This window comes from Clytia hemisphaerica, unplaced genomic scaffold, assembly GCF_902728285.1.
Source record: "Clytia hemisphaerica strain Z4C2 unplaced genomic scaffold, Clytia hemisphaerica genome assembly, whole genome shotgun sequence".
In the NCBI taxonomy this organism is placed as follows: domain Eukaryota; kingdom Metazoa; phylum Cnidaria; class Hydrozoa; order Leptothecata; family Clytiidae; genus Clytia; species Clytia hemisphaerica.
The window spans coordinates 455,679-577,574 of NW_027104390.1; the positions used below are offsets into that span (position 1 = coordinate 455,679).

Genomic DNA, 121,896 nt, shown 5'->3' on the forward strand with positions numbered 1-121,896 from the left:
ATAAGTTGACTGTACACTGGCATTATTCCTATATGTAAAAAAATATTTGTATCTTTCGCTTTTACAAAGAAGCCATCATCATGAGGAAATGGAGATCTTTATGCGAAACGACAGTATCCCGACACGCAACCGACAGCAAGCAAAAGGGACAAGGGTATATTGGGTAATAATTTGCTGATTTTGGCGCTTATTCTACAAACACTAATCAAGTTTCTAGTCAAATTACCTACATACATTTCAAAGATTTCCATTTTCTTTTTCGGATCATGCATCATATTCTTCTTCTTTTGTTATGGCCACAGACAACGTCGGGGGGTAAAAATGTAATGTAATCTAAATGTTGTCCATCACATCCAGCATAAATCGTGATAACTCTATGTTTCAACAGATGCGAGGGAGACTTCTTCTGTATCTTTCCCTCACATCTATTAAAACGTGGAGTTATCGGGATTTTATATGCTGGAGTTCTTTAACAATCCAACAAGACATCGCGACAAGCAAAATATCGATCATCGATGGCCCTCCTCTCCTGTCTCCTGACTGAAAACGAAAGTCTTTGATTTCTCATTCAACATCAAAACAATGAAGTATAAATTACAGACCAAGATTTTTGGAATATTTTTTAAAGTATAAGTTTTTTGGGATTTTATTCGACAAAAATTTTTCAAATATTTTATTAATTGGTCAAAATTATGAATTCAATTCTTGAAACAACTCAAAGATTTAATTTTGAATTAAATAATAATAAGCTACTTGGAGTCTTAAAAATGTTTTCTACAGCTCTTCCGATAACTGGAATAACCGGTACTTTTACATTACGGAACAGCCTGTGCCAAACAAAAACAAAAATTTTAATTGTCAGTCAACAATAATGTCAACAACGGTTTCAGCAACATATGCCTGTAGAGTAGTAGTAAATGCTTTATATATAATGATTTAGTCCAAAAGCTGGAGCTCAGATGTCAAACACTCCTTTTTTTGCCTTTAAGCCTTTAAGCCTTTAATAATTCTGGATGATGCAGATGGCATGGCCATGGCATGATTGATGGGGTGGGTGGGGTTTTAGGGTTTTAGCATTTAGGGGGTTAGGGCTAGGCGGTTAGAGGGTTAGGCAGTTATAAGGTGCCGTGGTATAGTGGTCATCGACTTTGATTCCTACACAGGTGATCGAGGTTCGATTCCCACTCACGACAGTTCATTTGGCAAGTGAACGAACCTTTGCCCGGGTCCAATGCCATGTGACATATGTGAGGGGAATTGGGTAGTCAGTCCAAGGTGCTGACGGGACACTAACTTAGTGTTTATAGTTGCGAAAATAGGCTTCTCAGCCTCCTGCAACTCAACCACATAGAAGTAAAAATAGAAGGTTGGGCGGTTAGAGGAGGGTTAGGCAGTTAGGTGTTTACTGTGATGTGTGTGTGAGACCTGTTTGTGGAAAGGAGGGAAATGTAATGCAGGAGCTGGGTCAACTTAACTGGGAAATGTTGACAGCAGCAGATCTCAAACCTCAAATCTAGGGCAGTTGGCAGTGAGCCTGGAACTTCGATTTTTGAGGATTACGATTTTACCAGCTTTTTAGCCAGTCAGGAACAAGTCAGTCAGGCACATCCTGGCAAATGAACGGGGTGAGCATTTGCATGGGGTATTCGTCACCCAGTGTAAATGAGATAGGACGTCTCAGGCTAAAAGCGTGAAAATGAATAAAAATGAACTTCAAACTGAAAAAGGGAAAAAAGGAAGAAAACTGGGAACTTTATTTTCTCGTTAAAAGTTTCTTCAATCTTCGAAGACAAAATTGACCCATGGAAAAAAAATTTCATCTATGCAGTTCTTTGAAATGAAGCAAAATATTTCCAACCCGGTTCAATTAAACTGGGTATTCGGCGCTATTACGTCACTTTCGTTTTCGACCCCGTTCATTTGCCAATGGTCGCAAGTGAAAAATACCCCGTTCATTTGCCAGGATGTGCCTGACTGCAAGTGCAAATTAGGATACCGTCGCGTCGGCAATCTCTCCTACTTAGGAGAGTTGTATCCTAATTTGGAGATTTAGGTATCCTAAAAAAGAGAGCAGACACTTTGACCTGAATTTTTGAAGTTACTGCTTCGATCCGCGTTTGGAAAACTATGCAAACCTTTTCTTCATCGAGATTTGCACCACTGACCAAAATTTCAAGTAATTTCTCTGGCGGGTTCCTCGAAAATTAACATCCTTGATAATCTGCCGTTCAGAGCCTAAAATTTTGCGAAGACAAGCTAAAAATTTGTTTTTCTTTTTACGGAACGGCCCGCTACGGTCCGATTTTCGCGCAAAAAAAGCGTTCGCGTATGCTAGTTAGCACATTTTGAGTGGTGTTTTGGGCTATAGTTTTGCATTGCACCAGCCAAACTCTATGAAATTCAGTACACAATCTCATTTGCTTATTATTTACATCTAAAAGTGGTAAGATGGCGCGGATGTCTCTGGTTGGTGAAAAACACAGGTTTTTTGGTTTTTAGTATCCTAATTAGGATGTTGATTGCTATTTTGGATACTTTTTTGTATCCAATTTAAGATACTCTCCTAAGTAGGAGAGATCGCAGAAGGTATCCTAATTTGCACTTGTTCCTGACTGTTAGCGATTTTTGCCTCGCTGTACCCAAATCTTGCAACCTCTTTACCTTAAGGAAGATCAAAATTAGATTTTCAGCATTCCAAAAAAACGCATACCTATGCATTATTAATTTGGGCTGTTTTTTATCTTATCATTGTTTTGACAATTGCTTTTGTGCTGGAGTTTTTAATTGGGCCATTCCAGGAAAAAACATTACTGTTATTCAATTTATCAAATAGATTTAATGTCATAACATATGTCACCCTGACTTCACTGATAGCGCGCCTGTTTTAACTTATTTGTTTTCATTCAAAATAACCGGACGTCGGTTGGAGAATTAGAGCACGCCTGCCGCCTAACCCCCTATCGCCCGATGGGATTAACAGATACCGTGAGTGGTCCTAAATCCGACAGCCCTGCCTAAATCCGACCCCCCCAAATAACTGTTATGAAAAAAAATTCTATGTTTACAAACATTCCCTCTCCAAGGTGAACAATAAACTATTGCAAGAACTCTTGAAACAAAACATCTAACAATATGACTATAATGTCTGAAGATGTCAATTAATGAGATCAAAAACGTGTGAGTTGTAAAAATTGGTTCAATTGGTTCAGTGTATCAAATTTCTCAGTTTAGTTGACACTTTGGTATCTTCTTTGCGTCACAGTTTTTATTTTAGTTTGTATCTTTGAAAGACCCCATCAGATTTAGGCAGGGCCGTCGAATTTAGGACCACTCACGGTAATGAGTGTAACTTGTCGCGCAAGTGACGTCAAACGCTCCATCGTTTTGCCACTAATTTGGTCTTCTTCGTTCCAGACATTTGCGTGTGTTTCACTAACATACGGATTTTTTTCATATTTCGATTTAAAAGCCTACTCAGTGCGAAAGAGAAATTGTGTATTTTTTAGTATGTCGTTCACTAACTCAAATCAAATGACTTAAGAGGTTCAGTGAAATGGTGGCCGAATTGTCGTCCCATGTTTGGCCAGATAGTCCTAAGTTAAAGCAGTTGACTGTACCAGATGATACTAAGCGATTCATACATTCTATTGTTTCTATTTCTATTTGATAATTTACAGGAGGTTTTACAAAACCTATTCTCACAAATATTATCTAGAAAAGAATATAAATAAGGTAAATAAATAATGACAAAAAATATATGTCTTAAGAATTAAAATTGAAAATTGAAAATTGCATATAAAGACAAGATTTTATTTACTAGAATTAGAAATAAATATAAAATATCTTAAAAGGTAAATTGCATTAGGTCCACAGATTTTAGAACTGAAGATAAGGGATAAAATTAGCATCGAATGTCGAGTCAATGGTTTAGAAATCTAAATTCAGGGCACTAATTTTATCAATAGAAACAACAGTATCTTCAATAGATGTTGCTTCTTTTGGAAGGCTGTTCCTTAGTTGAACCATATTTGGAAAAAAAGACATTGTGTAGGACTGGATTGAGCCCTGTATTTGTTTATATTTTACGTTTTTACAACGCTGTCTTGTGGGGAGGATTGATTTGTCGACGTGTTTTGAACCAGACGATATTGTGAAGAAATTTGAGACAGTTGATTTTGCGACAATTTTAAAGTGTATCCAAATCAGCATCTTTCAATAACGAAGTGCGTGAACATTCCCTGTCCCACCTTTTGTAAATCCAACGGATGGATTTTCGTTGGACGCTTTCTGACTGTGATATTATATTCAATTTCCCAGGTGAGTCCCATACTGAAGATGCATATTCTACTAAGGGTCTGATGTATGTCTAATAGCAAACGAGACGAGTTTCTGTGTCTGTCATTTGAAGATTCCTTTGAAGAAATATCTGGTGGAATTTGCCTTAGCAGTGATGACTGAAACATGATGTTTCCAAGAGAGATTCTTGGAAATGGTTACTCCAAGGTATTTCGCTTTATCAACTGCTTTCTAGTTTTGACCATGGATTGTATAGGTGTGGTCAATGATTTTATGTCTGTTTGTTATGCAAAGTATATAGCATTTTCCCGGGTGGAACTCCATTGACCATTGCTTTTCCCATTCCACTAACTTGTCAAGGTCTACTTGTTGTAATGAATATGCATCATTTAGGCATTTGATTACTTTGAATAAGTAGGAATCGTCAGCAAACAAAACAATATTTGAATCAACATGCAAGGACATATCGTTTATATAAACAAGAAATTGTGATCGAAGTAATCAATAATGATCGATAATAATCGAAGGTGGTCTATCGATTTTATCAGTGATTTAAATACTTATACTCAATTCCAGATTACTGTATGGCATTTTCTCAATTTTCGATTTGTTCAATCAATTCATTTCGATTACTTTTCGATTACCTTTGATCATATTGAAAGGATTGAATGATAAAAAACAATTGATATCAAAATCAAGTGAATTTTTTAAAGAATCTTTCCTTCAAAAACCTAAGTCCTAGAGATCGGGTTTTACATCTACACAGTAATTTTTTTTAATTGCATATTTGCACAGCTCAAAATTACATATCTGTGCATAACAACGTTTCAACATACTATGATCTAATACAAATAACTTGGTATAATATGAGTTGTAGTGTGGTGTTAATATGCTATGGTTAAACCCCGTATGACATGCGACCAATGCATGTTTTTTTCTTGACTGAAATTATTTTCTTTGATTGTTAAATGGTATGACAGTGCTATTATTTTGATGATTAATTTTGTTCCATCTGATAGATCCATATTTTTAGTGTGCTTTTTATAGTTTTGATTCCTGTCTAAGATCAATATTATATTTTTGGTTTTCATGTGACTAGATGCTCTTTCAATTCTTTCGAGCTAACCTGTATTTACTATGTGGGCAGAAATGACATAATGACTACAGGTTGAAGTCAAATCTTTTCAAAATTGTTCTTCATTACAAATCATTTTGATTGGTCAAATTTCAAAACTATGATATATTTGAGCCAAAACGACCACAGAAAAAAGATTGGTTATTGAGCAAATTTGGAAAGATGTATTGTTTTTAGTAAGTACACAGTAGTACTCGTTAGCTATATAAATGGTTTCATTATGATGTCATTTTCACTTAGTATCAATTATTCTTCCAGGTCTTTTACCATTCTAAAAATTCCTTCCCAAACCAAGATCAGTATAAAATGGTGGAAGTCCTTGCAGTTAAAAATGGCCTATATACAACTGTGCAGCATGTTGCTGAGTGCAGTTCTATAAATTGTGTACACTTTTTTGTATAAGCATAGCATAGCATAGTATAACATAGCAGTACAGTTTTGTAACTGCCTATTTTAGTAATTTTTTTGCTCACTTTTTGTAATTTTTCTGCCCGTCTTTTGTAATTTCTGTGCACCTGTACGTTCTTTTGCATAAAATTTTGAAAAAATCTAACAGTTTTTACCCCATATAATTATTTTATCTGGATTTGTATTCTTTGTGATTGATTTCCGCTTATAGAGATACATATTTTTATAAGCACTTTTATTTTTTTGGAAAACAGGTTAGTTAATTTTGGAATCGAACTCAATTTATGCTTGTGATATGCTTGATTTTCAAAGAAATGAGATTGATTTTTTCTGTAGATTCTTCATAAGAATTGTTTAATTAAAGCTTCATAAAATAATTGGACGATTTAGAATATTTTTGGTTTTTTAGTGCAAATACTTGATAAAATAATAAAAGGGTCTTGAAAATTCTTTTTTTTATGTTTATATTCAATTAACACAAGTACAAAGTCAATGACCAATGACCAAAGCTCACCAAATCCAGATCTCCACTATGTCTATAAACATCATGCTTATAAATTGAAAAACATATACTTCAAAGGCTTTTTAAAAATAACTTCCCTTTAATTTGATGTTACTAGAGAAGTAACAAAGAAAACATATTGCCACAATTTAGGAGTGCTAGTTCTTCTGAATTGCTCTCAAAACAGATAAGTTTTTATATATATTGTGGGACTGCATTGTTCATTCGGTTTATCGTTAATAAGAATTGGACTCGATATTAATAAGCTTGTTGGTTGATTAAAATTGTTAATTCAAAAAATGAAATTCCCACAATCAGGGTCGAAATATGTTTGGAATTTTGGTTAATTCCTAGTTTTTAGCAATTTAAAGTTCGGGCGAAAAAGTTGCTTTTGGGAAAATTGATAAATTTTTTCGAATATTTCAATTCGGAAGGGGTTTATAGACTTCCAGGCTATATTCTGAGCCCTATTGGACCATTCTTTGACTTTTAGTTACTTAGATAGTCTTAAGTCTAGCGTTAAAACTCAGAGTTAAAACTCTACCCGTCCAACCTAATTTGAGCGCTTCCAAATCGTTTGTGGTCGTAAGATTTCATGGGTATTTTTTTCCTCAAATATTATGACTTTGATTGCAGTTGTATTTCTTTTAACTTACAATTTTGAAATAACTTATCTTAAAGATATCACTCTTATTTAAAAAGAAAACCTTTAGGTGGTTGCATAACTCGTAGACATTGCAAAATCGTCATTAATTCTCCTGAAAAGAGTGCTGAAATTTATTAACGTGGAATTCTGGCAATTTTGAGTCACTCCGAGTTGTTACAAAGTTGTTCAAAAAAAATTAGTTTTTGAGATGTTTCAATGGACTGATTTGATCACTTAGCTTCCAAGCAAAATAATTATAGAAATTATTGAATCTTTAATTTTTGTTGATCAATTAAATAGTTTAACAAAAAATTTAATGCCGAGTTATAACTCTTTTATAACATCTTGAGACTGACTAATCGTTTAAATCTCTTCCTTACTCTTGTCTCCCGAATAGACGGGGGGGGGGGGTCCGAATAAGCAGGAGGTAGGAAAATTTTATAAATTCGAATAAGCGGGGGATGGAATAAGAGGGGTGGGTAATTTGGAGACAGAATTTTGTTTAACTGATATCAATTTCAACAACAAAAAAGAAACTTTAACAAATGAAAACGTAAAATAAGAACCAATACTAACAAAAAGGATAATTTTAACAAGTTTAAGGTCTATCTACACTGTAATAAAATATTAAATTATTCGAATTTAATTAGCGGTGGGGTCTTAATAAGAGTGGGGGATGGATTTTTTTTCTCTTAACAATTAGCGGGGGGACGTCTAGTCGGGAGACAAGAGTATGCTTTTAGAAACGTTTAATTAGATGTTTTCCCCTAACATACAGTGTATGAGATAAATCTCTGTTTTATTTCGAAGATTTTGAAAAACAATTGTACTCGATGTCACGAAGTATGTTATATAGATCACGATACAGGGAGTGTGGTTAACAAAATGGCAATATTGTATAAATCTTATAAAAATTTTTAGCGTTTGTACTTTCTTATGGATATGATATTTTAATGACTACTATGTATACGATTTGTATGGTATTTCATGTCTTATAATACCAAAACTATTTTATGTGTATTCAGTTGTTGAAACGTGGTCTTTAAATATTTATTCAATTTATACATGCTTTTCAATATGTTACAATTTTACATTTCTCTGAACAATTCAAAGAGTTTTACATAATATTTCTTCTCGATTTTCTTTTTGTTATAGTGGAACGAAGAATATATGAGATATAAAATATGATATCCTAAAACAGTAATATCAAGCCTTCTTACTAAAGATGAAGGAGAAAGAAAAAGAAGATAAAACTCGAGATGAGGAGAAAACAGAGGATGAAAGACCATCAAAGAGATCTAAGAAATGGTATTACTTGTGCGCTGTTGTAGCTCTTATTGCAGCTGTTGTTGTTGGGTATAACTATAAGAAAAGATCACCTTATTACTTCGACCGATCGCAAGCAGTTTCACATGAAGTGTTCTCCAAGTTTCAAGAATTTGATACGGATAATGATGGTTACCTATCAATGAAAGAATTCGAACTGGCGTATGCGTTACTGACAAAAATCACGCCCTCAGATAGTGGATTGAATATAGCAGAAGTGGAATTGCAAAATGTAAGGCCAATTTAGAAACATAATTTATAGTTCATTCATCTTCTGTTTTTTTCTGGTTAGTTGGTTAGGGCTTGTGTATATATATGTCAGTTTTGCTAGATAGAGTAGAATGGTCTCCTCTTGCAAAAGATTTTACTATTTTACTTTGTTTGGAAAATTTGCCTCGAAAATTTAACGCCACATGCGTGAATGCCTTATGAAGTTCGAATTGTTTAAGAAGAGGTTTTCTTTAAAGATGTTGTCTAGAAAATGGTTGTAAACTTGTGAGATACCAAATAACTTTGGCATGAATGCGCTTCTACTTGAGCTCAGTCACGAATTCCTTTAAAGGGACATAAAAGTAGTAAAATGTAAACATTGTGCGAACCACGTGTCATTAAAGAAAACTATTAAAATCACGTGTCCAAAACAAACTTGTGAAACAATTGAAACAATCAAAATCAGCCATATTGGTTTTTATTTTTTATTTTGACATGTGACATTTGTTTTGATTTTGTATCCCGCTGCATACGGTTTGTTTACAAATTTCGTCAGTACTTGTATGCCCTTTTAAGAAAAGATTCAGTAGAAGGGACAACAGCCTAATAGATAATCATGTATTTCAATATTTTAGTTCCATGTGAATGTGCAAGAAGAATTATCAACAATCCCTTATAATCCTGACGACAAGGTTCTGACCCTCAGAGCGCAATTTATCCCTATGGATCAAAAGACCATGACCAAATTTCAAAATGATCAATATGTAAGCTCCTTGTTGATGTTTTTGAAACGACGGTTTTAAATTGAAATGTTTTTGGCTGTCTATCAGGCCTGTCAACTGCTTTTCATATGTGACCTTCGGTAGAAATTCGGCAAATTCGGCATAGTTTTTTATTAAATACTCTTCAAGTTTTTTTAAGACGTTTGATAATAATTTTCACGAACCCTGTCTACTTTTTATCGAAATTTATAGAAAGCATTGTACGAAGGATCCTCCTTGACAGAGACTGAGAATTAGTTCCGAATAATAGAAAAGTTTCGAATAATAGAAGCTTTAATTGATGAGTGTCCACTGTATCCCTTTTTTATAGGATTCAGATTCATTAATCCATCTGAAAGGTTTGAACTCATGGCTCCAACCCAACATTGAAATTGCTAATTTCCCAGCAGCCAACTTCAGCATCTTCCTGCCACCTAATAATAGATGGAGATCGAAAAAAGTGGGAGATACTTGGGATTTGATTTCTAAAGTCCTCGGTGGGCGTAGTGGCTCTTACTTTGGTAATTTTCTCTTAAATTGAATTTATTAGTTCTTAGGCTGTCCAGATTTCATTCTTGTACAATTTGCTTGTCGTTTTCGGTAGGAAATGTTTGTTGAGTTACATGATATTGTAACAAGTAAAACTCCCAATAGCTCAATTTGGGCTTTTTAAAATTGTAGTTTTGTCTCCAGAACTGGGTTGCTAAAAGACATATATTCGAGGCATGTTCTAACAAACGTTCATAAAAAACCTTTTTTCTATCGTTACAGGAGAACACCTCGTAGGTAACAGATACCTTCCGCCCAACCCTGAAACAAACACAGAGCAGTTATTGCTGTATATCCTGAGCATGTTTCATTCGAGGGCGTTCCTTCATATGAGGTTCCCGCCCCGTGGCAGTGTGGCATGTCTAAAAGCAATCAATCAAGACTACTACACCATCAGTTTTAGGTAAAAACCTTTAGATTTCTAAATTTACTTATCTCATGCTTAGTTTACTGTACTATAATGCGAGAGCTAAAAAGAATTTGCACGTTTTTTTTGCTTTCAAAGTCCAACTTCCATTCGGCTAGTATGGAACCTCGCAAACAAATCTTCGCCTCTGTCAATTAGAGCACTCATACTAGTTGACAAAAAGTTTGTTACACGGTCGGTGGTATTGAACTTTGAACTTGTTGAACTTATCTTGACTACGGTGATATCGTATATGACCAGTCCAGGTAATGCCTCTTTTGTGCAGAAGCTTGAAACCATTCAATACAATGCCTGTTTAGCCATCACAGGCTGTTTTCGTGAAACATCTCAGGAATACAGGATATACTCTGAACTGGGCCTTGAAAGCCTTGCTGACAGGCGTTTTGCAAGAAGAATGATATTCTTCTATAAAGCTATAAACAACTTAACACCGTCTTCACTACCTGCCAACAAGGCTTACAGCGCCCATTGGTCTTAGACCAAGAAATCCTATTTGCCTCGTAAGGGCTCTGACCATAGTGAATTTTTTATATTTGCCATGTATACTTTTCTGTAGGCTAACTATTCCTGAATCTGAAAATCTAAAAATCGTAATGAAATTATTTGATGAAGAAAAATCTTTTTGAAAATATTTTTCCGTTAGATGGTGTATCTTTAACCAAATTAAAAAGAGATTTTCGGAAAGTTTTTGTAAAAGCTTCTTTGTCTCGAAATCTTAAAAATAGTGCCTTTTGACCAATTTTTCATCCCAATTTTTTGTAGAAAAACAGTCATAATTTTTGATACATTAAGTTAGGAAATTTTTCCGAAAATTTTCAAATATTTAAATTCTTTGCGGACAATTCAATAAAAGTTTGAAACAAAAAGGTTTATTAACAATAGCACTTTTTGATGAAGAGGGTAATATGACATTTTATTAACGTCTTTTTAAAATTCATAACGTCGTTAAATTTTCAATTACTCTTGACAGGATAAATAACCAAAAAACTTGTAAAAGCAATTTTTTGTTAAAAGTGCGAAGGAGCCCAAAACAAAAGTTTTATCTTCAAATCCCTTAACAAACTTTCTGACTATGATCAGAGCCCTTAATATAAGAACTGAGCGCTTCCCTTACTACATATCTCAGTGGAATATCCTGGACGATGGTATAAGAAATCTACCTCCCATTAAAACCTTTAAGACAGCTATTTATAAATTCTTGAGACCCAACCAGTGTCATGTTTTTTATGTCCCTGATAATCAAGGTGTTGTCCTGCTCAATAGGCTTCGTGTTGGATTCAGTCATCTCAATGAGCACAAAGTCTAGGTATGGCTTGCGTGATACTTTAGACCTTTTCTCTGGTTGTCTGATAAACTCTGTTGAAAATACACAACACTCTATTTCGCATTGCTCGATATACAGTCGGTACCACTACATGAAAAAGGCAACTATTGCCTTAACAGGAAATACTTCCCGAACAGGAAGGTGAAAATAACCCGAACAGGAAACTGTTTCCAGATTGAAAATTTCATCACTTTTCTGTTTCCCGTTTTGGTCAAGAACTTTTCATCGTTCCCGAACGGGAAATAGAATTTTTGTAAACAAAGCAGATTTTTGTTTCCCGATCGAGAAAAAGTTTCCAAATAGGGAAGTTTTTAATTGGGAATGGGGAAAGTAGAATTAAGCAGCGATTAGCCGGTGGATTTCTTAACTTCTTAACTGGTGAATATTATTTATTTTCCCTCCTTTACAAGAGGGACAAGTTTTAAACTTTCCACAGGCATTTAAGGAGTGCTCAGAGGCCACTCTCCCGATCGGGAAACTGGTGAACTTCCCGATTTGGAAAGTCTAGCCATTTCGGGAAGTTTTCCACCTTCCCGTTTTGGAAATATTTCCCGTTAAGGTAATAGTTGCCTTTTCCATATAGTGGTCCCGACTGATATATTCACACGAAAGACAATCACTGTTCAACAAGCTTCATACCATAGGCATAATTTTTTTCCACTCGATCCCTCTAAATTTTGTAGGCTTTTATTATATGGTGATGAAAGCTTAACTGCGTGCGTGCTTGCATGCGCGCGTGCGTGTGTGTGTGTGTACTGGTTTCATTCAAGACTTGACAATGAGGAATTTACGGAACACTACTTCTTAGCTTTTGGACCATGTTCTTGTTAGATTGTTTTTTTAAAAACGTATTCTATGTATTTCCTGGTTGACAATTTACATTTGTTTAGGATCGCGAGATTTTATCGTTTCACTTTCACCCCTACAAAGTGAAAATTTTATCATATTTTTTATATTCCTTCTCATTTGTGAGCGAGAGCCTTGGTGAGAGAGAGGGAGAGAGAAAAAAGCAGACTTGTTTTTTCTCTTTCTGCTGAAATGTTTAATATTTTCTAAATTTCAAAATGACAATCAACTTTGACTATTTTTATCATATTATCGTTGTTGAATTATTAATTTTGACTCAAATTCACAACAATCTAAAGCTCAGATTTCAAAAAATGGCTGAAGAAAATGTTGATTTTTAACCCTTTAGCCCGTTTACTGAAAGAAAGCATAGCAGCCCGAGGCTCGCTATTTGTTTATGGTAGTTCTTATAAAAAACGTGTTTACTGAAATTAGACTGGGAAAGAGAGGAATGAAAGTCTCTAGAGTTATTGTTTGTTTGATATTGGGAAACTGATGTTCATGGTTTCTTATTAAAGCCTACCTGGACATGATTTCTTACCCATTATATTTCTGTCGAAAATTCTTTACTGTAAACTTCACATTTTTGCTTTTGAGAATCTGGTAAACTGTGTTTTCCTTACCTTTTAATTTGACGATTTAACATCATTGCTAATGTCATTATTCATAAAATTACAATCTTGAAAATTTAATTCAAATTATCGATTCTTCTTTTATATACCAAATAAGAAAGGCTCCGTTATGTGTGTGACTCAGACGAATTGAAAAATTCCAACCAATACGGGTTAACCCTACCCATCCCAGGCTTTTTTGCTCTGGTGAAACCCGGGGGGGGTACATAAATTCTGATTGGATAATGTAATCAACTTGAAAATTGGTACATATAATCTTTGATATGTTGTGAAGACCTCAAAAAAATTTTTTTTTTAATAATCATATATCACGTGATGACGTCAAAACAAAGGTTTATTTTGATATTGGGTGAGTAGGGTTAAGATATAATTTTACTAGAAATTAGAGATATTTATATTTTCTCAAATGGTACAGCCCTTTCATTCCAAGACATTTTATTCAACTACGTTTCATTCAGTCGAGTCTAGTAGGGTGAAAAAAGCTTAAACAAAATCCGCCGAGAGCCTTGAAAATTCCTTTTTTTAAGTCATTTTCTGTGACAGGGTTCAGACAGACCCTGGAAAACCTGGAAATTGTGTGCTTTTTGAAAAATTTCAGGGAAAATCAGGGAAACTCGGGAAATTTTTTCTGAAAATGGTGATAGATCAGGGAAACTCAGGGAATTCTATTTTTCGAATTTCTTCTAACAGAATAGCTTGTATTTTATGGGATGGCGTACCTAATTTTCAAAAATTTCAGGTTTCTATATTTGTTTTTTTGAGACTATAATATTTGATGTATCAAGGGCTTTGAGTAAACGATCTGGTTTTAATTTTTTAGTTCTTTGAGTTAATATCGTGCTGCAAAGTTTACAAATTGTCTTAAATTAAGGTTTCTATTTCTGGTTTATTTTTTGAGACTGCAATATTTGTCGCATCCAGAGTTTTAATTAAACCATCTGGTTTTATTTTTTTGGTTGCTTGGATTGAAAATGTGCACAAATACCCACGTAATATCAAAATTGGTTTCAAACCCTTACATACATGAAGTATTTTAAAAATTAGAGAAAAAACACCAGGGATAACCAGATAAAAATGAAACTTGGCTAAAAGATTTCTTCCATGGTCCTTAGTAAGACCTCAAAATATTTTTGCTGACAAATATTCCGAAGTTAAGATATGACGATTTGAAATCTCAGATTTTCGTACATCACACGTACCTCACGTTGAAATTCTATTGTTTTCGAGGAGAAATTGAAAATTACAAATCTAAATATCTCAGTTTTGAAAAATAAGTAGCCCGTAAAATTTGGAGGTTTTGCTATGGACCATGAAAGGAATCTTTAGGCTGGATTTCATTTTTTATCTGGTTATCCCTTTAACTTTATCCCTGGTTTTACCACTAGATTTAGGAATTAAGAATTATACTAGCTATTAAGAATTAATGGTTAGTAACATAACGGGTCCCTTGTATTGAACTCCAAATTGGACTTTCCCTATTTCAGGGAGATCTCAAAACTCCATAACTCAAACACCCCAGGCTATTTCACCTCTGTAATTATTCAAATTCTCCGTAATTCGAACGTTTGGCGATCGCAGCGCGCAGCGTCTAATATTCTCTCAGACGGTGATGGACAGAAAAGCCGTTATGGAGTTATGGAGGTTTGAGTTATGGAGTTTCGAGTTATGTAGGTTCGAGTTATGGAGGTTTGAGTAATGGAGTTTCGAGTTATGGAGGTTCGAGTTATGGAGGTTTGAGTTATGGAGGCTCGAGTTATGGAGGCTCGAGTTATGGAGGCTCGAGTTATGGAGGTTCGAGTTATAGAAGACTCGGTTGTTTTCTAATGAAAAATATTGATAACGAGGACAAAAATGTTCACTTAACAACTATTAAGGCATGTCTCCGCTTGCGTGCGCTGCGATCGCACCTTTCGGCTTCAATCCTTTTTGCTTGGAGAAAAGATTATGTCAAAATTGCGCGCGCTTGAAAAAAAGTCGAATACGCTTCAACTTTTTCAACCATTACGTCAGATCGCACCAATTGAATTGCTTCATTTTTCTTTTGACCAATAGCGTGAAAACTTTAAGGCCGGTCTCCACTTTTGTGCAAAATGGGCGAAACTGTTCTAACGTTTTTGTAACGTCATTGGGCAAATTTGACGTAACGGTTGAAAAAAGTAGAACTTCTTTCAACTTTTTATTTTTTCGCTCAAAAATCTTTCAATGACGTAATCTTTTCTGCAGGCAAAGACAGTTGACAAAAAAGTTTTCGCCCATTTCGCGCGCAAGTGGAGACCGACCTCTACTCACATTTGGTGGGCACTGTACTGTAACCAGTGAGATCCGGTTTAAATTTTCGGTTGCTTGGGTTAAAAATGTGCTCCAAAGTTTACAAATTAATATTTGATGTATCCAGGGCTTTAGGTAAACTATCTGGTTTTATTTTTTGTTGCTCGGGTCGAAAATCTGCTCAATTAACCGGGGGTCAAACTGGACATGACGTAACTCTCTAATCGTCAATTTTGTGCCACAGCTCAACTTGTAGTATTTTGTTGGATGGATAAAAATGCATTGAATTTCGTAAAAAATTTACTGCAAAATATCACAGCTCTCCTTGAAAAAATATACACTTTGATTGAATACCCTAACACGTAACTACAAGTTACAATGCATAGCTTCATCCCCCTAGCGGTAAGGGGTTTCAGGATTTTCATAATTTGGCACTAGGGGGGTATCAAATTTTCTGAATTTTTAGAGGGGGTTAAGCCATTAAGGGGGGTTTCTGACAAAACAGTAGAATCACCAAATTCTCTTCTAATTATAAAAAAAATTTACTTTTTCTATAGTTTCATGTAAAAAACACAAAATTGCGATATTGCACTTTTTTCCCCTCAGTTCCCCTATTAACCCTTTAAGTGCCGATGACTTAATAATTCGTTATCCCGAAACCTAAAAAGTAAACCCTGGCATTTAAAGGGTTAAATAAGTATTTACTTGAGTTTTCTTTAGGGGGTTGTAAAATTTTCTAAAATTATATAGGGGGTTGTACTAATTTATGTGGGGGGTTAACCCTTTGAGGGGGGGGGGGTTATGATCTTATAGGGGGGGGTTCAACCCCCCAGGAAGCTATTCAATGTTCAAGAAATCCAAGTATCTCTGAAAACTCTGAAAACTTATGAGTAAGTCGAATTGTATTAGCCAAGAAAGGAGCAGTTTCGATTTAGATTTACTATAAAGTCTCATGCTGGATTCCGCTTGACCCACAAAGGCGTCGTTTTAAACATACTTTGGCGTTTTGTTTCAGTTTCGACTTTATAATCGGCTTGTAAATGCCGCCTGACATAGGATGGTGGTACTTTCGATTTAATGTTTTATTTTTGAAATTAAATTGAAAATGTCTACCTTTTAGCGGAGGTTTACAAGCTCCAAGAGATAAATGTTTTCGCAAACTTTTCTTGTTTTAATGACAAAATATGGAGGTAAATTCGTTAAATTGAACTGGAAAATTTTGAATGTTATCGTGTCATCTCCCGAACCCTTATTCAAACCACAAATAGTTATTTCGCAAAAAACACCCAATCCAAGATTTGTTAGCAATTTAATATGCCATAAATAGTCGTTCAATAGAAGGCGCAGTAGTGTAGTGGTTATCAATCTTGACTGCCGTCCAGGAGGTCGGGGTTCGATTCCCGCTCGGTGCTGTGATTCACTTGGCAAGTGAATGTACCATCGCCCGGGCCAACCCATGCCATGTGAAGGGAATTAGGTAGACAGAAACTCAAGAAGCCTGTCGAAGCCAGCGAAGGGGGCAGAACCGACGTGACTGTGCTAGGAATCGATTCCACAATCCATCGTGGATGAGGTGAGAGTGCGCTGGCCTTGTTCCCTAGTGGTTCACGATGGACTTAAGGGCTCTGACCATAGTCGGAATATATTGATTTTAGCATCTGAACATGAAAGTTATGTTTTAGATTCTTTAACACTTTTAACAAAGAATTGCCTTTATAAATTGTTTTTAAATCAAATCCCTTAAGAGTAATTAAGAACTTAATTGCAAAAATGACGTTATGAACTTTAAAAAGACGTTAATAATATGTTGCATCACCTTCTTTTATAAAAAGTGCTAAGTTTTAATGGGTAATTAACCTTTTTGTTTCGAAGTTTTTTCAAACTGTCCGCAAAGAATTGAACTATTTTAGATTTTGCGGAAAATTTTTCTAAAAAGATGTGTCAAAAGTTATGACTGTTTTTTCAAGCAAAATCCAGATGAAAAATTGATGAAAATCCACTATTTTGAAGATTTTGAGACAAAGAAGCATTTACAAAAATTTTCCGCAAAATTTTTTATTGTTCGGTAAAAGATACACCATCTACTGCGAAAAATTTTTCAAAATGTTTTTTCTTCGCCGAAACTAAGCTCTTCAAAGTTGAAATACTCTTCCTCGCAAAAGTCTTCATTTTCTTCTTCATCAAATTTTTTCAATGCACTTTTTGAATTTTCAGATTCAGGAATAGTTTGTCTAACAGAAAATGTATAACATGCCATAGTTTTGTTGGTTACATCAGTCAGAAAACACATTTTAAACACGGCAATTATGAAAAATTCACTATGGTCAGAGCCCTTAACGCATTCGATCCGAAAACTGTGTGTCAGTGTCTCGCAAGCTGGCCGCAGTATAAACCATCGCGTAGACGGTTCTAATGAGACGACTCCTAGACCGCTCAATACGGAACCGGGTGTCCTCTGCAAAGAGCAGCCAGTCATCAATAGAAGTGTTTTATTCTCATGCTTACCCCCGTCTTTGAAGTTTCTTTGTTTTTCTACCATCGTGCAAACGGAATATAAATAGGAGGTTGAAAATGATAAATAAAACAATAGCTATCGCGCCCGGGCGAAAAAATACGAAATAAAACATAAGCGGGCGGAGAGCGGGTGGGCGTCTTATTTCCTCACTATATAAAGGGTTGTATTTTGGTTGATCAGTCACATCATTTTTTACTTGGAAGAAGATCAATCAGAGATCAAAGACGCCAAAGAGGTAAGACCCATTTCAAAAATCTGCCTTTGAAATTCTTTTACCAGTTAACTTTTTAAGTGCCAATGTCGAGTATATTGCGACATGGGCTATGGACATGTTTTTTTTTTGACTGTACCAAAATGCCGATTTTCAACCAACCCGGTTCAAATCGGCACTAACAAAGACAGCTGAACCCTTTCTTATCGTTATTCAAAAATAAGAAAATAGATTAGTAGCTCTGTCCGATACTTTTTGTCCGATCTTAATAGCTTTTATGGAACTTAAGATATCGCTTGTTGAATCCGGAGTATTTCAGGATGAAAAAAATCATAGTCTATTTCGGATTAATAAAGTCGGCTCTATATTTGGCCTTTGTCGTGTCCAAATATACAAAACTTATATCAGGGTGTAGCTAAAGGATTGAAATTTCACATCGACCTCTTTTTTTTGGAAAAACCCGGAGGAAAGTGGGATCAAATTGATCATTTTTGAAATCTAGGTGCTAATTCTAATCGTATATATTTTCCTGACAAGTCTATCTATCGGGGAGGTGATTTGAGATTTTTGTTTAGTTGATAAGAAAGGAACGAACTAAAGAAAATGGGAATTGTTAAAATGAGTGAAAAATGATTAAAAAAGTCGTGATGATTGTTTTGATCATAACTCACTCCGGCCTATAAAAAAATTACTCCTCCGGCTATTTTGATTTTATGATTTTAGGCTACCTCAGGAATGCATAGAAACCTCCTCAGGACCGAATAATGAGTCATGGAGTGAGATATGATCCAAAACACTCCATGATTAATTAATCCTGAAATACTCCGAATTTTGAAATTTCAAATAGCTCATTTTAAAGCCCTTCCCAAATTTCAATACATATCAAATTTTTTGGAAAATTCATCATGCGAATGACGAAATAATCAAAATAAAGTGATTTTCACGATTTTCGAAAACCTGATTTTGGTACAGTCAAAAAAAAACATGTCCCTATAATGTAATGCCCATTTTGAGTTAGATATCGTAATTTTTAGTCTAACTCCTAGGAATTGGATTGCGCTCATGGTCAAGCAGAAACAAATTCAAAAGTGAGTCTTTGCAGCGAGATTTTAAACAAAAAGGTAAAAGAAATGCAAAAATTTGACAAATATCCATTTTTTGAGATTTGACCGTTTTGACCATTTTTGGTCAACGAATGAATCATCTGAAAAGCTCCTGTTTTACTTTATTCTGTCCTTTCGCAAATTGATTTGAAATTTTACCACTGGGCACCTTTCCATCAATTCAGTCAGGTCCGCCTACCCCCGCCCTTCCTGAATCGGGCGGCGCCCAATAGAAAGAGGAGGCTCTAAGCTATCCAACGAGCTTCTAAAGTATGTGTCAAAAAGTTTTGCAGTGTTTTTATTTTTGGCGATAACTTTCCAACCATTTGTCGTTTAAACAGTTTGGTATCGTTGGAAAGATATTTAAATGCGCTTATATTTCCCACCCATCAGTTTTTCAAAATTCATCCAAGAAAGTAAAGAAAAGCGAAGAAGAAAATTTGCTACTTTTGATAGAAAGGTGCTGCAAAAATGATTTTTACATCAATCAAAAGCTGAATGATACGCGAGTCCATAATGATAGCATTTAATCAAAGTAGGAATGGGCCTTTTTTGGGCAATTATTTGATGACGTCACCTTTCAGTATAAATCCCTGTAAACAAGATTTTTAAAATGTTCTCAAAAGGAGATTTTGAATGTTCCATCTAAAAGGTCAAGAAAAGTAGATGATGAAAATAGGGTCTTTTGTAAAATTTCGTTATTTATATACCCCCTAAAATAGCCCCAAATGGTTAAAAACCCGTCATTTTCCTTGGTTACGTCATCAACTATCTAGAATGTTTGAAGTTTTCAAAATAAGCTAGAAAGATGGACATTAAAAAGTGCTATTTGGAAATTATATGGTTCATAGGGTTTGAATTTCTAGATCACGAGATATTTAAGTTTAAAGATCAACGATTGTTGCTGAGTCAGCACATTTTTCTTGTTATCAGGGATTTGTACTGAAAAGTGGCGTCATCAAAAAATCGAAATCAATCCATTTTTGACCCCTAAACTACCATTTACGCCCTTGTGCACAATGTTGATGACATTTGGCACATCTTGACTGCACTATACCTGCAGAGCCCGGAAACACAACACATTTTCGCTCATGAAGTGTGTTTAAAATGTTTTCTCTAAAAAATTGTGTATTTTATTTTGATTTCTTTTTTATTTTTAGCTCACTAATCATGATGCTGACCAGACTCTTGATGTTTTGCTTTATTGTGAAAATGACTGAAGGCTGGTTGCTAACACCTAAACATTATTCAGGGTATTGGTGCGAATTTCATGGATATAATGGTGGTCAAAGTAAAGTTACCGTCTCAAAAATAACCGCACCAGTTGCAACAATGGAGAAAAAAGTGATCAATGACCTGGCTGGAAATATGGGGACAGCTGCTTCAATAGGCAAAGGTGCGGTAGATTTTATCAAATGAACTGGATATTTGACGGAAATAGCAGGAAAGTTGAGTCCAGCTTTAGCTATATTCAGTTCTGCATTTGGATTCGTAGATAGCTTTTTTAAACCATCACCGCAAGACATTTTGGATAAAGTAAACATGGCGATCAAAAAGCTGACTGATGCGGTGAATGATAGATTGGACCAGATGAAAGACTATATCAGTCATGAAGTGATCACTTTGGAAAAAGATTTGATCAACCGAGAGTATCAAACATTGTATCGACTTTGGAGCAACTGTCTGTTAGAGACCACCAAAGCCCATGTTGATGAGTGTCAGGAAGATGCTGCTAAACAAATTATAGCCTCTGAGCCCAAATTTATGATATTTCCTTCAAATATCATGTCCAAAACTATACCTAGTGATCTAAATCATGTTAAACGTATCGAAGCATCGTTACCGAGCTTTCGCAATTACGTCACCCTTTCAATGGCTAGCCTTTCAAGTTTAGTTGCAACATTATATAATAAAACAGAGAGTGTAGCAGATTACAACCGTTATGCCAATGCTTTGAACAATGAAATCAAATCTTATTCTACTTACGCGAATAATGCCGTCAAATTAATTGTTTCGATGCATTCGGCCAAAGATAACTGTAAGAACACCATGTCATGTGGAACACCTGTACCAAAATACGTATGGACAACGCATAAGGTTGGATATATGACTCTACCTTATAGAGCAAAAGCAGGAGACGATGTAAAATGCCGTTGCGAATTCGATATCACCTATCATGAATCTAGATTTTGTAACATAAACATGTTTTTTTCATCAACTCCACCTAATAAAGAAGAAAAAGCAACCGTTGAGATGTATAAAGAAATTCAAAAAGAATATATCGCCAACGCGGGGTCAGGTATAACCAATTACTGGAATGCGCATGTACTCAAAACTATTGCAGATTGTTCACAGTTGAAAGCCAAATTGAAACCAACATCCTCTGATGAGGCTGGTAACGTGAAACGTGAAAATTGGTTGAACAGACGGAGCAAGAATTTTGCAGCACGACTTCAACGAGCGAAGGAAGAAGTGGCCCTTCAAATGGACGATTCTGATTACCAGGAAGACGATTTTGACGATGAATATTAATTCTGATGGATTTTGCCTCGGTAATGAGCAAATGCACTTTAAAACTCTAAGAACCTATGTAAGACTCAAATGAGCTACCAGAAACAAACACCATTATTTTGGAAAGTTCTTTGGACTTTAAAATTACATTTAAAATACAGCTTTTATTTATACATTTACATTTTGGGGGAATCCGTAGACTGGGTGTCGTTTATAAAGTGTTTTTATTGATACCGGAAAGTTTTTATGACTGGAGGTGGTCAAAATGACTACCTTATCGGCCCTTTTTACGCCGGCCCTGATTTAATTCCGACGTCTTAAGCCGGCCCTTATTATGCCACCAACGAAAAAATAATGCCAATAAGGGCTGGCGTAAAAAGGGCCGATAATGTACTACATTGGTTCTTCTTTCGAATTCTTTACCATATTATTCACTTTTTCGCTAAACTAGGAGGTCAATAGATGAAAGCCTCTTCAATAAGGATGTTTTAATTCGGGTTAATATTATTCTTTCGTCCATACTATTAGTATGTACAGGTATTCCAGATTTCTTGCTAGTGTTCACGATTTATCTGTTCTATTTTTAAAGGAGCCTTTCTGAGCTTTCTTCATGTTGTCTTGTGTTTGGTTTGATTGAGATGTTTTTCTTGGGGTTTTCAATAATATTGATATTTATTTTAATATTTATTTCTGATCTTTATAAGTCAATTGTAGCATTTTTAGGGGAGAAAAATAAAATGTTGAGATCATTTCACTCATCAGTAAGATATACCTTTTATTTTTTTGCCTGCTGCGGGTTCTTCATTTTTGATTTTTTTTCAATCAAATTTTGAAGATAGGTTTCCAAGCCATTTTAGCAAAAAACTAGCTGAAGTCTATCTAAATATAATTGGCAGTGGATACAAAAAAGTTTTCCGAAAATTTTCATATGATAATATTCCACTCACGAATATCCGTTCAACGAACACAAAATCGCATCCTAATTCGAAATCTATCAAAATCTATAGACTTTCTTGTTTCCATTGGCAATTATCGACCGCCTGAGGGCGGTTTTTTACGCCAGTCCCGCAAGAGCGTGAATTTTTGCGAAGCGAATTTATGAGCGAAGCAGTTTTGCTAATTGTATGCACGTACCTTTAACTTCTATCCCAAGCAAAAATTGGCTATATAAATCACATCTCCAAACCGATGATTTTGTCAAAATGACCTTGAATTGTTTGGCTTGGAGCCACGAAAATTTTCTCGGTTTGGTAGCTAGGACTGCGAAAAATGCCGTTTTAAAATGGTACCCCCTAGCATTGAACAGCAAAAAAAATACCTGAAGCCGAAACACGGACTTTGAATGTGAAGTTGGCACGCATCTAAACAGTGGTTTGACTTTTAACACCAAGTATCAAGTATCAAATAAGGTCAATCAATGAGAGGTTTTTGTAAGTCGAAAAAGAGTGCTCTTTTCTGCTCTTTTAGCAAAACCAAGCTTGTTTTTTTTCAATGTAAAAAAGATACGGCGGTAATCATATTTGTCGAATTTGTCAAGAAAATAAATCAAAACTGACCAAGAACAAAAATATAAGTCATCTCTGTAGATTTTTCTTTTTCTTTTGATTTCTTTTGATTTCGACAAACGATTCGAGTAAAAATGTTCGAACGTTCGACGAATATCGTTCGATTTTTCATTAGAAGAACTAGAAGGAAATAAAGAGCATTATGCGTGGGACGGCGGGCGTTGTACCGCCGTGGTTTGCGTGGTGTTTTTGTTGTATTATAAGGCTTACGACCCTGTCTCTTTTGGGGTTTTATCAGAGTGGCTCTTATTTTGTTAGCAACTTGCGAACTGAGGTGGAGTCTGGATCGCTTCGCAACCCTTATACAATACGGCTAGTTTGATTTTTTCATTTTGGTAGTGGAGTCAAATCTCGCTTCGTAACAAGTCTACCATTTTTTCGGCTTTTTACAGCGTGGTGCATAGTATTAGGGAGAAAATTAAAAGCCGAATGGGATATTGGCCGCCCACGCTAAAGCTCTGAAGGGGCTGGCCAATATCTCATCGCCGTATTGTATAGGGGTTGCGAAGCGATCCAGACTCCACCTCAATTCGCAAGTTGCTAGCAAAATAAGAGCCAATTTGATGAAACCCCAAAAGAGACAGGGTCTTAAGCCTTGTAATACCCCAAACACACCATACAAACCTTTATATAAGTTACATGACTACACTGTGTGTACTTAGTCATATAACTTTTCACACACACAACATTATGGGGACATTTTTCAATAAATCGCGAACAGACGGCTTATGACCGTTGTATTGAGGCTAATTTGACCTAGGAGATGCGAAAAGAGCCTTTCTTATTAGTTAGAATGAGTGAAACGATCGTTTTAAAAAAATATATTTTGTCCCCGCGATGTAGGTTGAGACGTGTGTCCCCATAGTCCGGTTCGGGCGCGTATGTGTGTGTGTGTCTGTCTGTCTGTGTGTCTGTCACAAAAACTTTGGGGCAGGCTGGAGACTTCAAATATTGTCCGATTTTGTTGAAATTTTGCGCACTTGATCCTTGGGTGAATCCCTGGGGGTGATTTTATCATCTTTTCAAAATTTTCATTTTCAAGGGCGTGGTCACAATATTTCGCCAAAACGAGGCTAAAACTTTGGGGCAGGCTGGAGACTTCAAAAATGATCATATTTTGCTGAAATTTTGCACACTTGTTCCTTGAGTAATTACCTGGGGGTGTTTTTTTTATTTTTGAAATTTTTCAATTTTAAGGGCGTGGTCACAATATTTCGCCAAAACGAGGCTAAAACTTTGGGGCAGGCTGGAGATGGTCGGATTTGGAGATATCAAAAATGGTCGGATTTGGCTTAAATTTGGCACCCTTATTCCTTGGGAAAATATTTTTGGATATTTTTTTTTTTCGAAAATTATCATTTTTGGGGCCTCGGGACGAGTTTTTAGCCTAAACGAGGCTAAAACCTATTTAAGAAATGCTAAAAATTTCCTTAAGCCATTAGAGCTTAGGGGGGCTAAATCATTTTTGCTTGATTGATTGTATTTTTCAAAAAATACTGGGGGCTAGCTTGCTAGGGGGGGTTAAATATTGTGTAGTAGAACTGGGGGCAGAGCTGATAGGTTGAAGATATTTTGAATTATGTTAAAAATCTATGCTGTGGGGAAGGTTTTATCCTTCTTGAAAAAATTTTTTTGCCTACGATGCAACAAATTTATCGAGAATTTGTATGCAAAATTTCTTTTATATTTTGCTTTGTGGAGGGTGGGGGCTATGTTTCTAGAATTTAGCCGGGGGCTATTTTGCTTAGCCCCCCCCCCCCTGAAAAATGCTGGGGGCTAAAACCCCTCTGCACACTATGCGGGCCTACGAATGATTTAGCACGTTCGACAGTTTAAATAGCCTACTTTTATTCTTTCAACCGAATAGAAATACTGAGAAAATCTAACCCTCAAATACTTCCACCTTGTATTTTAGAATTCATGCGGAATTTCAATTGAATGAACCACCACTGTTTCCCTTTTGGTTCACCCCTGCATCTTTCATCGGTGAAATCATCATCAAAAAAGATGGTACCCATATCCAGCATTTCGATCTCAAACTTCCAACCAGGAAGCAACTTAACATAGGTAAATCGATTCTTGGACCTACCTGGAGGTCCTTTTAAATTAACTGATGTTCGTTCGTTCGGCTGTTACCAGCTTTTCTCGGGATTGGCTCATTAGTTTTTTCTGATTTTTTGCATAGTGATGCAAAATGGTGATGCCCAAAAAGTAACTGAGCCCGATTCTCGAAAAAAAAGTTTCTCCGGCCGAAAATGCCGGAAATATGATATGCCGGAAAAATCGTAAATCCATGAATATGAAATAATTTTTGCAATAAAGAAAGAACAAGCTGAGTACCAACTGGCTGAAAGGGAGAATAGCTTTTTAGAAATATTTAGAATATTTTTTTTTTTTTTTTTTTTTTTTTTTTTTTTTTTTTTTTTTTTATCTATATATATATAAGAAGATAGTTGGACAGAAATTCTTTGAATTTCTTCACATATATATTTTTTGAGGCCATGCATGGTTCTTCTCCCTCTTGGTGCTCTTCAAGCTTGACTCCAGAGGTCATCACAAATTCCTTAGGGAATTTCCCTTTGTCCAATTCTTCTTTCAGTCTGCGCCACAATTAGTTTTATGGCGTGAGATGCTAGGCAATTCGATCTGCCTAGCCAGGGTGCAGTATGCAGTGCTGACGAGTCCTAATAAGGACGAAATGCATATGCTGCTCTGCCACCCAAATCTCCTGAAAGAAGATAGTTGGACAGAAATTCTTTGAATTTCTTCACATATATATATTGTATGTAACACGAACAAATAGTACAAAACTAAGGGTTCCTAACCTCCCGCAAAAGGACCACCAGATCATACCGCCAGGAGGAAGGAACCCAAACTAAGCTAACAATAAATTAATAAATCAATTGATAAATGGAAAAAAGAAAAAAAAAACTTACAGAAAATTACTACAGAAATAAAAAACAAAAAAACAAAAAGAGCTAGGAGAGCAGTTAGAGTAAAAGACTAAAATAACGGTCCCCCAAAACGGCTTGTATCACAGATAAATTTTAATACTCAATATATCGTGATTTTGGACAATGTTAAAATCGGGGTCGCCATAAAGAAGTATTCTACACAATGTTTTGGGATTAAATGGAAACAAGGTTATGTCAAGTTGAAGAAGGCTGTCAAACATCACAAGTCTGTCGTTAGAGTAATCAGAGCAATGCATCAAAAAATGCTGTGTTGTTTCTACTGAATTTTGTCGACAATTCCAGAAGGGGTCAACTGTGTCTTCAAAATTAATGCCTGAACTTTGCTCACGAAGATGACTGAAACCAACCCTTAATCGGTTAAGGAGAACAACACCATCGTTGTCACTAGCTCTGAAAATTGAGTTAGCACTGGGTCTGAGAAATCGGAGAATTGCTTGCTTGAAAGACTTAATAGTGGGAAGATTTCGTATATGATCTCCGAGGTTATTCCATTCATTAATGCAAAAAGGAAAGAAAGAGGCACGATAACGCTCGGTTCTACAGAAAGGTGCCTCGAGTGGTGGTTTAATCCTTCGCCCTGCATTGCGCTCTTCCTCTCCTCTCTGAGGAGGAAGAATATTCGTAAGATAAGCAGGAGCAAAGCCATTGATTATTTTATAAAAAAATACGAGTCTTCTAATTAACCGTCTGTCTGCCAGGCTTTCAAAGCCTAGCTCAAGGTATATTTTTTCTCTGGATGTTCCTCTGAAGCATCCAGTAATTGCAAGACAGGCATCATATTGAACAGACTCGAGTTTTTCAGAAATGTAGAATTACCAGGACGCATATTACGATATCTCCATAATCTAGGTGTGGTCTAACATAGGTTTTGTATATAGTGACAAGAGATTCCCTGGGTAGAAACTTACGAAGTCTGCGAATAAGACCAATACCTTGATTAGCTTTTTTTATTTTTCATCAAGGTGACGGTCAAAGGCCAGCTTTTGATCAAGTATGAGACCAAGATGTTTTTGATGATCCTGAACTGCAATGGCTGCATTATTGAAAATAATTTCTGGGGGTCAGCTGGATTTAACCTCCGGGTAAAGTACACTTCAACTGCCTGTTTAGAAGGATCAGGGTTGAAGGACATTTTCCATTGATGAGCCCACTCACTTATCTTCTGCATGTCACTGTTCAGTTCTTGAGAACAGCGAATATGGTCTAGGATAAGCGAAAACAAGGATGAGTCATCAGCAAAAATTTTGATCATGGAAATGATTCCTTCAGGGAGGTCATTAAGAAATCAAAAAAAAGAGGGGTCCGAGAATAGATCCCTGAGGTACACCGGCCAAGGATTCCGTCCAATCAGAAGCTTGACCATCAAGAACAACCCGCTGCCGTCTCCCGTGTAGAAAATTCTGGATTAATAAAAGAAGGGAGCCAGAAACACCATATGACTTAAGTTTGAAAATTAAACCATCGTGCCAAACTCTGTCAAAAGCTTTGGAAATATCAAGGAACACTCCACGAGTATCTAGGGGTGGATCAACATCAAAACCATTCAGGATGTCGTGTGTTATGGATAACAGCTGAGACACACAAGAGTCACCCTTGCGGAAACCAGACTGGGAATTTGTGAAAAGATTGTTGTTTTCGAAATAGGTGTAGACGGAGTCAAGATGCATTTTTCAAGATTTTTCCAAAAATAGGCAGAAGAGACACTGGTCTAATTTTTTACCACGCTCTTGTCCCCTTTGTTTTTTGTACACAGGAACAACATTTGCTCTTTTCCAGTTTGATGGAAAAATGCAAAAATCTAAAGAATATTGATAGATCTTCATAAGAGGTTTAACCAAGGATTCATCACAGATTTTAATCATCTGTATGGAGATGTCATCCCAACCATGCGCTTTGTTAGTCGTAAGTGCGCGAATGAGGGCTAAGATTTTGGCTTCATCAAGAGCGATATTGTTTATTCTAAGATTAGTTACATAGTTTTGTTGCGGTAAAACACTATCAGTGTCTATGAGAGAGCACTGATTAGCAAAGAACTGATTAAATATATTTGTTTTTGTAGCGACGTCAGCAATAAGATTATTGCTGGAATCTCGAACAGGTGGAATCCTTGGCGACTTCCTCCTATGAAGAAATTGATTTAGGATAGACCAGTATTTCTTTGAACCTAAGTTTGGGTCATTAAGGTTTATTTGCTAGCGGGAAAAAAAGAATCTTTAGCATCCCTGACGCCCTTCTACACCTAGATTGATGTTCTTGAAGGTTTTTGAGGTCTCTTTTCCTCCTCCCATTTTTTACATACCGCTCATAAACTTTCGATTTTACAAGTAGGGCTCTCTTTATCTCAGCCGTCATCCATACCGCATCCTTATTCCTGATGGTTATGACTTTATTAGGCACAAAGTTTGACATAATATTAATGATTGTTTCAGTCAAAAGGGAGACCCGGCCATCCATATCAGTACCCTCAAAACACCTATCCCAGTCAACCATGTCTACCGCCCTTCGTATTAGAACGGGATCTGCTCTGGAGAAGTCCCAAACCTTTCGTTCATAAGATGGAGCGAAGGGGATTTTAAAGTTTAGCTTGCAAAAGGTTATCTGGTGATGGCACTTAGGGTGCAAAGATGGGAGGATACCAGTATCTAGAATCAAATGATCTGCTGATGAAAAAATTAGATCAATGCAAGAAGTTGAATTATCAAGGAGATGAGTAGGCCCATCAATTAATTGTTTCAGACCATGCTGGGTAGCTAGATTTTGAATTTCTCTACCTCCAGGATTGGTGACATCACCGCTCCACCAGTCAGAATTCTTGACATTGAAATCCCCAAGAAAGATTGTAGCAGTAGGTGAAAAATTTTGGATATTTATTATAGTCTCCTCCCATTTGCGAGAAAAAACATCGAATTCATCAGAAGTCTGACTGGGGGAACGGTAACAGACGCAAAGAAAAAAACGGTTCGCACCGGTTTTCATTAGAATATTTGCCTATTCTTTCTAGATATGGAATGGATGACATCACCACCAAAAACCGATGGATGTGAGTATTTTTTAAATCTGAAATCTGAAATGCTAAAGGAATAAGCAGTTTGATAAAATGACAACTTAACGGACGGTTGCGTATGTTGTGGTCTAGAATTATCTAAGATTTTATGTAATTAATAGTACGAGAGTTTTTGAAGAAGGCATAATAACTTAGAAGGAAACAAACTTGGTAAAAAAACATGCTCATCTCTGGCGATTAATTTTGATATTTCCAAGTCAAGGAGATGTATACTGTAATCATCAAATGTATTTTAATGTATTCCCACGATTAAGTAACTTTTTCTCTTTGTTAAGTATACCCGAGTTTTGATCAAAACAATAAGACATTTCTCGGTTTGATCGTCAAAAAATGTTATTCGAATCTGATTGAAAAAAGACTAGTAACAAAACTAATTGCGCGATCAAGCGTTTGTATCAGTAGAGAGATACACGACCTTGACACTCAGACTCCGTTCCGCTCCCGGTTCCGCTCCGTTCCTAATTCTAATGTACTCGCCATAACAATTTTTTGTTTTTATTTTAGCTCACGGGCAAGAAGTTGATATAGGTAATTAAAATTGAAACTGTTTTTTTGTTTTGCAATTGTTTCGTAAAGCCGCGCTACTGTCAACCCTCAAGAGTAAAGGAGGCCGATTTTAAAGGGTTCTCTGGACTTTTTGTGTTTATTGCAATCTGGTGGTTTGGTGCTGGTTTGATGCCTTGATTTTGTGGCTTTTTGCTATTTTTTGTAAGGTAGATTAGCTTACCACCAGCACGTATCTGATTTGGTTAATTTCAGGTTTCTGTCCGTTAATGAGGATAACATCAACTGAGCCCTCTATAGCCCTTTCTGAACTCAGCAACTCTGAAGAGGCTGGGGACGAACCAATTCATTCAGAAGAGAAGGTTATTGTTTGGGATGAAATACTTGACGATCAAGCTGTCTTCGATATTATGGAACAAGATTTCTATCCTTTCAAAAAGGTTTGAAAAATGTCTTTATTGTAGAAAATGATTATATTTTTTAAATGGTTCTGTTACCTCAAAATAGACTGGATTTGTTTATAATCATGTAATACAGCAATATATTGCTGTTGTAAAATGATACAATAATCCCCGTAACGGGATAATATCAGTTTGCATAAACAATTTATCCCATCCATTCCGTTTTGCTTATTACTCTTAGGTTCCAAGTAAACAGGGGGGCTCGAACAAACGGGGGGGGCCTAATTGCCAGAGGGGGGGTTGGAAATTGTACTTCTGAAAGCCCAAAAATAAGGTAAATATAGGCTAAAATCAGGCTATTTAGAGCAAAATAAGGGGCCTTCTCTTTGACAGCTGAAAATTTTCTTAAAAATTAATAAACGGGGGGGTCCTAATAAGGTCTGGGGGTAGAAAATTTTCGAAAAATTAACAAGCGGGGGGGGTACTTATTTGGAACCTAAGATTATGCTTATGTCTGAACAAGTGGTCTAGCATGCCAATTAAGATTCATCATTAACTATGATTTCACATTTTGCTCGATTTCTTTAGATTCCTTATTTGGATTTCAACAAAACATTTGAGAGAGCAGTGAAAGAGAAGAAATTAATCCACCACATCACCCTTTGGGGTGCTCTGGATGACCAGTCCTGCTGAGGTAAAATTCTGCTGAAAATTTGTTTTTTTGCATTCCCAACCAAAATATCCAATGGAAAATGGTGATGGGGGGGGGGTGATGGCTATTGATGTCTTGGAAGTTCGAGATGTTGTGCTTTGGTTATTCTACTTACGAATCTTCCTGTTCAAGATAAAAAAAAATGTTTTTATAACTTTTTAAGGATTGGAAGAAGCCAAATGGAGTAAAGCTTAATGTAGAAAAGAGTAATGTTTCCACCAACTTTGTGAAGAATATTGAAATATTTATAATCTATTCAATTTTTAGGTTCGGGGCGAACTCTTCGTGAAGGTCCACTCGAGAGTTCGCCCGTGACCGAGATCTTGAAGGAGAAATTCATCAGTTCTTGGTCTTTAGTTGCTGATCTTAAGGTATATACACCAAAAGTGTTTTTTAGACGTAAATTTGAAAAGTCTTTGGCTAATTACTTATTGTATACTTTAGCTGGACTAAATTCTAAGGACTGAGTAGCTGCACCCGGGGGGGGGTACTTAGGCAAAATGGGTGCCGGGTATGTGCGAGCCATAAGGGCCCCTTTTTCACACCCTGGAAAGTCTCTCGAAAAATTTCCTCTCTCAAAGGGTCGTGATTTTCCAAAATTTGTACAAAAGTCGAGAAGAAATTTTGAGAAAAGTCTCTCTAAGGGTCCCAAAAGCGCCAATTTTTTTCTCTCTCTAAGGGTCGATTTTCGATTTTTGGCTTGGACATACCTGTCACCTTGCAAACCTAGTACCTCCCTCCTCCCGAGTAGCTGTACCACTGTCACTTTATGGCCAAGAGAAGTCTGGTTCATCAGGGTTGTAGTATTGGCAGTTTCATGAATTCTTACACGGTGACATGGTTTTGAGTTCAATAGACACCCCTAGCTTTTTGCTTATTAGAAATGATACAGGGTGATTTTGGATGAAATCAATCTCAGTGCTTGTTCTTTCATTGAAGTTTCATTTTATCTTTTTATCGATGTTTAGGATTTAACACGTTTGAGTGGGGATCCTAAGATTGCCAAATACGCACAAATTGTGCTTGATAATTACAAGTAAGCCATTTTTCTTTTATGAACGGTTTGAAGTTGTGTCCAATTTTTCAGAGCACAATGTGTATATTCTTAATGAATGAAGATAAATATTTACACCAATGACATTGATTTAATGTACAAATTCAACCCTAATGACTTACTTTCAGGTTTCTTATAACTAGGAGTGAAATATATGAGGGAAAATTTTTTCGAATTTCAATACACGATCAATACACGAGGGGACTTAAACTTTGCCTTATAACAGCTAGGAAACCTTTCAAAAATGATCAAAAGGGGTGTTTTGGGGAAAATCAACGAATGAGGGGAAGCACAAATTAGTCACCAGAGAGTAACTTAGCTTAACCTTTTCCTTTTTGCTTCGTAGATTTCCAGTCCAATCGATGGTGATCTCACCAGATGATGGATCTGTTATCTGTGGTGTCAACGCAAATGAACTGCTTGATCAAACCAAAGGTGAAAGTTGGGAAGCCATGACTAAGTAAGATAACTAATTTTGGTTTGGAGCAGTTTTTTAAGAAGATGATAGCACCCCATTCTCACAGGCCCACTGGAACCCTTCCCGCTGGAAAAACTGTCCAAAATATCGTCCACGGTGGAAAATTATACACCAATTTTCGTCCCCACTGAAAATAATCAAATAAACCAATCCTCACTGCAAAATAATATGTTATTTTTACCCTCCCCACTGAATTTACTGGATTTTTTTGACTTTGAAAACAAAAGAATTTAAATCCTCAGGCATAAAAAATGTGGGAATATCAATCCCCACGGGCTGAAAAAATTCTACCGGGTCTGTGAGAATGGGGTGTAATTTTGTTAATTTTTCTTATTTATACTGAATATACTTCATTGGCTACTGAATATCCTTAAGTGGAGCCATCTCCCTCTAGACAACATTTCTTCGTGTCGTCTCCTCTTTCTATTGATCAGCCTCAAAATAAGCCAATATGAAACCTAACCTGCAAACATGACCATGTTCTGTTTTGAACGGGACTGTGTTGTGTTTTAATTTTATTTTCTCTAATTTTTCACTAGTTTCCAAGACCCTTTGACGTACGCTTATGTGAAATTCTTGAAAGATGGAATGGTGAAAGCAGGAGAGAAAAGAGAGAAAACCGAATCATAGAAATCTTGGCAAAAAAGTGAAGATTTCTTAAGTATTGGGTTATTATTGGTGCCACAATTGAATCAATGACAGCGGTAAAAAAGCAATGTTGAGTCAAAATGCAACTGGAGCGCACATGCTGTAAAATTTTTGACACAATTGAACTGACAAAAATATTTGTTGTATGGTATTTTGAAAGATTTAACAAAATTAACAAAAAAAAGAGGGCAACTAATGGCTCGTAAAGCAATTTCGAATTCGGATTTATGGTTAGCTATACAAAGTGTAGGTATCAAATATTTTAACGTAATCATTCAGTTTTGTATGAATATTTTTGTGTCACGGAAATATTTAATTCTCTCACTAAAATATGATAAATTTTATATTATGTAACTATGATTTAAAATTTTAAGACTGAAACTTTTATTGTTAACATGTGATATGCACGGTGTGGATAAATTTTGTAGTTTTGCTTTTATTTTCTCTATCAGCTGCATTGTGCCTCTTTTTCACATAGATTGTAAATTTGTCTCCAAAGATGGTTGTACCTTTCTTGTCAGTCTCTACAAGGTTGACCAGTTTCCCCAAAAAATTTTCATTTACTATTAGGTTTCGAATTTGGCGGTTCCTACGTGTTGAGTTCAGTTTTATCAGATTTTTATAGTGTTTTCTGAAGTGTAATTTTATCATACTTATTTAATATTTGTAGACATGACATGTAGATGTAGTTAATTCGTTTTTCAATTTTTATATAATATATAAACTTCTTTTATGGGAAAAATTGTGCATTTATACCGTCCATTTATATTCAATTTTTGTAATTTTTTTAGCCAAATAACTATTATCGAATAATACAGTTTCATCATATTAAATTATCATTCTGATTGTTTATTTTTGAAATCTATGCGAGTTCTTTCTGAGAATTTCTTTATGCTCGATGATCTAGGAGCTTATATTTGTAGTTGAAAGACCACCTAAGGGCACTTAGTAGAGACAAGTGGGTGCTTCTTCTTGCATCTTTTTGTTACAGAGTATTTCAGTAAATACTGGGTGTTCCAAAAAAACATGTTTTCAAGTAGGTATAGACTGATGTTTTGACTTCCTTCCAATCAACACACAATTTTACACAGAGGAGATTTATGGTATAGTAAATATCATGTGTTCCACAAAAAATAGTACATGCTTTTTTATAAGAATACTCGATTTTTTCTTTGGTTGAAAATCCACCAAATCGTAAGAATATTACTGGGGTGAGATTTTTCAAATTGATAAGAATAAAAAGTGGGAAATTAAAAAAGAATGTATTCACGAATGAACTTTTTCGTCAATGGCTTTTTCTACTCTGAAGACACAGGGGTAAGTTGAAAATTAGGTTAAATTTGTAAAATCACTGTAAAATAGACATCTCGAGAAAAGAAATATGGTCAAATAATTTATCAGTAAAGATATCACGTGTGAATATGCTAAGAATAACTCACACTTAGTTTGTAAGAAAAGTGTTTTTTGGCTGAGGGTAAAGTATTCTTAGAAATTTGTCCAACTGAGAGTGAGATATACACTCTTTTTTATAAGAAACATCCAAAATTTCTGAAGCCTTCAAATTTTCTTAACTTTTTGAGTTTTAACCTTAAAAATGTTCTTAACATGTTCTTATTTTCACCATTTTTTGAGCAATTTTGTCCATTTTCCTAAGAAATTGGGTGTTTTAGGGTCCCCAAAGCCTTAAAATGTTCTTAACATGCTCTTAACACTTTGGCTATCAAAGCATTATGTTCTTATATAGTTTTCACTTATAAAAAACGTGTATTTCCAAATTTCATCATTTCTATACCAATATATTTAATAATACTGCAGTCTCGACTTGGTGATATGGTGCCATGGGAGAGATTCTGTATCCATGAACATGATATCACTCGCCAAACAAAAACTAAAATTGAAAAACATATTGGCCTCAGATTATTTCAGATTCGATAAAATTTAGATTGGTAACATATGTATTGGACATCCTTGCAAGATACTTCTAATTGTAATTTGATATTTTTTGCAAACAGCATTGGATCATTTAAAAATCCAAAGCTAGTTGTTAATTTAATGCAGTTAACATCTTACTTTTTATTCTATCTATAAAATATAACTGGTTGCGGTTACATGCTTTTTAAACAACAATTTTTACGACTTGACAAAAAAAGAGAAAAAAAATTAATAAGCAAGCTGCAAGCTGGTTGAAGTAGATGGTATGTCTTTTGTATTGTCGAAATAAATCGCATAGCAACTTATTATAAGTGCTGCATCTAACAATGTGTGTAGAAATGTCTTGTAAGTTGTTATGAGATTTCGTATTGCATGGCAGAAATGATTTGTTGATTGACTTTCTAAAACAACCAAATAATTTGATCATGATTTGAATTTGCTTTCTTTAGTTGCTGCTTTCGATTTATATGATACTAAGAGATGTTGTGATTATACAGTTTCAGAGACTAGAAAGCTGTCGACGTTTTTGCTATGCATACAGCACCTGACCCCGAGAATGTAGATGAAATTTGAATCAGACCTGAAAGATGTAGATTTGCATTTTTAAAGATATTAAATATTTTCAACGAAATTTTGAACTCCCAAAATCCTTTCCCAGGGGATAGTTTCATTACTTTTGATAGATAGACCAATTTTTTTGGTCCTTGAAGTTGACTCCCGTTTTCGTTATAGCCCCCAGAATGTAGGTTTGGTTTTATGGCTTTAAATCTAGTAATAGTAAAATGTTGATATTTTTTCAATTGGAATAATTCTAACAGCAAATTTTAGAAATGTTTTATGCAAAAACAATATTCTAAAGAGCATTTTGTTATTCTGAAAATTGGATTTTTTCACTTTTTAACCCCCAGAATGTAGGTGAAAAGATTCGGTTGTTGAGAATGGAATTTCGGTATTCATCGGAAATTATTGTTCTCTAAGTGAGATTCATAATTTAGAAATATACGCTGACAAAAAATTAACAAATATATTAATTTCATCGTACTACAAATGAGGAAAAGTAAAAGGAAGGACGAAAAGAAGAGACAAGAAAGTTGTTTTTATTTTGTAGGTTGAAAATTTTGTGTTGAAATATGTGAATAATGTAACAACACCCCTGCCTCACAGCCCCGGTGGAACTTTTTCCCACATCGGGTCCAAAAATTTCTACTTAAGTCCAAATTGGAATAGAAATTCTATTGCTCCAAACTTAGGCAAATTTTCTGATTGGGTTGGGGCCCCAATGGGTCTGGGACACGTCGTAAGAGCTCAAAATTTCAACATTAATCATCTCTCAGGTAGTACTTTCATGTTATAAAAGTACAACAAACAAGTTTTATATAATTTGACAGACTTTTTATGTCGGGTTATAAAGGCCCCCAAATTGTAGGTCAACTAACCCCAAAAGTTAGGTCAAACATTTTCGTCAAAATATCTAACTCAGAACAGTAAATATTGAATTGAACTATTTTCCCCATTTCCTTAGTTCATTAGGACTAAGAAAATACCCTATCATCATAACTTAATTCCAATAGATTTCGATTTGGAGAGGATTTATTTTAAAAATGTCTCAGTTCGGGTAATATCCAATCAACTTCCCTTCAGATTTTCGTTGGAAAAAATTAATTCAAGATAAAATTTTATGTCCAGAAATAATCAGTAAGATGTGACAGTATGCTCTGAAACAAATTTTTATGAAGTTGAACTATCGTTAGGGCTACAATGCTAAAAAATGAGAAACCTACATTCTCGGGGTTTACTTCATTCTCGGGGTCAGGTGCTGTAGTATAGTTTTCATGATGTCCTTTGGAATTTTGAGCCCATCCCACTAATACTTGTAGCAAAATCATGGCCCCCGTCACTGGGGGGCCAGGGGGGCCATGGCCCCCCAGTATTTTGCAAAGTAATTTCTTTTTACTTTAAAAATCTTATATATACCGTTTAGAGGGGTGAAATAAGGGTAAAAAGTCGAAAATTTTCTTCCTCGCCCAACCATGGTGGGCGACATATTTTTTGGTCCCCTCAATTCGATTCCCACGCCGGGGGCCATGAAAATGCATGAATGCACTATCTGACTACACGTTTTTTTTTTAAAAACATCCAATTTTTTTAAGCCTTCGGATGTTCTTCACTTTTTGAGTTTTAAGCCTAAAAATGTTCTTTACTATTTTGACCATTATTGTAAGTATTTTTGATTTCTTAACTTGTTCTTAACATTTTGGCCATCGAAGCCTTATGTTCTTATGTTCTTATGTTCTTATATAGTTTGTTCTTATAAAAAACGTGTATAGCTTGGGGGTGTTATATGGCTCTTTAATAGACTGGATGGTGCTGATCAGTGGCCTAGTACACCCCCTTCTCATTTCACAGACCCGGTAGGATTTTTTCAGCAAGTGGGGGTAAAAATAACGGACCAAAACTCGATGGGGATTGATATTCCCACGTTTTTTATGGCTGAGAAATTGAATTCCACTGTTTTTTCCACTACTAGAAAATTCAGTGGGAATGGAAAAAATAGCATAATATCTTGCAGACAGGATTTACTTATCTGGTTATTTTCAGTGAGGACAAAAATTAGAGTATGATTTTCCACTGGGGACGATAATTTTACGAATTTTTCAAGTGGGTAGGGGTTCCAGTGGGAGCTCAAAAGAGAGTATCCTAGTGTAGTGTGGCAGACTTCTTAACCATTTTTCAACAAATGCTTCATTTCTAAAATATTATATACCGTTGAAAAGATAATTCAGAGCACAATAACTTTTGAGAAAAAAGGGATTTTTCTCCGTTTGTGCTATATAAACTTCATTTTTTGTACAAAGGTACTTTAAAACCTCAATAGCCAATAGTTATTTTTCCGGTAAAGTTCTTTTACCGAAGGTTGAAGCCTCTAAATGGTAGTTCGTTGTAGTCGAAAAACCCCGTTTTCGCGGTGGTTTCTTTGAGGTTGAAGTTTGAAAATTTCTGGTGTCAATATTCGATTTCTTATACTTTTGCATCAATTTTAAACGCCACATAACGACGGATACTTAGTAATTAATTAGCTGAAATTGGATGAGAAATGCAATAAAAATGCTATGAAAAATCCTTCAATGGTGGAAGGAGGGTAAACAATGATGTAATTACTGTTTTTTCACTCCGACAAAAGGCCTTTTACCTTACAACTTACTATACAATAATTATATATGAAAAATAACTGTATCTAAAGTAAGGAGTCTTCAAAGTAACTCTGTACCAAAATGAAGTTTCTGTCATCAAGGGATAAAAAGTTCATTTTTTTCTTCTTCATTTTTTAATTTTATTTTCTAAAATTTCTGGAATCATTTTTTTCACAAATTTAAGCCTTTGGATGTTCTTAACTTTTTGAGCTTTAAGCCTAAAAGATGTTCTTCTTTTCACCATTTTTTAGCATTTTTGTCCATTTTCCTAAGAAAGGTGTTTTAGTGTTCCCGAAGCCTTAAACGTGTAAGGTGCTTTGTCAGAATTATATGTCAGAATTAAAGCATTCGTTGAAAAATAGCAACTAAAAAACACAACTAAGATGAGTGCACATTTAATTTACTGGACTGAAAAGTGTAGTGGAATGCAGTTTATCATCCTTGACTCCCGCCTGGGAGGCCCGAGTTCGATACCTACTGTGTCTCTACGATTCACTTGAAAAGTGAATATACCTTCACCCAGGCTAATCCATGCCATAATAAGAGTGTGGGTAGATTAGACAGTCATTGTGACGTGCCGTGGCACTCATAAGGTTCGGCCTCGCGTGAGCATCCCAGTGTTGCTTGAGTGTCATGGTATACGCCATGACATGGTATGCGCCGTGATTCGCTACTCCTTTGTGAGTAGGACGTAGGACTCATCCCATCCCGACTGAAAAGCATCATAGAGCAAAGTTATATTTAGTAATCTATTATATTGTCAGCTTTCAAAAATCCTTCACCAAACTCATAAGCATGCTGAACAATTCGATCAAAAGCAAATGATAGTAAACTTTGAATGTCGTCTCGCGAAATGTTTGGTGGCAAAAATGCAGACCAGATGAAAGGAAGTGAAAATGTGATCGACACAAGACCAGTTGCAGCAATCAAGCTCCTTACTCTTGGAGATTCAGGTGTCGGTGAGTTAAAGCTTCTCTTTTATAACCTTTCTTGCCAAAAAATCAATGAATCTGGTTTTGGTTATGCATGGAGCAATACACCCCTGACTCACAGCCCCGGTGAAATTCTTTCCTACAGTGGGGGTAACAATCCCGATTAAAATCTCAATGGGGATAAAAATTCTATTGTTCCAAGGTTAAAAAATCCAGTGGGGATGGTTTTGGAATGCAATTTCTAAATAATGATTTTCGAATGGGGATGAAATCAAAGTCAATTTCTCAGCAGGGCTGAAATTCTAGGGTATTTTTCCCACCGGGGATGAAATTTTAATTTGTTTGACTTGTGCTCAATTTTTTTGTCTCGGATCATGGATTTATAAACATCGAATGAAATGGTGGAGAGCGAAGTATTATCTTTCCATTGTTTTAGAGAACGATCAATCTACAGGCTTTGTCCGCAAAGGACAACTGACAAGATTTCTTTCTACAGTAATATTTCTCCGAGAAAAACTGAGATTGACGTATATTAGACAAGACCCCCATAGCTCCACTGTGGCATTAAAATCCTTTTGTGGCACGTGGTGGTATGGTGGCTTCTTCGAGGTATTTTGAAAATTTCTGGTGTCAATATTCGATTAGCATGCTTTTGCATCTTTCTTGCAATTTCAAACGTCATAACGACACATACTTTGTAATTAATTAGATGAAATTAAATGAAAAACCATTCAAGAAAATCATTCAATACTCTCCAGTATTGAATGATTTTCTTGAATGGTTTTTCATTTAATAATGAACAATAATGTCATTCCTGTCATTCCTGCGGACAAGGCTTGAACATGAGAAATTGGCGAAAATCAGTCAGTTGTTTTTCCAGTGTCTACATAATTCCTTTCTTCGAATTTAATGTGTCCAGAAGTTATGGTATACACAGCATTACAGTAGACGCCCGGTTATTCGAACCTGCACTTATTCGAATAATTCGGTTATTCGAAGTGATATGGCGTTCACCTTGGATCTGCTTACTAAACCCAGGCAAAACCCGAGGGGGGGGGTACTAGGGCAAGATGGGTTACGGGGATGCTCCGCTGGCCAGGGTACCTTTTTTAACCGCCACGAGTCCCAGGTAGGGTTGCAAAAACACCAAAATATAAAAATCAGTCCCTCGTAGGGTGCCTATTTTTGGAAATTTTGGGGAAAAAGTAGAAAATTTGAAAAATTTTTGGAATTTCAGTCCCATTCAGGGTCCCACGTAGGGTCCATTTTTCGAACTTCAGCGGAGCACCCCCGTCGGTCGACAAGGGTAGTACCTCCCCCGGAGGTAAAAACACTCTCGGTTATTTGAACTTCAGTTATTTGAACTTTCAGTTATTTGAAGCTATTTCTATTCCCCCTGGGGTACATTATAGACTAAATCGCCCTCCTCAGTTATTCGAATTTTTCTTATTGGGAGATCGTCGAGTGAGAACATTTTCTGCGATTGAAATATTTTTTTCCATTAAAAAACAGGTTTCAATATTTAGGGCTATATATCGCTATTCAAGTAATTTCTTTGTGTTTATTACGCTCAACTGAACTGCAATGCCTTAATTACTTCAGAAAAGCCCCTCCAATTAAGGTTAAGTTGAGAACCTGGCGGGAAAACGAATTTTTCAGTTATTCAAACTCTCGGTTATTTGAAATAAATTCTTATCCCCCTTGGAGCTTCGAATAACCGGGAGTCTACTGTATCTCCAGCATGGAGAATTAAGTTATAGGGAGTGGTCAGAAAGTATCTACTAGGGTTAGGTGGAGGATATTTTCAAAAATTTCCTTGATATCCTCAAAAAAGATTCAGCCGCCCTTCCTAACTAGTCAATGTATTTTGGTACCCCCCTCCTAATAGATGCCACTTGAAAACTTCTCAAAACGGATGATTTGACGCTACAAAAATAGCAGCTGACAGAGACGTAGTTATGAGTTTAGGTTCTGGGGGAGAGATAAAAAACAATTGACCTTTTTTAGGTCAATGCTTAAAGGAGGACATGCTTAAACATGCTTAAAGGAGGCCTTAATAAGGTCAAAGGTAAACAAGGAACATTTGAAATCTACTCTAATGAAAAAAATTGAAGCCCCCGCCTAAAGACTTGAAGTTTTTTCTCCCCCCCCCCCTAGTAGATACTTTCTGACCACACTCTTAATCCTTCTGAATATATCCACGCTGGTCGGCTTTAAATTATCTTTCAATCAAATGCGTATCCAGAGCAAATTGCACAGCTATTTGATTTGCGGAGACTAAGCAATTGTTTTCAATGTTTAGACTAGACGATGTTTAGACTTGAGGGTGGTGGGGTGACTAGTTGAAACGATTTGAAACAACCCGCTGTTTTTACCCGTAAAATCCAGGATGCTGATTTACCGTCGTCATCGGTCAATCAAGATCTAGAAAAATCGAAACCTAGCAATCTCCATTGTATAAAAACACACAAACATAAACTCGGTATAAATATCAGCCCAAAAGTGTTGAAAACGATTCCCAAAACCAATTGCATAGCAATATCATAAAAACAGTACCATTATACACATCAACTTTTCAGGGAAAACATCCTTGACGATCCGATTTGTGTGTGGTGGATTTGAAAATAGATTTATTCCAACAATTGGCATGGACTTGCAAGAAAAAATTATGGTAAGTGCGAGGCTTTCTATACGACCTGGTCGCTTATCATGCTTAGCATGTTGACTTGACTTATTCTACTTTTTAGTCCAATACACGCGCCTAGATATGGGCGTATCCATATATCCAGCGTATTTTTCATATCCTGTATATCGCTATTTTGGGTAAGATCTCACTGACTAGGACTCCAGTGAATTATTTCCTGGACATTTTTGCTAAATATTTCGAGGAAAGGAAGGTTAAGTCGAACCGAACATCTGACAACTTTCTTGGATGATGATTGATGATATCTGTGGGGATTGGGAAAGGGTGTTACAGTGCATATCATCTTTGCAATTGTTAAAGACGACTAAATCAGCGGAAGCGAGACATTATATTACACTCTAGAGGTACGCCTTATACTCTTCAATACTTCGAAAGATTCCTTGTTAGCCCAAATTTGCATAACAGGTGCAATTCATGATATGCAACACTGGAGAGTCTTCCAAGAATTTTCAAAAAGTTCAACCCAATACGTCACTTTTTCTATTGTTTAAGTGTCGTATTGGGTTGAACTTTTTGAAAATTCTCAGAAGACTCTCTAGTGTTGCCTATCATGAATATAGCTAGAAGGGAAGGGAACTCGCGAGATATCGTGAATGCCACAGGTTGGCCTTCCTTGTAATGTGACTAATGTGTTTGAAAAAGTGTAGAATTTTTTTTGCACTGAATCTTCACACTGGTTCACCATCGGGGGGGGGGGTCACTTAGACAAAAGGAGAATGCGGGTATATGCCATCCTTAAGGGTGCCTTTTTTCGATCGTTAAAATCCCACTAAGGGTCGTAAAAATCACAAAATCTCTAATTCCAGTCCCCTTAAGGGCTGTAATCACCTGAAATCCTATTTCTTGACCCTCAAAACTCAAAAGCCTAAATTCCAAGTAAAATAGTCCCAGTCCGGCTTTTTCCTGGTTGGTGGGGCGAGGAAAGAGGAAATCACTCCCGGGGGTGGGGCACTCGATTTCTAAACGACAGCATGTGCCACCAAAAAATGGCTTTCAAAATCGGACGCTTACAGTGCAGCCCTTCAGCAGTGAAAAGATACCCTTACAGTACATTTTACCAAATGTTTCTGACCCTTACAGTGTAGTTTGATTTCATATCTTATTTTGCTGAAGCCACCGGGAAAAGAACCAGAGATGTCGCGACACAATGTGTAAAACAAATCAAAATGGGCGCGAGTCAAAACTATTAAATTAAATCAGATTTTAACTGTCACACTTCCAATTCAGCAGTCTCCAAAGACTAGCTTTACAGTTTATCCAACAAAAAGAAGACCCTGTGAACTCTATAAAAAGTTCACCCTTACACAGTGCATTTCGATAAAAACCTACCCTTAAGGGTGGCACATGCCGTGGACTAGAACATATGAGTGCCACCTAGAAAATCCCTGCCAAGATCAAATGATAACCCCCACTTCCCCTTCCCTCAGGACTGTCAAAAGAGCATTAACATGCCCGGGGGTACTAGGATTGGCGGATGAGCGAGAGGTATGTCTTACTCTGTACCAGAGTGTATCTCACGTTTATCGCTTCGTAGTACACTCTGTGCGCATTGTCTGTTTGATAAAAAAAATTCCCGTACATATACCTCTGCGATGAAGTATGAATTATAAATAGCAACACAACTCTTATCGTCTCTCCTTTCTCGCGAACACTCCATCGCAGCGGTCGGTTTGAAAAATCTCAAATGAAAAAAGACAATGACAACAGACTCTCTAACGGCAATGAATTTGAAACTGGCTGTAGACACTGGGTCTGTGTACAGACAAGGTATGTCCGGAAGGGACCGAAAACCGAGAGACTGATTTTTGAACCGTGAGTATCACAGCTCGATTAAAAACCAACCCTAACCGTCCGCACATACCCCAGCACCCATTTTTGCCTAAGTAAGTACCCCCCCAAGATAACATGAAGAAACTGAATTCGTACGGTAAAGTTCTGAATGAAAAAGTCTATCAAATTATTTCACTAACAACAAAGCTCGAAAACAAAAACTCAGTCAAAGATCTTGGAGCGTGGATATGAGTAGTGACCGTTCATTCATAGATCCTCGTGATTCAGACTAGGAGGGCACCGTAGCGTAAGCGTAAGAAGGCAGATTTTCTTACACGGAGCCGGTTTTTAGAGGATGTGGTCAAAGCATAGATATTTAAAAGAATTCTTTAAAAGAGAATTTAGCCTGTCGATCATCGGTTTCCATTACCACTAACTACATACAGAAGCAGCCAACGAGCCCATTTCCCCGAAATATCTGTTTCCCTTTTCCAGGAGAGAGCTTTTTTTGAAAAATGGGGAAACAGATCCGTTTTTCTAGGAGAGACCTTTTCCTTAAAACTATCTGTTTCCCCGCTTCAGCTGATGACGTCATCAGAGAGAAACATATCAATATTTCTAGGAGATGACATGATAAATTGGGAAACAGATATCTGTTTACAAAAAAAATGATATTGCATTGGAAACGGATTGAACTTTATGGGGGAAACAGATATCAATAACAAAAAGAAAGGGAAACAGATGAAAATTTCCAGGAGAGGGGAACAGATATCCTATTTGGGAAAACAGATCAAAATTTTAATTCTGAAAATTGTGGAAACAGATCAAATTTTCTAGGAAAGATACTTTGAGATTAAAAATTTAGGTTTTGCGGAGAAACAGATCTTCATTTCTAGGAATAAGATTTTTGAAATATTCGGCCAACAGATCAAATTTTACAGGAAGGCTATGTCTAAAGTAGAGATCACCGAAATCGATCTACTTGGGCGTAATACGGGGGGCGTAAAAGTATTACGCCAATATTCGATTTTTGAAAGCGAGGCTAAACATCTGTCTTCCGATTCAAGTCGCACAAACAAAAACATTACAAAAAAGAAGCTGCTGGTTTTGGTGGTTTGGAAAAAAAGATCAACTTTTTAATATTGAGAGGTTTTATTGGAAAATAGTTAAAGAAGTTTGAGATTTCCTTGGGAAAGATATGATATAGTTCTAATAGTATCTATCAGCTTGTAGATAGAGAATGGATGAAAAGCCTCCACCTCAAATAGCTGATTATGATTATTTAATAAAACTTCTTGCACTTGGGGATTCCGGAGTCGGAAAGACTACCTTCCTTTATCGATACACTGATGGAAAATTTGCAGAGGAATTTATATCAACAGTAGGAATAGACTTCAGAGAAAAAAGAGTGGTGAGTTTAAAACAATAAGATCTGGGAAATAAATATCTAACATGAATTACGCGTGGTCCAGTGTGGAATCCATGCAAAAGCCACGCCAAAGATATTTTGAGGATCAAGAAGGTTACACCCAATTGAGGACATTCTCATGAATTCCAGACTGGCGCAAGGTGCAGCATGACATTACACACGACCCTGCCGATTCCCCGGACGACCCTCGACATGGCCCGAGAATTCTCGGGCCTCTCGGGCCATGTCGGGCCGCAGAGACCCTATCAATTCTTTTGGCCCGAACATGACCCGAGTCATTCGGGCCATGTTCAGGCCATGTTAAATGTTTAATTGATTCAGCATGTCCAGTCAAACAAAATAGTACAAAATAAGATTTGTCTGTTTTGTTTATATCGCTCAAAAAACTTTACGAGCTTCCCGTGGACACGCTTCAGTTTAAAACCAGGACCAGTTTACTAGCAAATATTTCTATCCTTAGTATATTTATAACTATGTTTTCATACCAAATAAGATATTTAATATTTATATGAATTTACAACATTCATATATTTAGTATAATTAAGAGAAACCAAGTTTTTCTCAAAGAAAATGTTTAAAAAATTCAGTCCTGAAATTACACGCCTGTTTAAATCATGTTTTCAAAAATTGGCCCGAGTGTGGCCCGTGTGTGGCCCGCGTGTGGCCCGAACACGGCCCGAATTCTCGGGCCAGCTCGGGCCATACTCGGGCTTTACGCGAATTCCAATAAAAGTTTTGGCCCGAGAATACTCGGGCCATGTCGAGGGTCGTTTCCCCGGACAATCCGGGGATTTTACAAATCAAACTCCATCGAACAATTAAAGTTTGAGTAAAAAATTTAATCAAAATCTAAGATTTTTAAAAGAAAATGTGAGTCTTCGATCAAGCTCGCTCAATGGGTTGCAGTTCGATCAGTTTGATAAGCCAAATTTGTTTGACAAGCTCATGCCGCTTCACTTCTCTTCAAAACCAAATTCAGAATATAAATTGGGAAAATACTTCTTATAACAGATTATACATTTTTCCTGTGCTGCACCATCAACTGCTCTAACTTGGGACGATTGGTCGAAACATGGGACTGTTGATATCTGGCCTGTATTTTCACTTACTGTTAAATCTCTTTGACAACAAATTTGTTTTGATAACTCCACCAAGTTTATCAATGATACTTTCTGTCATAACATGTCACGATAACTTTCACTGATAGCGCGTCCTTTTTAACTTTTTTGTTTTCATTCAAAATGACCGGACGCCAATTGGAGAACGCCCACCGCCAATTGGAGAACGCCCACCGCCAATTGGAGAACGCCTGCCGCCTAACCGTCTATCGTCTGATGGGATTAACAAATAACGAGTGTGTAACTTGCCGCTCGAGTGACAACCCACGGCATGGCCCGAACATGTTCGGGCCATGTATTTACAATTGATACGGATTTATTTACCTTTCCTGGTTTATCATCATCCATTGTTAAATATTTTCATTAAGACAAATTCAAAGTTCCAAATACCAGTTTGATTCACAAAGTTGTATAACAGTACAAAAAACGATCCAGAAAAATTCTGCTTCGAATAGGAGAAGAGCACGAGAAAAGGGAACGGGATAAAGAATAAAAAGAAGACCATATTATGTAAGATTCAAATCATTCTTTTTAATAATTTTCCTAACTTAATTGGAAAATAGATGATTAACTTTTATATTTGAACAATATATATTTGAATAAAGATGAAGATTTTTAAATTTGTTTGCTAAAATAAGGAATTTAAAATATAAATATTGGGTCCTGAAATTACATGCGCGATCGTAGCAAGTTTTCGAAAATCTGGGCCGAACATGGTCCAAAACTGCGCGGACCCGCGCGGGCCATTTTTAAAAAGTATTAATCAAGAGGCCCGAACATGTTCAGGCCATGCCGTGGGTTGTCTCGAGTGACGTCAAATGCTCCATCGTTTTACCACTAACTCAGTCTTCTTCGTTCCAGATATTTGCATGTGTTCCACTACAGATTTTTTTTCATATTTCATATTTTAAAAGCCTACTCTGTGCGAAAGAGAAATCGTGTAGTTTTTAATACGCTGTTCGTTAACTCAAATCAAATGACTTTGGAGGTTCGGTAAAATGGTGGCCAAATTGCGGTCAAATTGCGGTCCCATGTTTTGTCAGATGTCCCAAGTTAAAGCAGTTAACGGTATCCTTTCAACGTCATTATCAGGGTTGTTGGAAGATAGTAGTTTGCCACGCAGCTGCAGGCAAAATCGTAACAGAGAGCCTACAGACTTTATTCCGGATTGACAAATATCCGGGTACAATGATAATTCTTAGGTCCAGGAACTATCAAAATGGCAATTGCGATCCAAATGAGGGAAGAGGTAAGGATTGATACAGTGCTGCAAATAAGGAAATTTCAGTTGGCCGGTAATTTTTTGAGTGCATCAAAAATAATTTGTACATGGATTTGGCAGAACCCCTTTGAATAGTCCGAAATGACCTTTAGATTGGCTCTTTTAATTCGAATTGCTATTAAGTATTTATTTAAGCCTCTAACCATCAAATTTTAACCGGACAAAGTGAAAGATTGAGCTCCAGAATGGCTTGTAGAACTGCGAAATTATTGGTAATTACCAGTCACCGGCTGTTATTTGCATCTGTTGAATATCATCGAAGGAATGGAACTTTTTACTTAGCAAATTAATCAAACTCTTATTTCTTCAAAAATTGTGAGTGTCTGATTACATTCGAATAATTTATGAACTTCAATCATTTGATTGAGTTAGATTAGTTCGATTGTTTGATTGGCTTGACAAGTTCGATTGATCGGGTCTGTATGATGTAGATCAAACAAATTTTGCTTAATGTTCAGAGCGCATGGCGGGGGGTTACACTCAAAAAAATTGCAAACGAAAACTGGGAGCTAAAATACAGAAACAAGTAGCCACCTTCACAAAGCAAAATATAAAAGAAATATTGCATGCAAATTCGTGATAAATTTAATGCGTTGCAGACAAAAAAATTTTCAAGAGGGATAAAATGGGATAAAAGGGGATAAGGGATAAAACCTTCCCCACAGCATAGATTTTTAACATAATTTAAAATATCTTCAATCTATCAGCTCTGTCCCCAGTTTTATTACACAACACTCAGCCCCCCCCCTAGCAAGCTAGCCCCCAGTATTTTTTGAAAAATACAGCCCCCAATCAAGCAAAAATGGTTTAGCCCCCCCCCTAAGCTCAGGGGGGGTGCATTCTATGAAGGCGTTTTGTAGGGAGAGACTTTTTACAGCCACTCACTATACAAAAATTTCTGTTAACTAAACTTGGGACGATCCTACCAAGGTAGAGGACATTTTGTGCCAAGTTTTAAGTTCATAGCATCCCTAGTTTACAAAAAACACTAAGGAGGATGGAAAATATTCCCCTCCCTTAATAATATCAAACCCAAAAGGCTTGTTAATAATCTCATAGTCTTGTCAACTTTTTCTTTTAACTCTTGGTCAAACTTTTTAGATGTCTTTTGGATGTCTGCTGCAAAGATAATTTCCACTAAATATATACAGAAAAAAGTCTTTTTTTAAAAAGCCCTAGGAAAATGAATGAATTTGGACACAAAAAGGGTGATTAAAATTTCGCTTAGAAACCTATTTCAAATATTAGTACTGCAAAAATTATTCCACAAGAAGAGGAGTTATTTTTATTGCTACCTATCTTTTAATTGATAGGTATACCATGCGAAAAATTCTGATGGATCCAAACAAGCGAGAGGGCAGAGAGTTCATCTTCAACTATGGGATACCGCCGGCCAAGAAAGGTATGTTTACAAACAATGCGTAATTGAAAAAATAAATTTTGCACTCAACAATCCGCTTTACTTTAGTTGAAGCGTTTAGTTTTATCATTACACGTTTTTTTGTAAGAATAAACTATATAAGAACATAAAGCTTCGATGGCCAAAATCTCAAGAACATGTTCAGGAACATTTTACGGCTTTGCAGACTCTAAAACACCCGATTTCTTAAGAAAATAGGCAAAAATTGTCCTAAAATGGTGAAAATATAAAAATGTTAAGAGCATTTTTAGGCTTAAAATCCAAAAAGTTAAGAAAATCCGAAGATTTCAAACATTTTTGGATGTTCTTATAAAAAAGACGTTTTTAATTTTAATTTCAATTTAATAAAAACATTTATATTTTTATCATTCTCTTGCTTTTTATATGTGTTTGTAATATTTCTTTTGGGTCACAAAAGTTGATCACTTTTAAAAACACTTCACTTGTGTGAAGAACCTAACAATATTCTAATCCCAAAACAAAGCTTTGTGTCAATATTTAAATATCACTTTTAGGTTCAGAAGCTTAACAACAGCATTCTTTCGTGATGCAATGGGATTCTTATTGATGTTTGATTTAACACATGAAGAATCATTTGTCAATGTGAGGAGTTGGTTGTCTCAACTGCAAACACATGCATACTGCGAAGACCCAACTATAAGTAAGCTTGTTTTACAGACAGTCAATGGCCTTCATTGTCACTTTTCTTTCTATTCCTTTATTTCATAGATAGATGGATGGATAAATTAATTAATTACTTTTTCGGGATTAGTGAGGTAGATTACAATTATTTACCCCCGTTTGTATACAGGCTGATCTAAGCTGAATCTAACGATTCGTTCGCAGAACGTTCTAAAGTTGAACATTGAACAAGCTTGAAATAATATGATCTATTATAGAGAAGCTGTGTAGATAATACATTTTCAAATCGTTTGGTACCTTTTTAATTAATTACTTGCTAATGGTTTTAATTGATTGCATGTTGGTTTCTATTTTAAAATGAAAATAATAACCCCTAATTGATAAGGAAGGAGATTCATGTTAGATTTTGTGAATTGAAAGTTATCCGTGACTCCAACAACCTCTCCTCGAGCAAAAGAACTGAGAATTGTTTCCCTTTTCTGCGGTAAAATCTTAATTTCAGTGGTTATATTCTACGGTTTTTTAACTTTCATTTTTTTTCATTAATCTGTAGACAGATTTATAAATTAATTTTGCACTGGAAGACAAAACTTGAATCATGTCTTATTATCTCTTTAGATTTGTAGTAATTTCCAAACAGTTTAAGCATAGATAAGGCTACAGACAGATAACCCGAAATCCTGTTTGATTACGACCTTTAAAAAGTTCTTCTTTTGTTAGACATAACCTGAATACCAGCAAGGGTTGTCTAAAAAGTTTATCAATGCTACTAAAGTCAAGCAAAATATGTTGGGCCCTCTGCCAGAATCTCAAACAAAATATCTTTTCGACATGCTAAAATACAGATCTAGCCAATTGTGACCTCTTTCCAATTATTTTTTGTTTAGTTTTGATTGGCAATAAGACTGATTTAGAAGCAGAACGGCAAGTCGCCGAGAAAGCAGCCAGAGACTTAGCTGACTCTCTAGGGATCAAATATTTCGAAACGAGTGCTAAGACTGGTGAAAATGTCAACGAAGCTATCGACGCTCTCCTAGAACAAGTAAGTGTTTATATTTCAATCCTTTCTTTCTTTTTCTATCACTTGTGATTTGTTTCTGCAATATGCAGATTATATATCAATAACAATAACAGTTGGAAAAATTTCAAAAATTGATAATTAGCTTCGTATTGGGTAAAAAGTTAACAAAATGAAAGGGTCTTTCAGGTACCTGAGAACGGATTTCTTTTAAAGTTGTTTACACTCCGCTGGTCTATTTAAATGTAAGAATCTTAATTTCATACACTTTGTTTTCCTACAGGTGATGGAACAGATGGAAAGATGTGTTGACAAAGCCACCCTTCCGCCCTCCTTAGCGAATGGCGGTGAGCGAGGTCATAAATTACGTGAAGTAGACGAAGCACATGATGATAGGAGCGGTGGGTGTGCTTGCTAAGGGCGTACTGCGACAGGTGATTAATAGGCACATGTAATTCGCAACCTTTTCAAAATGGAATTATTAGATTTTAACAAATTTCTGTATAATGCAATTTAGATGATTATGATATTTCTAATTTAATATCGCGAACTTTCTTAAAAATGAAAGAGGAATTCATCCTAAGAAAATTAATATTTATTTAAAATTCCACTTTAAATTTGTCCTTCTTCCATTTTGGGAAAATTAAAAAAACATACTAAAAAGATAAAATATTTTTTTGTGATAATTAGAGGTATTTTTAGTTTACTGGTAGTATTTTTATTTATATTTTATTATTAATATTTTTTGTTGTCTTGTCTTTTATGTATACATATTGCATCATTAGAAGTTACATTGATTGTTGATTTCTTGTTGATTTTTCTTTGTAATTTTTCTCAAACCAATTTTATTAATGGAAATTAATTTACAAAAACACTGTCGAAGACACTGGTATTATACGAGATTTGATCATATATACAGTTATTGCTCAAATCGATCACTCTTGAAGAGGAATCACTAAAATGATTCTCTTGTAAAGATTGTAAAAAATAGTCTTGGAGTTTGATTAACTCGCGATAAATCTTTTAGAATCATCTTTGAATTTGGTTCAGAGAAATTTATTCTGCCAGTTTTAGTGGCATAGGCGTAGCGAGATACCCTGCAAAATTTATGGATGAGAGCAGTTTTTACGACACTGTAATTATTGTCTTTGTTTTATCAAAAGATAATGAATATGTCATAAAAGTCTGCACCCCCTCATAAATTTTGCAGGGTATCTCGCTTCGGCTATGAGTGGGTATGAACTAAGGAGTTCCCTGGTCTGCCTTCAACAAAATATTTCCATCTTGAATCTGACAGAACGACTCAAGTGTCCAGTGTAGTGATTACATTACAGTCTCCATAACTCGAATTCCTCCTTAGTGTGTTCGAGTTATGGAGGCTTAATATTCTCTTGTGTTTACTTTGAATGTGTTCGAATCCACACTATGTCATATACATTTTCCTTTTCATCGTCGAATAAATAATAGACTACATTTGCTTTATTTTTTATTTATTGTTATATTGGATTTATATTTTGAATATAAATTAACAAACTGGAAATTCACATTTGTCTGCTCTTTCATTCCTGATTTGGTTATGTTCTCTCAATGATGAACTGGTGCTGTAGCCCGAAAACTATGACTTGGTCCAACTCAGCTGACTTTGATTTCAAAAAACACGAAAATTCACCGAAATACCTTAGATTGGAGAACCTGTTAAATTAGAATACTGCGCATATTCATTTCGCCATCATATATAAATAAAGAAATCATAGCATGGATCTCCAGGCTAAAATGGATATGCATATTGAATACTCAGCCAATTAGCCTCCGTCTCAGAACGCGGTCAGAAAATTTTGCGGATAATTTCACAGCGAAAATGCATCCAGTGAAATGTGAGTAATGTATCATGATTCAAGTCGACTGACATAATTATACACATAATACATGTTACAAGTTCTGCCTACGGATTCTCAAGCTCGGCTATAATAAAACTATTACATGTTAGTAGCAGACCCGACTGACCAATGTTATGTAGCAGGTTGAAACATGAGTTTCTGCTGGAAAGTTGCAGTTTGTTTTCAAGTTAAATCTTCAAAATAAAACAAACTGTGTGGGTTTCTTTACTTCCAAACAACCTACCAATAGTTTTGGAACACTCCATAATAAAGGAAGATGGCTCTTCTTGTGGATTGGCTTTCTGATACCCCATATAAACACGATGTGACATGAAAGTGAAGAGACATGATTTGTTGGTTTTTGTTTGATTTGTTGACTCATATATCTCATGGCAAAAGGGATAGCAAATGACTTTTCATGTATTGCTTGGCTCTATATATGATACCTCTAACTTTGAACACCTCCAGAATGTTTAAAAAAGCATTTTACGAGATAAGTTTCAATTATAATTTTCATGGAAATTTTTAATCGGCAGATTTGGCTTGGCGTCAGTTTTGTTTGGTTGATGTTTGGTATCATGATCATTAAAAGCAATGAAATGCCACACAGTCACTCTACACATGATGCCTCCAGCCATGATTGGTATCAGAATGTTGAAAAAAAAACATTTTACGAGAAATTGTTGATAGAAATTATATTGACTTATTTTTACAATTTTGGCGGGGTGGGTTTAGTTGGTTGATAATGTTTACACTGTGGGATGGTTTTCAAAAAACTGTCATATTGATTGTTGTTTGTTGGAATTGATTACCAAAAAAAAAGAGAACCTTTTTTTGATAAATACTTTATTTTTTTCATGAATCGAAGAAACCGTGTGGATAGTATGTCTTGTATTAACCAATGCAGTGTCTGTTTTCAAATTTTGAAAGCTCTATACCTACTGAATTGAAGCTCTGACTAGGTCTGTTTTTAAAACTTTGAGCCATGTTTTTTTCTTTGTTGCTATTAAAGATAGATTTTTAAATTGTCGTAATGTAAATTTATGGTAAAGTTTTAGTTTTTGAGTTTAGTTCATCATCATTAGTACATACAGTAGTATTTTTCAGTAATCCTTTCTTGTAAATATAGTAACATTTAACCAGACTCATTGCCCTCATTATATTCGAATTTGTATTTTTTTAGGACTGATAAGTACATATTTTTAAACACCAAAACAAAGCAAACAACATGCCAGTTCTTTCTGGACAAATATATATATGTATACTTTAGTGTGTGCTTTGAGTTCTATTTTAATCAACCCTCTCAACTGCTGATCTTTCAACTAGGGGTATCATTTAGGAGTATAGAATGGGCTTCCATAGTATCATTTTCTCTAAGTATTTTGTGCAAATTTTCAACAAAGTAGACTTCTTGACTGTCCTTGTCCCTTATGTAAAAGTTGTTCTGATGGAGGACATTGCTATTTTTGGTAGCCTTCACATATCAATAAGGAGCTTTGGTGTAAATGTTTTTTCTGATGAAATCATACTAATCTGAAACTATTAGGGCTTTATGAACTTTCTAGAACAATAATCTTGCTCCAATCTTGAGAAACACTGGAAAAATAGGTTAGCATTCCCTGCCATAATTTAACAGATTTCCTCTGCTTTCTGCTTGAAAACGCCGTCGTATAGCCGAAAACGAAAGTGAAACTGTGAAAACGTCCGCAAATTCGGGCCCAGTCCTCTTCCGAGACGGAGGCTAATTAAGAATTAATTTGTCATTAATTCCGCCCGGCTTTCGACCCTCGGACCCTTAGTGGAACTAAAAGGGAGGAAAATTGCAAAATTTTGTGAATTTTACGACCCTTAATGGGACCGAGATTTAATTATTTGATGTCAGTCTGTAAAATCTGAATGCTTTTAGAAAGAGTATAAAAATACCTTTTTAAGAGTACCAAAACCATTGTATTGTCCAAAGCTCTCAAGCTACAAGCTGAAATTTTGGATTTCAAAAAAAAAAAGTTGGAAATTTTCTTATTTATTTACAAAAAAAATTATGCACTGGAAAGGTTAAAGATCCAAATGATATGGCCTAAAAAAATCAGGGTACATTCAAAATTAGCCCTGAAATTTATTATCAGTAATATGATGGATAAATAAAAGACATAAAAGAATCCACTGATCTTTGCTTCTGTCAGTCCGCTTATTCTTCACGGTGCTTACACCTATAACCAATAGCGAGGTTAAGTAAGTGTTTATTTAGACCGTTCAATGTGATATCGTAGCCCTGTACATAAATAAGATATTACTTACATGGTTTGCTTTGGCAAGTTATGTACAGGCCTACGGTATCGCACTTTACGGTCAAAATAAACCCGTGCTTAACCTCGCTAATATAAACGCTCCCTTAGCCCTTAACAAGTGACAATTTTGTTGGCGCTTTTGATTGTTGTTAGGAGGCATTGAAGTATAAGCCCGAAGGGCTAGAATCGAATCTCTAACCTTTCTCAGGCAAGAAAAAGTGAAACCTTAAATGCGTCGTATTTTGGACGACGGATTGAATCTAGCAATTCTTTTGTTTTCATGTGATATATTTTTCGAAATTTAGCAGTAAACTTTAGTTCCAATCTGCCTGTCATTTGTGTAAAAACTAGACGGACCGTGTTAGTACCCTGAGTATCAGAGGTCAAGTTTTCAAAGAGAAAATATTCGCGCTGTGATACTCACGGTACCGTGTTAGGTTATCTGATATTCCGATGGTGTATATTGGCGGCCGCCCCGCTAAAGGAGCGGGCCAATATCACCATCGGAGACCTATAGTAGTCATCGTTTGATGTACCGCATCACAGTCGTGTCTAGCTGTCCTTACACTTTTTGCTTGACTATCGGTTGCACCCGACTGAATTTAGCATGAAAATCTCTGCTGCCTGAGAAACCTTACAGAAAAATGAAAAATGGTAACCCAAAGGTTCCAGATGTTAAAATTTTCCCGAGCGACCTTCAGAGCTTTAGCGTGTCGGAAGAAAATTTCTACATTGAGTACCAGATGACCAACCTCGTTCCCTGCGCATTATCAGCTTTTTGATGCTTACTGATAGCGCTAGGCGTCAATCAGTAACGTAAATAAAGCCTGGGATACACGGGGACGAGGTTGCCAGATAACGTGTTAGAGGAGGCCGCGCAACTTTGGTTTGGTAGGATTTGTTGGCTTCAAATCCTACCAAGGAGATTCGATTCTAGCCCTTTGGGCTTATACTTCATTGGTTAGGGGGATTTTTGATTTGGTATAAAAAGTGTCCTTGGGTACAACAGTTAACACAGACTTTTAATAAAACCGCACGGCGCGGGTCCGCCCTATATCTGTCTAATTCCCCCGCCCCCGACTCGGAACCGCCCGGCTCCAAATATTAAATGTTTAAAGATGGTAGTCAAAGAACTGGGTGAGAAAAAAACTTGAAAATGGCGACACAATCAGTCATCAGTTCAGTCAGTCGGCCAAAAGAATTAAGCTAATGACGTTCACAAAAGGAAAGGTATTACTTTTTTAAAACTTAAACCTGTTCAGGAATATTTTAAGATACGTTTTCTTTACATTTAAGTGGTAAATACTTGGGCCATATTTTGAAACTAGACAAAGAGTGTTCCAAGGATAGGAGAGTCGTAATTTAAGAATGTTCCATGATGAATTGATTCATAACTAAAAGCTAAAAACTATGCCGTAGTGGTAGGTGTTATTGGCATTTATTTATTATTTTACATTTCCTGTTGTTACTGGATGGAATATAACCCAACCAAGCTGACCAAGCAAAGAACAGAGACGACCCTCGACATGGCCTGAGAATTCTCGGGCCTCTTCGGGCCATGTTCGGGCCGAGAGACAGTAGCGGCCTGGCTTAATTTTCTTGGTGGTGCAAACTATCAAATTGGCGCCCCTGGTATTTGTGTCCTTATTTGCGCCCTATACCATTAAGTGATGAAACTATTAAGGTAAGAGCAGTGACTGGTTGAAAGTAACGCCCGGAATCTCTGAGTCAACAAAGTTTTATTTATACAAAGGTGGTGGTAATGATAATTTGATATCTATTTCCTTGTTATTTCCTGGTTTTACTGTACTCTCCATAATAAAGATCAATGGCTGAAAGAGGCCCCAAAAATTCTAAAGTTGGCAAGAATAAGGATTCTTTGTAATTCTGGCGCCGCAGGCAAAAAAATTTGGTGTAAGAAAGGCTTATAAGATATTCTAAAAAGCAAAAACTTAGTCCGCATAAGACCACAAAAACCACAGCTAGCACTTTCGATCAATCTCTCACTTTGGGAGTGAGCATCCTATTTAACCCCTGGTGGATACACAACACTTCTCTTGCTTTGACTTTTCGCAATTCAATGTTGATAGTAGTTTTGAAAAAATTCGTTAAAAATAATGAAGGGCCGCAGGCGAAAAAAATATACATTGCACTTATAGAAGGCGCTAAAAACGTGTCAAAGAGCGCAAAATCGCCCAACCAAACATCAAAAAAAAATTTTGGCGCCCCCTTGAAAATCTTTTTTGGCGCCCCTCTCAGGTTTTTCTGGGTGGTGCACTGCACACCCTGCACCCCCTGCCAGGCCGCCACTGCCGAGAGACCCTATCAATTCTTTTGGCCCGAACATGACCCGAGTCATTCGGGTCATGTTCGGGCCATGTTAAATGTTAAATTGATTCAGCATGTCCAGTCAAACAAAATAGTACAAAATAAGATTTGTCTGTTTTGTTTATATCGCTCAAAAAACTTTACGAGCTTCCCGTGGACACGCTTCAGTTTAAAACCAGGACCAGTTTAATGTTAAATTGATTCAGCATGTCCAGTCAAACAAAATAGTACAAAGTAAGATTTGTCTGTTTTGTTTATATTGCTCAAAAAAACTTTACGAGCTTCCCGTGGACGCGCTTCAGTTTAAAACCAGGACCAGTTTACTAGCAAATATTTCCACCCTAAGTATATTTATAACTATGTTTTCATACCAAATAAGACATTTAATATTTATATGAATTTACAACATTCATATATTTAATATAATTAAGAGAAACCAAGTTTTTCTCAAAGAAAATGTTAAAATAATTCAGTCCTGAAATTACACGTCTGTTTAAATCATGTTTTCAAAAATTGGCCCGAGTGTGGCCTGGCGTGGCCCGAGTGTGGCCCGTGCGTGGACCGCGTGTGGCCCGTGCGTGGACCGCGTGTGGCCCGTGCGTGGACCGCGTGTGGCCCGTGCGTGGACCGCGTGTGGCTGTGCGTGGACTGCGTGTGGCCCGTGCGTGGACTGCGTGTGGCCCGTGCGTGGACCGCGTGTGGCCCGTGCGTGGACCGTGTGTGGCCCGTGCGTGGACCGTGCGTGGACCGCGTGTGGCCCGTGCGTGGACCGCGTGTGGCCCGAACACGGCCCGAATTCTCAGGCCAGCTCGGGCTTTACGCGAATTCCAATAAAAGTTTTGGCCCGAGAATTCTATCAATTCTTTTGGCCCAAACTTGACCCAAATCATTCGGGCCACGTTCGGGCTACGACTTAAGACGTAAACTGTTCAACCTATACCTTTGTGCCTGTGTCAGAAGATTCCATTGATTAATCCAGCTTGTCCAGTCATAATGAAATTAAAACGTGAAAATGACGTTGAAAATGTTAATTTTAATTTATTTTGTCGCGTTTCATCCAGTTCATCTTGCTAAATAAACTTAACAAACTCCTCTTGGACCACGCTTCAAAGTTTAAAACCAGGACCAGTTTAATAGCAAATATTTGAGTGAAATCAAGTTTTTCTAGAGAAAATATTGAAAAAATGCAGTCCTGAAATTACACGCAGGTTTAATCATGATCTCAAAAGTTAGCCCCCGTGCGGCCCGCGTGAGGCCTGCCTGCGGCCCGAAAACTCGGGCCATCTTCAGGCTTAATGCGCATTCCAATAAAAGTTTTGGCCCGAGAATTCGAGGGTCGCTCCAGCCTATCATAAACTCAAAACTACATTTCTTAAAAAGAAAAGCAGATAAAGAAGAGGGGGCTCAAGGGCACCATCTCTCTGAATTAGTTTTGTTAGGCAATTAGACAGGACAAGCAAACAGACCTTTTGCAGAATTAGATTGAAGAATGTTGACATTAGACCAACAAAGTGAAAGTGCGATACCTTTCCATCCGCCATATTGAATTGCAATTGAATGCAAAAGTTATGGTGACCGCACTGCTGTGGTGAGATTTCATTGAAAAAATATGGAAAACCAATACAAAAACAAAGTATGAATATAAAAACTTATATACATGCATAATCAGTTGGGTGTTTAAGATAAAAACTGCAATCATTTCTTTTTTTGCGGCTATTTCGAAACACAGGTCACGGGGCACAGGTCCGGGTCCCGGTTCCGGGTCACGGGTCCGGGTCACGGGTCACAGGGCAGCTCTGATTACAGTAATTCAAACAGAAAATGTTTTAAAAACGCTAAAAATTATCGAAAAAATCAATTTGAAGATGTTTTATCCACGTATAACTATTTAACAGCTGAAAACCGAGCTTTCTCAAGAAAATGATAGTACGGCTATTGTTAAATCATATCTCATTATATCCCCTCCATCCACTTGAGTATGAATATAATTTTAATGGATAATAATGTAAAAATGATGGTAATTAATAAATGTGTCAATATTTTCCACTACCATTATGAATTTTTTAATAAAAATGACTCTAAAACCACCTTGCAGCATTTAATTGTTTTAAAACATGTCAATCTATATCCATTCACATGATTAGCATCATATTGAGTATGAAAAAATATTTTGCTGTAAATTTGTTCAGAGGCCTTATATTTCATTATTTCGACAATATTTTATAGATAATACGTCATGATATCGTTATATTTTTTTCAGTGCCCCGTGCCCTGTGACCCGTGTTTCGAACTAGCCTCTTTTTTTTGCCAACTGTCACCAAAAACAGCAATTTTTTCAATGATAAGATACTGAATCAGCAGAAAAGTATAAAATAAGGCGAGGCCAATTTAATTTGTTGTTTTACGGGCCAAGCTACCCAAAAAAGAGGGTCGGTCGGTCAGCAAAAAAATAAAAAACAAAAGTAGCATTTCACCTAGATCTCCTTAAAAACTGCATTTGTCACACCAAAAAAATATAAAATAGAAAATAAAAAGACACAAAAAAAAAACTCAAATTCATGGAAACAATGACAATTACACATAAAATTCTCAAAATTTCATAAAATTACCCACATTTTGAAAATTTGGCAGTCTGTAAGGCAATGAAAACAAAAATGTACTACCTTAAAAAGTTGATTAATTTTTGCTGTTTTCGCAAAATTTAGTCCACGCAAAAATTTTGAAGGCCTTTGATTCGCGAAAATTAGTCCACTCAAAATTATTTCGAATTTTACAATCGCGAAAATAAAAGTTCGCAAAATCAAATCATTTACTGTATTTAGGTAGACTTTCTAGAAAACATTTTACAATCAAAACATATTACGAGTTCAACTCTTCATTTCAATTATAAACTCTAGTAACATCCTAAAAGTACTTTCTTTGAAGTTTTTTAAAAGCTTTTGATGGCTCTATTTTTGATTTTTGGATTATTGGTATCGAGCACTTTTGTTTTAATCTGTTCACCCACACAATTGATAGAAAGATTTCTCTGATTTCTCTATAATATATCCTTGTGCTCACAATATTGGTCCAGATAATGAGTTGAAAAAATAATACCCCTCTTGGTGGGGTGATGTGAATTATTTTTTGTTCAATTTAAGACACTTGTGAATGCACAAAATATTTTTAAAAGTATCATCCAATCAAACGAAAGTCAAGTGTCCAATCAGAAACCAGATATTTTGTCATCTTTCAATGAATGTGTATTTTCATATCAAAATGAAAACATATGGTTTTTACTAAGCTGACATTATAGTTCCAAAAAGTGCTATTCGTATTGTTATTAAAAGTTTTAACAAATCCATTGGAACTGTATAATCTGCTTTCATTCAAACTGGTCCATCCAGAAACATTTTGAGTTTGCAAGATCTTTTATGATTATTATTGTTATTATTATTATTATTATTGCATGTGTATCAACACTACAACTTTGTCGATAAAACCTGTTTCCATCAAAACAAAAACACACTATTTAAATGGGTACCAATGTATCTCAATATTTTTTCAATAGCAAAATTTGAATTAAAAGAGACAAAGTATTCCAAAGATGGTTCTAGATGTCTCAAAATAGAAGCAATCTATCTGAACGAACAAGATTACTCCAAGACACAACAAGTGGGGAAAGTGAAGACGAATTTTCTGTACCAACAGCGCAAATATTAGATCCAAATTCAACAGGAAGAATGGATGTAGTACAATCAGACAACCCTGATGGTGCAGCAAATGTACCACCCCCTGCACCTCCTGCACAAAATGATACAGAACAGGATGAAATGGATGAAGAGATGCTTCAATATGGTGCCAAAAGTGTTTTGATGCTAATCGTTCCTGTATCTGTTTGTTTACTGGTTGTCGTGACAACCATTTCTTCTGTGACTTACTACACCACAAATCAAGGAACTTATTTGTAAGAATAGTTTGAAATTTTTTGTTGTTTGATCTAACTTTGAAGGGTCTTGTAGATTCTGATTTTTATTTTTTTCTGTCCAAAGAAACAAATAGGGTCCAAAGTACTCCTCAACAGATCTTATTTTGATTTCTGTTTAACTTTTTCACTTGACTAAATGCAATTTTTCAGCAAAAGAGGAAGATTTATCCAATTAATTTTGTTTTGAGCTTTTAAACTAAATACACTAGGTGCAACTCCCAATTTTCCTTCCTAGCCTTGGTGAAATCAACATGCAGCTTATTGACTTTTCATTCCTTTTCTAGAATCTATACACCATTCCATGAAGAAGGACCTATTTCTTCTGGAGAAAAGTTTGGTCAAGCTTTAGCAAATGCGCTCATTGTGATAGGAGTAATTCTTGGGATGACAATCTTCTTGGTTTTACTCTACAAGTACAGGTGCTATATGGTAAGTTCTTTATTATTATAAGTACATTTTTAGATTATACTATTATTTCCAATGTGCAAATGTTGAGGTGCCTTATCTTCTGAAGGCTTGGACAAGTAAATAATTTTGATTTTTATTTTTTAGATAATCGAAGGATGGCTTGTTATTTCGTCTTTGATGTTGCTGTTCTTCTTCACGTTCATTTATTTACAGTAAGTAGACTTTTGTTTTGCTTCACTGATGCAAAGAACATCCCAACTCAAATGTTATTCTCTTGCGAGGAAGTGATAGCAAACTACCAAGAAGTCTACCTCAGTTGTTTTTCACTACCACTCTCCTCTCTCATGGGGCTTTAATCATTTTAAAAATGTGTTTTTGCCGAGTTTTAGACCTCTTCAAGCCAGTTCAAGCCTCTTGCGATTTCAAAACGCCACAATAATTTCTTCAACATTTCAGAGAGCTGTTACGTGTTTACAACATCCCAATGGATTACATGTCAGTGGCGTTGTTGATTTGGAATGTTGGTTGTGTTGGATTGATATGTATTCATTGGAAGGGACCACTCATTTTACAGCAAGCCTACCTTATTCTCATTAGTGCCCTTATGGTAATTCATCTTGTTTTTAGCCCTTCTCTTTTTTTAAAGATAACTCAAACAAACCAGAAGTTCCTCAAATTCCACTGCTCACCTTTTGTTTAGCCCATAGTTAACCAGACTAGATGACTTGAAACGGTTGAAAAACTTCTAATAGTTAGGTAACAGGGTTATTAAAATTATATTCATTTAACTGTTTATTAGTGAAAGTTATGAATGACGGTTAAAAAATTCAAAATCATTTTTTCTTCTAGGCGTTAGTTTTCATCAAGTATTTACCTGATTGGACACTGTGGTTTATTTTAGCAGCAGTTGCACTTTATGGTAGGTCCTCCATATAAATTGTTGTTATAGCAGTGCTTGCCGTATAAGCTCATATCAACCTCGTTACATTCTATTTGATGAAAGATCTCAATTTTTATTTTTTGTCAATCAGCATGCAAAGATATTTTATGTTCACAACTATACATTGGGCTATTCCATTAAATTTCCATACAGGTGGAGGAACAAACCTTTTCAAGTCAAAAAAGATTTCTTGGAAATGCGTAGATACCCCCGGAAAAATGGAAAAATTTGAAAAAGATTTGTTTTCATACCTGACGTTTTCATAAGTGACTGTGGACGAACTAAAATCAGTCTTTTACACCTTGAAAATTAAAAAAAAAAAAAAATTACCCCCTGGAAAAACAGAAAAACACTCTTTTAGACCCCCTCGAAATTCTGCTCAAGTCACCCCCTGGAAATGTTCGTCCACCCCCTTGTATGGACATAAAAGGGAATGGCCCATTTCTAGGTTCGGATTCATGTTTGACGGTTATTGTTTTTTTATTTCAGACTTGTTTGCTGTATTATGTCCGAAAGGTCCTTTGAGAATGTTGGTCAATCTAGCTCAAGAAAGAAATGAACAGCTCTTTCCTTCCCTTGTTTATTCATGTAAGTGACTGATCCTTGTTGGTACTTTTCCTTTTTGTGAGAGGATTCAAGACATTCTGTAATATATCTGTAAATCGAAAACACTTCCAATTTTTAACCAATTAATTAAGCCATTTTTTGAGGTACTGAATTTTGAATGAAACTGGTTTCGATCATTCTATTTTCCTTTAAAGATGTTATTATTGACTTAACTTGCTTTTCAGTTTCTAACATGTTTATTAATCTTTTTTTATTTCAGCAACGGTCATGTACCTGATCAACACAGTGACAGACGATGAAGCACAAGGAACAACAGCCTCATCACCAGTAGAAGACAGCGAAAGACAATCTGGTATGAACAGTCCACCTGCACGTTACTCAGAACAACCTACATTGTTAACACAACCAGGGGAAGTGGAGATTGTTTCACCATCATCACCACCTGTTCAAGTAAGTTTCAGATCAATTCACTGGCACCATGTAATTGATGGATGGTTTTTGTTCAATCAAGGTCTTTGAAGAGCTTGTATGTGATTACAAAAACATCAATTTAAAATTTGTATTTCTTTAAGAAAACCAAAAACACTACAGACTATTTCACGCCCTACATACGATCATCAGATATGAATTAAAAATGTTTGAACAAATTATGTTTCTTGGTTATACTTTGTCAATTTATTCATATTATTTGTTTGCGTTTGAACATCTTGCTAGGATGATTATGAATTTGAGTTATGTCTTCTTGATGAATCAGCCTTGTAAGGGCTTGTTAAAAAGCTCCATTCAACATATAACACATATTCTTATGGATGAGGTTCTAGTTTAATATCGAATGATGCCAAACTTCTGAATTTAATCGTACTGACGTGCTAACTGCTGTAGAGACTCTTGATGTCATTTAACCCTATTAAATTCGAACATATTCCCTTTTTAGCATTATAGTTAAAAAGTTTATTACAAACTACCAAGACAATTTAACTTTCCTTTTTTCACTCATTCTCTCCGTCTTCTTTACAGTCGCCATCTAGCGAAGGTGGACATGCGAATAGTGGGTTCACAACTTCTCCCTCATTGGATGACCACGCTAGACACCAAGAAGCAGCCCAATCATTGAACGGTGACCATTCCACACCACCGACCAACACCCGACAACAACAACAAGGGCAACAACCTTCACTGAACACAAATCAAGTTCAAATGGAAGAAGAAGAACAAGAAGAAAGTCAGTATTTTATTCTTCTTTAAGACTTTAAGATTTTAAGATCTGAATCGGGTTACTGTACATCTGCCAGTTCTTTTTTCCCTTCCATATTTGTAACACTTCGAACCAAGGCTAAACAAATCACGTCCGAGATTTTAAATAGCTTTAAGTTGCAATTGTTAATTGGTCCTTACTTTTATTTAACATTACAAAATGAAAGGACTGGTAATTGAGAAGAATAGTATTAACTCTTCCTTTACAGTTCACCATTTCAGTTTACTGCCATACCAGAAATTGTTACAATTCGAATTAGTTTATTCGTTGTAGTCGACTACCTTTCCGATTGTCAAAAAATAAGATGAACATTATTTTCATATCTTAACCAACTTTTCTCTTCATTTTCAGGGGGCGTCAAGCTTGGTTTAGGAGATTTCATTTTCTACAGCGTGCTTGTTGGCAAAGCATCAGCCAATAAAGATTGGAATACAACCATTGCTTGTTTCTTCGCTATATTAATTGTAAGTCTGCACCATTTTTTCAATGTCAAGCGAGTTTCAGCAGAAAACATTATGATTTTTCTCTTCTAGAAAAAAATTGTACATGTGGTTGCGGTGAAGGTTAAAGTATTGTTCAATAACTTTTAACTTCCGGACAAGGATCCTCGACCTTTTGGAAATCCTAAAGTACTCCAATATACTTTAAAGAAGTTAATGTCAACTATTGTAATTGTTAATTTCGTGCAGTCTATTCTTCTTAAGCAATTTTGTTTAAAATATTTCAATCATCCTTATTTACTCTCAAAAGCAGATCATTAAATCATCTCTGGATAATCTCTGGATGAAAGTAGAAAAGGAGGTGGGGTAAAGGATAAACAGGTCCAAAAGGGAACCTTATCTAATGAAATTACTTTTTCTTATTTTCAGGGATTGTGCTTAACATTATTACTATTGGCAATTCACCGGAAGGCCTTACCTGCGCTTCCCATCTCCATTTTCTTTGGGCTGTTATTCAACTTCGCTACACAATATCTTGTACGGCCGTACGCCGAAACTTTATCAGTCAACCAAGTATTTATATGAGATCATTGGGTCGGTGTTTTACCCAAGGACATTACGATTTCATATGATTACCATTGCGTTGTTTACAACAGACCTTAATAAGAAAATAAATTGCTCTTTGATTTGTTCTTGTGTTTGGCTGAGCCATGGAGGCTAGAGTTGAGACAGCGAGGCGAGGAGCCATAATTTACTGATGGGAAAGCTAATGTAGAACAATTCTCTTGAGAGGGAGAGACGGAGAAACTCTTTAATTTATATAAATTATCCTATAAAAAATTATATTAGTTTTAACCGAATTCGGTGGAGAGATCCTTGTAATAAAAACTCAATTTGAATATAAAAGATAATATTCCTTGTGCAAAGTTTTCAAGAGCACATAGCTCACAGTATAAAAATTGCACGGTGATATTTGTAGTAGCAAAGTTTTTGTTTTTGAACTTAGCTGTGCAATAATTTTCTTAATGACAAGCATTCAAATCATTCAAATTGATTTTATTATCATATATTTTGTAAATTTTTGTTGCATTCATTTTAGATTACTTGTATTACACACTTACGTGTATAGCTTTGTAAAATTCACTATTAGATTTTTAGGGTATAGAAAGATACTAAATTAAAATCAGTTAAATTTATTATAAGTTGAAGTCTTCTTTTTCCTACTTCTAATTCTATTCAATTCTTTGTCCGAATTACTCTTAGGTTCCTAATAAACGAGGGGTCGGGAGATTTTTGAGATTTTATATACAGGCTAAAATCAGGCTATTGAGAACATTGAGTTTAAAGCCAAAAGGGCTAGAGTTCAATCTCTAACCTTACTCAGGCAAAAAAAAGTGAAGCCTTGAAAAATGCGCCGCATTTTTGACGACAGATTGAATATCTAGACATTGATATTTTTCTCGAAATTTAGCGATAAATCTTAGTTTCAATCTGTCATTTGTGTAAAAACCAGGCGAGCCGCTCAAGGCCGCGCAACTTTGGTAGGATTTGTTGGCTTCAAATCCTACCAAAGAGATTGACTTCTAGCCCTTCGGGCTTATGCTTCATTAATTGAGAATAAACAAAGGGGCCTTCTCTTTGACAGCTGAAAATATTCTTAAAAATTAATAAACGGTGGGATCCTAATAAGGTGGGGTTGGAAAATTTTCGAAATATTAACAAGCGGGGGGGGGGGGGCGTTTATTTGGAACCTAAGAGTATACATTCAAACTCATGAAAATGTTGCTGAAAGTGGTTCTTTTTTAAGAGCACAAGATTTCGCAATAATGTGACAAAATATTTCCCGTAACATTTGTTAAAAAAACACACAAATTTTGCTTTATAAAAGTTGGTCCGAAAATATTTTATGAAACACAACGCATCAAATAAAAGAACGTCACGCATCACATATAATTAAAAAGAATATTAAGATTAAGATTTAGATTTTATGATACACACGTATAGTGGTGGTTATCATCATTGAACTTAGGAGGGCTCGAGTTCGATATCCACCGTGTCACTACGATTCGCTTGGCAAGTGAATACACCCTCGCCCGGGCCAACTCATGCCATGTGGGGGGAATTGGGTACCATTACTCTTATTCAAGAGTGTAGGTAGATCAGAATGACATTGTGAAGAGCCATGGCACTCATAAGGTTCGGCCTCGCATGAGCATCGCTCTCCTAGTGTCATTCGAGAGTCATGGCATACGCCATTGCTTGGCAGCGTCTATAAAGTGGCAGTGTCGCTCAGCGCTGTGATTCCTACTCCTTCGGGAATATGAGCCATCCCGAATGATTCGGATGGCATTATCTACTTTCGCGGGCAGAAACTTTCGCGGGCAGAAACTTTCGCGTTTTAATCAGATTCGAGTAATTTTGCACGGCTGACGATTATTGATATTATCGCAGTGACTAGGATTCGGAATGGGAGGAAGAAGTGCAAATTGTTTATTTTTCATTTATTAGCATGTCACTCTTTCGACTGAAGAAAAAAAATGAGGTTTGAAATAATTTTTTATTCACTTTCCCTAGCCACTCGCGAAAAGTTATTGCTACTAAAATTTAACATTCACAAAAAACCGCAAAAGTTTCTTCTGTGCATTTTCTTCAAAAAGTAAAAATCGCGAAACATAAATCCGGCGAAATTTCGCGACTTTTCGGTCTCGCGAAAGTTTCTGCCCGCGAAAGTTTCTGCCCTTAAAGTATATCTATCTATGATACAAACACAGTTTTTTCAACTTATAGGAGTAGTCTGACACGGTTTTTTTTGGGACACCCTGTTACTTACAAAGTAGTGGTATATGCTTCTTTGCTGAATTATAGCTTAGAGGAAACTTTTGAGGAGCAGAAATAATCTGAAAATGTACACTGTCCTAAAATGAAACATGTATCTGATATGAAACGGAAACATCTATGTAAAAATGAAACCTTTAAACTGGACTTGGGGTTATGGGGTGATGGGGTTATTCAAACAGTTGTAAATTTATGACTTTTTGCCAAAAAGTGCTGAATTCTTTTCTGTTCAATTATTAACTTATCCTATGAAAAAGAAATTAGGAATAAGGAATATCGGCTATTTAAAATCATGTAAAAGTGGGAATAAAAGTTTCTAAAATCTCCTACCAAAAGAAACGGACATAAATTTAGTCTTCTTGAACTCTTTTCTTTGAATATAAAAACATTCCCATTTTTGTTTGGAAATAAAATTTACAAAAACATTTATATTAATTTAGCTATCACTTCATAAAACCTATGAAAACACAAAACTATAAAACTTTTAAAACGAGTGACAAAAATTAAGATTTCTGCCTAAGGCTAAGAAATTGAAAAATGTAAAAGTTAAAGTACGATAAAGCAAAACCTTGAATTTAACTTCGCTTACTGGAAAAAACTTAAAAATATTAAATTAAAATATAAAAAGAAATAAGGCACAAGAAAATATAAATACAAAAACAGTCATAAGAATTAGCAGTGTCAGCATCGATATTTTTATGCAAGTGTCTTCTCTAATAGTACTTCATTCCTGTAAAAAGGAAAATAAAAGAATGGATGAGCTTATCAAAGAAAAAAACTCTAGGCAGTACGGGAAACATTGTACGTTTTTATGTTTTTGGGGCTACTCTTAGGTGCCAAATAAACGGGCACCCCCGCTTGTTAATTTTTCGAAAATTCTCCAACCCCCCGCTTATTAGCCCCCCCCCCGTTTATTGATTTTTAAGAATATTTTCAGTTAGCAAGAAGAAGTCACCGTATTTTGCTCCAAAAAGCCTGATTTTAACCTATATTTACCTAATTTTTGGGTTTTAAGAAGTACAATCTCCAACCACAGATATCTGTAAAGCCCGAAGGGCTAGATTTGCAGCTTTGTTCAAAAAGTGAAGCTCATCTTTGGAAGGATTTCCTACCAGAGTCACGTGACTAAAATATGCAATTTCACCGGTTTGAGAGATGTGAAATAGCGTTTGCCACCTAATTTTTTTGATATCGCGCTCCGAAAACAATCAAAATGCTAGATCCTATCCATCGGCACGAAATTTAAAAAGTCAAATTTTAGCTTCACTTTTTTTTGCTGGAGAAAGCTTAAAGCTGCAAATCTAGCCCTTCGGGCTTAGATATCTGTGTCTCCAACCCTCTCGGCAATAAGGCAAAAAATTTTCACCCCCCCCCCCCCGTTTATTTGGCACCTAAGAGTATACTTGCAATGCCAGGGAGTAATTTTTGATGTTCTCTAAATCTTGTTGCTCTAATGCTTAACCATGACATAAATTTAGGTGGGGCACTTTTTAGTTAGAGCTGTAAAAGGGGTGCAAATCAATTTTAGGGAAAATGATCTTTATTCCAGAATTTTTCGCAGGGTCGTCTAAAATTCGTGAACAACGAAAGATTTCTTCCCTTAAAATATCATTCCTTTCCATCCACATGTAAAGCCTAACTTAATATAACAAACTTACTGCATGGTCCGACGTAAGACATTGAGATTGCACCCTTTGATTTGCACGTGGCCACGGCCATGGTACACGGGTTGCCGTAAGTACGTCCGTCACTTCCGCAAATTGGCGAAAACTCACGTGTGCATGCTTCAGAGCATTTGGTACCTTAGAAATAAAATATTGATAACATCATGATAAAACAGACCTGGAACCGAGGAATAAAACAAATAATTCAGATACATAATCGACATTTCCCAGATTTGTTGAGTTGTAAAGAGGGTTCAAACAATGTTGATACTTTAACAAAGTATACTCTAACAAAGCCATCATATGCTGATAAAGTCACGTATAAGATAACGAAGCTTTCTAGACAAACAATCTTTTTTATCACTATTATAAGAAAAATTCTGAGTTCCCCTAAATCAACATAATTTTCAAGAATAGCGAAATGATGGAAGAACACAGATTTTTCACTTACCGCAGTCTTCGATACGTTTTCCACGCATATAGAATTGAGCATTACAGCTTCCACAGTAGTTCGCAACACATTGTGCGCGCGGGTATTTCGGACAATAAGCACCAGCGCATGGGTTGCTCACGCATCGCACTTTCGGTTGTCCCCTACTGCATTTTTCTAGAAATGGAATGATAAAATCAAAATTAAGGAAATGTGAAAAATTGAAATTGAAGATCAAAGAATAAAGAATATCCAAAGAAGCCTTATCCCAAAGTTTGACGAAGGTGCTTATATATCTGATAAGGCTTAAAGAGAACACAAAAACTTTGTATAACAAGTCTGAGTGTAAAATAAATGGATTTTGTGTTTGAATATCAATAAGCACACAATTATGAAAAGAAAGTTCTTACTGCATCTTCCGGAGTGCGCCTTTCTGATTTTTCCGTTGCTTATACACATGGCTTTACGTAATTCACAATGATTGGCGTACGTCTTGGAGTCTGTTCCGCACACTGGACGGTAACGGAAACCGCAACGCTTGTTCACACGGCATCGGTTAGCTAAAAAACGAATATCAGTAAATATTAGTATTGAAATTCTAAATCCACTTAAATATGTTTAACCCATATCGAAAATCTGATCGAAATATCCGATATCCCATAAAGCAAAGTCTATTTTGTTGAGGGGCTATTACAGATAATGAAAATTTTACTTTCGTCATCTTATTTACTGCTCTCGTCATGGGCAAAATTTGCCTCGGCCCTGTGGAAATCTTTAATTTCTAGAGTCTAGCTGAAATCCACTTCCGCTAAAACTAATAAATAATTTGCATATAACAGCTTTAGTAGAGAACTTACCACACGGACCGGTATGACGTAACACAATTGATTCATCACGGCATGTATCTTGTTGTAAGCGACATAAGCTGGCGTACGTCTTTCCGTTCGTTCCGCAGACACGATTTCTATCGGACGGACATTTCAACGGACAGGTCGGTTCTTTACATTTTCCGTGATGTTTGAGTTGAACACGACCTCCACTTCTACAGGTACCAAAGTTCATCATGCACTCATTTCCGTATGTTCGGTCGTCTGTACCGCAATACGGGTCCCACATTTTGTTACAAATCGGACTGCATTTCACTGAAGCGAAAAAAAAACAAATCATATTAAGTAAGTGACAAAATGATTATTAAGTATACCAAAATCCGAAAGAGAGTTCGGAATGCTATTTGGAAGAAACACGAAGGATACGCAGATAATTTACACACACAAGATTTAATTATAGAGTGATTGCAATCAAGAAGTTACGAAGAAGCTCATTTTACATACCGCATTTCCCGAAATGTTTGAATTTAACGACACTTCCGGTAGCGCAGGATTTTTGCTGCAATTTACAGAAACTTTCATAGGTGTTGCCGTCAGAACCACAGACTTGCTCTTTGTCAGCGGAATCGCAACTGTCCGGACATGCAGGGTTTCCGCATTCACCTTCATAAGCAAGACCGACTTTCCCACCAGTTTGACAGGTCTTTTGTTGCATGATGCACTGGTTGTCATAATTCTTGCCATCTGTTCCGCATTGAGGTTCGTAATTAAACGGACAGACCTTGACGCATTTTCCTGGAAGATGAAGAAAATGGTCACGTTATTAAAACGAGGAAAGAAAATAGTAAGAAATTGGCTGGAAATTTAAACGACTTTATTCCAAATTTAGATAATGAAATTCGAAGAAATCTTTGAATAACTCAAGAATAGTAAAGGGTCAAAAGGTTCTAGTTCTTCTGCTGCGAAATACGTTTAACACAAAACAATGAAAATGACAAAACGTCCATACCACACTCCCCATCATGCATTTTAAAGATCTTTGAACTTTTCACACAAGCTTTCATTTCCATTTCACAGTTATTTGAGTGAGTTTGACCATCACTGCCACAAACTGGTTCATATACAGCAGGACAAATCATCGAACATTGTGGTACACTGGGTCCAGCTGTAAAGATGACGAAAGTGAATGAAGAGTTATATCACACCACGAAGAAGAACCTTACGATAAATATACCTCCAACTTATATTACCTCTTCAGCTTGCACACCTATAGAGTAATTCTATATGAAAAGAATTGCACTCCTCGCGTTTTCGAATTCATTAAAACCGGCTGTAAATAAAATTTTTGTTGGCGAAATTATTTCAGAATTTCAGAATCGACCACTTTATATGTTTAAAGAGATTCAGCCTATTTGAGCAAAAATTACTACTTCAACTTCAAAATTATCATGAGTTTTACCTGCAGCAAAGGGTTTGATCAAAGATCTTGGTTCTGGACGAATAACTAAAATGGAAAGATGGCGAAATTAATAATTTGATTAAGTCTTAGGCAAATAAAATATACCGATATGTTTATTAATTGTATGTGTTTTGTAGAAGTAACAAGTCATAAAGAAGAAACAATCATTCCACAAACTTACGGCAGTCGACTTTCTTGTCATTCACAAAGAATTCAGCATTACATCCACCACAATAGTTGCCTTGACAACGAGCTTTAGGGAAAGCAGGACACGTGCTCGTGTCACATGGGTTCACTGCGCATGTCACGATTGGAACGTTGCGTGGACATTCTGAAAATGTGCAAATAAAATTAAGTATGAAAGTTTTCATAGTTAACAAACTTTTCAGGTGAATGAAATGGCAAATTTTTCTTCAAGCCTATATTGCTATCATTGGACCTCAAAAACAAGCTTCGGTACTTTATAATGTAGCAGAAAATTATTTCATTTGATCTTACATTAGCCTAATTTTTACGTAAGAGCTGTCCGAAAAAAAACGTACCAGAACACTGTCCAGTATGCTTGATAGTGAGCGAATTGTCCAAACATTTCTGATAATTGAAGACACATTTATTGGCCATCGTTTGTCTGTTGGAAGCGCAAACAGGGTCGTATTCGAATGTACAAACTCTCATGCAACGTTGCTCTGAAATGATGCAAATTGTGATTTATTAGAATTGACTAGAACATGAATTAATGAAAAGTATATGTTCACTGGATATGAGAACAAAGACGGGTGGAATATGTAGTAACTTAACTCACGTTACGACAGTTGTAAGGCACTATTTCATTATCCGTTCATTTTCGCGAGTGAACTAACGATGGTTGACCTCAATATTGAAAACAAAGAATGATAGAATCCAGAAAGGTCTTTTCCCAATTAATTCTACTTTGAATCAAGATTTTGGAAGCAACTGTGAAATCCAAGCTCCAATGCAAATTGCGTACTTCTCTAAGTAAACCCCAATCTATTCTCGGAACGGAGACAAATTCTTTCCAGTAGTTTAATCTCAAATCGATAACCTACCTCGACTCAAATTTGATTCTTCGTCATCATAACAGTTGGGTTGTCCTTGGCCAGGAGCTTTTTCAGTACCTTGTTTCTTAACACCTTTCTTATCTACACACCAACAATAACCGGTGGAGCCATGGCATTGTATTTGTTTGTAAGCGCCGCTTTCATCACATTGTGGTTTGTATGAGCCAATCAGAAGAGGGCCATTCTCTGCTGATCTCACTTCGTTCTGACATGGTGTCAAATCTAAATAAAAAATGATTGCACATAAAAAATGTTTCTTTTTTTCTTATATTCCGGTCGGAAACCGGGACAGTAAGACTCAAATCACGACAAATGCAATAGCAGATACATAGTCAATAAGGCTAGACAAAAATGCGAAGGAAAGGCTTCTTATTCGCCTAGATTGATCCTTCACTCTCAATATGAAATTCTATTCATAGTTCCGACTCGAAATTGTTGGAATTTCATAAAACGTTTTTTCTAGATTTTCACCTTTATCAACACATGGTCCTTGATTTTGGAGGATGATTTTATTATTTTCACATTGAGCAACTTTGAGCAGACATTCGTTGGAGTAAGTTTTTCCATCACTTCCACAGAAGGGTTCATAGTTAAATGGACATCCTTGGCTACACCTCTTCTTCTCTTCAAAGAAAAAAAAAATCGAGAATTTAAAATTTAGTAGTAGAATCAATGAATTGCTGATCGATATAACTTCAAAACACCTGATTTTTATAAAAAAACCTGGTGCACATCATTTGGTTGTATACCGCTGAAGACAGTGAGATTCTGAGTAAAATTCTGTCTTTTAGTACTACGAAATCAAATTTAGAAGAAAAATATTACGGCAAATTAGCACACAGTAGCGTACTAGACAGGAGGGCGCAAAATTATATTACGAATAGATAATAATAGTGTCATAAAATATGCTCTCCTACACAAATTTTGCGTCCCTCTTGTCTACGCTACTGGCACATATTCTTGAAATATTTGTGAAATATGCAAAATGTTGAAACAGAGAACTTCTTTATAGACTTCACTGAGACGGAAGAATTCTTAACACGAATCTAAAACATTAACTTACTGCATTCGACTTGTTTTCCATTGAGGAAGAATTGTGCTTTACATTGCCCACAATAATTGTTCTTGCACACAGCTTGTGGATAATCATCACATAAAAGTTGGTCACATGGTACGAAGGTACATCCCACTTGTGGAGTACCTCTTGGACATTGCACTTCTTTCAAAGAGTCTGTGGTAATAAAAAAACAGTTCTTAGTTATCGAGTTGCTCTTTTTCTAAGTGTTAATGATGAGATTTGCTCTGATACAACAAGAGATCATCTCAGAGATGCTTGATTCTGGTTGGTTGATTTTGATTTCATAAGGTTGCTTTTATGCTTTTTGTCATAAAGTGTTTTTTAGTGTGTTTTAGTGTGTCTTAATAACTCGAATATCTCCAAATAAAATGTGTCGAATGTCTCGAACAAGTCGTCCTGCCCCTCCATTTAACAAGCCCTTATAAAACGTTTCATTAACTCGAAGAAGTTTGTGTTCTATGTTCGAGTTATGGAGACTGCACTGTAATCAAGAGGTCTGCTATTCACACCCATTTTTTCAATGAGTTTTCTTTTACTTACTTCCAGAGTTTTGTTGTTCAGGTTTCTTATTGAGTTGATATCCAACTAATTGAGCTTCAACATCGATCACTTCGCCATCATTTGGTCCTCCGAAAGTTGGGAACGTCTCCGTATGGTAATCTCCAGGGCGTATCCAATTATCGGCGTATTTACACCACCCGATGTTTAACACCGCACTGATGACATATTGAACACCCGGTGTACCATCGAATGGCATACGGTAGGGGATGATACCGGGTTTAGCCGCTTTGACGCCTCGTTGTAAGAAAGATTCCACAATGACCGGATCACAAGATATTTCATCGCACTGGCGGTCTTCTTGGATACGGACGCTCAAACAGGAGTCTTTGAGATCGGTAGGTGCACCAGATGGCAATAGAAGGTTTCCTTTGACAAATGCAAGTTCTAATAGAAAGAATTGATAATATTAATGTTAATAGTGTTTTTGGATTAAGCTACAAATTGTATAATACAGGTCAATGGGAAATATTTGATAGATATTCGATCAGATTTGGATCGAGGCTTAGAGTAAAGAATGCTTGAAAACGCATCTGAATCAATGAAGTCAGTTAGCACAAGATTTTCCAAAACTACCTAATTAGGACGAATTATTATTGGAAGATTCATTTTCCCGGTTGCTAATTAGACTGAGCTAATTCCAAAACCATTTGATTGTAAAGGATATTCTTACGTTTTTTCTCACACAATTTTGTGGTGCATCCAATGTTTCCGAACTCGTTTTTATTAGGAACTGAACAGAAGCTAAAGGAAGATAATAAGCAGGAGGTTATTTTTGGGAAATAGTGGGGTCGTATAGCATAATTTACGGGGAAACAATAAGATCTAGCTGAAACTTTCTCTAGACCTTCTCTATAGGATGGTTATGCCTCAGGAAAAATTCCCCTAAAATCCCACTGGTGGAACATCCCTTTTTTGGGACATTTCTATTTTCCCCAGGCAAAATCCTAAAGGCGAAATTTTTTGAAAATTTCAAACTTATTTTCAGAGAATATCATGTATACCATTCGAAAGCTCTCGAAAAACTATATAGAAGTGCCTGGGGAAAATAGAAATGTCCCAAAAAAGGGATGTTCCACCAGTGGGATTTTAGTGGAACTTTTCCTGAGGTATAAGCATCCTATAGAGAAAGTCTGGAGAAAGTTTCAGCTAGATCTTATTTTTTTCCTACAAACAGCCTGTATTTTTGTAACACGACCACACTAAAATCGAAAGTCAAAAATACTCAATGCTTTGAAATTGAAAGTCAAAAGAGTGTAACGTGTAAGGATCGATTTAACGGAATATTATATTTCATACGGTACAAGGCGTTCTAAAGTAACTTTAGAACGCCATGATACGGTATAACACACTCTACACAAAACATTGTGCAACCTATACAGCCTCCTTTATTCACAGCTGTCGTCGGTAATGATAATGAAGAAAGTATTGTTTATTTTACGAGCGTTGACTTACCACGTGTTGCATTGTTCTTTATCAAGGAAAGATTCTCCATGCTGCTTCATCATCCCTTCGGAATAACATACACCTGAAAATCAAAGTGTTACAAAGGTATTGAATATATGGGAGCATTAAAGTTATCTTCAATTAGACGCGATCCAGAAACAGGATGAAAATACTAGATAGAAAGAGTCGATATTTTACGTTAATAGCCCAGTGACTTTGATACAGTTTTTGATTGTTTTCACTGGGCCCACGGCCATCCGACTCCGCTATCTATGAATCGCGAACCCCTGGTTTGTAACGATGACGCCTTTGACCAATTACATGTTTTATTTTTTATAAGCATTGCACCTATAAGCATATGGAGGCTCAGATATGGGGAAAAATTAAGCATATGGCAAGCATTACTTGAGCCTACGAAGAATGTTTTTTTCCTGATTTTGGCTTTTTTGGCTGGAATTTTACGGATTTTCAGTATTTCCCTAAATTTATGCTTTAGATTTAAGCATCCCTCAAGCATTTTTCAGCCTTATTTAAGCTTTCGACCTAAGCATCTCTGAGCCTGTTTTCGGATTTTTGTATGCTTATAAAAAAAAAAACATGTAGTCACCGCTCCTTAACACCTTAACACTATTGCAGTAATGAAGATTGTTCATAAGTCTTCGTTACGCGTTGATTTGGCAGAAAAACCTTTCCATCTTTACCTTTTGGGCATCCTTTTCTTGTACAGCCCCACAGTCCATTTGACATACACCGGCTGAAGTAAACAAATAAAAAATAGTTTATATATTGGACGGAGGATCGTCGATACAAAAATACCATTAGATGCTAGAAATAGTTAAAAATAATTAATACTTTAGATACGCCGTTATCAATGACCTCAACTGGATCCAATGTTTTGAGGGTACTTAATCAAACATGAATTTTGTGTTTTATGTAATAAACAGATGAAATGAAACTTACCATCTATTACATTGTTGGTAAGCGCTTTCACCCGCCTTGTAATAAACTCCATTCAAAGTGCACCCACATTCAACCAATGAGTTGGATCTCGTGTTAGCAACCTCGTCCCCAGTCTTTGTATTGACACACCAGCATTCACCAGTGGATCGATCGCATTGTCGGTTCTTGAAGTCCCCTTGTAAGTCGCATTGCGGCGTGAAGGAGCCAGGGGTTGCAGCACGTGTTGTACATGGACCTGATGTGATGAAAAGAAGTATAATGTAAATTGTACTTTGTTGCAACCAACTTTAATGGCTAAATTAGAATTCAGATTAATTGGAGGAAAAAACCTCCGTCAGTTTGATTGTACAGGCGTAAATCTGGATTGAATAGGAGACCGTCTGTTCAGTGAGGCCTTTCATTTTCTTGAGTCAAATAATGAAATTCAAGCTCCTAATAAATAAAACAAAGGGTTGAGAATTATGATTGTGAAAGTTGTTGTCGAAATTTCACCTCACCTTGTCTTGGAGGTGTTATTCTGTAGATGTCAACTTTGACGTCTTTCTGGTAACTCAAAATATCCTTTTTGATTTCAACACCATGTGCGATGTTCATGACGTAATCAGAATCACGTAACCAATCACTGGACCCTGCTGCAGGACACCATCCAACATTAATTGTGACCGATACCAATAACCTGTACAACTGACTCTGTTTCTTGAACCGTAATTCATAATTGTAGCTTCCATCAGATTTTAAGATTGGGCTTCTATCGGTTCGCTCAGCAAGTTTTGGTATTTTACAATCAGTTGTAACGCACATGATTTCTTCAGCGATGGAGTATCGAACGCAACTGCCGCTAGGTAGTTTGTTGTTTTTCATTGGTGGAGCCAGAAGAACTTTTCCAGAAACTTTAATCTCGTTGGTTGCCTTATCATCAGTACACATGAAGTAATTCTTGATGCTTAAACTTTGGTCTTTACATTTTGCATTTTCGAATTCACATTCATTTGGGTAAGTGCGTCCATCACTTCCACAAACTGGCTTGTATTCACGAGTACATGGTCGAACGCAGCTTTCTAAACGAGAAAAAAGGGAAGTTTGATGAGCTTTGAACAAGATAAAGGACTACTGGGACAGGAAGGAAAAGAAGAGAACGAAATCATTACTTGAGAGAGTCTCATTTTTACTTTCAGAGAACACAATGGTAAAGGTGGTTGCCATGCATTCAATCTTTGTAGGAGCAGAGAAATTTTCCCTATTTACACTTTTGGCACGAATTTTAGCAATTACTATTGAAGTATCACTTTACGATTTTAAGATGAAATAGAGCAAGTTTACTTTGTAATCAAGAAGAAATTCGATGCGTGTTGTTGTTGTCAGGTTTATATCACATGTTATGATAATCTTACGAAAGAGTATATAGTATCAGAGCTTTCAGACGATTTCATACATGCAAGATGGAAGGGTTGAAACTCTTCCGATTTCTGCTCTTTTGCACACTAGCAGTGCAAATTACCGAAACGTTTGACTGCAGTTCAACAAATGAGAAGCTACAAATTCATTTAGTACCCCATACACACAACGATGTAGGTTGGTTGAAAACTGTTGATGAATATTTTTATGGTGGAAACAAGACCATACAAGATGCTGCAGTGCAATATATCTTGGATACCGTAGTGACAGAACTACAGAAGAGCCCAAACCGAACTTTCATTTATGTAGAGATTGCGTTCTTTAAAAGATGGTGGGACCAACAAACTGATGAAGTAAAATCAGTTGTCAAGGGACTGGTTGCTAATAAACAATTGGAATTCATAAATGGCGGATGGTGCATGAATGATGAAGGTAAAAGTTAGTTTTGTAGATTTTTGAATTTGTAGGTTAACACCTAATTTGATCACGCTTCCACAAAAATCCATTAAGAGTTAATAAAATACAACATAAAATTAGAATCTAACGCCATAGAATCTATCAAATAATCCAATTTCCGTTTCCTTCTCCTAGCTGCGACTCACTACAACGGCATCATAGATCAGATGACGTTAGGACTCCGTTTCATCAATGATACCTTCGGTGAAGACGCCCGGCCGACAATCGGATGGCATATCGACCCTTTCGGACACTCTGCGGAACAAGCTTCATTATTCTCTTTGATGTCTTTCGATGGATTCTTTTTGGGAAGAATTGACCAAGAGGATAAGGTGATTTGAAAAATTTTGAATCTTTTAAAGTGAGTTTATATTTATATTACTTATATTATAAGTAACAGCTCTAATTGCACTCATTTTAAGTCAAGATTTGATGTACTTTTAATGAGAAGTTTCATACTTTCATATTTTACACAAGTGAATTCTTATAAGTACAGACGGCCAAAATGCGAAGAAAACCTTTTTAACTAAGTGTTTGAGTACATTTAATTTCGACGAATTACACGTACAGTGTCCCCTCAAAAGCTCATAGGGAGCACATCAATTTTTTTTCGAATTACAGTTTACTGTATCCAAAACTGATCTATGAAGGTTATTTTTTTAAACAGAGAATAGCGAGTTTATGTGTGTGCACTTTTGAAGACTGACGACCCGCAATTCTGACCCGTTAAATCGAAGACAGTAAAGATACTTGTCCTCAGTTGATCAGAATCTAGACAAATATCTGAAAAAGTTAACCGTCACCGTCACAGAAAACACACATCTATAAACTCGTTAATGTAACTTATTTGTAGGACAAACGAATGGCAGAGCAGCGAATGGAGATGTTGTGGCAGGGAAGTCGAAATTACGGTCAATCATCACAAATCTTCACAGGTGTCACTTACAACAGTTATCATGCGCCGTCTGGTTTCTGCTTCGATGATCATTGTTCAGATCCACCCATACAAGACGATGGGCGGCTTTACGACGTGAATGTAAAGGAGAGAGTTGACTTGTTTGTGAAAGAAACGTGTGACCAGGCAAAGAGTTACAAAACAAATCATATCATGTTAACAATGGGGGAAGACTTCAATTATCAAAATGCTTTGAAGTGGTTCAAAAACCTCGATAAATTGGTCAAATATGTCAACGAGGTAGCTTTCTCACTAGCTTTGTATCTTATTGATTGAGCAGACGTTATTGTTTTTAAGCGACTTCTTTTTTGTTTTTATTGCCACCCTTAATTGAAAAACCTGTCAATTGTAAACACAAAATATAAGTTCTTTTCTCAGCGATGTGTAGGTGAAGCGCGTAAAACCTTCGTGTGATTTTTTTAGGATGAACGAGTGAATGTTTTCTATTCAACACCATCACGTTACCTGAAAGCACTTCACGACTCCAAAAAGTCATGGGAAGTGAAGACGGATGATTTCTTTCCGTATGCACATTGTCCGCATTGTTATTGGACCGGGTATTTCACCAGCCGTCCCGCATTGAAGGCATACATCCGAGAATCAAACGGTATCCTTCAAGCATGCAAACAAATGGAAACATTCAATTTTGGGGATCCGAGGATGGACACGCCCTCTTCAGATGGCTTAAGGCGGGCGATGGGCGTTAACCAACACCATGATGCAGTAACGGGGACTGAGAAACAACACGTGACGAATGATTATGCGAAACGGTTGTCCATCGCACGTGAGGAGTGTAAGGTATATATAAGAACCTGAAATTTTTGGCTGATGCCTCAGCTGCTCTGTGCTTCGGAATAGAGTGTTGCTATCATGTTGTTGATACACCATATTTCTTCAATCAAGGACATAAAAGAGTCTTAAAATTTCAGGCTTGAGGCTTAGATTGTTCATTGTTTGTTTGTTTGTAATTGTTATTTATCGTTGACATAAAAACAAATAGCTACTAGGCTAATACAAGTCAACCTTCATTCATAATTTGTTCTTCAAGGTTTTAGCCCACTTTTACCCTCATGTTATTATAAAAAATAGTTAAAAAACAATAAACATTTTGAGAGTAGAGGTAACCAAATAAATTATTTTATCTCTCCTTTAAATCATACAGATGCCTCTTAAAGCAATCCTTTATCACTTTCAAAACCAATAATTTTTACTTTTTATCCGATATATCACCTTAACAAAAATAACAAAAAAGTTTTCACTTTCTTCTAGGATTTGATGAGTTCATTCGTGGAATCGAAGGTGTCTTCAAAAGATGTCCATTTTCAATATTGTGACTTTCTGAACATCAGTATGTGTAAGATTACCGAGACCGAGAAATCATTCATCCTTAATGTCTACAACCCTATTGGTCGATCAGTATCAACTTTCGTTCGGTTACCGGTTAATTCGCGTTCATTCTCGGTAAAAGATTCGAAAGGTAAACCAGTGGATGTACAAGTCGTCAGTACTACGGCCGAAACGATGAAATTACGACCGCTCAGAACCAGTTACGCGTCCTTTGAGCTGGTTTTCAAAGTCGCAGCACCAGCTCTGGGTTTTACGAATTATTTCATCACCAAAACCGAACAACAAGAAAACAATCCAGTAAAGAAAAGGAGAGAAGCTACTCGCAAAGAATTGAAGGAGGAAGAAATCATTTTCATTGAAAATGAACAATTAAGACTTGATTTTTCACCAAGCACAGGACGACTCACAAAGATGACACAAAAAGTCAAAGACTTGACACTTAAAGTGGATCAACAGTTCTTCTGGTACAATGGTAGTCAAGGTAACGATGTAAGTCGCCAGACCTCTGGCGCATACATATTCCGACCTAATCGAAGTGAACCTTTCCCTTTGACCAATGGTAATAAAGCAACCATTGAAATCGTCAAAGGTGCTCTGGTTCAAGAAGTTCGACAATCGTTCGGCCCAATCGTCAGTCAAGTGATTCGCCTGTATAAAGATGAGCCATATGCTGAATTTGAGTACACTGTGGGACCGATCCCTGTCAGCGATCATCTTGGTAAAGAAATAATCACAAGGTTCGATACAGACATTGAAAATGGCGGGAAATTTTACACCGATGCGAACGGACGAGAAATGAAAGAGCGGATCAGAAACCATCGTGATACATGGACACTGAATGTGTCCGAACCCGTGTCCGGAAATTATTATCCAATCAATAGTCGTATTTTTATCAACGATACAAAGTCGCAGTTGACTGTTATGACAGATCGATCACAGGGAGGAAGTAGCATCAGAGACGGTCAACTTGAAATCATGCTTCATCGTCGTTTACTCAAAGATGATTTCCTTGGTGTAGGCGAGCCCTTAAATGAACCTGGCTTAGATGGTAAAGGTCTAGTTACACGTGGTAAGCATCGTGTTTTGTTTACAACACCTGGGGAAGGATATCATTTGCATCGTGAACAAGGAGAACTAATGATGCTGCAACCAATTTTAAGGTAAGCATTACTTCTCAAAAATCCCCAAAGCCTTAGGCAATGTTTCATCATCTCAAAGTTTAGTCTAGGATTTTTGACAGCTTACATGTATAATTTTTAGCAAATCAAGGCAAGTAGGTTTGAAATACGTAAGCTCCTTCTAGAATCTTTCAAAAGCTGGTTGTCATGAGGGCATTTCTGGATAAAATGTTTCTCTCTGCAATCAATAATGTTTTCATGCATTGTTCAATTTCCAGCTTTTCGAAGAACCTCCATCCATCAATCGAGGTGGTTAGAAATTCGATGACGTCAGAATATAGTGCTCTCTCCAGACCTCTTCCTTCACAAGTTCATCTTCTCACCATGGAAACCGTTCGGAAAAATAAACTTTTGCTGAGATTGGAGAATTTCTTCGAGGATTACGAAGGTGGAAAAGTTGTGACCGTTAAATTGGATGGATTGTTTAAAGAGTTTTCTGTGGTTTCACTTACTGAGCTAAACCTGTCAGCCAATCAAGAGTTGAAGAATAAGAAAATGTGGCATTGGAATACAACCGAGTCCCATCACCAAGCGAGTCTTGATCATCGTAGCAACACGGAAATTCATAATGGCGACTCTTTGGACATCACCTTGAGACCGATGGAGATCCGTACATTCATGTGTAAAATTCAGAAAAACTAATTTTTTGAAAATACCTACATTTTTAAAACGAATACAAGCATCTTATTTTTTGTTAAATTTATAAATAAAAATATTTGACCAATATCAATCAAATATGTATTGATTCAAAGTCTGACAAAATAATCCATTGTACACGAAAAAGAAGTAAAGATTAGAAATTTTCATAAATTACGTCACTGGCAACACTAACCTCGTTTTCAAAATATTGCTATGGGAGAGGAATTCATAATAAGTTTATTATATTCATAAAGAAACACTTGAAAACTCAATGGATTTAATCATCTTGGTAATGGTTTCAAAACGAGGCAGTCGTCGCACTCAAAATAATTTATGAAAAATGCTATTGGTTTCGAAAAAACAACTTACCACAATTGACAATATCTTGTCCTCTACCTCTCACATTCTTCCTGGTGCCTTGAATTTCTTCACCAGTCTTTGTATGTACACACCAACAATAACCAATCGATCCATGACATTGTCGTTTTTGGTAATCCCCTTGGCCATCACATTGAGGCGTGAAAGCACCCAATAATGGGCGTGCACCATTTCGTTCTTTCTCTAATCCGGACACATGTTCCTTACACGATTTGACTGGAAAGAAATGAAAATTGACGTCAATTTTTTATCCTTCTTTGTGTCAAATACAGTACATAGTAAAACTGGAGCAAAAGCTAAATATTTCAGTTTGATTAAAGCAGTACTGTGCAGTGATCTCTCACTTAGGTTCTAGGGCCTGTTCCTACTTGGGAAGGAACATTTCTTTTCTTGTATTGACCTATATAGCTGTTTTTTTCATTTGCCTGTTTTTTTCCCTCTGTATCATTTAGTGAGTCCGTCCACACATATTCTCAGGCTAGACTTTTAAAAATGTTAGTTCGTCGTTGTCATCCGACCGAACGTATTTTCGAAACCTGCTGACCCAAATATTTTTATTGCCATTTTAAAGAAGAATTATTTTTTCTTCAAATCAGAACATCTATTGTGTCTGTTTTGGTCCACCTTAAGATTATAACAATCGTGAATCCCCTTCTAACTGCTCGGTTTTCATTTCAAAATTAACCTACGCAAACTTAACTTTCACAAGTCGTCAAAATAAATTTTTTTCGGACCGGCCGACCCATTTCCAAAATCTCATGTCGGGAACTAGCAAACTAACACTTTTCTTAGTCCAACCTTAGTTGAAGTACGCAGAAAGCTAGTTAAAGAAAAGCAAAGAAAATATCGAAAATCAGCAAAGCGAAGTGAATTCCTTACCTGGTGTTTTGTATTGTTCAATTTCAATGTCTTTTTCATATTTGAATTTCCCATCGTTCAAATTCAACAGGTGTGCAGTCATCATGGTAAAGTCACCACCCTTCAACCAATCAGAAGAGGCCTTGTTTTTACACCATCCCATATTCAAAGTGGCGTCGATACTGACAGAGGGGACGAAGTTGTGAGCCAATTTCAAGACGTAATCAATGGTACCATCTTGGTTTAACCTCGGGTTACCGACAACTGATGTAGCAAGTTCAGGGATATCACAACCTTCACGAGCTTCGCCTTCTTCGGTTACCGGCTCATCACATTGGATATTTTCCTTTACAACCATTCGGAAACATGAACCGATCGGGATACGCGCCGGAGCTCTTGGCATAAATCGGATTTTACCGGAAATCGTGAACTGCGGAGCGCCCTTGATGTCATCTTGACAAGTAAAATAATTCTTGATGGTCAAACTTTGATCTTTACATTTTGCATTTTCGAATTCACATTCGTTTGGGTAAGTGCGTCCATCACTTCCACAAACTGGCTTGTATTCACGAGTGCATGGTTTCACACATCCTGAGAAATTAGAGTATATAATAGTCTTTCATTGCAAGCAAAATGTTTTTATATCGATTTCAGTTCAAATAAAAACCTCACTTCTCCCAGAGAGTGATGATTTAAAGTAAACTTTCAAAAACTAAAGCCACATACCGACATCAGGGGGTAAAACATTCTTTGGTTTTGGTGGACAAAGTTTGAGAGTACACCCTGCTGTACCAACAGCATTCTTGTCCCTCGCCGAACAAAAGCTGGAAGATAAAGCGAAACAATTTATAGAAAGAACACTTTTTATGCAAAAATCTACCTCCCTTTTCTTCTCTAACCCCTCTTCGGTCAATTATCTAGTTCTATGACATGTGAAGTTGCCAATGGAATTATTAAATATTAAACATAATAAAAATACGTGTGTATTTAAAAGAACGGTTTAGAATTCTTACCAAGTGTTGCAGTCCATTTTGAACGATTCGCCATCTTTGTAAGATATCCCTTCATTGTAACAAACTCCTGAAAACACAAAGAAACATGAAATGATATCAGCCATTTTGGTATTTTAAAGTTTTTGTTTTTAAATAGGAGTGATATCGTTTGCTTACTCATCAATCTTAATTTACAAGCTTTTTCATATTGGATTGACACGGATGTGGAGAAAGATTGGTTAGAAGGAGAAATAGAAAAACATTTTCAACAATATGCAGACACTGTCCTGATATGAAAAATGTGTCTGATATGAAACAGGCCACTTATATAAAAATAAAACCTTTAACAAAAACAGAACTATTGGTTAAAACTTTAAGAGTCCCGGAATGTCGGAAGGTGAAATGATAAACAGTTTTACCTTTAGCACATGCGATCTCTGTGCACCCCATGAATCCTCCTTTCTGGCAAATGCTGAAAATTGCAAAATTACGAAACGGTTAAATCAGGTTTCAGACCATCACAAGGAGCCAAATCAAAACTCACACAGTTGGATTTTGAATACAACGCCGATGTAATTTTCCCTGTTAACACCCAAAGACTTACTTTAACGGTTAATAATTAAAACTTCTGAACCAAATCACGGTTTTCAAAAACAGAAGTATTCAACCAACACAGAGCATATCATTTGAAAAGTCTTTTTTATTTTGATTACTTAGGTTATAACGTTGACAGTAGAAAGCTGGTGTATTCAGAATGAAAGATTTCTAGGTATTAGGTAATTACCGCTACAAGCTACCGGGTGTCCCAGAAAAAAGTCTCCCTCTTTGAAGTGAATTTTCTCGAGTCTCGAGTCTCATTAAAGATTGATTATTTAAAAGTTCAAGAAAATTCCCTTCAAAGAGGGGGACTTTTTTACGGGACACCCGGTATTAAACCCTTTTAAAATCGTAGTTCAGCAGACGAAGGTCTCCCGTCGTTGGAGAAAATATCTTTCGTCCGTTATTGGCATTAACTAAAGGACATACAGAACAATTTCTTACCATGAATTACAATCTTTGAAGAAACTTTCGCCAGTTTTGTAGGTGATCCCATTATGCTGACATTCTAAAAATGAAAAAAGACAATTCATCTTGATGGTGAATCTGTCACAGATATGAGATATATTCGTCTTGTCTTCCATGATTTAAAAGAAGATCAATCTATGAAAGCGAGAGTCAATTTGTTGGCAGCTTTTTAGTGCAAGAGTCTCAAAGGGAATACAAATAAAATGAGAAGGATAATGCCGGTCTAAAAGCTTTTCTTCACCTAACTTTAACCTTATCGGATCTATTGATTTTATTGGCTTAAAAAATTGGTGGAAGTAATAAAAATTAGTACCGTCTTTCTTGATGTCATCTTGACAAGTGAAATAGTTCTTGATGGTCAAACTTTGATCTTTACATTTTGCATTTTCGAATTCACATTCGTTAGGGTAAGTGCGTCCATCACTTCCACAAACTGGCTTGTATTCACGAGTGCATGGTTTCACACAGTCTGCGATAGAGAAAAAGTGATACAAAACACCAAGAACAGTCATCTGTAAAATTCAATAGAATTTAAGAAAAATCTGCAAAATAGTACAGAACAAGCTAGATGCTGAATGGACCTACCTGATGATGAAAGTTATATAGCAAAGCGAGGAGAAAAATGAAAAAAATCAGTTGGAAAATATAGCGTTTAGCGAAAATGCATAACGCAATAAATTCATCATTGATTGTTGATGGGGGGAGTAGCCTAGCAAGCGTCTGTCTTTCCTTGGACACAGGAACACGGGAATAGTGCTTATGATAAAGAGTTCTTACAAAAAATAGAAATTGCCGCGAGAGAGTGGTTTGGAAAGATTCAGTGAACATATAGAAAAATAGATCCTATTGCAAGTTTAATATACAGCAAAATACAACGACGTGGTTTACTAGTCTAGGGGGAGAGGGAAGGGTTGTAAGGAAAAAATAAATAGAAAGTTCTGGTCGCAAAAACCAGTTTTATTGACAATTGAATCATGCTTGATGGTGAGCATTGTTATCAATAATGTTTTTGCGTGAAAAAACAACGAAATATAAGGAAAAAGTCCGATGAAAATCTGCAAAAACGGCGATTTCCGGGATATTTCCGGCATTTTCAGCCGGAATAGAATTTTTCTCAAAAATCGGACTAGGCCATGTTTTAGACATTGCTAATACACATCTTTGTGCAAAAAATCAGAAAAAACTAATGATGAAATCTCGAGAAAATGCCAAAAAACCGGTTTTTCCGGCATATTTCCGGCATTTTCGGCCGGAAATGAATTTTTTTCGAAAATCGGGCTCCGTCACATTTTGGGCATTACCATTTTGCATCTTTGTGCCAAAAATTAGGAAAAACTAATGAGCCAATCCCGAGAAAAGCTAGTAACGAACGGACGAACGAACGAACGAACGAACACGGGTTAATTTATAGGACCTCCAAAGGTAGGTCCAAAAAGCAATCCAACATATAAATAACATAGGAACAAAAATATATCAGTAGTCATTAAAATTACCTTCATTGTCTTTTGGACAGAGTTTCAACGTACACCTGGCTGCTCCAATTTCGTTCTCATTGAATACAGAACATGTGCTACGAAAAAATGATAATTCAACTATGAATAAATACTACAACAAGAACCCAATATGAAACAAATCGAGAATATCAAAGTTAACTTCAAATACAGGAAGGCTCAGTGTTCTTGTACTTGAGTCCAATGTATGTATTTCTCGTTTTATCCCACCTTGAAAAATATATTTTGACGACAAATTGAAAAATAGATCTTACCATGTATTACAATCATCTTTGAAACTTTCACCATCATTATAACTCTTTCCTTCGTGGTAACAAACTCCTACAAAATGGAAATAAATGCCCAAACATTTAATTTTCACGGATTTAATATTTGTACGCTCAATAGAACGGCTCTCTCAAACAGTTGTATTGAAGTTTTTACAAGATGCTCACATAATTGGTTATTCAAAACAATAGAGATGACGCGTTCTTTAGAAAAATGTAATAAAAGTTTTTGTTTGAATAGTTAACGACCAATCTAATGACAAAAATTCTTGTAAATGTTCAACTTGACCCCTCTCAAACGCCAGTTTGATTCGTCGAACTTTGTCTGATTCATCCCTACATTATTATTCTATTATTAAAATATTAAACAATTATCAATAAAAAATATCTTTGTACCTGGAGGACAGGCAATTGCAGTACAGATCATTTCGCCACCTTCGGAACAAGTGCTGTATAGGAAAAAAGTAAAGAAAGGTTATATTGGGTTTGTTCACCACAACATAAAACCCTACAGTCCATCTAAAAGACCAGAATAGGTTTTCAGGCTAAAATGACAAGAACGTACTTTTTTCGAGTTACATTTTTTAAGGATGAAAATACGAACGAAAGTTAATTTTTTGTTAATAATAAAATGAAAAAAAATAACCATAGTGATATTTTTAGTCCTCCTACATCCTAGGACCACAGAAACCGCGTTGCTGACTGATGATGTGAATGGTAATTGAAACGAAAAAGATTGTTGTTAATATGATCAGGACGGCAGATGAGATGGAGTTTTTATAAGCTACTTTAATAATTGGTCATTTGAAGTAATAAAAATGACGTGTTCTTTAGAAAAAGTAGCAAAATTGTTTTATTACTGGTTAACGACCAACAAATCAAATAAGAGCTTGTAAAAACTCCATCGTCCCCAGGAAAGAGGTCTTACCAATAATTGCATTCATCATAAACTCGTTCACCAATTCTGTAAGAACCTCCTTTGTGTTGACAACCTGCAAAATAAAAAATTAACAAGTAAGGAAACAAATGACGATACAGTGCTCCATACGTAAGTAGAGCTTTTCAAGGAAATGTATTATAGGGAATATATAATAATAAATCATAAATCACAAATATCTCATGGTAATTATCAATAGTAATTATTTACGTAATAGTATCATATCTTTTAAAAATAATCAACAGAAAGATTTCAACTCACGTGTAGGTTGAACTACTGGTTTTGGTGGGCAAAGTTTGAGAGTACATCTTGCGAGGCCGACAGCATTTTTGTCTGTTGCCGAACAAATGCTGGAAAACGAATATAAGAGAATTCAACATTTAACCGATTGCAGCCTTCAAGTGGAAACCATTGGAAATTACAAGAAAGAAACAAAGGTGATGTAATTTTATTGACTTAAAAAACTTACCAAGTGTTGCAATCTATATTGAACGATTCGCCGTCTTTGTAAGTTTTCCCTTCATTGTAACAAACTCCTGGAAGGGAAAGAAGAAATTCCGTCGCTTAGAGAAAAAGGGCCGATTGTTTTAATTCTGTGACATTTTTCACCAGATTTAAAGAGACAAAGACACATTAAAAGATCAGGAGCGGTTTACTGTCTTCTTAAATCTGGTGTGTGATTATCAGACTAAAAAAGTATCTACAAACTCCTGGAAGGGAAAGAAGAAATTCCACATGTAAAATTAAATGTAGATAGATAATGTCATTGAGAAGGGAATTCATGGGGAATATTACCTGGCTCACAAGCCATTAAAGTGCATGACATCTGTCCGTTCGGTTGACACATGCTGAAAAGAGAGAAAGGAACATCAATAAAAGCATTCGTTCGACGAATTTCAGTTGTTCTTTTCATTGCAAATCAAATGACAAATAAATGATGGTTAAAAGTTAACAATCTTACCATGTATTGCATTCATCGAAAATGTTTTCACCAACTTTGAATTTTCGTCCATTATGGTTGCATTCTGATTTATCTGAAATTGTTTGAGAAAAATTCCCATCATTTATTCAAGAATAAATTATCCGTGATAAAGCACAATTTTCTTTTCTCAAAAAGCTATCAGTCTATACGCTATTCAAGTAAATGCAAATCTGCAAGTGCAATGCTCTCTAAACCACAACATTTCTATTTCTTCGTAAACTTTTTGTTGTTTTAATTCTGCCATTATAAAATCAAACGTTCGAATCTCTAGAGGCAATCCGTTACGCTAATCGAACGTTTGATTCCATAATGGCGATTACATAACTTAACAAATCATGAAAAAGCTCAAGGAATTTACTTCGAATAACAGGAGAGTCTACTCTAACCCTTTGAGTGCCAGGGTCCTTTTTTCTAAGTTTTTTTTAAAAAATCGCTAGTTCAAACTTTAAGGGCTTATATCTCCTGATCTAGAAGGAATTAGAAGCTCGTATATAGCTCGTTGGATAGCTTAGAGTCTCTTCTTTCTTTTGGGCGCCTTCGGCGCCGCCCGATTTAGGAAGGGCGTGGTGGGCGGCGGCCAAGGGGGGGGTAGGTTAGGGAATTAAAGGGGGGTAGGTTAGGGAATTAAAGCAGTCAGGCCCGCTGCGCGGACCTGACTGAACTGATGAAAAGGTGCCCAGTGGTAAAATTTCAAATCAATTCACTAGAAGACAGAATAAAGTAAAACAGGGCCAAATTTGGAGGTTCTTGGATCACTCGTTGACCAAAAATAGTCAAAAAACGGTCAGAATCTCAAAAAAGTGAATTTTTGTCAATTTTTTGCATTTTTTTGACTTTTTTGCTTAAAATTTCGCTGGAAAGACTCACTTTTGAATTTTTTTTTGCTTGACCATAAAGGACAATCTAATTCCTACGAGTTCGACCAAAAATAACGATTTCTAACTCAAACTGGGCATTACGGGAGGGCTTCGCCCTCCTATATAGCCCATGTCGTATATATACGACATCGGCACTTAAAGGGCTAAGAAAGATTTTAACTCACGTGTAGGTTGAACTTCTGGTTCTGGTGGGCATAGTGCGAGAGTACATCCTGCGGTGCCGACAGCATTCTTGTCTTTCGCCGAACAAATGCTGAAAAATAAACGTAAGACAAATAAAGATTATATTTTTTGAACCCAAAAAGATACTGCAATTGCAAAAAAGAGATGTAAAATGCGTCTTAGAACTTCATTTTCTCATACAAGTTAAATCAATTTAGATGGCTAATTTGCAGGGGCAGTTTAGTTTTCTTATTTCGAATCCTTACCATGTGTTACAGTCCATTTTGAACGATTCGCCATCTTTGTAAGATTTCCCTTCGTGGTAGCAAACTCCTGGAAGCGAAAGAAGAAAGTGTATTAGTTAAAGAGAAAAACACCCGTTGTTTGTAATATTGACATTTATTATCAGACTCATCAAGGCTAAACAAAATTGTTTAACAGAAAAAGAGACATTCAAAGATCAAGAGACTACTTTGAGCCTAATTATGTAATGTGATATTATTATCATACTAAAATTACCTGGCTCACAAGCCATTAAAGTGCATGACATCTGTCCGTTCGGTTGACACATGCTGAAAATAGAGAAAGGGGCATCAATGAATTTCTTCCTTCGACGAATTTCAGTGGTTCTTTTCATTGCAAATCAAATTTCATACAAATAAATGATGGTTAGAACTTAACATTCTTACCATGTATTGCATTCAACGAAAGTGTTTTCACCAACTTTGAATTTTCGTCCATTATGGTTGCATTTTGATTTATCTGAAATTGTGCGAGAGAAATCCCTCATTTATTCGAGGTCCGTGATAAAGCATAATGTTTTTTCTCAAAAAGCTATCGGCCTTAAACGCTGTTCAAGTAGATGCAAATCTGCAAATACAATGCTCCCTTAACCATAAAATGTCTATTTCTTCGTAAACGTTGTCTTGTATTAATTCTGTCATTATGAAAGCAAACGTTCGAATCTCTAGAGGCGATCCGTTACGCTAATCCAACGTTTGCTTCCATAATGGCGATTCTGTAACTTAACAAATCATGAAAAAGCTCAAGGAATTTACTTCGAATAACAGGAGAGTCTACTCTAAGAAAGATTTTAACTCACGTGTAGGTTGAACTTCGGGTTCTGGTGGGCAAAGTGCGAGAGTACATCCTGCGGTACCGACAGCATTCTTGTCTTTCGCCGAACAAACGCTGGAAAACGAATATAAGAGAAATAAATATATTGCTTGAACCCAAAAAAACAGTGCAATTGCAATAAAGAGATGTAAAATGCTTCTTAGAACTTCATTTTCTCATACAAGTTAAATCAATTTAGATGGCTATAATTAGGAGGGACAGTTTAGTTTTCTTATTTCGAATTCTTACCAAGTGTTGCAGTCCATTTTGAACGATTCGCCATCTTTGTAAGATTTCCCTTCGTGGTAACAAACTCCTGGGGGGGGGAGAAGAAAGTGTATTAGCTAAAGAGAAAAACATCCGTTGTTTGTAATATTGACATTTGTTATCAGACTTATCAAGGCTAAACATAATTGTTTAACTGTTAATTGTTTGTCTTTTTTAAGAAAAAGAGACGTTCAAAGATCAAGAGACTACCTTGAGCCTAATTATGTAATGTGATATTATTATCATACTAAAATTACCTGGCTCACATGCTATTAAAGTGCATGACATCTCTCCGTTCGGTTGACAGATGCTAAAATACAAAATAGAGAAATGCAAAGCATTTAAATGCTTTAAATCCTTACGAATTTCTGTTGTTTTTCTTTCATTGGAAATATAAAATATTAAGGAAAATATTGTAGCCCGTCCACTACTCAATCATCTGTATGTATTTTTTAAAGGATTTAATTTTCATTATTTTTGACAAAGGAAAGAAAAGGCTTTCACACAAAAGTGAAAATGGACGGTATACATTAACAATCTTACCATGTATTGCATTCATCGAAGATGTTGTCACCAATTTTGAATTTTCTTCCATTATGGTTGCATTCTGATTTATCTGAAATTGTGCAAGAAAAAAGCATATCCTTTACCCCGAGCAGCTTGTTTTAGATATAAAAGTAAATCGGCAATTCTTAGCCAGTTTTCAAGGCTGGGTTATTTTTTGACAGTCACATTCAAGAAAATAGCAAAAAATCAAAACGGACAAACCTTTTTTAATGTCATCTTGACAAGTGAAATAGTTCTTGATGGTCAAACTTTGGTCTTTACATTTTGCATTTTCGAATTCACATTCGTTAGGGTAAGTGCGTCCATCACTTCCACAAATTGGCTTGTATTCACGAGTGCATGGTTTCACGCATCCTGAGAAATAATAACCATAATACGTAAAAAGAAAGGTGACGCCAAGATCGCTTTGAATGCTACCCCAATACCTATCCTTAACAAAAAAAAGGAACGATGTTTTAAAAAAAAATGCATGATATGAAAACAGCGAGAGAGTTACGCTTATAATGAAAATGGTATATAAAAATAACAAATATACCATGAAGCAATTATCCTTACCTAGTGCCGGTTGTGGTTGGGGTTTTGGGGGTGGACAAAATATTTTCGTACATCCAGCCATTCCAATCTTGGACTTATCTGGCACAGTACATACGCTAAGAAAAGAAAATGAGATGTAATAAGGAAATGATTGTTGATTTCCAAAATTGTCCTTCTCTTTAAATTTTGAAAATAAGGGGAAATAAGGAAAATTCAGGTGTTTTTAATGTCTGTAGCGGGAATGTTTAAACTCGAAATTAGGATATCTTAGGTTTTAAGACTTTACTGTAAAGACTAATCTCTGGTGCAGAAAAAAAAACTCAACCCTCTCTAGAAATTCAATGTTCGAATACCCTCCCCCCCCCGTCTCCCATTCTTCGATTTCATTTTTGTTCTTACCAAGTATTGCAATCATCTTTAAATGAAGCGCCATCATTGTACGTTTTGCCTTCGTGGTAACACACTCCTAGAAGCGAGAAAGAAATTGTCCTATTAATGGGAAAATAGAAGCAGCAACAAGTATTAAGGCAGCTCAAGAAAATCACATAATCCACATTGCTTGTCTGTGGCTACACTTACCAGGGAAACAAGCCATGATAGTACAAGCCATCATTCCGTTGGTTCCGCACGTACTAAGATAAAAAGTTCCAGATCATTAGAACAACATTTTTAACATTCACGCATAGAATAAAGTAAATAAACCCCAGCTAAATACTTTATTTATCCTTGGTAAATGAAGCAGCTGGATATAAGATCCAGTTTAAAATTCTAGCTCTTAAAGGTTATTATTTCACGCATCTCCTGCCGTTTGCTTACAAGCATTTGAAAAAAAGACTTTCTCGCCCTTCGGCGCATCTATCGAGTACAAACTTTTGAGTTACTTTTTTGTTACTTCTGCTTTGTCGGCGTCAGAGATTTCCATATGCCAAAAAAAATCTTTCACGAGATAATTACTTTGTCATAAAAGAACAATATAAATGAAAGGATATTCTGGAAGAACATACCAGCTATTGCACTCATCCCATACCCTTTGACCTGGCGGGTAAAACTTTCCATTCAACTCACAACCTAAATAATGAACATGAAAACAACAGTAGTCTATTTGCTCATCTCGGGAATAGTGACATATGATGAAAGTTTCAGAATTTTTGACTTTATATTGTAATTCGAACTTGTATCTAGTCAGCCTGACTATTTTACTAAGGTAAGTGGCGGATCCGAAGGGGGGGGGGGGGTTAAAAATTTATGCTGGAATGTCTACAATACCTTATAAGGAGTATGGCCAAAAAACATTCTCCGTCATAAATTTTGAATCCCTGAGGTTGATTAATGGATGTTTAGAGGTCGTTGTAATCTAACAATTGATGGGGATAATTACCTTCAGGCTTAGGAGGACACAATTTGATCGTGCAAGCAAAGTTTCCGTTTTGATTTTTGTCAGTAACAGAACAGGTGCTAAATTAGAAGAATAAGAATAATTTAGAAAAAACGTGGAAGATTATAACGGTTGTGGAAAAGATTAGGCAAACAGATATATCATATTCCTTTACAAAATAGATCAGTGAAATAGATTTTCAACCAATACTTTAGCGTCGCTCACTTACCAGTCATTACATCCATCAATTTTAAAACTTTCTCCATTTTGATATTCTTTTCCTTCGTGATAACAAACTCCTACAAAACAAAAATAAAAGAGAAAATTAGAATCCAGTTTTCGTTGAATGAGTCTTCTTAACTGTAAGACGCACGGGGAATTGAAATGTTTTCGAGTTATGGAATTATCGACTTATAGTGACTTGTTTAAGGGTTTACTGTCTGAAGCGACCTGAACACTTTTCCGAAAAGACATTCAAGTTATGGAGATTATACTTTAGCCATCTTTTAATGATTGTCTTGAGAGTGCTAAGGGGTTTCCGAAAATAACCAAAATTGGTATACTTCGCCCATTCGTCAAACAATCCATGAATAAGTAATGCTTTAACACCCAGCTGCTGGCCCGATCGTTGTTTCGACGTTCATAATGGCCGTTGTCTGGATATTCTATAATGGTCGGAAACACTTACCAGGCGGGCAAGCCATCAAGGTGCAACCAAATAGGCCGTTTGATCCACAAGTGCTAGAAGTAAGAAGATAAAGAATCACAATACCCACAAGATTAGGAATAAAGTCAAGCATTTGTCTCTCTTCCTAAAGATAATCTCCTTTTTATATGAATCATGCGAAATTTCATTGACTTTCTAGGGAAAACATACCAACTGTTGCAATCATCCCAAGCTTGTTGTCCTGGTTTGTAATATTTTCCTTTCAATGTACAGCCTATAAAAGTTTAAAAGATATTAGTAAGTAAAAACTTCAAGCTTAAAATTCTCGTGGTTTACTATTTTTGCGGAGAAGTGCTTTCTTTAAAGATTTCGGAAGAAGTCACAAGCGTGTTTCAACAGAACATTTCTCTCTAAACTGTTTATAATGACATTGATCTTGAATGTTACGAGACACGATAATGCAAAATGCTTTTCTCTTACCGCATTCTTCCAATCCTCTAGCCTTAGTTCCATCAATTTGTTGTCCAGTCTTTGTATCGACGCACCAACAATAGCCTGTGGACGGATGACATTGTTTGTTGACGTAATCACCTTGGATATCACATTGTGGTTTGTATTGACCGAGAAGTGGTTTACTGTTGCTCGCTTCCAAGGAGGAAAGTTTGTCTGCACATGTTGGAACTATAAAATCGAAGGGAGAGAAGATTTTGGATTCGGGAATTGAAATCTCACAACATTTTTAAGATTTTACCAATCTTTACGCTGATGTACCGATAGAATTTGACGATCCTGCCCTGTTTTGATTTCACCCTACCCGGATAGAAAAGGAAAAGTAAAATTTTTCTTAGTTTGGATGTGCGTGCGCATTTGAAAACAAACCAGTTTAAAATCTAAAGTTAGGGAATGATCGCAATTAAGAGGAAATTATTTTACAAAGTTACCATGGAACGAAAGGATGAGGAAAGAAAGTTTTGGGAGGGGGAAACTTACGAAAGAGAACAAAAGAGTGAACAAACGAAAGGCGAATGATTACTAAAAACCAACCTTTGACATCACCAGGTGAAGCGTATTGTTTGTATTCGTTTAATTGGAAATCTTTTTGATATTGTAGGGTATTGCCAACAAGAATGACCGGTACTTCAACATCTGTGTAATAGTCACCCCCTTTCAGCCAATCACCATTCTTATCATTCAAGTCAGTACACCAACCCAAATTCAAGGTAGCATCCAACAATACAGAATGCATATCTCCACCGAACCTCAATTCATATTTAAAGGTACCATCTTCTGATAACTTGACATTCTTATATTGTTTTCTATCTAGAAGGTTTTCTGGACAGTCAGCATCTTCACCTTCGCGGACATCGCAGTAAAGGGGTTTAGTTGCTTTGACGGTCAGACAACTTCCAACAAGGATTGATTGAAGGGTAGGCGGGAACATCAAATTTCCTGAGACAGTGAAAACTGGGGAAGGGACGACCGACTTCTCGATGTCATCTTGACAAGTGAAATAATTCTTGATGGTCAAACTTCGATCTTTACATTTTGCATTTTCAAATTCGCATTCATTTGGGTAAGTGCGTCCATCACTTCCACAAACTGGTTTGTATTCACGTCTGCATGGTTTCACACACGACAAACAGTCGACTTTTTTACCAGCTGGTTGTCTTGTTCCACTGATTTCCCGTCCGGAATCTTCTTCAACACACCAACAATGTGCGGTAGATGGATGACATTGTAATTTCTCGAACTTTCCACTTGAACTGCACTGTGGGACATATTCTCCGAGTAAACCACGTGCATTACTGCTTTGCTTTTGACATGCAGTGACCTCTGAAATAAAAACATACGAAATATTTTTATAATAACTCTCCTGTTATTAAGTTCACTCGTTAGGGTATTGGAAGATCTTTCGATCGAAATTAGGTCGCAGAAATATAATTTGCGATAAATTTTCCTTGCTTGAAAAACAAAAATGCAAAAAAATCTTCTTACTTGGGCAAGGACCATTTGCAACCCAGGTGATAGAATTATCTTGACACTGTGCAACTTCTAAATTACATTGGTTTGCATATGTCTTTCCGTTACTTCCACAACGGGGATCCCACAAATAAAAGCAGGCTTGGTTGCAAGCTTCTTGCTCTAAGAGGTGAAAAAAAATCAACTTTCAGAATGTAACTTAGTGAGCAACATTGCTTCGCAAGAGAGGTGAAACCAGTGAGTGATTTATGCTTTAGATTCGTAGAGTCTTATTTTTAGTCCAAAACCAAATCCATCCGAACTAAATGGATATGCATGTTTGAAGAAACATAAAATAAGGCTTGGAATGGAGACTGGTGATAAGGTTACTTCTGTTGCGTCCATTGAACGTTCAGAACATCCATAAGACGTTAGATGAATGTTAATCCAACCAAATTACACTTACTACACTCGTACTCTTCACCATCAAGGTACCATTTGTTAGTACATCCTCCACATGGGTCTTGCATACAAACAGCTTTCTTGTTGCTCAAACACGCTTTCTTCGCGCATGGTTTGAACGTACAGAAAGCACGTGGTTGGCCAACACCACATTCTATAAATGAATAAGTTGGAATTTTTCAAAATTTTGAAAGACTAGGCTATATGCTAAAAACAAGGAAGACAGAATTTCTTTTACAGAAAGACAACAAAGCCACAGATATCTGTAAAGCCCGAAGGGCTAGATAGGCAGCTTTAAGCTTTCTCCAGCAAAAAAAAATGAAGCAAAAATTTGGCTTTTTAAATTTCGTGCCGAAGGATAGGATCTAGCATTTTAATTGTTTTCGGAACGTGAGATCAAAAAAAGTAGGCGGCAAACGCTATTTCGCAGCTCTCAAACCAGTGAAGTTGCTTGTTGTCACGTGATTTCTTTGCTAGGAAATCCTACCAAAATTTGCTTCATTTTTCGATAAAGGCCGCGGATCTAGCCATTCGGGCTTTACAGATCTGTAAACGAAACAGCCTGTTTCTATATTTCTGTCTATCTTGAATGCAGGTTGCGGATTTTCTGCGTTGAAATTCTGGCGTCACAAGTATCCACAAATTGGTCATCAGCTTGGACTTATTTTGTCTTGTATATTCTTGAAAGTAGGTCCAAATAAATAAGATTAAACAAACATAAACTAACCCTTGCATTTTCCTTTGTAAGCCAATTGTAAATCACCGTAGTTACATTTGATAGCAGATTTCAAAACACACAAGTTGGAGTAAGTTTTCCCGTCACTTCCACAGTGAGGTTCATACTCTCTTGTGCAAATGCCTGGACAGTCATCGTCTTGCACTGTAAGTGTGAAAAAAGAAAATCAGTTGAAAAGAAATTCAATCATTTAATCATGATTTTCTTTACATCTCTAAAGTAATTTGAATTTTTGTGTTAGAAACTTGAATTAGAATTGTTCGAAGTCAGTCGATTATTTCTTTAGTTTATTCAGATTTTTTTTCATTCGATGTGTTCAGATGTTATACTGTACCTTATAGAAATCTTTTGTCTATCTGAGAGTCTTACTAAAAACACACACACTATCAAAATAATTCGGTAAAACTGTACAGTACCTGGTTTCATGGGTTGAATTTGACTTTGCTGGCACTTTCCATCGGACACCATTTGCAATGCATTATTCTCACATTGAGCATTTTCAAGTTCGCACTTGTTTCCGTAAGTCTTCTTATCGCTTCCACAAACGGGTTTGAAAATACGCGCGCAAGCTTTCAAGCATGGTGTTCCACATTCGAAGTTTCGTCCACGTGCATTTTTACGTGAACCGTATAGTTCATTGCCAGTGTGTGGGTCGACACACCAACAATAACCGGTGGAGAAATGGCATTGTTTTGTAGAGTATGAACCATCAACTTTGCATTGTGGGATATATTTACCAGGGATTTGTTTCTCGCTGGCTTTGATTTCACATTTAGTAGGCGCTGCAGAATGCAGAATGAACATGTGTTATTACAGTAAGCACTTTGGAAAATTTAACAATTAGTCAACCCTGGCTAGATGATCCCTCTATGAAAGAATTGTGGCGTCTTTTTTACCAGAAGAAGGGGTAAATGAAAATATGGGCAATATGGTACTTAGAAAGGAAATCTCATGTTAATTTTGACCAGATCATTTCGAGTTTTTTTCGGGTGTGCTTGGTTTAAAATTCAAAAGAGGTTTCTTCTACCATTTAATATCAGCCAGGAAGGCTCAAATAGCTTTAAAATGATAAGACATGCGCATTGTCGACTGATTAAATTCATAATGATCCCTTATTGAATGACAAAGTCGAAGAAAAACTGAAGAGACGAAAGGTCAACTTACGTCTACACATGCCATCAGATTTCTTGTTGATTGAAGCATCTTTACATTGAGCGATTTGTAAAAGACATTCGTTATCGTATGTCTGACCATCACTACCACAAAGAGGTTCGTACGAAAATGGACATGCTTTCTCACAGGAATCTCCTGCAGAACCTGAAAATGAGATTTTCAGAAATTCTAGTAATCAGTTTGTTTGTCTGGCTTGATAAAAAAGCAAGCCAATAGATAATTAAAGATACGATAAAAATCTAGAATTAAGTCTTAAATTTCTCTAGTTAGAATCCTAGAGCTCTACAAAACTGTAGGTAGTACAAGGAGCACATTACTATAAGGAGCACAAATCCTTTAATGGGTACGAGCAGCCTAAAAATCATCGAGCTAAAAATAACGCCCGCTTTTCGGTTTTAGTTTACAATAAAACTGAAACCTCAAGCTTAAAGGTTATTTCCGGAGGGAATAGAATTAAGTTGTATCGGTGTAGGGCTTTAAAACGACTAACGTGCCCGGTAATACTGACTGCTATAGAGGTAATCTAAACTAATCTTTCAGTGAAAGAAGCAAAGGTATATGAATTTGTGCCCCCTGCTCAAACAGAATTCTCATAAAAGATGAATAAGTGAAAAACTTCAAAATAACAGATGCGTGATGACTTTGCAAAAGATTAACAAGTGACATTTTTATTTACCAATGATCAGAAGTAACATGTAAATATCAATCCTTAAGGTCATCTGCAGACTCGACTTCCTTTTGAACGAAATTGTATCATGATTATAAGATTTCGGTACCAGCTCGACTTAAAGATTCTTTTACAAAAAGAATACCTTAGGAAATTTAATGTAGATAGGGCCTTAATCTTATAGAGCCGAGTAGAATTTTGTGACACTAAAGACAGAGGTATTTTTTGAAGAAGGAAATGATTTCAAGGAGGGTATCCCTACCAAAACAAACGACATGGTAACGTGAAGTGGTCATGGAATGGGAAAGTTTATTTTGATTTTACAGGAGAATTATTATTATACACCTTTTCGACCGTAGCCGTCAATTGCCGCGCGGGAATTTTTTTGTCCGCTTTATTCCACTAAAACTGTCCTAGTCCTTTTTTCGCACCTATAGACAATAGAAAAATGTGTCAAAAAAGGATTGGATCGAGTTTAGTGGGACAAAAGTGGCACGCGTCTGACCGCGCGACTACGATCGAAAAGGTGTATTATTACAGTACAGTGGAGATTATCGAGTCTTTCAATCAAAAATTTGCTGATTCAAGGCTGACAGATTGACCCTGTCACACATTGGAATTTCTCGACATCATAAAATTATTACACATGAAGTTCATCGTCAGTAGTGCCGATGACTAACAATCAGATTGACTCAGTAATAAACCAAGACAGTAGATTTGTTTATTTTGAAAATAAAAAAATTCCATTGATAATCAGAGAAGTGTAAAATTTCATAGCATAAGCAATCGAGATATATAATGAAAATACACAGTGACATACTCTGTCTGTAGCAACAAACAGTACAAATCACTACTGTACTGTATAAGTTTGAAAACAGACTAAACATCTCTGTTCAGAGAAAATGAGAGAATCCTATGGAATAGCCCTATAAAAGCTATAATCGAAGATCTGGGGCTAGTCATTGACAATTATCTCGCTGTTTTTAGAAAAACGAAAAATTGTACGGGATATACTTTTCGTTAGCTGACTATAAGGATAGATGGTAAAAAGCTAGCGAAAATCGCTTGTTGCCCACTTTAATCATGATCTGTGTCGGTTAAAATAACTACAACTTAGACAATAAAAAGACAATAAAGCCTCTCAACAATGAAGTAATTGCTGAAAGAAAGCCACAAAGCCATGACAACTTGAGAAGTGAGTTTTGTGATTTTCAGGAAGTAGAATTTCCGAAATGTTTGAGATGTACAAATAACAGTGAAGTTGTGGAGTTTATGCGGAAAGAGAACTGAGATATCTGGGGTCTCGAAAAAAAAGGAAGTCCGAAGTGATTTAGTTTACCTGCTGTAACTTGAAAAGTAAAAGCTTCGACATGGTACCACATGGCAGTTTAAAATTTTCATTCGTTTTACTATTTTTGAATAGAAGCCATTTTTGATTCCGAATTATTTCGTATCAATATTTGAGCTCGACATATATTTCATAAACTGTTACCGGGAAAACTACATCCAATTTTTATAGAATAACACTGTTTTGGTGACCCATAGAGAATTTCCCATAAGTTGGACCAGATGGGAATTGAAATATCCCTTGTCATGTTTAGGATTACAAATTACATTGTTCAAAGTCCCAAAACCTGTGTAAGAATGGTCAAATTTTACTTTAAAGTGTTAGATAAAATTTACGATCACTTTATTTTTGAGCTTCCCTTGTCGGTCTGTGAGACGGGGTTGTTGTAAAATACATAGCAGAGCTAAGAAAAAGCGCGTGTGAAAACAATAATCCGTTCAAACCCTCACAAGATAAACCTCAGAAGTTGCATAAGGGTCAACAAGTTGAGCTTATCTAAACACCAGGAGTAGATTATAAAACCCGCAACAGATTTAGAATACAAATATTCCCTGCTGATCGAAGATGCTTGGAAAGATTATTTGCTAAGCATGGACTGTGAAATGTTTCTTTTAGTAGCATCTACCGTTTTTTCTGCAAATTCAGACTCCCACCCTGTGTTATTTCAAGAAAAAAATTTTCTACCGTTGAAATTATTTTAGCAGCAAAATCAAAGGAAAGGAAGGAAAATGTTTGATTTCGTAACTCAAGCCCAATTATCACGATTGCAATGCAAAACAGGCTAATTCAGGATGTTAGAATAAAAATAAGTTTAGTAAGATTAAAAATAGAGTAAAATATCCTTTTGTTGCGTATATCCATTTGACATCACAATAATTTTATAAATATTTGATAACTCAACGATATCATCATGGCCAATCCCGTATTTATATACACGTATTTTTACTGTGCATTGACCTAAATTTGATAGCGAACTACTAAACTAATGACTGAAGTGAGATTCGAACTCAGGACTTACGCATTACTAGTTACTTTGTACCAGAGTGTACCTCACGGAGAACGTGTTTCAGTACGGCAATGCATTTTGAAGTTTTTATTGATATCGGGTCTACAATTGTCCTACCAACAGAGCTATCCAGTCAATTCCGGAAGCTTAATCGGGAACCAATGTGATATGAAGGATGACAGTGAAAGCCTTACCCGAGGATGAAGATTTGTACTCTTGAATGGGAACTCCAATTTTGAATTCTGCACCCTCTGGAGGAGTGGTAAAATCCACTTGAATCTCTGTATGATAATCTCCCCCGCGGATCCATTCATCAGCGCCTTCAGTTTTGCACCAACCCAAATTCAAAACAGCTCCGATGATGTATTTAACCTCCGTTTGGGGGTTAGAAAGTCGCATTTTGTAGGAGATTTTACCCTCCACAATAACTGGATCTTTGATGCGGAAAGAGGCTAGTTTAGGGATTTCACAGCCTTCGCAGAGAATCTCTTCTTGAATGTCCATACGTAAGCATGATCCGGAAGGGATGCTTTGAAGGCTACCCGGTACCAAAATATCACCGGATACTGTTAAGTCGCCTGTAGAAAAGAAAATAAATAGACCCTTAGACGCTAGAAAAATCTATAGATAACGCCAATGGCTCTTTTTAGGTCTTTCTGTGAGGGAAATTTTGACTTATACATGATTAACAGTCTTTATTTTCCAAGAGATGTAAATAGAGGCTTATAGAATGGGGCAAATATCAGATCGTTTAAATCTATCATCGACGCGTGTTTTGATTTATGATGATAATATTGTAACAATTTGCTAATACTGAAATTGGACTCTCACTTGAAATCGCTTTAAAGGGCAGATAATCACTAAAAACTATTTTGATACTTGGCGGTTGAGAAATCTTCTCTTCCTTAAAATCAGACTTGTTATGAGATAGGGTGAGGCTCGGAAAAAGTTCAACATAAATGGTCAAAGTCTTTCTACGAAAATTTCACTACCTTATTTATTTGGCTCCTTGGAGTTTCATTGTTTATGAAATTTTCACAAAAGAGAGAATACTGCATTGGAATCAAAAGATGCAAGAAGATAGAAGTTACGTCAAACTTCGCCACTCCGATGGCCTCGGGGAAGAACGCTCCATAAATCGTCCATACAGAATAGACGCTTTTGCGTAATAAAAGCCGTAAATGTCTGGTACGGCTAGTTATAACCCTCCTTGTCGCGACCGGTAAACAGCTAAAAAGGTTAAATAGCGCTGACAAAATAAAATTTTTTACAGAAACAAAATAGAAATATTCCGACGAGATTTTCAATTCGCGGATTCAGAATTGATGAAATAAGAATTCTTACATCTATCGCCGTCACATTTCAACTGTCCATTCGCCAGACACACACTGTAAACGAAGAGAAATACCAACAAAAAATTATTCCAAATCATCTTGTTGTATTCGAATAAAAAAAATTTCTTTCTTACGTCTGAGCAACTCAGTAAAGAGTTGAAGACTAAATCTCTATATCACCCTCTCCCTATCCCATTTATATACTCATTCTTTTGTTTTGATGCTTAAGGGTCTGTTTATATTGTAAGTGATATATCTTTTCTGTTGTATGAGTGCTGTCTATTTGACTTATCATGTCAACTCCATGACATTTTTTGTCTCGATTATCTGAATTTGTCATTCTTTATTTTTACTTACCGAATCACAATGTCAGGAAGGAAAATTGCTCGATTATTAATGGAGGGAGTGAATTCTTCATTTATCAAAAAATGGAATACAGTCAGTTCTCTCTCTAATTCGAACCTTTATCATTCGAATCTCTCTGTAATTTGAACTAAACATTGGTCCGCTCAGCTAGAAAGTCGTATAAAAAACACTCTCTGTAATTCGAATCTTTCTCTTATTCGAAAGAAATTCTTTGCCTCATTAGAGAGTCAATCGTAAATAAAGTCACTACAGTAACCAGTAAGATTATTTCTAGGATTTGCACTTTTAAAGCTTGGTATTGCTCTAATTATAATAGCTGACTTGATTGAAATTGTACATAATGGGTTTAAGCAGACGCGTTTTTCTATAAGAACACCCAAAATTTGTGAAGCCTTGGGATGTTCTTAACTTTTTTGAGTTTTAAGCCTAAAAATGTTTTTAACATGTTCTTATTTTCACCATTCTTTGACCATTTTTGTCCATTTTCCTAAGAAATCGGGTGTTTTTGAGTCCATAAAGCCTTAAAATGTTCTTAACTTGTTCTTAACATCTTGGCCGTCGAAGCCTTATGTTTTTATATAGTTTGTTCTTATAAAAAAACGTGTATAACCTCTAAGGAAAGAAATTCAACTGAAATGAACTGCAATGCCTTAAAATTTGTCGCGTTGACTTAAACAAAATGGAAAGGGTGAAGGGACTACAGTCATAAATCCTAAATCCTAAATCTCTTTGATATTAATAACAAGCTGAAGTTTATTTCATTGCCTGTTGAAAATTTTATGCATCAAATTTAAGCTTTAAAATATGCATGACATCCTTCCATTATGTTTAAAGGTTCCTTCCGGGTTTAACAGATACACTTTTAAACATTTATTTTAAATCAGACACGCGCAAATGTAACATGTATCTGAGTTACACCACGAAATATAAAAACAAAGATGGGGCGAGTTGGAGGGATTATCATTCATAATATTATATCAAAAAGTTCTATATCAACATTGACTTAACATTGCCACTATATGGATTATCGAGATTAATACGTAATATAGTGCCTGATCATTTAACTTTTTTTAGTAGAGCTCGATTTTCATTTTATTTTGATATAGTGAGATTCACAAAACAAAAAGTCAACAGGCCAGCAATAAACAATCCAGACAAAAATTAGCGCTTTTTTAATGGGCTACAAATGCATTAGCATTATAATTCTAATCAAAAATCATGTCACTCAGAGTGAGTTTATAAACATTCTAAAACGAATTCAATTCAGATTTCTGGTAGTTCCAAAAGCGAAAGATAAGCATTAAAAATAGAAAGAAAGGAAATAAAGCGGTCAGAGTAATCACCTATAATTCCTAACTGTAATTCAATTTTCCCTTTTTTGGGCGAAAGCTACTAGGTGTTAAGTGCCTCTAGTCCTTTTTGTTTCTTTGGGTAGGGTCTAGTGGTACTTGAAAATGTACTTTTGTAAGAGAGGTCGTGCGTCATTGTCGAAAGAGAATCCAATAGAAATATGAAAGATGAAAGAATCATTTTTGGAATCACTTTGGCAACCGTTGAGAGTTTGGAAGTGTAAATAGGGGTTGGTTCCTTGATACATTATTTTGAATGTGTCATTAGTCCGCTGGGAGATGAAGAGGTGTGACTTTGGATTGCGAAATGATAATTTGGCTGACGTCATGTAAACACTTACATCACTTGAAATTAATCTCAATCTTAGTCAAAAAAAATTATCAGATTACTCTTGGAAAAATTATGACGTTTTCAAAGATTTAAAAATTCCTTTTAATGTGGGTCATTCGATTTTCAATATTTGAATGAAAAAAATTAAAAATTGCCGGCGAACGCTCAAATTTTATAGATTAAATGTATCGTGCTTGGAAGTCAATGGGAGAAACAGCTCAGTTAAAAAAGTAAAGGCTGATTGTTAGAAGAAATATCTTTGATCTGTTTTGACTTCAAAAAGTGTCAAAACTCCAATAAGTGACTCTCGTTTGCTATAAAAAGACATGAAGGGGTAAAGTCAAAACATATTGACATAGAAAAGTAAACTTTCTTTGAAGGATTAAGTTTCTTCTGATTGTGGGTTTCTCTGTTAAGGTTCTGGTCATTTTACTTTTTAGAACTCTTTATTAAAGACGTGTACAAACAATTATATAATACCTAGCCACGCAAAAAACCACCCCACCCTCATATCACTTTTTTTTTAAATGAAAAGAGACAAAGGAGTGCTGAAAAGCTCGTATTTACACTTTTTTATATAAGAACATCCAACATTTTTGAAGCCTTCGGATGTTCTTAACTTTTCTAGTTTTGAGCCTAAAATCTTGTTCTTATTTTAACCATTTTCTGAGCATTTTGTCAATTTACTTTTGAAATCGGATGTTTTAGAGTCCGCAAAGCCTTAAAATGTTCTTAACTTGTTCTTAATATTTTGGCTATAGAAGCATTATGTTCTTATATCGTTTGTCCTATTAAAAAAACACATGTATAGGTCAATCGACCCTTTAAAACTTTCCTTTATTAACCCATAGAATGCCATCAATCAGTAACTTCTCAAACATTTTTTGATTTCAAATGTGCATACATACTCAAACTAAGAAAAAATGCCAATCTCGACTTTTTACAGGGTGTCTACTGAATTTTTTTTCAGGATTTTAAAGGTTTTCAAGGTCCTGTAGACACCCTGTTTTATGAGTTTTTTTATTCGAGCGGATTCAAAAAACAAGGAGGCACGTGTCGCGACGCTCCTAGGTCCAGGTAAAGCGTTCTCATATGATACCAGTTGCACTTAATAGGCAATGGGTTAAACGGGTTGAAGAAGTGAGGATTATTTCAGAAAAAATGAGAAAGAAAGTTCCAAAAGTTCCAAAGAATGTAAAACTGCATCCATAAATTTCAATACAGCTAAGTATATTGATGGGGAAACGCCTCCCGTTATGGTTTCAATGATTCATTTCATGTAGCAACCCAAACAACTAGAGCAGTACGTGGATAATATGAAAGAAAAAACCTACCATTTTTGACAATTTCTATTGATGAAAGTTGCACCCGGTAATAATAATTTTCCATCGGCACGCTTACATGTTTGACCTAGAACAAAGATTGGTGAAGCAAATTAAAGACGTTATTAAGGTGTGCTTATACTTAAACTATATAACCGTGAAACAGAAAGTTTAAAAACGGTCGATAGATAGTGTTGGTTAACTATGAACATTAGCTTGTAGTTGGCTATCTGCACAACCCTGCAGCCGATAAACGGTTGACATGTTATCACGTTATACTTCCCCGACAAACAAAAAGTTGTATAACAGAATAAGGTTAGGCTTCCAGGTTAACAAGGTCAGAATCCATCAAATCTATAACGTCATTGCATTGACACATGCATTTAACGCTAGGACATCACCACCCCAAATTTTTCATGGCGAAAGGGCTGAAAAAACCTTTCAATAAATTATTCCGAGTGCAACGACTGCCTCGTTTTGAAACTGTTACCGAGGTGATTATTAAATCCATGGAGTTTTCAAGTGTTACTTTTATAAATAAGGTAAACTTCTTATGAACTCCTCTGAGAATTATTTACCACTTCAATATTTTGAAAACGGGGTAAGCGTTGCTTATGACGTAATTAATGAAAAGGTTTACTGTGTAATAAACGTACCTCCTTTTCTTTCAACATACACGAATTTCTCTTCATCATCATCGATGGTGACAAGAAATTTAAGAGTGCTATCATCCTGCCGACGGTAAGCACAAATAGGCTGGTCAAATGATAAGAAATCTTTGAATTTAATCTTTAGTTTGCAATGTCGCTCGCATTGAGGAGAAGGATCGAAGAGTTGACATTCAACGCAATCTCGGTGAAGTTCGCAAACACTTGGGCAATCCTATAGAAAGTACAGATGTTATATAAATCTTAAAATTTAACTTCATTCTATATAAAGAAGTTACTTATAATAAGTTTTTCGTATGTAGCCACAGGTGCGCCAAATCTGACTAAAGCAGAGAGGCACTCATTTCTATTTTTACCAAGGGGTGCAATCTAATGTTGTAAAAAGCCTGCAAAAGGAAGTTCTTTTGCAAAACTTTGAGAAACCTGACCATTTTTACCTTAAAATGGACAAAACTTTCAAGAAATGAATTTACTCAAATTTGGCTAAATTTTGTCTGCACCGTAAAGGTTCAATTTTAGAGGCCAAATTTTGGGCATTTTCATTCTTTGCTAGAACTGGCTAAGTGTTGTAGTCACAATTTTGCGCACCGATTGCTCTGCCTTATGCTATGGTCGTTATAAATGGAGCTACAACTCAGTTTTTGCATTATGAAATATGAGAATTAGTTCTGAATTAGTTCACCTTATTAGAGAATTTAGTTCTGATTATCCAAATGAAGATGGGGAAAAACCCAAGAGACTTTAATAAAATAGAAGGAATCGTACATCTATATCGGTTGGTAGGACCACCTAGCTTTATATAGACCCTAGAGGGAGTTTCTCAATCAAGGCTTAGCAAAATATTTTGATCGGAGTTTTTTTGAAAGTGGTACCCGCATCAATAGCGCTAGATCTACTTTTGCCTGCAAACTAGTGATGTAGCGCCGTTTGTCGTTAAGCAAAATTTTAACACTACAACGAGTACCACTTAAAACTCCAATCAAAGATGGCGGATATAGCTTGGTCCAGGGTTAATAAAAGTTAGTGGGTGGGACGCCCCCCCCTTTCAACTATCCGTGTTTCTTTTTTACGTACTTAGTGTGAGCCAATTATACTGATTAACTATGATTATACTTACGAAACATTCTTCGCAATATATCCCGAAATAACCTTTATTACATATACATTCGTCACACGAACAATGTCCATTACCATTGCAAATTTTGCCCTGGAAAAAGAAGATACAAAACCACATCTAAACACATTTCGGCTCGATTCTACGAGGTAATCTTACAGGTCTCATGAAAACCACACCCTATTGAATCATGGGCGTGGTTTACCATTCTATGGCAAAATAACATCAAACGCCTCATTGAGAAAAGTTAATTTTGATGTTGAGCTTATTATCATAATTAAAAGAGGCGAAGGATGATGCCTGTTTATTTTTGTATTTCAGCTCCATCCTTTTTACCTCCATACACGCTTCTTTTTTTTAAAGAAGGTTTTTTTTCTATTTCATCATGGATATTCTCAACTTTTTGGGGAGAATCTTTTTAAACTATTCTTACGGTATTCTTAGGTTAGAAACGAAATTTAGCTTAACTTTAACATGAAGCATAAAATGGCATTTTTTGTCAAAGTATCGAGCCTTAATTGATGAATTTAATTGAAATTACTTGATGAAATTTTTAGGGCAATTTCATCATGAATATTCTTATAGAGTATATACATTAAAAAGCGTGCACCGGTAAAAAAGTCTTTCGCTACCAGATCAGTCAGATGGGCAATGCACTGTAGTTAAACACGGTGAATTTCGTTTTCTGATAGGGTCAAAAATCTGGTTCGCTAGAACCAAAAAAATCCTTAATAAGATCGTCCAAAATTTTTGAAGCCTTCGAAATGTTCTAATTTTCACCATTTGTGAGTATGTTTTAAGAAATGAGGTGTTTTACAGTCCACAAACTCCTTAAAAGTTCTTAATATTTTGGCCATTGAAGCCTTACGTATTTATATAGTTTGTTCTTATAAGCAAGCGTGTAGAATCTGGATATAGAGCGAAACAAACAACTTCTTACATTGGGTTTGCTTGGATCAATACAATATTTAGATGTATTGCATACTACTTCACCACAATTGGGACCTTTATAATCTTTTTTACAACGGCATCGTCCGCACTCACATACTCCACGCGAAGGACCTGAAACCATAAACATAGAAAAATAAGAACTTAATAACAAGGAGTTTATGATACTTTATCTCTTACTGAAAATATATGGAAGGATTGATTGTTTCGTAATCCTAATAAACATTTAGAAACCTCATTAGAATCTTGAGTAAATATCGAACAATCAAAAGATCTAAATTTTCGAAAACTGAAAAAAAAACACACACTGCATCGACTATTTCACCTGAGGCCTACCTAATACGATATTTTGGAATGATCGTCGCTTTTATCCGAAGAGACATACGAGCACGAAGGTAATCCAATGATGCAAATTAAAAGTATGAATTTTTATTTTATTTGTCTTTCTCTCACCTCCACAAATTAAGCCGTCAAATCGATCGCAACCAAAGTTATTGCATTCACAATGACTGCCATAATAAAGTTCTCCCGGATTCTAAAACGAGAAGATCATGTAAGTAGACATTAATCTAGACACCATTGAACTCTGTTGGACTTCATGACTCTTATAAAAAAACAAGAAGTCAAAGTGGTATGAAGGCCTAGCGACTGATTGTTACAAGGCATTATTTCATGCAAAATGAACTTGAATTGACAAAGCATATCCAAAAACCGGGATATTCATTTCGCTTCCTAGTGAGTTTCATTTTGATGGTTTTTAAAAAAATAAGCCTTTCAAGTGTATTGACGCTAATTCGATTTATTTGTTACTATAGTAGGGGGCCAAGCCTGGGGTTCCGTGACATCTTTTCTACGACTTAACCATTTTTAGTCTATCCGAAAGAACAGTATACTATAATTTTTGAGAGGGAGGACACGGATTAGGTCCGGGAAAACTTTTTGTGACCAGAATAGTGACGCCATAGGTGAAGCTGCAAGGGAAAATAAGGGGTAGAGAAATAGCTGATTTTCAAAAGTCAAAATAAACGAAGATGATTGGTACCATATCTGAAAGAGCATGAAATTCTGAGCAAAAAAATTTATTACAACAACTCTCTGACTAAAACACACAAAGAAATACAGCCGATTTAAGACCAACTAACTGTCAGCACTCTACTGTGATTTGACGTCAAATCTTCTCTTAATTGTACTGACGTCGGTATATTTTTTAACTTCAAGCGGCTTTATTTCTTTGTGTGTTTTATTTTTTTGCTTAGAATTTCATGCTCTTTCAAATGGTACCAATCTTCTTCGTTTATTTTGACTTTTAAAAATCAGTTATTTCTCTACTCCTTATTTTCCCTTGCAGCTTTGCCTATGGCGTCACTATTTTGGTCACAAAAAGTTTTCCCGGGCCTAATCCCTCTCAAAGATATCTTGTAATATACTGTTCTTTGGGATAGACTAAAAATGGTTAGATCGTAGAAAAGATGTCACGGAACCCCAGGCTTGGCCCCCTACTACTACAGGAGGCTTCAAAAGTTTAAAGTGTCATCAAAAAATTGAATGTTACAGACGTTACTGCGTAGATAAAATGTCTAGTGTAGGCTAGACAAAGTACTAATTCTTCAAAAAAACCGGACATACAGCACCACAGACATCGACATGATAATGAAAGGCCAGATGCTGGGCCAACAATGTATTAATACTAATAGGTACTTACTTGACGCTTGTGGCATGAACACTGTCCATTGATGCAATCCCCATTTCCGCTACAATAACGTTCATCGTAAAGCTGTCTCTTACAGAACATATCATCTAAATTGCAGGAATAAAACTATTCACGATACAGTGGCTTTCTAACCAAACCCTTTGAAAGTAAGTAAGTTTGCGACCACAGTCGAAGGTGATCCGAAGGCTCTCTCTTTTCTTTAGCCGTCTTTCCAAAGGAAAACGTGGACACTGCTCCTTCGCCTGAATTTTTTCATTTAACCTTGATCTTTCTCTTCAATTGCTAGGCTCTAAGCAGAGAAGCATCAAATTGGTCTTTTTCTTTTAAGACTTTGGTATGACCCGACGGACTGACGGCTAAATAAAAAACTTTGCGCACCGTAGCCGAATGTTCAACCTTTATGGTACGGTCGTTCACACATTTTATCTAAGTTCCTTGATTTTATCAAGCCTTGAAACCCAAATAGTGTAACTCTAAAGTGATTGCAAAAAATACATTGAAAATACGTTAAGAAGACAAACCTCGTGAAAGTTGGACGATATAATGATCTCCTACACTCGTCATTACAGATGTGTAATTACGAACATTTCCATCATCCATGGTCAATTTGCAAATTGGATAGCCTTTATAATCGTTCAAATCTTCACGAAAAGAAACACTCAATAGAACGCAGGTGTCACAATTGTCCTTCAAAGGACCTTGTTTGAAGAAAGAACATAGTAAGCAGTCATCCGCTTTGTTGCAGCCAGCGTGATCTTGTGCTCTTGATGTATCTAAGAATAAAAAAAGAAGTGAATCAAGAATTTATTCGATTGTATTATGGACCTTCTGTTAAATCTGTTGAACGGTGAAAAAGAATGTGGCTTCTGCGGCTACTATCTTCGATTAATAAACAGAAATGAAGAGGATTCTCTATATATTTTAAAGAGTCTCGGCAAATACACAAGCAAATTCTCTGGCAAAAATTAAAGATTTTACTCCGTCGGGTCACTTCATGTTCTTTATGCTCGCAATATTCAACTTACCGAAATTCAACAGCAGTAAGATCATCAATAGCAGTAAAAATATTGAAGCATCCTTCATTTTTGCGATTAATCTTTTGTTGACCTCCAAGTGTAACTATATTGTAACTTGCATGGTAAACTATAGGTTAGTCTAGATGAAAAAGCATACAAATTGAAATTCTTTTATTTGCTAAATAAGCTATAATCATAAAAAAGTTTTCTCACTTTTTCGTCACATTGTTGTTATTTGAAAACAGGATGGAGTCATTGTTGACGCTCAAAAATGACTCAAAGGGGAAGAGTTGTGTTGCTTATAAAACACTAAAAAACTAGCTAAAAAAGATCTCCTTCGAAGAGCTTGATAGAGAAGACGTGAGGCAAAGCTTGCGTGTGTTGTCGATTAATTAAGTGTCAAGATCAGCGGTTATGCAAAAGAGGTCAGGAAAACCCCTTTTTAACACTCAATATTCGATTTAATGCTTTCATAACCCTGAAAAATCATCTAAATTGTCAGTGTCCTTTTAAGTTAAAGCAAAGAGTATAGAAATTGTATACTGTATAACGTATACAAATCTATCCGTGTTCCTAAGCTTTCCAACGATTATTTTATCATATAAATGTTGTTTTTTTTTCATCAATTTATTTCAGCCAGCAAGTATCATTGAAAAGAATAAAAAGACTGAGATCACCATTATAAACAGATATATGATGACCTTGCAGCCAGCCATAATTAAGTCAATCACATGACGTTTTCAAAAGATTAAAGTTTTATTGATTAGTTCTATAGAAAATGGTAAATAAATAGTAATGGGTTGCTTAACACTCAGTAATTTTAAGCATTGCAAGAAGAGCTTTAAATGGAACATAAAATTAGACAGGAAAAAAGGGATTTCAAAGGAAAAAGAAAATTATGCAATAAGTAAAATGATAGAATGATATCACTTCAGTTCAATCTGCTGAAGTTTATGCCCAAATTTGACACAAACTTTCTCAGCTATATTTGCATCCAAGCCACCGTGAAACTCCAAGAACAATTTCTCTACATTCTCTCCTATAATTTGATCAAGCATTGTTTTACGATCTCCTAAAAACCACGCGATACTAATATGAAAAGAAGGTTCTGTATAATATAGGGGTAAATTAAACTCTTTGAAGACTTGGTCAACTTTAGTAACAGCTTTCAATAGAGAATCAGAAGTATCAACTTTAAGGCTAACAAATGTTCGACTTTCATCGTCATTGGTGTAAACTTCTAAACCACTTATGGAGAAAAAGAATTTGGAATGTGAATCAAATTTCTCCTTGAGCAGCATATACATTGAATCCATCCAGTAATGTCGAACAGATACTGTACGAGATAATGTCAAATGACAATCTTTAGGTTGAAATGAATGTAATTTAACGTTGATTCGACCATCAGTTTTTAATAGCTTGATCACTTTTTCATATAAAAGTAATACGTTATTCGTCTCTATGAGAGGGATGAAGATATAAGACGCCCAATTTCCCTCCACGTGTTCAAACGTCCTTTTCCGTCCTTGATGCTTGGTCACACTGTTTTCATTTTCATTTTTTGAACCTCCAAACATTCTACCAATCGATGATGGTAAAGGAAGAGTAGATTTCTTTTTCACTTTCTTGTGAGCAGTTTCGCTATTGGTTTCAGATTTTCTTCGTTCTCTTGTGGTTTCATGTTCTTCCGATTCAGAACTAATTATGCCTCTATCTTTTTGTTCTTCGGAATAACTATTGAATTGTTTTTGTTGTTTTTCAACACCATTTTGATTTTCATTTGAATTTATCTCGTCCTCATTTTCACTATCTGAATAATTGACCAAATTTGATAACATTATTTTAAATTTTTTTTTATAAATACCTACAATAGATAAGAAGACGGAAAAATGATTTTATAAAGATGGGAAGTTTGGCCAGGGATCAACAGCAAAGGAGCAGAATCCCGTTAAATGCTTATTACCAATGGAGCCAGAGGGGGGGGGTCGATACTAAAATCTAGGACATCATGTTGTTTAGTGACCTGGTGGTATACCCAAAAAACTTAAAAATCCTTTTAGGGGTACTAAAATACCAAAAAGGTGGTATCCAGACTAAATTTTGAGAATTTTTTCAGTTAATTGGTACTAAAATTAGTAATTTTCACAATTTTATAAATTTTTTTTAGAATTTTTCTTGATTTATTCAGAATTTTTGCAATCATTGAAAAAAAATAAAAATTTTCTCATTTAAAGAAAATTTCCCAATTCCATTTATTTTTGCATCTAGTCAAATGGCTTCCATGTTTGCTGGATTCATAAAGCATCATTGTTAAAAGTATCAATTTTTGAAAAATGAATATTCTGTTGCAAATATCAGCATTCTTGAGAAAAATGGTCCAGAGAAGACAAAATTTGTCCTGAAAATACCAAATTGGGTGGTTTCTGTGTCAAAATTTCCCTAAAAACTTTAGTACATGGGTACTAAAAACTCACTTCTCTAAAATGGGGTGGTCGTATGCAAGAAATTCCCAAAATCCTTTTAGTACACATGTATGTCCAGGATTTTAGTACCGACCTCCCCCCCTGATGGTCCAGAATCCCTTGGATAACCGTTAACGATCTCCGTTGCATGATAGATCGTACAAGTCTTTTTATAAGAACAAACTATATAAGAACATAAGGCTTCGATAGCCAAAACAAGATAAGAACATTTTAAGGCTTTGTGGACTCAAAAAACACCCTATTTCTTAGGAAAATGGTCAAAATAAGAACATGTTAAGAACATTTTAAGCTTAAAACTCAACTTATTATTATTGCATCTAGTCAATCTTCTTTAATGTTTGCTCGATTCATAAAGCATCATTGTTTAAAAGTATCAACTTTTGAAAAGTTAAGAACATCCAAAGGCTTCAAACATTTTGAATGTTCCTATAAAAAAACGCGTATACCTGTTTATTACAACCCCCTATATCTATTAGGCACCTAGATGATCGCAACGAAACAGAAAATAAAATGAAGTTACTGGGTCGAGGAATGGTTTTATAACCCAGTTGATAACAGACGAACTATAGTTCAAGGATAATCTAACAAGGCTCATCCACCTTAATAAAGATTGAAAACGATCAGTTATTTTTTTGTTCCATAGATTGGAAAAAAATTAGAAGGAAAAAAGAAGAAGGTTGTTCCTATACTTTGTACTAAAAAAAACTTGAGCTTAAAATATACTATCGAAAAATAATCGTATTATGTAAAAATAAAGGGACAAAAATATAGTATACAATATTACAATAACATATCGACAAATAGAAATATTAGAAAATAGACCGAGAGTTAAGACAATTATGGCTGATTTGGATGAAACAAATTCTTCTTGTTTATAAATGTTTTTGACCTTAAAATTGGACCAATAAATTGGTTTTGACTTAAACTAAAAACTAGCGATAAAATTGGTAACCAAAATAGAAATCTTTAATTTAAATGCTTCATGTATATAAACCAAAATAGATAAAATGATACAAAAAGCTATACCAGTGTAGAAAAGGTAAAACTGGTTATAAAAAATTGGTGACTCAAAAAGTTAGAGCAGAAAAAAGAGCAGAAAAAATGTCATAATGGAGAATAACCAATGAAAACTGATATTAAACTAAAACAAGGGAAAATTAAAAAAATCTAGAAATACTTTATAATTTTACTATGTCCAAATTAAAGTGACTCTAAAGTTCATTGGCTTTAAGTGTGCACATACTAAATTTTGTTTGGCTCGTCACAAATGCTTCAAAAATAACAAATTATCTACTGTTGAAAAGATGATTCAGAGCACTATAAATTTTGAGAAAAAAACTATTCTATAAAAATTCTAGAAAATGAAGATTAAAATAATGAAGAAGAAAAAAACTAACTTTTTATCCTTTAGTCCTTTAAAACTCCATTTTTGGTACAAAGGTACTTTGAAGCTTTCTGATTTTATGTATAAAATTATTTTTGACGTAAAATTATTACATATAAAAAATTATAGATCTTAGAAGGTCGCCCGTTGGAGTGAGAAAAAAACACTCAACAATGGGGTTTTTCGACTCACACGAGCTACTTTTTAGAGGATGTAAGCTTCAATGCATAAACTTTAAGGGAAAAATAATTGTCACCATTCTGTTGGCTGATGCAAAGAAATTTAATGAATCAAACGGATAGCAAATGTTCACCTCAAAATGAGCAGCCCTCTAAAGTGAGAATAATATTTCTTGTGTTTGAATGTTTTGAATGGGTTTTCAAATTTTTCAATGAGGAAACAACGTAACTCCTGCTTGGCTAGTTAATCAAATTATTGACCACTTTCTTTTTCACTTTCTTTTATCGCTTCTTCTTGGATTCGTGCAAGGTTGTTTTCAATAGTTTTTTCAAGTCTTTCTTTCTTTCGTATACGTTTCTCCTCCATTTCTTCAAAATAACGTAAATGCATTCTCCGTAAATGTCTCCTGAGACCACTGCTTTCGGTGAAGCGATACTTGCAAACAGGGCATTCATGCGGTTTTTCACCAGTATGGCGTCTCATATGAAGTTTACGTGTGCTTAAAGTAGCAAAAGTCATTTCACAGAGTTCACATTTGTATGGCCTCTCTCCTGTGTGTGTTCGGTAATGTGTAGCAAGACTATCTTTGCGGGCTGCTTCAAAGTCACATTTATCACATTTGAAGCGTTTCTGCTTGGTATGAGTTGTCATGTGTCGGTTCAAGCAAGAAGTGGTGCGAAATTTCAAAGCACAAATTTTACATTGCCATAACTTGATATCTTGATGCATTCGCATGTGCATTAACAAAGCATCGCTTCTATGAAATTTCTTCTCACATAAAGTGCATGGGAATGGTTTTTCATGAGTATGTATAGCGTAAACATGGTTCTGCATTGTTATCTTTTGCCGGAAAGATTTATCGCAATATTCACATTTGAACTGTTTGATTCCCGTATGGATCTTGATGTGTAAACGATAAACACTAGACTGTGCGAAACGCTTTCCACAAGTCTCACATTTGTATGGTTTCGCCCCTGTATGGATATTAAGATGCTCATTGTAGGTCAATTTATTTTTCAATAAAATGTGACAGACTTCACATTCAAATTTACGCTCATTTGAATGGCTTTTCTTGTGTAGATTCAATGAATGTCTTGAATTGAACTTTTTATGGCAGACATCACATTCGTAAGGCTTTTCACCTGTATGAATACGCTCATGCACTGTGAGGTAGCTTTGTGAAGAAAATAACAAATTGCAATATTTGCATCTAACACGTGGAACTGGTCTGTGAGGATTTTTCCGCTTGGGTTTTTGCGTTCCAATGTCATCTTGTGGTTCTTGCTTTATTACCGTGGATGAAGGTTCAACTTTAATGTTGATTTCTGCAGTTTCAATATTAGGTGATTTTTTCTTTTTCTTATCTTTCTTTTCTTTCTTTTTCTTCTTCTTCACAACATTCAATTTCTGTTTTTCTTTCTTATTCCGTTCAACTTTTGTTTTCATCACACCTTTCCACTTTTCAGGATCCCTTTTCATATCTTCAATGGATTTCAAATCGATAAACTCTACAGCAACATTAACATCAAACTTCCATTTTTTTCGTTTCTTCAGTTTTCCTCTTGGATTCACATAAATGTAATAATCTTTTGTGGCGGACTTGTTATTAATATCTTGCCTTTGTTGCACATTTAACTTCTTTAATGACTTCCTATTGAAGTTTGCAGCACCAGTCGAAGAGGAGGCAGCACTGGAGTCGACACCATAACCTAGAAATTAAACAATTTTTGACTGGTTGGTTTCAGGAAGTACTTGGGAAGCATTGATATGTGAGTGGCCCCTTATTGGAAATATTTCATTTTTGTTTCAAGATTCTAATAAGTGAGTGCACGTGAGTTAGATAAAAATAAGCTGATGACCCTCATTTTGGACCACCTACAAATGTAAAGTCTCAAAACTGACTGTTTTACAAATACTATTCAAACGATAAGAATACAAAGTTTTTTTATTGTTCATTAATGATGTAAAACTTATCATTTAGAGTGACATACTATGATACTATGATCAAAACCTCAGTAAGAAGGATCAAAAATATAAAAAAAAAAGAAAACAGAAGGGATCAAGCTATCAAAGCCATAAAAGAAATCAACGAATTTTCAGACAGAGAAAAAAAAGCAATATACCTTCTTCCCAATTAACTTCTTCTTTGATATTCTCTAGAAGTGGTGGCTCCTTATTGTCTATAAATTCATCTTCAATTGGTTCCTTTTTAATGACCACTTCATTGTTTTTGTCTGCCGATAAGAATGGATTTGCCATCTCCGAAACATCATTCACTGATTGACATATTTGTTCATTTATTGAAGAGTCTTGCATTCCCATACTTGTATCATCGTTTTCTTCTGGCTTTAAAGCTATATCAACGTCAGGTTTCAAATCTAAAGAACTTTGATCCTCCTCATCCTCATCTTTCCTAATATCATAAAGACTCAAGGGAGGTTCCTTAATTTTGATTTCTTCATTAGAAATATTCAATGTTTCTTCAGCAAATGTTGTATCTTCTATAATATGGTCTTCATTTTTGATATGATCAGTACCCTCGAAAACATCATCAAAATTCAACTCAAATTGAAAATCCATTTTTGAACTTATTCTTTAATTGATTCATTCTCTAAAACAAAATGATAAAAAAATTAGAAGTAGCACAGATCAATAAGATACAAATAAACATGCCCTCCACAATTGATGAAGGACTACAAAAGGTCAGCTTTTGGGTATGAGGTCAGTGAAGTGAAGTCATAAAATTGTTAAAAACTTTTGCTTTCCAACAATAATGACATACTTTAAAAGTTTCTTTGAAATTTTGTCATTCCAAAAGTTAATTTAAAGTTACTTTTTCGATTTCCAATTCTTAACATCACTTGTATAGAGCACTGAAGATGATTTTAAAATAAAACTTTGTTGTTTTTTTCTTTATACTTTAAACGAATTTTACTATTTCTAGAAACCTGTTCTGGCCTGTAAAATACACTAACAAGCTGAAACAGATACCAATTTTTTTAGTTTCATATGAGCCCTCCCCATTGAGGAATGGGTCCTACCCCTACATAGTAGGAATTCTTCCTTTTTCAACCAGGAATGCATTTTTCTTCGTTAAAATGCAATTAACAGATGCTTTTAAAAGGTTTATTAAACAGGTTTGCTGCTCCCTACAAGTATATAACTTTCCATACTTTTGCCAGCTTTTTTATTGTTTTTTTTTATCAAAGTGAAATCCTGTGTTGATTGATATATACAATTAAGGCATTTGAAGCAAGACTCAAGCCACAGGAGCCTCTGAAAGTCAAATCTTTAATGAAATTCCAAGAGGATGAATGTTTGTTTTCTGATAAAAATATAATATCTTAAAATAGCATTAATTTTTGTGGAGTTTAAATTTCTCAGATTTCCAAGTTTTTTGAAGCTGTTCTGAAATTAACCAATTGGGTTAGGTATCGGAATTCCTATGTAAGTTCTTTTCCGAGATTTGTAAAATAGCTAAGTCAGCAAAAAAACCTTTACCGGGGGTTTAAGAAAAAAACAGGACTGCCATCATTTGCTTCTTATTTAGCCATATATTCAAATTTGCACTCAAAAATACTTAAATAAATAAGTTAATGATATTCAATTTAATATTTGTATCTCTCAGAAAATAAACATTTACAAAATAAGATTGCTATCATTTGTAACACCCCATATTTGGACCATTCTATCGTGGGCGTAAAATAAGGCGGAAACTGATTAGCGCTCTCGGTGCAAGATTGCGGCCTCATTTTTATTCGCCCGCGCGAGAACGCGAGCTAATCATTTTTTTCTCGCGTGCTCAAGGGGAAAATGAAAGTGATTGATATTCTTCGAAGGAAAAACATTAAAAAAAAAAACCATTGATCAAAACATGTATTTTGTTGTTGAAAATCGATCCTGTGAAGCAGGCCATTTTTCATGCCCTTTAAAGCGTCCAGTTATCGGACGCTGCCCCTCTTGAAACTACTAAATATTGGTAAAAACAGCCTTTTTAGTGGAAAAACACTGGAAAAAGTGCCCTTTTTGGTCACCAACGGACACTGCCTTGCCTTTCTAAAATATGACCTGTGAAGATAAAAAAATTTCTGCTATGCGTTTTTTCGGAACGCTGAAAAACTGTAATTTCGATCTTCCTTTAAGGTAAAGAGGTTGCAAAATTTGGGCTCGCGAGGCAAAAACTGCTAAAAAGCTAGTAAAATCATAATCCTCAAATATCAAAGTTCCATCCTCACTGTAAAGTGACGAAAAGAGCGAGTGGATAAACTGAGGTTTAGAGATATGTTTGTTAAAGTGACTGAAAAAAGCGAGAGGATAAACTGAGGTTTAGAGATGTTAATGTTAATGTATATATTCTTTAAAGTCAAAAATGTGTACAAATCTGTACTAGCTTTAAGCTAATAGAGTTTGACTGCCTATTTTACAAAATGAATCATTCATCGTCATTTGTTAATGCCCAATCGCTGACGATTTCTTCTGTAGAGCATTTTGGTTTATAATTTGAAGATATTTTTGTTGTTTGGTAATTTTTTAAAAAGATATTTTGTTCTTGGGCTCCTCTTACGCACCGTTGCTCCTTTATTGTATGTCTTTGTAATTGCTTTGCTTGTTCGTGCATCTCCTTGATCTTTTTCCGTTTGTTGATTGTGAAATCTTTTTATACTTACCTGAAGAAACAGTTTCATTTAGCATGTGTAAATTCTTCTGAAAATCTTTGTCCTTTGACTTTGCAGGGTGACTTTCAGAGGACGGCCATTCTTTGTTTTTCTGTCTCCTAATCTGTGGTGAGTAACATTGATTTCTGGAACATTGATGTCATCTAGGAGTTATCGGAACCGAAATATGTCATATTTTTTCCCATTTTCTTCTTCTTCCTTATCTGGGCCTGAATATTCGAGAAAC

The 121,896-nt window shown here is 35.8% G+C and overlaps 7 protein-coding genes across 8 annotated transcripts; 4 read left to right on the forward strand and 3 right to left on the reverse strand.

Moving 5' to 3' along the window:
* Window positions 1-8,140: 8,140 nt before the first annotated feature.
* Window positions 8,141-33,056, forward strand: LOC136819846 (selenoprotein N-like). Its single transcript, XM_067076090.1, has 13 exons — window positions 8,141-8,545; window positions 9,159-9,287; window positions 9,616-9,805; window positions 10,056-10,236; window positions 25,151-25,302; window positions 29,212-29,250; window positions 29,779-29,802; window positions 30,034-30,218; window positions 30,768-30,873; window positions 31,159-31,262; window positions 31,860-31,927; window positions 32,292-32,405; window positions 32,963-33,056. Exons 1-13 carry the CDS (start codon window positions 8,213-8,215, stop codon window positions 33,051-33,053), a joined length of 1,716 nt encoding a protein of 571 aa, XP_066932191.1. The 5' UTR covers window positions 8,141-8,212; the 3' UTR covers window positions 33,054-33,056.
* A 5,979-nt stretch (window positions 33,057-39,035) lies between these two features.
* On the forward strand, window positions 39,036-52,049 carry LOC136819669 (ras-related protein Rab-27B-like). Of its 2 annotated transcripts, XM_067075912.1 has the most exons (6): window positions 39,036-39,153; window positions 41,706-41,797; window positions 48,743-48,831; window positions 49,365-49,510; window positions 50,379-50,533; window positions 50,793-52,049. In XM_067075912.1, the coding sequence occupies exons 1-6, from the start codon at window positions 39,048-39,050 to the stop codon at window positions 50,925-50,927; spliced, it is 723 nt and encodes a 240-aa protein (XP_066932013.1). In that variant the 5' UTR covers window positions 39,036-39,047; the 3' UTR covers window positions 50,928-52,049. The 2 variants fall into 2 exon arrangements, with proteins under 2 accessions (XP_066932013.1, XP_066932014.1); XM_067075913.1 differs by lacking the exons at window positions 39,036-39,153; window positions 41,706-41,797 and adding an exon at window positions 44,670-45,011.
* An 8,498-nt stretch (window positions 52,050-60,547) lies between these two features.
* Window positions 60,548-65,774, forward strand: LOC136819684 (presenilin-1-like). The gene is made up of 10 exons (XM_067075926.1): window positions 60,548-60,945; window positions 61,251-61,395; window positions 61,519-61,586; window positions 61,831-61,981; window positions 62,224-62,293; window positions 62,804-62,902; window positions 63,141-63,331; window positions 63,899-64,103; window positions 64,488-64,600; window positions 65,006-65,774. The coding sequence occupies exons 1-10, from the start codon at window positions 60,596-60,598 to the stop codon at window positions 65,159-65,161; spliced, it is 1,548 nt and encodes a 515-aa protein (XP_066932027.1). The 5' UTR covers window positions 60,548-60,595; the 3' UTR covers window positions 65,162-65,774.
* A 1,986-nt stretch (window positions 65,775-67,760) lies between these two features.
* On the reverse strand, window positions 67,761-113,096 carry LOC136819847 (uncharacterized). Its single transcript, XM_067076091.1, has 60 exons — window positions 112,957-113,096; window positions 112,453-112,704; window positions 111,923-112,017; window positions 110,674-110,755; window positions 110,213-110,334; window positions 109,276-109,365; window positions 108,147-108,372; window positions 107,503-107,578; window positions 104,133-104,176; window positions 102,983-103,366; window positions 99,759-99,911; window positions 99,011-99,376; window positions 98,586-98,738; window positions 97,863-98,012; window positions 97,433-97,579; window positions 96,482-97,270; window positions 95,918-96,118; window positions 95,648-95,711; window positions 95,459-95,511; window positions 95,000-95,069; window positions 94,774-94,850; window positions 94,400-94,463; window positions 93,975-94,027; window positions 93,795-93,861; window positions 93,417-93,511; window positions 93,063-93,215; window positions 89,851-89,923; window positions 89,685-89,737; window positions 89,359-89,425; window positions 89,151-89,239; window positions 88,881-88,944; window positions 88,349-88,401; window positions 87,941-88,007; window positions 87,669-87,745; window positions 86,489-86,644; window positions 86,152-86,215; window positions 85,530-85,582; window positions 85,132-85,198; window positions 84,845-84,942; window positions 84,140-84,709; window positions 83,252-83,476; window positions 77,410-77,970; window positions 76,913-77,147; window positions 76,654-76,706; window positions 75,962-76,034; window positions 75,180-75,250; window positions 74,489-74,893; window positions 73,934-74,101; window positions 73,342-73,494; window positions 72,859-73,092; window positions 72,334-72,477; window positions 71,973-72,122; window positions 71,792-71,836; window positions 71,342-71,497; window positions 70,837-71,127; window positions 70,363-70,647; window positions 69,916-70,065; window positions 69,527-69,682; window positions 69,070-69,213; window positions 67,761-68,141 (listed from the first exon to the last, which is right to left on the reverse strand). The coding sequence occupies exons 1-60, from the start codon at window positions 113,012-113,014 to the stop codon at window positions 68,125-68,127; spliced, it is 9,351 nt and encodes a 3,116-aa protein (XP_066932192.1). The 5' UTR covers window positions 113,015-113,096; the 3' UTR covers window positions 67,761-68,124.
* LOC136819848 (lysosomal alpha-mannosidase-like) lies at window positions 78,320-83,263 on the forward strand. The gene is made up of 6 exons (XM_067076092.1): window positions 78,320-78,739; window positions 78,899-79,095; window positions 79,617-79,958; window positions 80,142-80,516; window positions 80,988-82,225; window positions 82,462-83,263. The coding sequence occupies exons 1-6, from the start codon at window positions 78,352-78,354 to the stop codon at window positions 82,883-82,885; spliced, it is 2,964 nt and encodes a 987-aa protein (XP_066932193.1). The 5' UTR covers window positions 78,320-78,351; the 3' UTR covers window positions 82,886-83,263.
* Window positions 113,097-113,501: 405 nt separating the features above from the next.
* LOC136819693 (U6 snRNA phosphodiesterase 1-like) lies at window positions 113,502-114,801 on the reverse strand. The gene has a single exon (XM_067075934.1). It carries the CDS (start codon window positions 114,783-114,785, stop codon window positions 113,874-113,876), a length of 912 nt encoding a protein of 303 aa, XP_066932035.1. The 5' UTR covers window positions 114,786-114,801; the 3' UTR covers window positions 113,502-113,873.
* A 2,192-nt stretch (window positions 114,802-116,993) lies between these two features.
* Window positions 116,994-121,404, reverse strand: LOC136819691 (zinc finger protein 675-like). Its single transcript, XM_067075931.1, has 2 exons — window positions 119,118-121,404; window positions 116,994-118,703 (listed from the first exon to the last, which is right to left on the reverse strand). The coding sequence occupies exons 1-2, from the start codon at window positions 119,572-119,574 to the stop codon at window positions 117,247-117,249; spliced, it is 1,914 nt and encodes a 637-aa protein (XP_066932032.1). The 5' UTR covers window positions 119,575-121,404; the 3' UTR covers window positions 116,994-117,246.
* Window positions 121,405-121,896: the final 492 nt, after the last annotated feature.

Coding starts and splice junctions, on each gene's coding strand:
- LOC136819693 (XM_067075934.1), bottom strand. CDS start 114,785: ATGTTATCAAATTTGGTCAATTATTCAGATAGTGAAAATGAGGACGAG.
- LOC136819669 (XM_067075912.1), top strand. CDS start 39,048: ATGTTTGGTGGCAAAAATGCAGACCAGATGAAAGGAAGTGAAAATGTG. Junction 39,154..41,705: donor TCTTGGAGATTCAGGTGTCG/GTGAGTTAAAGC, acceptor TCAACTTTTCAG/GGAAAACATCCTTGACGATC. Junction 48,832..49,364: donor GATACCGCCGGCCAAGAAAG/GTATGTTTACAA, acceptor TATCACTTTTAG/GTTCAGAAGCTTAACAACAG.
- LOC136819691 (XM_067075931.1), bottom strand. CDS start 119,574: ATGGATTTTCAATTTGAGTTGAATTTTGATGATGTTTTCGAGGGTACT. Junction 118,704..119,117: donor AGAAGTTAATTGGGAAGAAG/GTATATTGCTTT, acceptor TTTAATTTCTAG/GTTATGGTGTCGACTCCAGT.
- LOC136819848 (XM_067076092.1), top strand. CDS start 78,352: ATGGAAGGGTTGAAACTCTTCCGATTTCTGCTCTTTTGCACACTAGCA. Junction 79,096..79,616: donor GAATTGACCAAGAGGATAAG/GTGATTTGAAAA, acceptor ACTTATTTGTAG/GACAAACGAATGGCAGAGCA. Junction 80,517..80,987: donor TCGCACGTGAGGAGTGTAAG/GTATATATAAGA, acceptor ACTTTCTTCTAG/GATTTGATGAGTTCATTCGT.
- LOC136819684 (XM_067075926.1), top strand. CDS start 60,596: ATGTCTCAAAATAGAAGCAATCTATCTGAACGAACAAGATTACTCCAA. Junction 60,946..61,250: donor ACAAATCAAGGAACTTATTT/GTAAGAATAGTT, acceptor TTCCTTTTCTAG/AATCTATACACCATTCCATG. Junction 61,587..61,830: donor TTCACGTTCATTTATTTACA/GTAAGTAGACTT, acceptor TCAACATTTCAG/AGAGCTGTTACGTGTTTACA.
- LOC136819847 (XM_067076091.1), bottom strand. CDS start 113,014: ATGAAGGATGCTTCAATATTTTTACTGCTATTGATGATCTTACTGCTG. Junction 110,335..110,673: donor TGACGGCTTAATTTGTGGAG/GTGAGAGAAAGA, acceptor TTATGGTTTCAG/GTCCTTCGCGTGGAGTATGT. Junction 74,102..74,488: donor TGAACAACAAAACTCTGGAA/GTAAGTAAAAGA, acceptor TTATTACCACAG/ACTCTTTGAAAGAAGTGCAA.